The sequence below is a fragment of the Anopheles moucheti genome, chromosome 3 (assembly GCF_943734755.1).
Source record: "Anopheles moucheti chromosome 3, idAnoMoucSN_F20_07, whole genome shotgun sequence".
Taxonomy (NCBI): domain Eukaryota; kingdom Metazoa; phylum Arthropoda; class Insecta; order Diptera; family Culicidae; genus Anopheles; species Anopheles moucheti.
This window is the reverse complement of record NC_069141.1, coordinates 21,943,410-22,057,711: the sequence shown is the minus strand read 5'-3', so window position 1 is coordinate 22,057,711 and position 114,302 is coordinate 21,943,410. Positions and strand designations below refer to the sequence as shown.

The following is a 114,302-nucleotide window of genomic DNA, read 5'->3' as shown; positions in this document are numbered from 1 at the left end:
GCACAAACTACACAAATGCACTCTGAATAGACTAAAAAGTGTGAAAAGCTCAGGCTCCCCGGCAACGTATTGTATTATTTTTTTACAGAACAAACACTGCTTTTATTTCATCTTTTTTACACTTTTCCCAGCTTCCGGTACTGTGATTTTCACGGAAACGGCACCTACAAGCTTTAGATATATTTCTCAATACTTCAACACACGGTTGCACGGTTGTTTGTGCTTGCGCTGAAAATGAATGCAGCATTCAAACCTTTTACCAGCACCGCACACATCTTTAGAACGCAACGAACTTATACGTACACACAAACATTTACAAATGGGATGCTGGTGTGACCAACGACGATGCAGCTAACACGGGGACGGTTGCGTTAATCGTGAAAATCGCCTGCTTTGTTTTTCCCATCCATTCGCTCTCGACGATACATTTAACGCGCTTAGGCTCCCCAACCACTTTTCTCAATGCAAAAGGTTCACTGTTTTTCACGCAAAAAAAAACACACACTTTCTTAAGCTCCACATACACACTCTCTGGCACTCTCTCGCGACAGTTTTGGAGGACACATCTGCTGAGCAGCACTGTACCGCGGGCACTAACTGTTGCGAGACTTTTATCTATTGCGACATGGATTTGGACACTTTTTAATCCAACTGCTGTTCACGGCGGGGATTTTTTGTTTCCTGTTGCGGAAAGCTGCGCGTGTGGCGGAGGTGTACTTCGTGGTCAACCGGAAACTGGCACTCGTCGAAACGAAAGCGCAGCACATTGGTTTTGCATGCAGCAACCAAATTCACAATTTCCCGGTAGGGACATTCTCTCGTTGCTTTTCTATCGCCAGGCAAAAACGATTCTCGTCTCACGCGGTTAAGAGAAGCTTATCCTGAAAATAACAAAATAGAATTGCATTTTAGACAAACTGAACGAAATGGTGAACACTTGAGGAGCTGTGTTAAGATAAAGTTGATGATGCTTTTGGAGATGCTCAGGGAAACTAATCATTATCCCCAATAACCTTTAGAAACTGACATTGCCTAATAATCGCTTATGGTTTTGATATATCAACCAATTTTCCAATGTTTTTCGCCAGGATCGCTCAAACATTTCTACTATTAATGTCCTACAAAGCTAGTTTGTCAATATTACTTTAAAAGAAAATATTCCAAAGATAAACAGTCAACGCACAGCGCAAGAATGCATCTCAAATCACCAAATGAAACCTAATAACTATGACCACATTTAAACATTTTAACACAATTTTTCTATAAACTCCTCCTTTGTCGAAATATTATGACAGAATCGAACAGGAATCCAGCCTTCTGGATATTACCGCGTTAAGAAAACTTTAAGTTCAGGCTACTAAGACCATGCGTCCCCATTATTGAGGTTGGGATCACTCACTATAAACAATGACAGTTTAATAGTGGTAATCTAGCTTTTCTTATCAACTGTCAACTGCAGCAACTAAACTACCACGGCTAACTCAATTCTTGCTTATTTTGGTTGTTTTGCAACGTATCTCCGGTAAGAATTGCTGAGGGGGAAACCTTAAAACTGCAGCAGTGCGCAAACAACATCAACGTAAATATTACATCCGTTGTCATCGCTCCTCCACAACAACGAATCGCACTATTCCAGATCAATCGCAAAAAAAAAAGATGTTGACGTTTGCACTCATGGCCTGCTCTGCTTCTCGTAGGGGGTTGCAATCGAGGGTGAGAAATACTAACAGAACCAACTGCACACAACTGTATTCGCTACCGGATTCTAGCAGCAACGGATAGGGCAGGCAAGACGAAATAATCCAACAACACCGCCGTGTCACACGGTAAATGAAGACGCAGAACACTCCCTTAGACGCTGGCCAAATATCGCGCAAGGGACATGAATGATTTCCCCCCTATTTGGTAAAGGTAGGTAGGTTCGATGATATTTTCGCTCCCTAGCAGACTGGATCGTTGGACTCCTTAGATCGTGTGCGGTTGTAAGGAAAAACATATCACGACGATTGCACAACTCGCGCACAACACGCACCAACACCATGGAAAGGGAAACCGCGAGCTCGATCTCGCGCGCTCTTAAAGACGCACACACACACACACATGGAAGCGCGCGGGCGCGCGCGCGTTCTCCGTTCACATGTACCACGTCGTTCGGGCCTGTGGCAGCAGCTTCGAAACGCAATGGATGTTGTACGTTCCCTGCTGTTGTGCTGTATTTTGTACGTGCGATTTGAAATAACTACTACTCTTTAGCCGTTGAGACGGCCCTGCGTATATCTCGCGCGCACCGTCATTAAAATCTTCGCACACACACGCGTCGCAATAGATGGGGGGTGGAGGTGGTAGTAGTTTGTATGTTGACCTAAGCAAGCAGCTGGTGCTACGTTCGGGTGAATGTGTGAGCGAAAACGCGACTACTGCGCGACTGTGGCGCGCGGCAATCTAGAAAAAAGGAGGCACACCAAAAAAAAAACACTCATACACGATCTAATCCCAATATAATTTTGAAAACCGATTATACTACACTCGTCCGCACGTACCAAGTGCGAAAAGCGCGTCGAGCAGAGAGAGAGAGAGAGAAAGAGTGAGAGCGAATGCATCAAATGAGAAGGAGAGTAGCGTAAACAGGGGATGGGGTGGTTTACGATGAAGAAAAATACACAAACCCCACTGATAGCTGATAACACACAGCCAGCGCTCAGTGTTGTAGGAAATCGAACGAATTATATTATTGCTGCGAAGTAAAAGGCCCGTGCCACGACCGGGGACCAAAAAGCTACACAATTCTTTCCATTCTTTTTCACACACACACACGCACACACACCACCCATTTCGTGTTTCACGCTCACCCTCTACCTCCCCCTTACGCGCACCCCTTTTTCACCCTCTCCTATTCCGTTTCCTCACGAGTTCACCTAGCACGGACGCATTCATACACACACACACACGCGCATGCAGACGCACACACACAGACACTTCTGCGCTCTCGCGATGTGGGAAGTGGGAGGCTATTTTCTACGCGTTTTCCTGTATCGGTATTTTTTTTTTCCTCCCCGTTAACTTTTTCACACCAGCTCCTATTACCACCGTTTTTTCTCTGCAGGAAAAATGATGGCGACAAATGAGCTCCTAGCAGCTTTGTTTTCGTACAAACACACCAGAGGAAATCTGCAGGAAAATTCACTACACCAAACTTACTGTGATCGAATAAGAAAATGTGGCTCTATTGCCAAAAGACAGAAAACTAGAGCAAGCTGTGGAAATGGGTTAGTTAACCAACCCCCATCGCTAGATGGGAAAAGTTACTTTGTGTGTTAATGAAAAGCTCATTTTCAACCTATTCGCGGTTAAATCAAACGGGGGTTTATTTAATGCACCCCGGACAGTAGCGATTATTTTTCCTTCAATCAGATTTTCCTTCTTTGGAACCGTAGGTCACCAAATCACTTTCGTGCGATATGTCTGTGCATTTTTATTCCTTCTTTTCTCACTTGTGCAATCTTACCGAGAAACAACACCATACCGAGAAATACTGGCAAACAGTTTACAAACTCTTCGTGTGGTTAAAGTGAATCGAATTTTCCTCCTAACTGGCCGTGGCCGCTGGCTATTTACGTAGCTGTAAATTTTTACTGTTTAGGAAATAGTTTCGCTGTTTTCTAGAGTCGAAGCGATTCTTTGACAGTGGTGCAAGAGAGCGAGCGAAACTCACACACTACTACAGTGCGAAGGGTGCAAGAGAGCGAGCAAGTTGGGGTGCACCGTTGGCTGACCTAGCTGGTCAAATCAGTTGACTATTAAAAAAATTATCGCACTACAGAACCTGGTATTTGAAAATGAAGGCATCCTATTCCATTCTATCGACAAATGGAGCATATATTGACTGAATAAACTGGAGATAAGAATTAATTTGTATGGCTCACTCATCGCGTATTATGGCGTTCTGTGGCGCCAAAGCGTTCTTTGGCAGAAAATCTTTAGACAATGCTAATTATCGTTGAAATCATACATAAAATTTGAAATAAATGTAGTTTAAACGTCGATTTAATGTCAATCGTATTTATAAAACATCATATTTTTCAGCGTAAAATATTTTGAAACTTTGCGTATTTGGGAAATGCTATTTCCATCATGTACGTTTTTTCACTGGGCCGACAAACCATCAGCTGTGCAGGAGCAAAACAAAGCGACAACAATAAAACACATCCTGTTTTGCGCAAGCAATTCTTTTCTGCGTGTGATGCGTTGTATGGAGAAAATATTCGCGTTTAATCGTAGTGTAATCTTATAAATCATAGCTTTTAAGATTAAAGCACTATAAAATGTCACAGGGCACCCAAATGGGCTGATCGATGTGGAAAGTCTATCGTTGTTGTTGGTTTCGTACATTTTATGTAACTTTACGATAATAATGCATCCACAAACCACATTACGAGCCAGGGAACAGAAAGACTGAACCATAGCTGGATACAATCATTCGATATTAAGTGGCATCGTATCATTATTTTTAAGTTTTGTTATTATATTTTTTACATGTATAACGTACATGATTGAAGATAATGGTAAAATAATTGGATACTTTAAATGATAACGTTGGCTATAGTAATTAAGCATTCATTGAGAATGAAACGACTAGAACCATTCTTCTTTTGAACATTGTTTTGCATGTAAGGGAAGGGTCTTGATGAGTGTTGGTCCTGCATCATTATTTTTTTATATGCTTATACAAACGCCAATCTGCGATCGTTTCAATGTGATGTGGCTCAATGCGCATACTAGTCCACACTCGGTAGTGATTATGAAATCGAAGTCCGTCATATGGTGCCGTAGGGCGGTACTCTTCCGGCAGGCCAAGCGCTTTGGCAATCCGTTCGAAATGGGAGTATACTTTCTGAAACAAAAACCCTAATCGGAAGGCTCGAGATATTAACCGTTTCGGGTACAGTTCTTTCGCTGGATCGAACAACTCCATCGTAACCTGATGTGCAATCAAAAGAAGCAAATCTGCTTCAAACATACGTATTGCTCCGTACTGACGCAGCCTGTACAGTACCAACACAGTTAGCAAAAACGACGAAGGGATAGAATTGAATTCCTCGTGGTCAATTAAATCATCCGAACAAACCCAACGCAGCAGCTGCAGCTTGCGTTGCAGTAGAGAGGTCATCAAATTTGCATCCGTTGATACTAGATCTTTTATCTGAGGCGGCGTTAGGGTACTCGGGAATATGACCGGCACGGTAATGAAGCTGAGCGGTTCGTGATGGTTTCGCTTTACAACCACCGTTATATGTTGGCGATCCTGCTGGAGGTGGTATAGCAGAATGCCCCCAATACGCGCAATGAGCGGTTCGATAATCTCATAGTAATTTCCAAACTCCGTCGAGCGGTAGTCAAAGAAAAAGAGAGTACAATTGAACGGTACTCCAGTTAATACTGTGTGCACAAAATGCTGATCTACTTGCAACAAAAATGAAAATGGATCTTCGCGTACGCGAACTGTGCTCGAAGGTTCCTATAAAAAGAGAAAAGAATTAACATTAGAGAAATATGAACATAAAACTGCAATTGAGCGGTGCTACATACGATTTGATAAAATGCTACACTTTGCTGAAACCATTCGAAAGCCTCCGTTGGTAGACGTCTGTTTCTGTACACCCGTTCCAGAATGGAATGTACCGTGCCCGCATCCAGCTGTTTCGTTATCGGCAACCTGCGCACATACTCCGCCAGTTTCGTAAACTTCTGATGATGTGAACCAAGATCATTCAGGAAAGGTTCCACTTCGTCATATTTGAAGAAATCAGTTCCGGCTAATGTTGCCCATATCGCCATTTGTTGCCATTGCAAACCAAGCGTTTGCAATAGAGCCTGCCTGTTGAACGCTTCTGCGACTAAAGTAGTTGGATTAATTCGATTCGCATGCCATAGTTGCCAGTTTCCCGCGAAAATTAAAAAATCCGTATCATGCGTTATAACCGCTAGTGCGTTATGTTTTGTCGCGTAAATAGCCAGCGCCTGATCACACTCCAGCTCGGTCGAAACGATTACCTTACCGTGCTGCTTAGCAACTCGACGTAACTTAAGGCAAGTGTTGGAAGGCATGTTGCGTTCATACTTTGCCGCTACCTTCTCCAATGGCTCACGTGCATCGATTGCGTCCAGAATTTCGATCATGAGGTCGTACTTGTTATTTTGACGAGTGATCCAAGTATCATACTTGTTCGTTTGCACATTACCATCGTAGAAAAACACCAACTCGGCGCCCGCATCGGTCAAGCGCTCGAAAAACATACCGGCCAAACGCTCCACTAATTTTACCTGGCTACCACACAACAGACCGCGTATGTCGGAGCAAAATAAACCAAACAATGCCATAAGGTCGATCACGACTAAAGGTTTCTCCGTGACATTCTTCGCATTCCTGAAAGTGTTGTGTAGTATTAGATGTGAATCACACTCCATTTTACATCGAAACACCTACCTAATTTCCCGATCCATTCGAACCGTGTACTTGCCGTTCCTTACTTTTCTATCCATAAACGTTTGTAGATGCCGAACTCCCATTTTGGTACCGGGTTTCAATCTGCCTGTGTTTATTCGCTAACTCAGCTAGAATATATTGTTCAACATTAATGTTGTTGTTTTTATGGAGACTTTGAGCTGGGCTTTAACATTAATGCCTTCAAACTTATAACAACGGTTCGCAGTCATCAGTCAGAGTCTTGTCGCAGTTGTGTCACGGTCCTGTTATGTGAGACCGACCATGCTACCAAATACCCCATCCAAATTGTTTTCCAAATCCATCTTCGATGCAGTATTTCAAAATCGTTACTGATAATTGTGCAGTATTTTAATGTTAATTCTGATCGCTTGGTCACTCTTGTTACTTGGGAAAAGGAGATTACTTGGTATTATGGGCGATTTTTCATCGGGCCAAAAAATTTACAAGCTCGCGTCAAAAAGAACGTCACCAATAAAAAACATGCCTGTTTTACCCAAGAAAATCATATCTGCAGGATCGATGTAAATTGTAATTGTGTAAAAGTTCAGTTCTCCATCAGTCGACGATTTACAGAAACTCAATGAACGTTGTAACCACTGAACGTTACGAAATATCGCAAGGCATCGGAATCGGATATACCAAGTATTGATCGATGCGGAACGGAACGGCGACAAATTACACAAGTGTATGCTCGTCGTCGCTGATAGTTTATTAAGCTAAAGTGATTTTATAACTGATTTTTAAGTTATACAATGCACCGAGTATAAGGTACGGTGTGTGATGGCTACCCGTCGACCGCGCGTTAAAGTTGCGGCTAATCTTAGCATTCGCCGACCACCAAAACTAAATACGGTCAATGCTGCTGTAGACTCAATCAAACAGGATGTTCCAGTAACTCTACAAGAGCCGGTTAAGGAACTCGATGTGCCGAATGTCGCACCGCCTCCATTGGCGTCCAAAGATGTGGTGGGGGAAGAGATTGCTCCTAAAGGCACACTTCTGGCCCCTAAAGCGGAAGTACCGCGAGAAGAAACGTTCCAGGATTTTAAGCTACCGAGTATGTTGTTAATTTTATTGCACGATAGTTTGAAGCTTAATTACAAGCATCTTTTCACCGATTTTTTTTTCAATCTCAGAACCCGTAGATGATGCTGCGAAGCAGAGCTGCCCCGAGCCAACCGCTAGCTTGGCCAGCACCTTCCACAATGGCGACGAACCAATGTCACCACGAAAGCAGGATTCCCGTTCCATGTTAACGCTACCGCTGGCACGTAAAAGAAACCGCACCGAGTCACTCACCTCGAACAAATCTCTTCCGGAAGGGGTTACTGTCAACAAGGTAACCAGGAAGTTGGCAACGAAGCAGGAAGAATCCCAACGAACTCAGGAGAACAAGAAAGAGATCCGCAAACGGTTAACCAACATCGAGAATGTAAACAAACAGAACCTAACCATGTTCGACATGATCTACTACAATCCGATCAACAACCCAATGACACCGCCGGCCCTCAGTAAGCGTGGTTCGCTGGAAAATATACCGAAAAGTGTCGATAGTCGTGAGAGGGACGGAGAGCGTAGCCGCAGCGTAAGTAAATCCCGTTCGCCTACACCGGCTCCGTCCGGTTCGATGCCGGCACCGGCCACCCAAAAACCGTTGGCCCCAGTACAGTTAACACCCCAACTGAAGCTGGGTCCAAACGGGGAAATGATACTCGATGAGGCTAGTCTAGTGATTGAGAATGAGCGCGAGAAGGAAATGCGCGAAACACTTGCCAATACGGATATAGTGTACCAGGACGAGTACAGCGGCAGTAAGTGTGGGCTTTTGTTTTCGTTGGAAGGAAGTCGCGTATACTGATAATTTTTGCGTTCCCAGATTCTGGTTACTACAGCCGTATCCGAAGGTCGAAAGATTGGACTGATGAAGAAACGGTTCGCTTCTACCGTTGTCTACACACGATTGGGACAGATTTCTCCATGATGTTACCACTGTTTCCCCAACGATCTCGCCGTGATCTCAAACTTAAGGTAAGATAATATAGGCAGATTGAAAGCCTGCGGGAAGCAAATTGTGGCTAATGATGAGCTTCAACATTTCAGTTCAAAAAGGAAGAGCGTATCAATCTTACGCTGGTAAACAAAGCGTTACTCCATCCGAAGGAGTTTAATGTGGATGAGTTGCGGCAACAGTTTGCGGAGGAAGATGAATTGCTTGAAAAGCAAAGAGAAGAGGAAAAGCAACGCAAAATGGAATCGATCGAACAGCAGCAAAAAGAGCAATTGCGCAAAAAGTATTATTATCAATTGTCCACTAGCAAATTGTTTTTTTTTTTATTATGTAATGCATTTTCTTACTTTGCAGACTCCTGTTGCAGAAGTCCATCAATAGCAACCCTCAAAGACGGATCAGCAAATCGGAGCGTGTGCTGACGGACGTTTCGGAATCATTGGGAGAAGAGATGCAGAAACCGAAACGTAAATCGCCCTCAAAAAAGCGATCTACAACGAAGCCTATTATAATCACGCTTCCATCGATTGCGGAAGGAGAGCAGGGAAAGGAACTGGCTCAACAACAGGAGTTTGGAACCATTTCCCAGGTTAACAACGCTACGCTGACCTTGCTATGTAGCTCACCAGATAGTATAACGATAGATATTGTCCCTAAGGAAAGCTTAAAGCAACGGAAACGTGCCCCAGTGCCAAAGAAAGCAAGTACAGCAAAACCGGATACAAGCACCAACATTGCCGAACTGAATGTTGAGCAGCAGGTTGAATCTGTTAACGATATCGTTGAATGTACCCTTGCTGGTACGGTGATTACAACCGAGAGCATCCCAGATAATGTAGCTTTGTCCAAAAACAACAATCGTGCCCCTGCATCGATGAAACATGATACCGCGAAGCTCGTTTCTATTAAGGTTACATCGAAAATGCTCCCAGAGCAACGACACCAGTCTGAATTCGTTCCAGGGCATGACATTTTGCCTCATTGTACAACTGCTAATGCAAGCAAGGTACCAGTGAATGTCGCATTGGATAATGCGAGCGACGAATGCTCACCAATGTCATTTGCATCGGGGCAACCCGCCGGAAATGCATCACCTGTCCCGGATTCTTCAAATGTTGTTGTAATACCCGAACAGCTACCGGTTGAGACTGTCTCAGAAGAAAACGTTCTGGTAACAATGGACGCACCGAAGAAAAAATCTGCTGAGCAAACTCCAGCGAATAGAGGCGCGAAAAAGCCTTGGAGGCGTATGAAACGTAAATTTAAGCTAAAGAAACAAGCTACTCGTAAATCCATGTCCGAATCGGTCGCTTCAAAGAACACCGAAACCAAAGGGCAAACGGATTGTGTTGTTGTAATTAAAAAGGACATTACGGAAGACGTTCCAATGGACGGTAATATCTCTAACGCTTCTGCCCCAAGCAAACCCAATGAACCGTTTGTTTCGTACGAACCGGCCGCAGCAACCTACGACAATGCCAACTTGGATCTACCGATCGTCAAGTACCAGTATATGGATGATATGGAGATGGATGGTTATCGGATGTCGGATGACATCGTGGATACTGCTGACTATGATGCTGATGGTGCAGGTGATGATGCTGATGTGGTTACTTCTGCTTCTGCCGACACCATCGTTCCGGATCAGGAAGATGATTCTATCACTGTGATAACGCTGCAAAACCTCGACGATCAAACTCACACGACCTGTATCCGCACGGACGTTGAGCAATCAGTGCAGCCTACTATGATCAATGAATTAACGCCGGTGGAGATTAAATACGACGAGTACGATCCAGGTTGCCAGCAGCTGGTGCTGTCTTGTGGAGCAAACACGACAAAGCAAGAGCTGTGCAGTGTTGAGAATCCCAACGAGAATGCAATCATCAAAACAAGTACCAGTCGAATCGGCCCTATTAATGTGCAAATGGTTGATTGGCCCCCGGTGACTGTACCGACGACAGAATCGATCTCGTATATGGTATATGAAAAATCAGAATACGGCTCGTCCAGCGGAACCGTCATCATTCCCGACATTTCGCCTGACAGAGTGACAGCGTTCGCGGGACAGTCGGTGGAATACGCTCCTGCTGCGCAAGGTGCTAGCAATGTGCCAAAGCCGGAGCAGCACAATGCTACAGATGCTGTGGATGACGTGCGGAATAGGATGAGCTGCTTCACAACGGTTACCAACAGCAATCCTAAGCAAGCGACGCATTCAAATGCACCGCGACGCGAAAACCAAGATCTGCAAAAGTACGAACTATTCGATACGGGCATTTCTGCCAAGGAGATTGCAGAAGTACAGGAGGAGGAGGATGAGGAAGAGGACGATGGTGGATTTTCGCTCGAGGATATAGATATCAATTCGTTGGTGCTGGTCGAAAGTCAGGACAACGTTGATCCGACCAAAACGTTCTACGAAATTTACGTATCGAACCCGGACACGGGTCAACTAAGCGAAAAACCGCTCGATGTACCGGCGGACGTGATTGAAAACATTCGGCAAATATTAGAGGCTGGTGGTGCCGAGCGGTAACGATTCGTTGTTTGGGTGCGGAGATGTGCGTAGCAATAGAATGGAATTAATTCTCATTAGTAAGTTATGGAAGTTCATATATTTCAACCCGAATCTATGTTCGGCATTTATTTAACTCTGTTGGTTTACTATAAGGATTTCGAATAAAAAAAAAATCCGCCTTTGTGTCGTTCGAAAAACACGAGATTAATTATCGTTTTAGTCGTTTACATCCAAACAGATCTTCAGAAAGAGAGACGTGTTCATCGCAAAATTATAACCGAAATACGTATGTATTATGTATCATAAATGTTTAACAATTTTATCGTTGGTTCACAGGATGATAAGACACAACGGTATCAATATAAATCTAAGCTTGGATAATATGTATGTATCACGAGATGCTAATGAAACGATTATCAATCGTTTTATGCCAGTTGGTTAAAACGCCAGTTCTCGATTATTTTCATGTGTCGTGGTTCAATGTGCGCACTGGTCCACATGCTGTAATAATTGTGGAACCGTAATCCATCATACGGTGCAGATACAAGATACTCTTCCGGCAGGCAAAGCGTTTTGGCTACTCGTTCGAAATGAGAGTACACTTGCTGAAACAGAAACCCTATACGGAAGGCACGGGAGTCCAACCGTTCGGGGTACGGTTCCTCCGCCGGATCGTACATATCCATCGAAACCTGATGTGCAATCAATAGTAGGAGATTTACCTCGAACATGCTTATGGCTCCATACTGGCGCAGTCGGTACAGGACCAATACCGTTAATAAAAGTGATGAAGGGGTGAAATTTAATTGCTCCTGGTCGATTAAGTCATCCGAACAAACCCAACGCAGCAGCTGCAGCTTGCGCTTCAACAGTGACTTAACTAATTTTGGGTCCTTTGAAATTAAATTCTCTACTTTAGGAGGCCTAAGGGTACTCGGTAGCACGACCGGTACGTCAACGAAAGTGTACGAATCGTAATGATCTCGCTTTACAACTAACGTTACGTGTTGACGTTCCTGGCGATGGTGATACAATAGCACGCCCCCCCAACGTGCAACGATTGGTTCGATAATCGCAAAATAATTTCCTAGCTCGGTCGAACGGTAGTCGAAGAACGCCAGTGCGCTGTGGATTGGCATTCCGGTCAATATCCGGTACGCAAATATTTGTTCTGCCTGGATCAAAAAAGAAAACGGATCTTCAACTGTTAGCTGCGTAGCTGTGCTCGGAGGTTCCTATAAAAAGAGATATAAAGAGAAAAGAATTAACATTAGAGAAATATTAATATGAAACTGCAATTGAGCGGTACTACATACAATTTGATAAAATGCTACACTTTGCTGAAACCATTCGAAAGCCTCCGTTGGTAGACGTCTGTTTCTGTACACCCGTTCCAGAATGGAATGTACCGTGCTCGCATCCAGCTGTTTCGTTATCGGCAACCTGCGCACATACTCCGCCAGTTTCGTAAACTTCTGATGATGTGGACCAAGATCATTCAGGAAAGGTTCCAATTCGTCATATTTGACGAATTTATTTCCAGCTAATGTTGCCCATATCGCCATTTGTTGCCTTTGCAAACCAAGCGTTTGCAATAGAGCCTGCCTGTTGAACGCTTCTGCGACTAAAGTAGTTGGATTAATTCGATTCGCATGCCATAGTTGCCAGTTTCCCGCGAAGATTAAAAAATCCGTATTATGCGTTATAACCGCTAGTGCGTTATGTTTTGTCGCGTAAATAGCCAGCGCCTGATCACACTCCAACTCAGTCGTAAAGATTACCTTACCGTGCTGCTTAGCAACTCGACGTAACTTAAGGCTAGTGTTGGAAGGCATGTTGCGTTCATACTTTGCCGCTACCTTCTCCAATGGCTCACGTGCATCGATTGCGTCCAGAATTTCGATCATGAGGTCGTACTTGTTATTTTGACGAGTGATCCAAGTATCATAATTCCTCACCTTCAGCTGCCCATTCATGAAAAAAACCAACTCGGCGCCCGTATCGGTCAGGCGCTGGAAAAACAAGTCGATTGTACGCTCCGCTCGTCTGATCTGCATACCACACAGGCTGCCACGTGAATCGGAACAAAATAAACCAAACAACGCCATAAGCTCGATCACTATCAAAGGTTTCTCCGTACTCGTCTTCGCATTACTGAAAAGATTGGTTTGGAATTGGTTTCTCATTACATTGTTCGTTACTTCATAAATCGTTCGTTGTAAATGCACGTACTCACCATATTTCCCGTTCCATTTGAACACTGTATGTACCGTTCTGCAAGTTCTTTTCCATAAACGTTTGTAGATGTCGAATTCCCATTTTATTGCCGGTCTCTAATATGTGTTGTGCGTCGTGATTTGGATAGAAACACTATGTCAACCATACATAATTCGCGCTCTGCTTATCTTATCGACACTTCCTGGAAATCACAACAAACTGTGACTTTACGAAATGTCACGAAAGTGCAGAGTAGTGTTGGGCGGATCGGATCGGATTCTGGGATTCGATCCCTCATCGGATCAATTCAATCTTCAATCCAGGATTTTCAGGATTGGAATCCCAACCAACCCAATCAGACAGCGCGATCTTAATTTACCCATCCGAGAAACTTGCTTCTTCAGGCTGTATCATTCGCTCGTGTGTTGCTGTTCCAGAACGCATCGAATAAAACAGTGTTTTACGTTTAAAATGATTTTAAAACTGCACGAAAGGGTAAATTACTGCTAATTTTCCCTTAATTTACCAGGGTACCTGAATACTGGATTCTAGTGCCGTATCGTGCCTCGCCGAAGATGTGTAGAGCATTGGTTTGTTCTTGTCGCGTGTTTTGTTTGTTGCAAAGTCTACTTTGGATTAGAGAACCCTGTACTTTGCTGTGGTGAATTCAAAATTTGACATCTCCTGTCCCGCTGACAGCAATCGCTCGAGCTAAATTTAATTTATAAAATAACAAAACAGTTGGAAAAAATATTTACACGTTCCTGGGTAAAATTGACCGTTTCTCGTAAGTTCCTTTTGTTTAACATAACCACAATTAGTTTATTAGTGTTCTGGTAATGCAATCGATTTTCACACGCAGAACATGCAAAGGAAGAGGGATGGAAGCTCGGCCGATTTGTTGGAACACTTTAAACCATTGCAAGAAGCAGACCTAGCAATTCACGTGAAAAAGATTGGAGAATTGAAGCAATGGCTAACAGAAGCTCAAAAGTCGCATCCCGCGACACAGTTCCTGCTGCTGACGGGTCCATCCGGCAGTGGGAAAAGTGTTTGCATCAAAACACTTGCACAAGCGATGAAATATGACATCAGCGAATGGACAACTCCTGTCGATGTTGAACTTTTCTTCGAAGATAGGTTCGATTTCGAGGACCGGGAAGAAAAGAAAGGGCGACGCTCGCAGAAGGCACTGTTTGATGATTTTCTGTACAAAACATCACGCTACTGTTCGCTATTTAGCACCGCTGCCGAAAGCGGTAAACTGCTGCTCGTGAAGGATTTTCCCAACTCTATGCTTCGTTCACCGGAAGAGTTTCATCAATCACTGGAACGATATCGGGACAGCAGCACGGATCCAATCGTTTTCATCGCTACGGATACGGTTAGCAAATCACTAGACGTAGCGTACAATTTGTTTCCGTCGCATATTGTGGAGAATTTTCAGATACATCAGATTAAATTCAACGCCGTCTCTGCCTCTTTGCTGAAGAAAGCAATAAAACGTATCGGTGGCATTATAAAGGGAGATAAAGAAATATCGAAGCAGTATCAAGCAGCGCCATCGAAGGCGGTGGAAGAGGATATCATAGCTTCGTGTCAAGGGGATTTAAGGAACTGCTGCCTGAACTATTTATTTATGTGCATGAAATCTGAAGCCGGTGCATTGCCCAAACGTTTGCGGCTGGATTGCGACGCTAGATGCAGTGACAAAAAAGCAAAGTCCAACGATTCTAAGGTGAAAAAGTCAACCAAGCAGTTGGGGCTGAACGAAAATTTGACGGTGATGCATGGGCTTGGCCGCATCTTCCACCCCAAGTGTAAGTAAATTAAAGTATAACCATGTACGAAAGCGAATACGTAGGATTTAAAATGACCACTTATATCGTTATAGTCGTTAAACAAGACGAAAGCGTGAGGTTCTTACATTCCCCCGAAAGCATAGCGGATTGTTTTTTGACTCAACCATCGAGCATCGTTTCACTGCTTCATGCGAACTACGTAACCAGATGTGCGGATATCCAAAACGTGTGCCAAGCATCCGATACGCTTACCGTAGTGGATGCCATTATGAACGAGTTCAGAGTATGGGAAACTGTTTTGGTATGAAAATGTTTCGATACTTCATAAAATGTTGCTTCCTTTTGTAGACCGACCAACTGGCAACGTACGGCATACACATAGCAGTCCGCTGCATGATGGTTAACAACGAACAATCCACGCATGGATTTCAGCCAATAAGGAAGAAAATTAAAGTTCAGCTGCACGAAAGGTATGCGTGTTGCCTGAATAACCATTGCAGGATTTAATACCAACTCTTGTATTTTTAGTACCAAATCATACGGAGAACAGCTCAAAAAGATAGGATTAATACTGCGGCCGGTTCCAGCAAGGTTGTTAGCCACGGAGTACAAGGGTTATGTATCAATCATTCGGAAACCAGCATAACATAAAACTCAGAAAGATTCTGTTACTCTTTAAAACATGAATTGGAAAAACCTATACATACTCCAATAAAACGCATTTGGCTTCTTGGATATGGATAAGATGAATTTTTTGACAAATTCACTACATTCAAATTCACTACATGACCCGAGAACTTTGCTGTACGCAATCGCTATACAAATTTTAGTTGGAGGCGACGCATAACGTTTCCATGGTAACATTATTTCCCACATCCTTGGATCATTTTTGATTACACTGCTCTTCTTAAAATCCTTTCTTTCGCTATGCCTTCTATGATCCTCTCGCCAACAATTTATTTTTCCATGTACACTATTTTTTTAGCAAATGGTTTTTACACGAATCGACGTCCACAGACGCGCAATTTGAGAATGTTTTTAATTTTTGTCCTTGGGTATTCGCGCGTTTTCTTGCATTTTCAGTCGGATCCTTTACAAGATTTTCAAAAAGATTTAAATTTTGGTCGGTGATACAGTGTGAACGGTTTCTTAAACGACCTATTCGAGCCGTACCCCCGTACGCAGCACTCACTTCTTCTAAGAGGTCTGAACCTGCCATTTCTGGCTTTCTGTATCTTTATTTTGCCGAAGCTGGATAGTCAGTCCTGAGTACGGGTGATTGATCCGGATGAGATTTTGGTCAGGTCCGATCGTATGAAGACCGGCGTCGCTATCATCAAACCACCGGGCCGCTCCAACGCTTCCAAGTGCCAAGTGAGCGACTCACTATCCTGATTAATACAAATCAAGGAAGACCAGAAATGGTCGTTGAATCCACGGAAATAGCAGCATTGTTTTCTTAAATAATACCATGTAGCTTATAAATATTTTAAAGTTATTTACTGCTTGATTCGCTGCAATTTTTCATGTTTTATTTTTCACTAACGGAAATGCGAGAGTGTTTCAGGAGTAATTGCTGTTGTTATGCTATGTTGTTTACTTCTCAGTTTAAATAGAGAAATTTTTATCAAACCAGGTAACCGAGAAGATTTTTAGAAGGGTCAATATTTTTTTCAAATCCTCTGTATTTCAACAACCCCTGACACAAGCGCAACATCAAGAAATATTGCCCAGCAAATTCGGGGCTTTTTAACTTTATTTACCCGCAACCTGGATAGTTGTTCCTGGGAACAAGGGATTGGTTCGGTTGTAATTTTGTACCGGTCCTGCCTAAAGAAGACTGGCGCCGCTACATCTGATTAAATGGCACCATATGAAATTTAAACATGTATGTGTCTGTTACTGGAAAGACATGACTCAAATATACTGCCTGTGAGGAAAAAGATAGAAAAAAAAAACTTGGGAAATCTGTAGTACCTGAATGTGGATGGCTACTTAACCTGAGATATATCCAATCAGTTGCTTTTATCTAATTGTGAAAGACGTCGACTTTCGACGAAATTATGTGCGATGCCTACGAAAATCATAAATGCATAGCAAGCAACTGGGGATCTGACGCAAAAATATTAAGAAGTGCTTTAGTGTAATTTAGAATACTCATGTTAAAATGATATGTTGCATATGATCCAGATGGGAGCTGCACGCAAACACGACGTGTCGTATATTTTTACGATACATTTCATTCGTGATAAATGACCAAGGTTCGGGACTTATCAACCACAAAGATCAAATATCTAAAATACGACGCAAGATGTACAGATCAGAGGAATGGCTATATCAGACTAAGAGAAGAACAAAGTCATCAAGGTTCAAGGTCTGTTAAAACCTAAAACGACAACAAAAGCGCTATGTGACTTGGAATATGCTTTGCCAAATAGTTTTTTATGAGAGCCAAAGGGGCCCGAGGTGAGAAATTTGATAGTTTATAAAACTAAATAAAGTAAAATTAACAACTTCCTCCAATTGGGAAGAAAACCTCTTTTTAAAACATCTTTGAGTTTGCGTACATAACAAAATTCTGGCCCTGTAACCGGGCCGATTAGCTAGTCAAAACAAAAGGTGAGTAACAATGGGTAAATGATTAAGCTGGGATTCACACATTCTACTTAACCAAGCAAGCGTCGGCCATGTTGGATACGTTTCCGTTACCATGGAAACCTTGTCCACGGAGTGGCAAATTTTCAGATTCAGTTGAAGCCTCAGTAACCGTACCATGCCAGTTTCACGTTGGCGGTAGAATCGTTCAGACGCATAGCTTAGCAGAGTGTAGTTCAGGTTTGGTGTTGCAATGTATTTGAAAGAGGTAAGGAAGTAGTGTTCCAGTATGTAAATGGCAAGTTGTATAAAATTGTTCTCCAATGCAGATAATAATTAGTGGCTTTAAAAGCTACGTGCATGAAACCGTTGTTGAAAAGCTCGACCCAAGACATAACGTCGTGGTGGGAAGAAATGGTTCGGGTAAAAGTAATTTCTTCAGTGGTAAGTCCAAAATTAATTTTCTATTGTATAAATTCGCAACTCGACGATTGGGTTTCACATTAGCACATTTTCTAGTAGAAATAGGAAAAATAGATGTTAAAATGATTCAGTGCTGTTGATACTATTCACCTTTTCAGCAATCGAGTTTGTACTTAGCGATGAGTATAATAACCTGCGAAAGCCGGAACGCAAGGGATTAATCAACGCCCCAAGGTCTAGTGCAAGCATTGCGTTTGTTGAGATTGTGCTCGAAAAGACGCCAATTTCATCGGTAAGTTTTTTTTAACTTAATACAATATCGACGTAGGTATATTCGCATTACAGTAACGTTCTTGGGTGGTTGCTTGGCCGTTTTTTTCGTATTGTAACTAATTAAGTGTATGTTTATCCAATGAACCTAGTAGGTACATAGGAAGAGGACATTTTCATGACCCGCGTCGGTTATGATTGTGTGCGTCATTTAATTTTGCGTGTAAATAGAGTGCATTGACATCAGTGGTTACCATACAACGATTGCACTGTACGTGCGAATACACGATTGATCTGTTCTCAGCGTAAAACAAATAGTAATCTTGCGGATCAGTTAAAAGTGCGATAATCACGTACTACAAATGTCGTATTTTGCAAACCAGAACAAAAAGGGAACGATAGTGTTAGTCTTGCGTACTTAAAAGGGATTATACTTTTGTGTTTCTTTTCTTTCGCGTATGTTATTTGAACATTTGGACGATTAGGTACTTTAACATAACACTATATATATATATATATATATATATATATATATATATATATATATATATATATATATATATATATATATATATATATATATATATATATATATATATATATATATATATATATATGTAATGTTTCACGAACATTACAAAAAATACATTTAGAGCCGGCTTGCTCTTCCGTTACGCGCGCTTGCTGGTCCGCTGACCGTCGCTTGTCAACGGTGAGTTACCGTGATAGATCTACCGATGGAACAGGGGGGCCATATCAATTACCATTCCTTTTTCATAACCGTAGAGCACAAGCAACACAAATAATCGTTAAAGATATCAATAAGTTAATGTTTTTGTTGTTGTAGGAAAACAATCCATCGGAAGTACGAATTCGCCGAACTATTTCGGTTTCTAAAGATCAATATAAACTGAATGGACGCAACGCAACACGCAAAGAGGTAGTGGAAATGCTTGATTCAATCGGTTTGTCCACCTGCAATCCGTACTACATTGTAAAACAGGGCAAAATCAACCAGCTGGCAATGGCACGTCCATCTGAACTGCTGCAAGTGCTTCTCGAGATTGGGGGCATACGGGTGTATGATGAGAAACTCAAGGAAACCATGAAGCTCATGCAAAATACGGACAACTGCCTGAACCAAATACGTATTGAGTGTTCTTCGCTTGCTGAACGACTGAAATTATTGACCAAGGAACGAAAAGAGCAGGAAAAATTTGAACAACTTGAAAAGAAACAACGCATACTTACCTTTATGGTGCTCCAAAAACAGCGTACAGTTTCTTCGATTGCACTCCAAGAACTGCAACAAATGGAAAATGCATGGGAGGAAAAACAGCGTTTATACGTACTACAAAAATCGGAAGCATTGGAGAATATAAATGATTTGAAGAGGAACCGTAAAGAAAATCAGATTGCCCTTACAAACGCCCTATCCCAGCAGGCCTGTTTGAATGAAAAACATTGTTCACTTCAGAAGCAAAAAGCTCAATTGGAACTGCAGATAAAAGATCTGGAACATAAACAGGCTTACGAAAGCTACGACCAGAAAAACATTCAAACACAGTTGGATACGCTGAAAGCAGAAATAGCACAGGTGCAGGCAGACCTGAAACAAGTTTCGGATGAATTGAAATTAACACAAGAACGAAAAGATGAATATAAATTTCAATTGCTGAAGAAGAGCGAAATGCGGAACGAAATAATAGACAAGCAACGGCGTGGCGTACAATTTTCCAACCGTCAAGATCGCGACCATTTTCTTAAACAGGAGATCGATTACATCCTGGGCCAGATCGATAAGAAACATGAAAGTTTGAAGGAAACTAACAAAGAACACGACATCGCCATTGTATCGCTGGAAAGTGAACCAAATAATGGAGCGCAGGAGGAGGCCGAGCTTACATTACGGTTGAAGAAGGAACAAACGTACAGGGAACGCATGATGCAAATAAAAAGCCGTTTGCAAGAAAGTAAGATTCTGTTGGAGGAACTGTTTGCCGATGAAATTAAATTGAAGGAAGACTTACAATATTTTGAAGCGCAACATACAGAACAGAGGCAAAAGATAAGAACCCAAATTGGGGCGAGAGCATATCAAGGATCGGAATCAATTAAAAAAATAATTGATATTATTAAAACGCAAGCCGGAGAGAATCACCCCGTGGTTAGTGGATACTACGGTCAAGTTTGGGAATCTTTTCAGTGTGAAGAGGCCATTTACCAAGCGGTAGAAACAACGGCTGGCAACAAACTGTACTATCATATCGTAGAATCGGATGCGGTCGCAAATGACATCATCGCGTTGTACAATAAGAATAAGCTACCGGGTGAATTTAATTTTTTGCCTTTAAATCGTATGCAAGCGAAACCACTGGCTACAACGCACGATAAAGATAATGCGGTACAGTCTTTAATTCATTTGCTCGAGTTCAATCCTAAGTACGAGCTTGCTTTCCGGTACATTTTTGGAAACACGTTACTGTGCGATGGGTTGGAAGTAGCGGCCCGTGCTAGTAAGCAGTATCGGCTACAATGTGTCACCAGAGAAGGTGATTTCATTTCCAATGGGAGCATTACAGGTGGCTACCGGGCACCTGGGTCATCAAAGATTCGCCAATTGTTGCATATGCGCGAATTGAATGAAAAGATTTCTCTGTTGAAAATCAGATTACAGTCCACATTGAAACACATCAGGGAGATTCAAACATTTATAGATAACGATGAAAGGCAACATACAGCAGAGGAAACGAATCTTCGCAGATTGTCGCAAACTATGGAACAGATTCAAATTCGCGTGAGTACGTTTTCAGAACGATGTCGTACGCTGGAAGAGAAATGTGAAGAGAAGGAACGTAAAATACGTACTCTTAAAACCGAAATTGAAATTCTATCAACAAAAAAGGACAGCCTCAAGCGTGAACTTTCTACCCAGTTTATCAGTGTCTTATCGGAAGAGGATGAACGAATTATTGCACAATTAGACAACGAAATTAGAACCATCCAACAGCAGCAGAACGAAGCATTTAATGCGGAGCTGCATGTGCAAAATCGAAAACACAAGCTGGAGAACAAGTTGAATTCGAAACTGATTCCCACGCGTGATGCGCTGATTGCTTCTCTGAAGTGTTTGGATTACGCCACGCTTGGGCTGCAAATGGAATTGTTTCAGCAGCAGCAAGATAAGTTGACTTCCAAGATCAATTCTCTCGTTCAGGATAGCAACGTTACTGAAAAACAGTAAGACGATGAGCATTAAGATAATCTATGACATGAATTCCTTCAATAAACGCAATGTCTTTTTCTTTGCAGAGTGCATGAATTGATGGACATGGATAAAAGGCTGATCCAAAAATTGGATTACTGGGTTCAACAGCTTAAAAAGGCTGAGGAAGTAATGGCCACCAAGGATCTAAATTTGAAAATGCACGAATCGCGCAAATCGAGTAAAGAACAAGAAATTTCCCAATACGCTGAGCAAATCAACGCACTGGGTGTTTTACCAGCAGTTGAGCCAATTTACATGAATATGTCACTACCAAAGGTGCGTGAATTGCAAATAATTTTACTCTAAATTTTGTTCTTTTAATACCAATGATATTATATTTCTTTTTTTCATATAGCTAATGAAAGAACTAGACCAGACGAACAATCAGATAAGCAAATTTAGCTCAGTGAACAAAACAGCTGTTAATGAGCATATGAGGGTTTCGCAGGCATTCAAAGCGTTGAATCAGAAATTGAAGAAAACAGAAGATTCTCGGGCACTGCACGAAACAACCATTCAGCTAGCGCGAGCGCAGCGTGTTGACTGCATTGAAAATATGTTTACCAGAGTGAATGCAAACTTTAGCGCAATATTCTCTAAGTTCGTTCCCGCCGGCTGCGGAAAGTTGATCCTGCAAACAATGGATATTGTCGAGGAAGAGGACAACGTCCAGAACAGAAATGATGCCGTCCCGGATCGTTACGTGGGGCTTGAACTTAAGGTTTCGTTTATGGCTACCAAGGGAGCTTTAGTCGACATGAACGCTTTATCGGGAGGCCAGAAAACGTTAGTGGCAGTTGCGCTCATATTCGCTCTGCAGCAGTACAATCCCGCCCCATTCTACTTGTTCGATGAGCTTGATCAGGCGTTAGACAGCCAATATCGCAAGGTGATTGCTAACGAAATACAAACGCTAAGCGAAAATTCGCAATTCATTTCGATTACGTTTCGGCGAGAATTGCTGGAGCATGCGGACAAGTTTTTTGGTGTGCGATTCCAAAACAATATTAGCCATATCGGTCCGGTATCGAGAGAGCAAGCGTTCAAATTTGTCGTCGATGATACGATGCAAAAGTAATAATTTAAGCATTTTCGAAAGTAAATAACCTAACGATATGCCATAGATGAGGTAATCATTAGCGATAGTTGCAGTTTGCTTATATAAAATATTGAATACTACTACCGGTAGTACTTACTTATTTCTATATAGAAGTTGTTATTAAATACCAATGTTGTTTCTATTCGTTTAGATTCCAGCATTCATAAGGTAGAATTTCAAGAACTGATTAAAAAATGGTATGCGTAGTATTACTTTTGTTTTCTTGGGTCATTTTCCAACCGGGGTGGAAATTTCTTCGGATAATTGATCGATTGTAATTTTCAGCATACAATTTGAATTTAAATTTTTGTTCCTTGGGCTTTGCTGTTCGTGGCAGTGACAGCGTTGACGTGACAATAAAATCATCCAAAACACGAAAAGAGGAAACATTGATTACACATCGTGATTACTATTGAATCAGCGAAAGTTAGATATACAATCAAATTTTAATGAAACTGCTGTACTAGCATCTGTACACTTGTTACGAGTATCATCTGCAACACAAACATGATAGAGAACCTGTCCAAGAAACGTATGGTGTTTGGAATCAGCTGCCTTATTCTGTAAGTGTTTGCCTAACCGTGCTGCCTATCGATCCTAACATTCGTACGAATTCCATACGCCATATCCAACCTGCCTTACCGCCAGACTAACCATAGTTGTACTGATAATCGAATCCAAATGGATGAAGGCAGGCTCTCGGCGACAGGAGTTTGTGATTGAAAATAATTCCACCTGCTGGCAGCGCGAAACGTACGAGGTGATCAAGGATTGTCATCCGTGCACTGCGTTCGAGATTGCGAGCAAATCCCAGGGTGTTTGTGTGCACACGCACAACAAAGAAGTGCTGAAGTGCATTGGCGGAGAAATCGTTACCAGGAGGTAGGCCTGATGCTATATAATTCAACAAAGTAAGCATTATACATTTATGTATCTCTTTGCAGTTGTGATCGCGTTGCATGGCTGGATGAACGCCATTACTGGTCGTTCCAAGTTTCATTGACTATTATCGGTACGCTATCGGCAGCAATATCGTTTCTACGACAGAAAACCCTCAATCGACGAACAATTTTAAAGATCCAACGGGAACTAGGCGCATAAGAATAGTTGTGCATCTATTCAACTTCCACGATGAAGCTCTACCTCAAATACTATGGAGCAGCGCACGAACCCGCAATTAGTTGTCTTAAGGAACTTAATGATCTACACCTTCTGGATGTCCCCTTCGAAAGTTACGTAGTATTGGCGCTGTATCGCTATCTAGAAATTAATCAATCGATCGTTGAGGTACATTTTGTGCAATGCAAAACAACTTCAAACGTTCTAAGGGTAGCGGTTCCTGGTTCGATCCTGGATCAGTCCGTATTTTTCACTGACGTCAAGTCGTTACCGAATGATCCGGCCCTTTTTTGCCAGTTGCCATCGATCTCCATCGAACGAGCTGGTACGATTGTGTCCGGACTCTGTGGCGTATGTCGTCTTTTGGCAAAGGAACACGTTTCGGCATCGCCGGAATCTAGCGGATTGCTAGGTTTTAAGGGAAATACGTTAGTTGCACCAGCAGATGCCTCTCTTTGGACGAAGTTTTGTGAAATCGATATGATACGGTGCGTGGAAGATTTGCTTACATTCGGAGCAAAAGACGGCTGTACTCTTCCCATTGAGTTGGGACAGTTCGAAAGTCATCTGCAGCAACCGTTAAAATCGCACAACATCTACAAACTGATCAATAAGGTAAACAATGTGCGGATATCCTCGGACGAAGAACACCGGAAGCTGGAAGACGTTGATCAACGGTTTGATTTCCATGCGAACCACAAATTTGCGGAAGGATACGAGAAAACACTGGCAGATCTAATATTGTTCATATGTTTTGACGTGGTTGAGCGTCGCCTGACGAAAGATTTTATGCGATCAAAGATGCCTAGTACTAGCGAGTGGTTGGAGCGCATTTCTCAAGACGACGAAGGGCAACTGACCCGAGTGTGCAGCGAAGTTATGCCTGCTGTGGCTAATGATCCCGCACTATGTGCAATATCGTGTTCAGTTCTGGTGGCGCAGCAGATTATCATTCCTCAGGAATTTAGTCTGTACAAATCGGACACGAAAAAGCTGAACTTGAAGGGAGATCAAATACTCACGACAAACCAAGCCGAGGTGCTAGAAATTCTGCGTAAAGTTAGCCGCATACCTACCGATATTGGTAGCATCGTAAACGATTGGGAGACTAACCTATTCGACTGGGACGCGGTACCGATGGATGCCAGACCGGAAGGAGGAAAGTTACCACCCGCTCGGATACTCAGAAAGCGCCATCAGCTGGAAAGTTTAGTAAATGAAGTAATGAGACTAGCCAACGATGGGACCAAAACCATTGTTGATTTTTGCTCTGGTACCGGACATCTCGGGATACTGCTTGCGTACCTTTTGCCACGCTGCACGGTTTATCTGTTGGAAAACAAAGAAGAATCACAGCAACGCGCGATGGAACGCGTAGAACGGCTTGCTCTTCGTAATATTGTATTTTTCCAGTGCAACTTAGATTATTTTACGGCTCGCTTTGATATCGGCGTATCGTTGCATGCGTGCGGGGTAGCAACTGACATCGTGCTAGAGAAGTGCTTTGCACAGCGAGCACACTTTGTTAGCTGTCCGTGCTGTTACGGGAAGTTGTACAACATCGAGCAAGTAACCTACCCGAGAAGCGGTCTATTTCAGGAGTCCGATTTGCTGTTGAAAGAATATTTCTGCATTGCGCACTGTGCGGACCAAACACATGATCTGGCGAGTGATAGGACGAATGTGGTAAAAGCTCACCAAGGTTTTTACTGCATGGATGTAATCGATCGTGACCGAGCATTGCGGGCCGAAGAGCTTGGATATGGTGTGTTGCGAAAGCGTCTAAAGGATGAAAGTTGTACGCCAAAGAACCGGCTATTGGTGGGCATCTATGGCGGGTGTGCGTGAGCATGTGTGTATGGATCACGCTGGACGATACGGTGTGGCAATAAATGGGTTTTGATAGGTAAATTTTTGCGGTTGATATGCTTAATTACAGTACAATGGTTAGGACACGTGATAATAATGCCAAATTAATGCTCTTGGAGAAAGATGTTCGTTAGCGACCCATTCGGCGAACTGAGCCATAAAGGTTAACTCTTTGGCTGGATCAAGTGGAGCTAAATCGGTAGGAAATTGAAGAGAAACAGCGTTCGGAATAACCTTTTTACCACTTCGATCGAACAATTGTAAAAACTCAACGCTTATGCATACATTTTGGTTGCTATAGCATTTTATTCCCCTACTATTTTGTTCCGATCGAAACGGAAAGGTATCGCTAATAGCTTTCCGATAGTTACAGAATAATCGTTTATGTTAACCGCCTGCATGTATCCATTTATTTTGCTTAGTATTTCCATGATCATATCGCAGTTTCTGGAATCAATTCCTTGTGCGAACTGCGTTTGTAACGCACTGTGAGCACGCGACGCTTTTTACGCTGCGCCTCAGAACGTGTTCTCTTCAGGATGCTGACTTTTCGTACTTTGGGCAAACCCGTTGCTAGCAGATTGTTGAGCGGTTTGATCGTTCGCAAGCTACCTGACAATTGCTCCGGTTCAACAAAATCAATCGGCAACTTAATTTTATCCTGCAATGCCTGCTTCTTTTTTACCCTTTGCTTAGCTTTATAGATAGTTTTGCGCTCTTTCTCTCTTATTTCTTTCTTAATCGCAGCTAAACGATCAATCTCCATAAGTTTGTTTAATTCTACCTGTATGAGCTTTTCTTCCTGATCCTGTAGTTCACGCGCTCGTTTCTTCGCTTTCGTTATGGGCTTCTTGCGCTTTGCTACAACTGCTGCTGGTATCGCATCTTCAGTAGCATGTTCATCTTCTGATTCGCACTTTTCCTTATTGAGCAAGCCTTCCGACATTTCTTTCAATGCAGTTTGCTGCTTGTCTTCTTGAGTCGTCTTTACGAACATCTTCGTTACAACTCGATCAAAGTGTTGTTCCTTCCTGATGATGGCTTGCTCCTGCCGGACTACTTTATTTTTCAGCTGAATGTAATCGTCGATTGCTGGATTGTAACTGATGCCTTCGTTTGGTAGTTTTTTGTCCAACGGTACATGTCGCTGGGGTTTATCCATCCGTGCCGGTACATTCGTTACCAACAGTTTGCCAACGTGCCGAAGTGTATGATTTACCAGATCTTGCGAGATCCATTCGTTTTTCAGCTCCTCAGGCACCACGGTGTCTTTGGCCCAGATATCTTCTGCAGTGGCCGCAGCTATACCACTCGGTCGGCCCCTTCTTTTTATCCGCACCGGTGCCGGTGTTACCGGAATTCTAGGATCTCTGTTTTTCTTAATGTTGCGCTTTACAATCGGATCACCAACATTTGATGTATTCACGAGCGGCAAAAGCGATCGAGGTAGCTCATCAAACTTTTTCTTCCTTATTTCACGCAGCGATATTTTCGGTTTGATCGGTTTGTTTTCCTCGCGGAACAGTTCCACACTGGGCTTCTCCGAGAGTTGGCTACCGACACGTTCATCTTGTCGCTGCTCTTCGAGAAATTGGTCCACATCCGAAATATCTATATGTTTGCGCCACGATGATTTGAGTTTACGCGATACGTGCTTTTTGCTCATTGTTACTAAATAATCAAACGATTTGTTACAAATTCACTTTATTAGTTGCTGAAGCACGTGTATTTTCAACAAGAAATAAACACGTATAAATAAAGCTCGCAGACTTCTGTCAATTATTTTATGTACGTCAAGTCGAGGAATGTCAATTCCTGAGGGACGACTCTACCATCTAGCATGTATATACCTTGCTCCAATGTGGAGGCTGTACGAATCCTTTCGTGAGCCAACCTTGCGTTGTCGACTGTTTGCCCCTCATTCGCAGTTCTCGTTTGTTTTGGAGTGGATGTGTTGTGGGGACCGTCCGTTGTTTTGTTATTTGTTATTTCTTTTTATGCAGTGAAGTCGTTAAAGTTAGATAATCTTCGGAACCATTCGTCAACGACATTAAGTGAGGAGTGATAGATTTACTGTATTTTTAAAAGTAAGTTGACCCACGGCGTATCACGAGCCTTCTTCCTTTGGAGGATACTTAGCATTTTTTTCGCGAAATTGTTATGCTATCTGCATCTTGATGAGCTACCAGAAAGCAGCGATTATAATGACTTGCAAATGTACAACTTTGGGTCGTTGTTTTTCCGTTGCCGGTTATTTAATGTTATCAGTTAAGATAAGTCGACGATTTATTTATTGTTCTTGTTTGCACGAAATTATCAGCGCACCGTAAGCCATCGAGCGACAGTAACACTGAAAGTGAATTAAAATTACATTTCCAAAGTGAAACGTTGACCGGTTTGCAAGCGTTTCTTTTTGTCTCCTTAGCTCACTTGGTTTACTTACTTTTAGCAAAAGTGCTACTTGAATCGTGCTCACCATGGTTGCACCGAAGGAACCTGCACAAAAGCTACGCTACGACGGACGTGTCGTGGTGGTGACCGGAGCAGGCGCTGGATTGGGTCGCGAGTACGCACTGCTATTCGCATCGCGGGGTGCAAAGGTCGTTGTGAATGACCTGGGCGGCAATTTCAATGGGCAGGGCAAATCGAACGCAGCGGACAAGGTGGTGGAAGAGATCCGGGCCGCCGGTGGTGTTGCCGTACCGGACTACAACTCGGTCGTGGAGGGCGATAAGATCGTCCAGACGGCGCTGGAAAACTTTGGACGCATCGATGTGCTGGTGAACAATGCGGGAATACTGCGCGATCGTAGCCTGGCGCGCATTTCCGACGAAGATTGGAATTTGATCCACGATGTGCATTTGAAGGGTAGCTTCCTCACGACCCGTGCGGCCTGGCCGGTGATGAAGAAGCAAAACTATGGACGCATCATAATGACGTCGAGCAATTCGGGTGTTTATGGTAACTTCGGTCAGGCGAACTACAGTGCGGCTAAGCTAGGCTTGGTTGGTTTGGCCAACACTGTTGCTATCGAGGGTGCAAAGAACAATATCCACTGCAACGTGATCGTACCTACGGCGGCCTCTCGCATGACCGAGGGCATTTTACCGGAGATTCTGTTCAATGAGCTTAGTAAGTCTATTTGTCCAGTTGTAACATCTGGCTTATCTGAAATCAATCAGAAATCTGAATTCATTTGTTGTTATCTATTTTAGAACCGAAACTGATTGCTCCGGTGGTGGCGTACCTTTGCCACGAATCGTGCGATGACACGGGAGCCATCATCGAAAGTGCGGCCGGTTGGGCGACAAAGGTACACTTTGTGCGCGGCAGAGGCTGTGTGCTGCGTACCGCCATCGACGAAGATGTTTCACCCGAATACGTGGAAAAGGTGTGGAATCGTGTCACGGACATGTCCGAGGCGCGTCACCTCAATGCAATCGGCGAAGCGAGCCTAAGCCTGGTGGGTGTGTTGGAAAAGTTGCGCGATGGCAAAAACAACGAAAACTCTGTCACCGAAACATTCCGCTACGGGTTTAAAGACGTCATTCTGTACGCACTCGGTGTTGGTGCGACCGTAACCGATCCAACCGACTTAAAGTTCCTGTACGAAAACAATCCGGAGTTTGGCGTGTTGCCAACGTTTTTCGTCCTTCCCGGGCTGCTGGCCGTAATGGGATCTAGCTTGACCGCTTCTGCTATTACACACACCACATTTGACCTAACGAATGTAAGCACATCCTTGAGCGCGAATGCTTTAGCATGGCTTTGATGTGTTTTTTTTTTCTCTCAATTTTAGATTCTCCATGGCGAGCAATATCTGGAGCTGTTCGAAGCTCCCCCAACGGAGGGCGTCCTAACGACCACCTCTACCGTGCTGGACGTGGTGGATAAAAAATCTGGCGCATTAGTTATCACTCAGTCCGACTCGTACGACGAGCAGGGCACTCTAATTGCACGCAATCAAAGCTCCACGTTCGTTGTCGGTGCGGGTAACTTCAACGGCAAAACGAAGGCAGGCCCCGAGGTGAAACCGCTCGTACCAAACCCGAAACGTTCGCCGGATGCTTCCGTAGAAGTGCCGACAAACAAAGACCAGGCAGCCGTGTATAGGTTGTCGGGTGATTTGAACCCTATGCATATCGATCCAAGCTTTTCGGCTATTGCCGGATATAAGGTGCCGATTCTGCACGGACTGTGTACGATGGGTGTCTCGGTGAAGGCAGTGCTGAAGCAGTTCGGCGGTGATGATCCCAGCCTCTTCCGAGCGGCCAAGGTGCGCTTCTCCAAACCGGTGTTGCCGGGTCAAACGCTGCGTGTCGACATGTGGAAGGAACCGAACAATCGGGTTTGCTTCCGTACAGTAGTGGTCGAAACGAATGCGGAGGTGCTATCGGGTAAGTTTAATCTTGCTTTTTTTTAATTTAGGGTCTCTAGCTGAGTTTTGACGTAATGCGCAATGTTTCTGGCGTAGCTGTGCGTAAAGATGGTTGTGCAATGCCACCTTGCGTCGTTTGGTACGACCCGTTTACGATGAGGGTTGTACGCGTATGACTGTGGAGGGGATTAATTGCAGTGGTACTTTGGAAGTAGTGGCGTCCAAAGTCTAATTACGATAGTCACTTCGTTGCACGGTACCACGGAGCACGTTTTAGTTGGTGGGTAAAAATTGTGGACTTTCATCAAGAAAGAAGGTATCTTTATGTTGTTTATTTTAACAAAGAGTACATGTTTGGCCACAATTACAATAACGAATATTTAACTTGTTATAGTATGTAAACTAACATGTTCATGTAACCTTTGAAAGGTAGCCTGACTTTCATAAAATGAGTTCGGTATCCCATTCGTTAAAGTGATATAATGTGGAGGTATATTCATATATTGATATATATTGATAAGCCTGTTTTATCTAATCTCTCGAATGGCCTGTGACCCCATACGCAGCCATGATAATTGCTAATTAGATTAACAGATAATTATCCCCTGAATAGAACAAGCTTGGCAATCATCATTTTTAAAGGAGAAAATGAACAATTTGCTTATCATTTTCTAATAAATCATTTTGAAACTTATCAGCACTAAAATACGTCACTACTTTTTAACACACCCCATTATTCTATGGGCGAAAATGGAGCGAAATAGTTGGGGTTTTTAGATCTGTCAAACGAGCAACCGTCTGTCACAACAAACACGTACGCCGTAAAGCACTGGGAAAAATTGTAGTTTCTGGAAGGTTTCTGCATAATTTATTCCATTTGGAACGTAGTGATCGTTGGGTCAAAGCTCAAAATATCGTTTGTTTCATTTACCCCGGGTGTGTAATAGCGTTTGATGCATGCTACTTGTTGTTTCTTTTAGGCAATGTGTGCGTTTCGAAACATTGCACTACTTTTTTTCGTACGGCTTTTATCATTGTGATAAAGTGTGATGGTTCTGCAAATAAACAGTTGTTGACCTTTATTCCTTGTGGCGGGTTGATAAGGGATGTGAGTTCGATTAAAAGGAATGAAGTGTGTGATGCCCTTCGCCCCATCAATACGAAAACGGGGATGAGATTCGGTTGCAGGTTTCATCTTCATTAAGGGAACCGGCAGTTAGGGGCAGTGTTGTTGTAGAAATCGATAAAGCAGTCAATGGGATTAAACCACGATTACGTTACTCTTTTGTTGAACCGATAAGACAGGACCATATAAAACTCCTCCAGGCAATAACTGCCCAGGAGGTGATGAGGCATTTATTTAAAGTAGTGACTTTTGACTTAACCACCACTAGACCCGGGTAGGGGTTTAATCCGTAAAGAACACACCTATACATAGGTGTCCCCCTACTACACCCGATTATCATGCACGAAAGAGGTTGATAAGCATGGGGGGCCATATCAGTGGGAAGTTGTGCAGTCTCGTGCGATATCAATACATTCAGTTAGGCATACTCAGCTTGCCGTTCGTTGAGCAAGGAGCGTTTTGAACTAACCACTCCGCTGTGCGTGATCCTTTCACCCTCCCCAGGTGCGTACGTGGACTTCAAGCAGATCATCATCAAACCGAACATGACTGCCTCCGTTGACCTACAGAGCGATGCCGTTTTCGCCGGTATCAAGGACCGCGTGGCTGAGAACGAAGCCAAGGCGAAGGCTATCAATGCGGTCTTCTTGTACAAAATCACCAGCGGTGGCAAGGTGGCCAAGGAGTGGGGTAAGTGCACACAGCCGAACCATTCCATGAATCCAGTGCATATTGAAACCCTTTCTTTTTGTGTACCTTTCAGTGCTTGATCTAAAGAACGCGAAAGTATACGAAGGGCCGGTACAGGGCAAAGCCGACACGACCATGACGATAGCCGATGGGGATATGCTCGAGCTGGCACTCGGCAAACTGCAGCCCCAGACTGCATTCATGAAGGGCAAGCTGAAGATCACCGGTAACATTATGCTGGCGCAGAAATTGGCACCGTTGCTGAAGACGGAAGCGAAACTGTAAAGCGGCACCTTCTTAACTCCGCGTTCGAGGGGCTATTGCTTCTGATGAGTGTTGAGAGGAGTACCGGATCGATTACGATCCGGTCGCGTACATACATTTCCAAAGTTAAACATTGTTCTATTTTAAAGTGAATACACCACACAAACATGGGTGCGTACTCTAGCAAAGGAATTATAATTTGGTCTATATCAACAACAGAACAGAATAGTGGAGTGGGTTTCTTACCGCCACGACGAAGATTAGAATGACGTGCGGGGCATGACTGGGCATAATTTTCTACATCGTTTAAACCCTCCTTTCTTTATAAATCAATACTGATAAGCCGGTAAGATTCGTTGGCATGCACAAGCAGGACGGCAACGTACTAAAGTATTTTTCATTTCACATTTTGGGGTTTTAATTGTTTTAAACTGTTTTCGCTAGTTCCGTGATTCTGTGACTGTATGTACTGTACGCTTTATGTAACTCTGTTATTATTACGACTCTACACATCATGATGATGGCATGTTAAATCATAAATTCGCTAAATCCGGGGATATGGGCAATAAAACGGAAGGAAAATAAATATTTTTACAAAACGATACCTTTACGTTGTTGCGTTATTGTAAGATGCAGCGGCGGATCAAACGGTAGGCGGAGTAGGCGGTCGCCAAGGCCCTCGCCGTGTTGGGGGCCCCAAAAAATGTGTGTAGTAGTTGTATACATATGCCCAGTCTCCTATGCTATAGGGGGCACCGAAGGGTACCACAAGAGGCCCCTGGCCCCTTGGCTGGCAACGACGAAACAGTTCGCGTAGTGACACTGCGCACAGCATCCGGTAAACACGTCGTACGCGCAGCAAACTGCTTGGTAATGTTACCCAATCCAAATGTGCTCAGCAATTTGGATAGGAAGATTGGCACTGGCACTGAATAGCATGCAGCAACAAACCATGTTTTCGTTTATTTACTTTCATAGTTGTTAGTAATAACAAGGCAAGACACATACATTCCCATATATACCCATAAATTAAATTTCTTTGGTGGCCGGAATGTGAGAATTAAGGTTTATAAAAGAACATTCCTTTCACATTCCTATCAAACGCATTAAAGTGAAGGGGGAAAAGGCAAAACGGATCCTGCATCTCTTTCGTATTTTGCCCCGTTCCGTCCGTCGAAAATGCTGCGGAAACGATGGAATTTTTGGTTTCTGACACCAAGAGAGCATCCAAACGAAGAGGTAGCACAAATTTCCGTACCACGTGGTAGCATTTCATTTAGCTGTACCCTTCCCTCTAGTGATCATAGCGCTTGATCCGTCAACTGATCTTTCTTCTCTTTCCGTTCGTCCAAACAGCACAGCGCTTACCATAACTATACACAAGTTTATTTATATAGAAATAACAATGTGGAATATTTATGGAATATATTTATATATATTAACTCCCGGACATTCCATGACGACAAGAGATATAAATATTGCGAATTAACCGAACAAGAAACACTAAATAATGTCTTCGGAAATAGTGGCACTCCATGTTTTCCACTCCTAATAATTAAAAAACTTACCTGCTGTACAGCTACGACACGCACTGTAGGAACTGGATGGATAAAATGAGACGGAGGATTCTGGCCACAGTACCTGAGCTATTTACTCTATCGATCACTCTCCCGACAGGGCCCTTGTTTGATAGTATGTGCAACTAATAGCCAATCGTAGAAGATCTCTCATTCTGATCATTGCTCAATACCTTCAAAGCGACTGCTAACGTGAGCAAGCGTTATCAATGTATCATGTACAAACATGGCGGATCCTTGTGCGGATCAGATTGATGTTATCTCCTTTCGTGGATGCTCTCTTGGTGTCAGAAATCACAAAACCGGTCGCTTTTGGCGAGTCCGATCGCATGCATGCGCGGAGACTTCGACGAAAGGAAAAGCGCTTAAAAATAATATGCAACGACGACTGAGATGATCGTGTGCTCCTTTAGCTCTTGTAAGCTGGACACTAAACACTTACGGTGATTAATTCTTTCCATTTGGCTCTCTGTTGTCCCCCGACAAAGATTGTCATCACGAAGAAGAATAACCGTGTGGGAATGTGGGAGGCAAACAGTACCGCGAGTCAATCTGCTGATATATGTGATATGTAATATGTGATATTAACATCTATTGTACTGCTCTTTATCCGTATCGTCGAATGCTGGGCGGTGGATCGACTTGATCTTAAGTTTAATTGGTGTCAAAAGTCACGCAGTACAATATCAAAGTAGAATCACATTTGATAAATTCATACACACAATAAATGTCACATTTTACCATCAAAAGCTTTCAGGCTTTATTTCTTTAACTTCACCGCTCAAACAGACAAACTTTCGGGCTTGTTTGTTTCATTGTGAATGTTAATAAATAATACAAATACATATATTTTCTCTTAATATTGTCTGTAAAATAATATAATAAAATCCCTTTTTCCAGCGTGCTCCCTCTAATCCCAGTATGGTTGTAATGACTACTATCCTCTTGTTTTAACTATCGTAGTAAAAGCTGACTCTAAATATCTATTTGTTTGCATTTAGCATAACGTTACATTATTACATTTGTTTGATAAATTTAGTCCTTCATCTAATTTATCCTATTGCATTTATATTGTCGTTCGACAGATTGACTTTCGGTTTTGGCACATGTTTTTGCTTCAACGGCTGAAGACGATTGTTTAAGGATACTTTAAGCTTTTGCGAGATGTTTTCCCTTTTTTGTGACTATTTCTGTAAAGGTGACTTCTGGGGGGGGGTGAGAGTTTTGGGTGTGTTTGTCTGTTTGTATAAGATTATGACTTATAGAATAATATCACAATACCGTCGCCGCTCGACAGCGCGCGGGAAGAAGTTCGCATGTGCTCTACCTACGACAAGAGAATGTATGTGCTCTCCAGCTCATCCCGCGCTTGGTGGTGGAGTTTGCCATATTATTTCTACTCTCTTCCCATTGCAATGGTGCGTGAAAGTTGGCTAAATTCTGCAGCGAACATAGAACAACATGTTCCCACATCTAACAACGCAACGAATCGTCATACAATACATAGCGCAAAATACTGTTTCTGTGGAATACGGGCAGCGGGAACTGTGGGTTCCGACTGGTTCTTGCCCAAGGCTCTCTTCCAACTGTGCGGTCAGGCATGGATCACGTTATTCAGATTGATCTCCTCCTTGTGCAACGGTGTACCGATGGTGCCTGCATTCCCGCTACCCGTGTTGATCAGTTTGTGATCGTGATCCGTGTACACGGAACTCTTCCGTTTCCGTTTGCTTGTGTCGAAGTTGTGACATCCGAAAAGGCACTGAAAGAAGGCAAAGGACAAGTTTAGTTGACAACGCACAATGATGTATCGCAACGATATAGGGCACACTTACCGTCATAAAGGCAGTAGCACATCCCGCCACCGTACCGGCCAGTACATCCCACCAGTGATGCCGATGGTCGGTGATGCGCGAAAGCGAGCAAAACACTGCCCAGCACATGAAGACCATCTGGAGCAACGGTACGGTGAACAGTGTCCGCAACCGGGGTACTCGCTTCTCCAGATACCAGATGAGAAAGATTGCCTCAAACACGGACATGGCGGAATGACCCGAGGGGAAGGATTTGCTGGCGTCACGCACGAAGTACAAACTTTCCTCACTGTTGGTGCATGTGTACGAGCTGACGTAGCTGTGGGAGGGATGGAACAAATTCAAATAGTTTAGTATGGTCCTGTTATGCATTTGCAGGATTAGAAGTTCTTAATATAAGTAGAGAGATAATCTGAAACGCAGAAATCGTTGAGGTATTACAGTGTTTATTACTGCCTTTAAGGCATTTTCAAGATCGACTAGTAAACGAGACCGTTGGAAAAATGTCTCCTAGCGCTAGAAAGAGCTCTATAAATCATTACTCATTTTCTTATGGTATGACATATGGTGATGATTCAGACATCTTTAGATTATGGCTGCTCAGTAGATTTTTTGTTAAAGGATAAAGGTAGACTCGCAACTCCTCCGGGGTATTTACATCCAACCGGTCTTTTCTTCTCTTAGAAAGAGGCTCTACCAAACAGAGTAACAGCGTAAATCCGATGTTCATAAGAAAATAGCTCATAAAAATTGTTATTCCCTACATATTACTACTTTTAAAATCTAACTCCAGTAATGTACGAGTGATGATCGTACTGATACGGGATCACATCAGATACTTGGACATCTCAAGCTCTGAAGTACATCAATGGTCCTCAAAATACTAGCGCGGCCATGACTCCAGATGGAGTATTTACTACAATCCTTTTTGTTTCCTACAATATCATAAATTTAAAGCAGTCCATAATATATTTCTTCTGTGTATAGAATATTAATATCATACGTCATTATTTCCAAATGGTACGTACGACATTCTATAAAATTTAAATCATAATTTATGATTATCGTTATACCATCCGCAGCTCTGCATCACTCTGGCGAGTCGGCAGAATTGCGATATTGCCCTCAGCATGCCACATATTTGGTGCAAAGCAACCAGATCCAGTAAAGTGCAAGAGTCGGGATAAGGAGCAGATTACAATTAAATTAGGTTGTACACTCCATGGGATCCGAAGGGGAACTGAAATAAACTATTTCCGTGCACTTAACACCCAATGACAATCTAGCCAGCAGCGGGCATCGAATGGTGAGTGCATAAAGCTTTATTAGCCGTGTTGGCGGATAGCTTTATTAAAGCTTGCTTGATACGCGCGTGTGGACTTTACAAGTTTTATTTTTTGTTGTTTCTAGGGGAGAGATACACATGGACAAATATGGTCGTTAGCAGGTCAACGACGATTCAGTGCACGCCGAACTATACTCAAAGATTGTCACACACAGAATATTAAATCGTGATTGACATCCATGGTGAACGTAGTCCAGGTATGTATATTTTTCTTTTCGTATCTCTCTCGTGTTCCAAATTAAAAGAGTTTCAGTTCATCGGATCCCGAACGATCACTACACAAGAGAACGCCATAACTGACTCGGTCAACGATCGTCGCGTTAGTCGTCGGTTAGCGCTGTGGTCTAATAAGGATTAATTTTACGACTGCTCTAAAATTCAGTGAGAACATAAAATTCGTTGCAAATTGCCAACCACACACCGGTGCCGGTCGAGGCTATCCGATCGTCAGATCGCCGATAACATCATCTTCAACATACGATATGGATTTTTTCTTCATCCACCATGTAATACTCATCAAATAATCGGTGAAGAAAGAAGCCTAACCCGATCCGTGTCGGTCCGACCTCTCAACTGCCTGCGTAAAGTCCGTTCATTCCCCTCGCTACGATCATCTTGTTTACGCATTCATCGCACAAGAGGACACACTCGTCGCAGAACAGCACTGAGCCACCGCACAGTTATTACCAACCGGAACTTCCGCGGGGCGGAATATTCAGCCGCGGCGGATCTTTACGGATCCCCACGAATCAAGGCGATCTCCAGAGATCATCGGGCCAGAGGTAAATCGTCGTTCAATTGAAAACCGGTGCCGCTGGTAAGGAATTTCGCAGACACCTCGCTTCGCTAGCGCAAACACAGGGCGATGCGAGCAAATTTTAACAAACAAAGCGACAAAATTGTTTACCGGACGAAGCGGAATACAGAACTGCTATTGACCGTCGGTGTTGATTTTTTGACCGTCAAGATGATGCTAAAACAAAAGGCATCACACAACATTTAGCGAAACAACAATGACACAGGTGGTGGAAGAATAATTATTCAATCGTATCGTTTTCTTAAGCAGAAAAATATTTTCGAAATTAATTTTACAATACATTCGAGTGGGAGTTAGATTTAGTGTGGGCGCTATTAGATTAGATGTTTTTTTTTTATACTTTTACCATGAAATTTCTATGGTACATGTTATTTGTTTGTTATTAATTTAACTCATAACATACGATTGTCTACATCCTTTTCTAATGTATTTTGAGCTACTGATCTACTGAGTTTATTCCTCCATTTACGTTTGTTCCTCCATTTTACGACGAGAGTATGATTGTCGTGCTAAAACTTAATTAGTGTATTTAGCAAATACAAGCGTATGGAAGCACCGTGGACAATCATCTAAACAAATAACTATTTTATCTTGCAAGTTTTACGATACACGCCTGTCTAGTTTGCTTATCCGCAGTACCTTAGTATGGCATGAATACTTACTCGGTGCCCTTGCATTCGACGTCCGGCCGGCAGGTGTTTATGAAGTGGGGTCGTAATTCACCAAGGAAAATCTGGAATAGAGCCATTAGTGGATACATACAATTATTAGTTCGTTTGGATAAATCCACCACGTGTTTTTGTAATAGACCCACCTTTATTGTACCGATGATCACTAGCATGGTAACAAGTCCGCGGACATACTTTTTGGACCAGTACAAAGCTTCCCGCCACGAACCACGGCATCGCGATTCGGTTTCGGTTTTGCTCAGACTGATCGATGGTGTGTAGAAGAGTGCTTCCGTCAACCATATCTGCGGATAGAGAAATAGGGCGTTGAAAGTATGATGAAAAATAAGCTACTGATAATGGACGAGTTGTGGCAGAAACGAAACCCACAAGACCTCAGCGAAAACTAGCGACAGACGGGTGGACCGTATCTGTCACCATAAAACAAAATCACACCTTTCTTCGCGATACGATGCAACACAGTCATAGCGGATTTATAGCTGCACCGGACACGCAGTGCACGGTACTTTCTTGGCCATTTGGATCGAACAAGGTACTTCAAGAATTATTAGTGGCACCAGCCGTCAAAGACCCTTTAAAACGAGGTAAAGGAAATTTGCACTGAAGCTTAGGTTGGGTGTTCCTGCTGTAGTTCTTGTTGAAGGGCACGGCACATCGATCAGTGCTGTTATCAACCGTCTGGTGTCACAATTACGGGCGATTATTCCGGATCTTATCAGATATGAAGTTCGAAGTTCTTGAAAACGGTCGCCATAAGATAAACACACCCCACCAACGTGTATTGAGGTGCCCGGGAGAGGTGTTGCTTAGGTAAACTAGTGTCGGTAGAGGAAGAAGTGTCGCGTCTATTGAAAGCAATCACAATGACTGGTGCAAATGGGTTTGAGTATTAGCCTCTTTAAAATAAAAAACCTATTAATCACGTGGTATTTCTTATCAAAACAATATCCCTCCCTCTTCTTGACTTTACAACGATCTAGATAATGACTGTGATGTAGTAATGCCTTAGTAAACACCAAGTACGTACGATTCTGATCTCGAAGTCAAAGTCTGCAGCCGAAGTTCAACACTTCGAAGGTTGCAACGTGGTGGACCAAGTCTAAATTTTGTCCGAGCTATGATTTACGGTAAATCAAAACCGAAAAGGAATTGGAATTTAAAATTCTCGAACCGCTTTCGGTAACGCTTTTTTACTAAAACATTTCATCATAAAATGCATCTCCCTTCATGCATTATGATAAAGTCATTTAGAGAAACAACCATCCATTAGCTTGACACGATTAGATTTGAATATATTAAAGCTCAACTCAACTCAATTAGCTACACGGAGCCGGAGAGTTATAAATGTGTTGTAATTTAATCTGAAAACTCATCCAATCAATTTCACACCCGCCCCAATCATATGCATGAATCTAACGCTCCGCTGGAGCCAGTAGAAAAACAAAGATCGAAACACCGATCGGCAGCTAATAAATTGTCATCCCCTGCACGTTATCTGGCGAAAGAAGTGAAAGATTTTCATGCGGATATCCAAAACCGCCATCATAAAAACATTAAAGTTGATTTAATTTTACCACCCAACCAGGTAATTGGTTGTGTGTCGTTCCATTCAAATGGGTGGAAAACTAAAGGGAAATGACGAAACAAAAAAAAAACATTACACACGCTCCCTCTTCGTTCACTTGTGAAGCGGCGGGATTGATTGTCGGGGACAAAATTTACGACCGAATCGATTTAATTCGACAAAAGCGATAATAGCGACCGGGTCCAGGTCCGTCAATCGGTCGATCAGCGATCGTGCGTGCCGGCTTTAATTAATTCATCTTCGCAACAGTGTCGCTGGGTCTTAGCACTGAAATGGACGAACACCCCGATAATGCAAGGGCCGGCCACCCCAGAGAAGGGTCCGAATGTTAATGTGCTTCTCTAAACCGACAGCTTACGATCTTAATCTCCACACCTTTTGGGGCGCTGAAAATACCTATCGCTCTGGTGGTGACTGATGGAAGATATTCACTTTATGGCACACGATCGCCCATCTCGGCACGGGTCGGAATTGGAGGGCTAATTCTTCGATGACTGCCCATTTCGTTGATCATCTTCGCCCTCTGCTAGAGATCACCCACCCCTTGGAGAAACGAACCCATTTGCCAAGGGAGGTCAAAATATTTAAATCACACCAGGACGGAGCGAACCGTACACAAATCGCATTTGATTTACACGATCGGCGGTCCAAAACGCTGCCACGTTACGGTCACCGATCGCAGAGAAAGAAACGTGTTTTAATTATGGATTTTCTTCCTTCTATTGATCCACCAAGCGGCCCGCGCCCACACATGCGTGCGAAACGTGTTCCGATAGGTGTGCAGCACAAATGGACCCGCGCTGGACAAGCTAATCTGACCGCGTACGGGATCGGAAGGCACACGCGAATGAAATGCTTACACGAATGCTCAGCCGGATCATGTCCAGCAGCGTCAGTGGGCTGGTTGGTTTGGTAGCCTTTCGATTCTAACCGTAAGTTGGCGGTGACCATCGTTCAAAAAGTTGTTCACATTTGCCTCATCCGAGTAGATCCTCGCGGCGGGTGGTTTCGTTGGAAGGTTCGCTGTAATACATTGTTTGCCGGATCGGGTCCAGGGGGAACCGATGCAAAAGTTGATTTTGATAACAACACGTGGATAAGCGAATCATTTAGTTCCATCCACACCGTCCACACGTTTAGGTATGCGGGTTTTAATTATGCTCGATGTGTTGAACGAAATGTCAGCTCTCAAATTTTTTGCTCTGCAATAAACACGGCGATACTATTAATAATTCATAGCTGACACGATACAGCAATATTAGACTCCATAGCTCTACAAGGCTCGCATCTATCGGGTCTACCGGGCAGGAAAACATGTGTCAATACGATGTTGTTTGTTTGAAATCATAAATTTAATCCTGTGATTTGTGGGTTTTGTTGCAACATCTTAACAAAAAAAAAGCTGAAAATAAATTAATGTGCAGATTGATTAGCACAACAATGCTACTTTGCGGACGTTGCAAAGTATTCGAAGGTTTGAAAAATAATGTTAATTAACTTACAAAAAAAAATAAGTTAATTAAATTCATTTCATTAGCACTTGATTTTCTGCAGCCAAAATATAATACAGAATTTATTCATCAAGCTGTTGGCTTTAATAGATCTTTAACGGTTATTTGACGTATGATCTTTAATCGATCTTTAAAGGGGATTTTTTTAAACAAATTATCTTTTAACAAGTTCTCTTTTAACCAATCAAGTCTTTACTAACTAAAAGAGTCCATGTGTTTGTCCATGTGGACGACCTTAAAGGAGTTTGCGGGCTGGGTCGTCCGGTGTCATTCTCATGACGTGATCAGCCCACCTGGAGCCTGGCGAGTTCAATCCGCTGTACGACAATAAGTTCTCCGTACAGCTCATAGACCGGTTCCTCCACTGTTCTTCCACTTTCGAACGTGGCTAAGAGGTTTTCGTCAGTTTTTTGACAAAGTACATGTCTCAAAGGCGTATATGAGTACTGGAACGTTACCCCTTCGTAAGTTAGGATTTGTTGGCAGTGCCGCTGATGGTGCCGCCATCAACCTCGGTTTTTGCCTTGCTAATCTCCAACCCAAGGTTTTCTGCCACCTGCTGCCGGTCTGCCATGGGGGTTTCAATCTACTCGGTACTTTATTCAACTTCTTCTTTTTTAGTAAACATTTGCGAAAATGCAAGATATTACCGCTTTCGGTAATCGTACACACCTTTATCATGCGGTAGCCCTCAAAAGGGCTTACAATCTTATCGCGACGATTAGCGCATGTGGGGACTTACCAGCACGATGGGTATCAGGCCGCTGAGCAGTATGGTGACGGTTGATATCGTATCGCCCGTGTACTTATGCTGGATCGATTGATCGTTGCAGTAGTAGCCGCGTTTTACCACTTGTGGCAGCAGCCCCAGTTCGGTCAGTATCAGAAAACAGGCGACTAAAATTATGTGGGAAAAGAAAAAGAAACACAAAGAACCAAAGATTATTATTTGGGCTTGTTTGGGTGCCGCTATATCATAAAACCCCTTTTTTTCCGTTACAACATTGGCGTGTTTGTTTGACACGACGATCGTGTCGAGAAGCTGTGGTACTTTGGTAACATAAAAAGCATAAACTACCATGCTCCCTCCTATCACGTTCGCTTCCGATGCCAAGCGGGCAGGTTATTCCAGTGAGCAATAAGTGATTGTTTATTTAACATTATTATTGCGCAAGTGATCCAACTAATGTACGTCCCCCCGGGGCAACACTAACAAGCAACGATCAAGCGCCATGCCGGCTTTACGGCAATAAAAACGTGCACTATACAAATGTTTGCAGCCTTAATGAATCGGGCTTGCTTCCTTAGGAGCGGCACAGTAGGCTACGACTGCCAGCTGAAACTGTGCGTGTGTGTGTGTGTTGTTTTGAAGATGAACGAGCACAATCTTCCGCACCCAGCTTGCTGCTCGGGTGACCCGTTCGAGGGGTCACCAATACGGGGGTTGAGCAATTGGGATCGATTTTTCATTGCATGATTTATTTGTCACACTGCGGTACCATATGGAAGCGGAAAGAAATGGTTACCATGGGTAGCTAAATCTAACATGAATATAGAACAAGCTCAATGAACTACGACTTGGGCGAACATAATTCTTACGGCCTCATGTTGTTAACAACGTTTAGAAGTTTCTACACGAATGGAACGAACAACAACAGCAAAAACAAAAACACAACCCCTGCAGTACGACAATAGGAAGCTTTTTTATTTTAATGGTTTTTAACCCAAACCTCAACATTTCACACACAATCGTTAAAAAATCGATTTGTTATGCACAGTGAGCAAACACGGTTGTAGGCGTTACAAATATGGCGCACCTAATAGGGAACCCGGGAAGGAAATCCCAAAACACACAGAGGAAACATAAAACTGTTTGACGCTTGCCTTGTTAAGGGTATTTTATTCGTATTTTAACTTTCCCGTTCATTTTACGATGTGATTATTGTGCGCTTTCTAGAATGTTTACCAGTTAAGGCAGCAAGACACTGTGCGATAAGGTCAATAAAAGTCTTAAAATCAATTAAACGAACGAGAATAAAGCATGTACTTATACAACGAGCATTTAAGCTTACACTGTAGCTTGTCAGCTAGGGCAAATGACCTCGAAGCCCTCGACTTCTCGTAGGTGCCCCGCATGTGATTGTGCCCTTATCAAAGCACCATTTGACTGCGCGGGACTTTATTATTGATAAAGGACCCCGGAGAACAAAAAAAAAAAACAATGATAAAACAACGCAGCCTAGGTGGAACTGAAGAACTTCGTATGCCAGTAATTGAATTCGATGTCTGTTTGGTATGATCGGACTCATTATGAGGTGCTTGCTTGGGGTATTGACGATAAGGATTGTAAATGATCAACCTTACAGCGAAGTTGATTCTCCGATAAACAGTCAGCATATTTGGCTGAGTTTTAAAAATAAAACCACCATCATCTGCCTTACCCGGCACCCGGTTCTAATATTAAAGCGGCATTAAAAACATCACCAAAGGCGAATAAATCAACCCCAATGGCGCCATTTGCAAACTGTGCAGAGCTACGTGTGGCATTGCCATTCCGTGCGATATGCAAAGGTGTGTAATTGTCCTCATGGTCCACACACCAAGAACCTGACCGGTTTTCTATGGCAGCACACCTGGCACCGTTGGCAGGAAGCGGGAAAAAAGGGTGCAACAAATGCTGGCCCTTAGCGCGTCATCCTACTAGGTCCATCTGCCCATGTGGCGGGGCGAGTGACATTGAAAACGTGTTACGTCGGGAGCATTCGGCATTATCTATTACACACGTTTTCGTAACAGGAGACAAGAAGCCAACGCTCTGCCGAGACCGGTATCGGTACAACGGCCATGATATTCTGATTTGCTGGTGGTTCAGTGTTACGTTGAGCCAGATTTTCGCTCACCGTCGAGGACGAGGAAGTACAGGGTCGCACTGATGTAATGTTATTAAATAACTACTTCCGAGCGCCCATCAGCTCACCCTACTTTGTGTTACAAAAAGAGCTGCAACCTTTTAGACGACACATAATTTTGCCTACATGATCACTTCATTATAGTTCTAAACTTTTAACATCGCTTTGGTACGTTTTGATAATTGGGAATGGGTAATTGGGCGTTGTTTAAAAAAAAAAATCTCCACAAATGGTAAAAAAGCAACAAAAAACTCATAAAAATATCGAGTTCATAATACGCTTGCAACGTTAATTGATACATTCCCGAACACACCTCGCGCACCAATCACCGATCGTTAAATTTTGCACCTCATCATGCGAAGATATAAACGCTGGTTGATCGTAATTAATTAACGTGGCAACCGATTGGCACCACGAAAGGCACACAGCCAGGATGCACAGGGAAGGAAAACCATTTATTCACACCGAAAGATACTGTTTTTTTCTTTTTTGCTGTTTGCTGTTTGTAGCAAAATTACAAATTGACCGACCGATCGGCGGTGGGTTCTTCGATGCGATGGCTTCATTATCGTCACCAGGCCTTTAATGGCTTGTTTGTCACCGGGTATCGGCCGCGGCAGAATTAATGATGCTCGTGCGAAATATATCGTTTCGATCGCGCCAGTACTAATGAAAACTGTAAACGATCCATTCGGTGTTACGATTCTTTTGAGCCGATATGTTGCCGTTGCTTTATGCGGTGGGATCGAGCAGAGGCGGTGAAAAATGATGATCATAATTATTAATATCTTTTTGCGAGAACTGCTTTCCTGGTTATAACTAATAAAGAGCAGCAAGTTTCATGCAGAAGAATCGGAGATGTCTTCCGGCCTAGGAATGTATATTTCGAAACGTTGTTTTATTGCTTAGCATTACCAAACACCACTGCTGACAAGTAAAGTAGACATCATTTTAAACGTCCTACTTACATCGACTGGTTGGTAGTGGATATATACGAGAATATTATATTTACGTACTGCAGTCTGAAACCCAAGCTGTAACCACATGTTCCACCTTAAACATCTTGTAATACTATTTCATGCGGAAGAATTTTTATGTCGACTCGAGGAATGTACAATTCCCTTTCCGAATCGATTAATCCTGGCAGTGACTGATGGATGGTCTGTCGAAGTATCTTCTTTCGCGCTGTCGGATTTCGAAACTTCACCGTATGGCTCACACTTAAATCCTCCTCAACCCATTTGGTGGATTGTCTAAAACCCCCAAAAACAAGGAACGATCGCTTCACGCACCGAGAGAAAAAAAGAAACGCAGATGAAAAAAAAACTCACACACAAATGTCACATAAATCCACCCCAACAAAAAAGTAAAAAAACAACAACCCCCCATTGTTTTGGGCGCGCTTCGATGTTAGAGCAATGGTTCAAAAGCACTTCGTTTCCTTCTTCTAATCCCTGGCACGAAATTTCCCGCAGCAGCACCAGCAGCAGCCGTTTATCACGTCCAAACGGTCTGCTCATCATTTGGTTCGGTCCCGAATGTCGCGAACTGCATACGAATAGTCGAAATTAGAAGCAGATGACGAGATTTTGATGCCGAATGGCTAGCGATTATGGCATTTAATGAAGACTGATTTATGCGCAGTTCCGTCCCCGATAAGGCGGCTCGATCACACGCGCGCTTTTACGATGTTGCCAAACTATTATTGAGGATTTTTTTTGTTGCACAAATGTTTTGATCAGACCGGATTGAATACATTGAAATGTCGCGAAATCTTCCCCTGCTGAATGGCTGTTAAAATTGGGTTTTCGTAGGGGATTTGATGAGATTTTATCAATAAACCTTTGTTATAAATTAGAATGCACTTAGACCAAGGCAGAACTTCGTGGGTTCGTGAGATATTGCTTCAGGTAATGCTTCAAATTTTTCTTCCTTTGCGAGATATTATGTTTGAAAAGGTGTGTGATATATAATAATCATGTACACAATTCACGATCATGTCGATTTTTACATTCTACACAATTGTTTTATCACCATACAAAATCGTTTATTCTCGTATAAAAAATGGTTTTTCAGTTCAAGCTTGCTGGTTTTGCGTGTTTTCCATGTTATTCATTCGAAAACATTCGTTTTCATAACGTGGTTTAGCTTTTCAAAAATGCTACAAATAGTGACAGGAAAACGGCCGCTATGATGTCCACAGATAAGCAGGTTACCATCTGGTGGAAGGAAATCCACGGTGTGGCAAAAACAAAAAAATTGTAGCTGGTGTATTTAATCAATTTCAGCCCTACACTTATAGTTAGCTTTTAAGTAAATCCCTCAAAATAGTCGTATTAGTAGTAGCGATGGGAATTTCGTTCCGAAATATAGTAGTTTCCGTTCCGTTTCTGCTATAGAACGATCAAACATAGGTGCGTAAAAATTCATAACGTAGGCTTCTTGCACCTACATGTTTTGTTCGTCTTGCGAAGATTATAACGTTAACGTTTACTTCTGTAACTCTTGCTCAAAGCTGTAGTGGAATGTAAGCAACACTCATGAAATTAAGAATTGAGAAACATTAACAAAATTCATTTAGAAGACATAACACCGGTCCGGTAATAAAAGTAGTTGCGATCGGTTCGAATATTACATCCTTTAATACAAGACTTCTTTTTTGACATTTTTTATGAAGATCACTCGATCTTGACATGCAGTTCATTTCCTTACTTTTTCATTTTGTTTGTTTAAATTTCTTCCTCTGTTTAATGTTGTTTACAAAGCTCTGATAGCAAATTATTGCCGATGATGGCGAAGAATCCTTTATAACAAGTTTTACGTTCAAAACTTTTTGTAAACCAAAAACTGTAAATGGATTTTAACGAATGATAACGAATATGAAATAAGCATATCATATAAGATTATTTTAATTTTCTCGTCGAAGTAGGTGCAACGAACCTACTAGGTTCGCTCCATTCCGATCCGAAAAAAATGAAACTTTCCCATCACTAATTTAGTAGATCCCATATTGTACCACCCCATAGTGTAAAATCAACAAACTCAGAGTAGTCGACAAACATATTCCAAAGAAATTCATGAACGAAAATGGCCATAAATTCAAATGAATTATTCACTTTAATGCTTCTACTCTCCGCAGTTCTTAGCATCTGTCTCGAAAACACCAGCAAGTTGCCAAACAGTTCGTTAAACTGTCCCAAACCAGCACACAGTTACGCACCCGTTCATTCAAACAGATTTTTTAATTTTCGGTATGGAAATGGAGAATCCGCGTAGAAAACTGGCAAACCAAACCACAGTGGCCGCTGTTTGGACGCTCACTCGTTTGGCAATCCACTACAGACAGACACATTGTTATGGCATTTCGTTTTGCGCTCCATAAATAAGCACGGCGAACAAGCTACCCGTCGGCCAGGATTGATTTATGCGACAATACTGATGTTTTTGTTTTCCTCTCACAATTTCAATAATCGCAGCCTTCCTTAAGCGCATAATGCGCACACGTCCTGGGGTCTGGGTTTGGATGCTTTCGCCGCCTAAATGACACTGTCAACATGGCGCTTTGAACGCACTGATCGAAGGGAGCAAAGAAAAGATCACACACGGCGCGAATTAGCAACTGCTACTGCTTAGCGCAGTGTTTTATCTTTGAATCGCATTTTTACCCCAAAGAATGAGAAGGAAAACAGGCTGCCCAAGCTTCTGGTTTGCGGATTTTACGGAAATAATTTACGATAATCGCTCATCGGTTCATAAACAGTTTTACGCCCCTGGCTTGAGAGTGGGTCAGCAAAAGAATGACGAGCGTAGTATAGCGTTCTGGCCTTCTGATACCAGGACTGGGACCGATGGATCAGGTTTGGCGAGTGTAAAACCCAACGGTTGATTTACCCGAACTGGTTGGCATCTTACGAAGGGACCTCCTGGTGGGAGAAGACATTTTGAAGATACAGCGGAAATTACACCGAACGAGTATTGTCACTGAAGGGATGTCTTTCCTTTGATTCATCAAAAAATACAACCAATGGTAGTCAATTAGCCATGAACGATTCAGCGTGCTTCAGATCATCCACTATGATATGACTCAGCCATAAAGTATGCGTTATGTATAAGAAACGGTAATGAGTCATGTGAGGTTTAAACGCGAGGTTGAAGACGGGCTTTCGTTTGAAATAAAAACGAACACATCTTTTTCGACTTCCATTTACTGCTTCAAACATGCATTGGCTATTCATTTGTCCGGTGGCGAAGATACTCCACAAAACCACCGGAGCACAATAACCTTAAATCAAACACACAATCGCAAAATTGCATACCGCTGTGCAGCTTCGATTAAAGTAAACAAATAACAATTAAACGGCAAACGCATCGGTACGGCTTGCCGTAAATTATTTCATCGTACCCACACCATCAAATAAATCATAATTGTAATGCGCCGGCCGTTACGTGTTTGCATTCTCCGATACTTTACCCAGTTTAATGCTAATGAGTGCGAGCGATCTTTCCTCTTGTTTTTTTTTATTTCGTGCAGATGTGCAAATAATCTTAAAGAGACCATAAAAAATAATGTGCAACGAGTTTTCTTTTGTTGTGTGAGTGTGTGTCTTTGCGTGACTGAGAAGTGAAATTATTTATTGATTTATTATCTCTGTTGGAGCTGCCCCCCCATATGAAGAGAAATACCGCTTTTAATTCATTGAGTCGCTTTTGATTCGAAAAGAAAATAAAGAAATGTGTAACGGAATGGGCCATCCACTAGGTGTGCTGATTAGTGCAGACCATGAGCATATGCCGGTTGATGGGGGGGTTGATGTTGTGTCGAAACATACGGATAATGGCAGCAGCAACCTTGACATTGCCCCGCAGGTGGAGCGGATTTTATTTTTAGGGACCAGCAGAACAAGCACCCTCTTGGAGGCCAACTGTGGGAAACGTCCCCACAGGGTGTCCGCTTCTCAACATGGAACCGGCCCAAGGTGAGTCTTGAATTTGTGGGATAAACTCACGTACTGGAAATGTGTTAGATTTTTGAGTTCAGTATATATTTCACATTATATGATGTTTTTGAGTAAATAAATAACCAAAACAATTGAGTAAATATTTCCGTAGTTTTCAATACGCAAATATTTTGGAGCAGTAATTCTATTGCTTTGAAACAATAATTTCAGCAGTGCTCGCTCATGCACAGTGGTGGCCATTAAAATAAGATCATCTACTAACGCAATGCAATATGCGTAAATAAATTGTTATATTATGTGTACCTTTGAATTAAATTCTTCACAAATGAAGTTTCAATCACCATCAATCTTTAGTCCATTATCATTTGCAAGATCAGCACAACATACTTCTGTAAGTTAAGGTAAATGTTCTTACACTTGATGGTTTTAGTCTTAGTTTTCGTCGAAAAATTTTTAATTAGTCTGTTAGTTTTAGTTTTAGCAGTTTTATTTTAAGGTTATATTTAGCAAACCGGCGGAAACAAATAAATATATGACTTGTTACCCAGTGGTCTTATTACAATGACCTACACTGTATATGGCACATCAATACAATTTAACCAAAAGATATCATTCCTTTTCAGAAGATATATATATATAGCTAAATTGTTCGATAAAAAAAATGTCCCCAAACCACAAAAAAACATTGCAAAAGTCGGGCGACTAAGACCAACATCGGTTGCAGAGCTTAGTAAGAAGCTGAAGCATAAAAGAATATATTTGCAGCGGGCAGAACGTTTGCACACAATTAACTGCATCATATGCAAATTATCATAATTTGCATTAAAAGGACTGTGCAAAAAATATTCCACTAATACACCGCACGGTGGTGTCTCCTCGGCCAGCGCAAAACATCTCTATAAAATGGTTCAGCAACAACTCGTTTAGATGATCTGCATCTTGATTCGATTTGAAACCGTTTTTCGAAATAGCCATAATTTTTCATCAATGGATAATTTATTCATAATTTTGGATTAAGTTTGATTGGATGTTTTGGAATGGTACTACTTTTTTCTCTATTTGAGAGAAAACCGACGACGCGAAACAGCGCGACGATATGGATATTTGCTTGTGGTGCATTTTTTCCGAACTTGTGAGAATATTTAGCATCGGCGCAAAGAAAAAATAATATTGAATCAGAATTATTAATTGGTTTACTGGCCGCCACGGAAGTATAATCTGATGATAAACTGATGAATCCACCAGCGTATGACAAGTTTATGGCAAATTTAATCCTAACCGCCGATTGGGTATGCTTATTTCTACGATTATAACGCACCTATTTGATTCCTTCTTTGCAATATCAATATCCAATGGCATGGTATGCAGATGTCAACGTTTGTTGTAGATTCGAGAGTTTATCTCAGCGATCTTTCCTGCCCACTCCATAATGATCGTGCCTTTTCGAGGAAGCTTAAGGGAAACTCTATCTGCAATGACCGCGGCATCGGTAATCAGTAGTTTGCAATCAACAAAGCTCCAAAGCACCATCGAGCCCATGCTGAGCGCGTTGAATTTATGAGAGCCGTACAAATATGTCATTCATTTGCGAATATTCACACATGTACGCGCCGCCGGCTTAATCGTTTGTGAAAGATGAAAAAATGAACGCTATTTTGCGGCTATTATGTGCGTTTACCCGTCTAGCCTATAATTTTGTGCCCCATACCGGCGCCTTTGTTCGTGACGTGATCCTTGCCGGTTTTCCTGCCGACCCACCGGGGAAGTAATACGCACTTATGTTGTGCCGTCTTGTAGGTCCGTGAGAATTGATTGCATACATGTTTATGATGCCCGCTAACCCTTCGAGGCACAGAGCTGATTATGTGTGCTTTGTTTCAAGCAAAAGAAAAAACAATTTAAAGCTACAGGAAATTGATCTATTGTAAAGCGACCCCGTTGATTGGAGCGATCGGAATGGCTTGCGCATTTATTGACTGCGGAAAAGGTGTAATTTTGGGAGATTAGTGCGTCGCGGTTGTGATTTATAGCGATCGTATCAATATATTTATTTAGTTTAGAAAATATGTTGCCCTTCCTACGTACACCTGGAAGATCATTTCACTCAAAGATCTAACTCCAGAATAAATAATTGTGGAACGTAACAATCACTCAGCAAACAACCAGTTTACCTAACGATGTTGTGTTGATATTCTTTCCTAGCAGGAAACAAAAATTCTACAAATTAAAGTGAAATTTGAACTCACGTTAATTAGCACCAGCAGTTATAGAAAGAAATGATGGTTCTTTTAGCCGAACTATGTTAATTGCATCCCAACACAACTTTAACAAATCTATTCCGTTTGAAGTATTCCGCTAACAAAAAATAAACCGAGCTCGTTGTACCTTCTGTTTGTTGTTTGTTTTAACAAGCTTACGATACATCGGTCATTAAGGAAGAAGGGAATAGATAACATCCCTTAAACAAGAATGGTTTTGATACTTGAAACCGAAGAAAGAGAATAGAAGGGTAGAAAAAAGTCCTTTTCTTAAAGATCCATGATGTTTATTTGGCTTGTTGTTGAAGAAATATATGAGAGTGGAAAGATTTATCAACCCATTACAGTTTCTGAGCAGTGCTTAGGACTTTGTTCGATTGTGATAATTCACACAGCTTACATCACATGCTAATCATATTACTATTAATATGTTGAGAGAAAAAATGTTCTCATCAGAACAATGCTGTACTCATTGCTAATTGTAAATGGAAAAGTACGACGCCATTCTGGAGTTAACCGTCGAGATGTCGGTCGCCATGATGAGGACCATGGTAAGAACCTTTTTCTTCCCATATTTGTTCCGCTAAAGATCGAGTTTCGCCACGGATCTTGTTCGTTTACAACCCCTTTACAATTGAACCCTATTCGTTTGGTAAACCAGTAAAGGAATGAAAAAGCAAATCCTTCTCGAGTCCAATGTTCCAGGTGAGAAGAGGAAGAAATTATTACGCATAAGATATGAACAATTGTTTAACTGTCTCTTCCTCATCATAAATACGCAATTGCTTGACTACGTGCAACACGGTGGTGACAGGGTGACGAATGGATCGTGAATGGGCTCTTCAACAGGACAGCATCCTTATATTACTGGTTCAAACCGGTATGCGACAAGACACCCTTAAAAATAATGAAAAAGTTAAAAATATCGTAAAGAATAGGACATTTAACGATATTGAAATAATCGCAAAAGGGAGCTACAAAAATAAAACTTAAAATTTGATTTCAGTTCCAACACATAACATCTTGAAAATAATTGACAACAATGAAGAAATTTGTTCTCTGTAGAATGGCGTGTGCTCTGGATGCTTTAGATAATACACCGAATTAGTAGCCATAAGTCGTAAAAAGATCGAAATCAAATTTACAGTGTAAGTAATATTTAAAACCTGATTGAAATCTCTAAAGATGTCATGAATGCATCTCCGATAATTGAATAATATTTCATATTTATTTCTCGTTCCTCAGCATATCAATTTCACTATTCAAGGCTGATCGGACCAATTTGTACAAGTGTACTGCTCTACCAACTAGCAACCGGTTCAATCCGAGCTACATGCCGATTGTTGATTTCCACCGAACAAATCGCTGATCTACACACATCGCGCACATCATCGGTGCCGACACGCGTGTCTCAATCTCTATAGGATTGTAATTTTAGCTCCAGAGGCGCACAGCTGCGGTCGGAACGCCGCAAGGAAAGTATCACCAACATGTGATTCATTCGTTAGCGTTGTATCGGGCGCTTATCCACGGGTGAAACACAATCCTCTCGCCCATGCGTAACAGGTAAGATAAGGGGTTGTGGAAGATGGAAGATTAAACGCGAAGGAAGTGGCGTTACGAGGTCAGGAATCATTCCATTACTCATGATCCACTCACGATCGCCCTCGTCACGATACGTACGGATGCTGAAGCATCATGATAAAAGATGGATTCCACAGGACAATCGCTGCATCTGTGAGTGAATCACCATAAAGAATGCATAGGCAATTCCTATTAGCGACATAACCATTACCGATGCCCATTGCATCGCGGCCGGCAGCATGCAGGAGCGTCTTCAACAACGTCGCTGATTCTTCTCTCTCGGCAGTAAAACAGACACGTAGTACGAGGGCAACAAGCAACGAGCAGCTAAACTATTCAAACAGAAGACATGAGCATATGTTCTCATCCCTATAGGATGAGGTGCATAACAACACCCGGTAAAAGAACGGGTTGGGAAGAATACAAAATAAATCAAACATTTCTATTTGTTTGTTCACTCAGAACCCCCAGCCGTACTGCGGTGCTCGGCGGCGGCTATCATTCTCGGTGGTTTCGTGGACCATTTACGCTGGTTCCGTATTCACACACAGGCACACACAGTTTTTTTTTCTTTCCTCTACTGTGGCGATACGAAAAAAAAAGTGAAACGAACTAGTTTCTTCGCACGATCTTCGACAAGATGCAACGGTGCATGTCACCGGGTGCGCTCGTGCGCGCGCGTGTTCCGATGCGGCTACCCATTTCAATGCGCAACGGGACACACATGCCCCTGTTGGGCTTGACACATGCTTTATTTGTCGTGTTCGATGGATAAGCGATGCTCAAACATAAATTGCATTTTAGGGCAGCAGGGTGTTAACCTTTGCCGCGAGCTTAAGTTTATGTCTGGTGTGAGCGAATATTTTCGAACCTATTCGAACTAATAAAATCACAACCAAACAAACGTTTAAGTATAAAATAAAACAAAAAAAAAACAATGGGAAGATTTTTGAATGAGAAACTACCACAATGTTCATATAATTATGTTACGCACTGTACAAAACATTCACATCCCTCACGGAACAATGACATTTGTTACATTTCAACCAATACCTAAACAAGCTAATTAGCAAGAAACCCAGACGCGTTTGCCGTCGCCAACGATCGATTCGGTACGCAGGGCTATGTCCGCGCTCCATAATAGTAAAGGCTCACAAATTCCAAACCCTAGTCCCAGATGGCCGCGACCGCGTGTACCGCCAGTTCCGATGCACTTATGCGGATTGTTGCTTCTGCTGCTCCGGCATGCGACTACACTCACTACTTTGTTCCAGGAATTCCTGGTGCTTGTTGCCGTCGTCGTCATCGTCGTCGGTGTATCTCTCCGGGATCTACCCGGGGATCTGCGCACGTGGAATGCGCTTCACCTCCGGTGCATGGTGCGCACCAATCAGTCGTGGTAATTATGCGGCAATGTGCATTTCCCTGCTTTTCTCACTCTTCTTGCCGCCACACAACACTTAAGTGTACCGAGAGTTTGATTGATGAATTGCTGACACTGTCTGTCATTTGTTTTGGAACCACGGCGGGTCTTTTCTGCAGATCTTTGCCTGGTAAGACCTGGTGAGCTGGAAATAAGTTTGGATGTCTGCAGTCTGAAGATACCCCTTTTTGTTTTACGACCATTACCCAGTTCCTAGCCCCGTCGCGCCATTTGGTGCTGTCTAATGCGTGTGCCATATTGTATCGAGTACAGGACGGAAAATTCCAACACCCAAAAAACCACAAACACGCATTCCCACTGTTCCGGTCGCATCCAGGCTACAACAAGTAGTGTGCATTCCAGTTCCGTCTGGGATGCATCACAGTAGCGTCGAGGGACGTCCCCGGTAAAAGGGCTTTTAGAAAGGGATTTTGTTTAGCCGTACCCGTCTGTCACGGAACACGGAAAACCCATCACTCTAATCACCAGTTAATGTCTGTGGACACTTTTTTCCCTCCATTTTTCAAACGCAATTGATTACCCATTCCCCGTCCCAGCTGATGGATGGATCATCCGGTGGCCTAAAAACGTCCCAAAAGCCTTATCAAGCACGGTGTTCGATAGCAGCAAACCGATTAGAGGGTTGTAAAGGGTTCATGGTTTTATGGTCAACCATTAATGGGCAACGGGCAGGCAAAGTATTTGAAAGTGTCCTCACATATAAGCGTGTGACGTAATGACCACAACACTCTACCATAGTGTACGGGAGATTTTTAAAATGTAATTATTCGGTTATAAAACAAAATTGAAATGAAAGCATTAAATTACAAAATTAGCAACCATTGCTTAATTTTTAGTCAACAAATACCATTACAGTTCTGATGGGATTTTTAATCGATCTTTAATCGAATAATTGTGGATTTTCAGGAGGAAATTTTCATCTGCAATCGATTTTCTTAATTTTGATTCATAACAGCTACACAAATGGAACGGAAGCTTATTTCCCCATTGGTCATAAAATATACCGCAACTAGCTATTTGCTTTCGTGTAAAACAAAAATCAAATATATATTTTCAATTCCCGTTAAACATGCACGAGCACAAAGCAATTAACATAAGTTACTAGGATTAGTCACCACCTCATGCTGACACACACACACACCGATACGGCTACAAAAGTCATCCGCCAAGCTTTCTAGCCACGCCGGGCTACAATGGCTGTACGAACAATGAATGCACCGCAATGCAGCTTGCAGCTGTGGCAAATTGCGGCGCAAAGGGAAATAAACTGCATTGGCTACACCTCTCGCAGTACATGCATGCGGAACAACCGGAACCAATTTTTACGCCCTGCAGTCACTTTCCTAAAATGGAGGAAAAAAAAGGCCCCATATTTCATCTTGTCCCCGGACAATTTTTCTTTCGGAGTATTTACACCAGCAGGGAAAAGGAAGGCCGAAAGAAGTGCCCCCCGTAATGTCGTGTGGTGCGTCGTGACTGTAATGCTACATAAATTAAAGTTTTCGCTAGACAAGCGCATCTATTCTGCTCCCTTCTGGGCTAAAGGGTAGGCCGCCGTATTCTTGCCGTTTTGTTCGCGCAAACCAAACCTCGCCAACAAATCGTGATTGCATTTTTCCACATTGCAGCTAAGCCGGCGCAATATACTCCCCGGGCCTGTACCGTGTTCAGTGAACCGGATTGATAAGCAAAGCACACTTGTATCCTCCTCCCTGGTCGTGCGCCAAAGCAGAGCAATACACGCTCAGCAAATGCAAAGCTGCCTATGACAAACGCAATCGAGGCGCATCATTAGCGTTCTGGGTTAGGACCAGTGGACCGGTCGAGTTTCTTCACCTCGAGTGACGACCGAAACCGAAACGCGAGGCGAAGATGACGACGTCAGTGGGAAAAAAAGATGAAAGGGCGGCCCGGCACAGAACTCGCCGAACTCGGCAAATCTTGTGTGAGCTTCGCTGCCAGTCGCACGGAGGCTGCAGGATTAATGTTGGCTTATTTCCTTGCACTGGTGCTGAGATTCGTCTACCCGAGACGACCGTTTCCCGCCCGGCGATCGGGTTACACGTGCTGGGTTCGCTTCCGACCCAGGGCAGAATGCATATCATGCAACGATCGCACCAAATCCGCGGAACCGCCACTCAGATTACAGAGTTCGCCGTTGCACCAGTTGGGAACGCTTATGCTTGCCTGCTTTCATCGGGTGAAACGCAACCACCGAACCTTGAAAACGCGGGCCTCGCACACTTGTTGACAGCACAGCAAACTCTGTCAACTCGGGTGGTATACCGGTTCGGCTACCGGGTGTGTGATCCACGGCGATTGTTTTGACCGAACAGAAACGTAAACCGTTTTGCGTAAGAACGTCAGGCGTAAACAAAACGGGCAAATTGGTTAACGAACAAGAGAGGCTCGCCCTTTGAGGCCCTATTTTTTGTTTGTTCTATCGCAAAACCCTTCGGGGTACACGTGTGTAGTTTAGGGTAGGGTTGAACATTGCAGGCAGAAATATGCAGATTCATTTGCGAAATTTAAAGAGGGTTGGAGAGAGGGTTGGAAAGATGTTAGGTCATCTAGAGAACTGTATCTGTAAGTGAACTAAGAGCTATTTGCAGAAGAATTCTGTGTTTATGGCATTTAGTTCTTATTTTTCAATTTACTACATTAATTATTTTAAATTCCATCATGATGTACTGAGACTTTGAATTGAAGTTGAAGATAAGGCTGTCAGAACTGCTGTCTGATCCGCACATTTATAATACACAATGTTGAAGATCGGAAGCTTATTTGTTGAATAAATTAGTTTCCACTTAATATACAACATGTCAAAGAATCATTAAAGCTTTGCCTACATTCACGAGAAACACTATATGATTCCAGATGTACCTCAACATATTTTTACTTCAACTTACGATATGTTCCAGATATGCTATCAAATTTCTCATTCCGACTAGTTTTGGACGGATCGGATCGGATCGGATCGGATCCTGGAATTCGATTCTTCATCGGAAAATCCCAAAACAAGTGTCCAGGATTTGGAGGATTTGTCGTGATGGGAATCTGATGAAACCAAAACAAGAATTATCGCATGCAAATCGTTCGGGATTTGTGATTATAAGAACCCGTAAATGGAATCCACAATATTAATTATAATAATGGAATCATTCGCCATAAAATCGAATGTATCAAGATGTTGTTACTTTAATATATATACTGAGTTGGCTTATAGAGGTTTTGTGTTTTGTTTTGTAAATGCATTGTCTACAGTGCATCTAACACATTCGTGATGCTCCAAATCATTCTTTCTGGTATGTGTAGGAATGTATTCTTAATCACGAAGAAGAAGGCACTCCATTTTGTATCGAAGAGGGATTCGGATCGGATTCGGAGGATTGATCACAAGGTGGATTCGGATCGGTCGGATCGAATCCCTTATGGGAGCGATTTTGCTCATCACTAATTTGAACTTGAAACCTCTTTAATACTCCACTGTAATTGTCAAAAGCATTGAGAAGTGCTTCAAATTTTCACACATCAAATTGAAAACACCTTGTAAAGGTACTACATTTTTAGACAAAAAAATAACCAAACCAACTTCATAAAGAATTCACAAATTCACTAAAGGGTTGGCAGTAACCTACACCAATCTCACTTCCTACGCTCATCCCCGCCTGTTTACATACCCAAGCCAAGGTTTTCTTTCCTTTCCTAAGCGGCAAGTTGCAATGTTGGTGGAAAAAACGAACAGAACCATAGATAAACCTTCACGCTTCAGCACAACTTGCGTGGCTGCGTATGCATGATGAATTCATTTCACTGTTCCAGTGGCGTCTAAGGTGCAGACAATTAGGTAAGCCAATTTCGGGTGGCGGCTAATTCCGTGCACGTTGGTAGCAATAGCAACTCAGGTGGGTAGGGAGGCACAAAAACAAGGTGCCAAATGTGGGCGTCCTATAGCCCTTCTTGATAATATCACTTACTTTAGTTTGATGTAAATCCGTAGTTGGCGGTTTTGGGCATTCACCAAATAAAAAAAAACACAAAGATAAATGGATAAGCATTAGTAGGCTGTGCTGCAAAATGTTCTCTAGTGGTGCGCTGCTAAATTCTTTAACACCTTTGTTTGCTTGCTCAAGTCCAACTTTTCTACACCGGTTGGCCGGGAAATGGTGCAAAAACTGTACGCACGTACAACGTCATTTGTTTTGGAGATGGAGCGCGTAATATAAATGACCGATTAAAACCGTCGGTGGGCGTTTCGAGGCCAGTGTTTTGTCTTGGAAAAAGGCGACACAGTGGGATTAGCATAGATAGTGATCGACAAGTGATGCCCCGACGGTGAAGCAACCAAACCATCTTTACCAACATCATCTTGACGATCGTATTTTTTTCTGTTAAATGTTTCTGCTCTTTGGAGCTCTGGAGCTGTTGCAGCGAGTGCAGTAATAGAGGCGGGTTAAGATTGATCTTAACCAAAATGCAGATAGCAGACGGACGAAGACGGTTTAACTGTAGTCAGATGAAATTATGAGGTTTGGTATTCTGGGTTTTGTAAATATGAACCCCGTCCGGGAAGAGATGGCCAGAAATCATTCATTCCCCATCAACGGATTCTCATGAAATACTGGTGTGATAGAGGGAGAGAGAGAAAACAAAATACTTCAACTTCCATCGGATGACTTCCCGTAAGGAAGCTACCGAGGGGAAACGTTATAAAACATGATCCAACGTCGATGGCGAGTTCAGACCACACCGCACTACCGGGACTTTGATTTACACGCCGAACCACAGTGTCGGGGGGTGGGTATCGCGCTCACATATATTTCGAGCTCATAAAGTCATAAAGTTGCAAAACGGAACCCGAACCCAAACCGCGGGATGTTTGAAATAAAATAAAAATAGTCGACCCTACCGATACGCGGGAAAAAAAACGGAAAAACAAGAAAACCAGAGGCAGTTAAAATGTGAGTGTAAAATGGGTACGAAAAAAATATATACAAAAATAATAATACAACACATAATAACACCGAAACCTGCGCAACTCTCCCCGAAAAAGAAAAGCGATCTTCCTACCGCGGAAACGATAGTTTTTTTTTGTGGGCAGTGAAAGAATAATACCCAATCGAATCAAGATAGAATGCGTTCCGACGTACGCGTCCCGTACGGTTATGGTACGTCATGAACAAAAGCACACGTAGAAACACCGTTTGGTGCCATAACACACACACACACAGCAACAACAAAACCAAACCTTCGAAGGGAGAATAACGATGTAACAAAATTCGAACATGACTTCTTCCCAATCGATCGATTTTTGTTGCTGTATTGTGATCTTCGATTATCTTCGGAAGGGTCCAAATCATTTAGCTATATAAACTGAAGAAACAAAAAGAAAATAATCGCATCCCGCTTGCTGAAGGTGCCTATCGGCGATCGTAACAAAAAGAAGTCGACCCAACACAGCCTCCGGGATACAAAACGCTAACAATAGCATCCCCTCGGTTCGCGGATCGAACAGCAGCTACCGAGGATCGCGGGACGCTGTTGAATTAATGCAACGGAATCTCGTTGCCGACGGGCAGGGGATCGACAAAGAATTAGCACTACAGGGGTAAAAACGGAGGACAATAAAATGCCAATACGTCAAACAGTGACACTCAATGTCTTCAGAGTCGGAGTTTTTGTTTTGTTTCGGGCACTCTCTTTGACTTCCGTGCCGAGAATGATGATGATATGGTGGGCCAAAAAAGAGTAAAGCAACTTTGATAAACATTTTGGGGTACAAATTTGATCAAAAGGGGGAAAAACCTAGCACGAAAACCTCCCGTTGATCATATCGTAAAAATTGAACAGATTGACGATACATGTGAGACTTAAGAGACAGTTTTAACGGTGCAAAAAGATCACAGTTTAACGATTGATGTCATAAAAAATTAGCAACAAACATGAATGGAGCTGACATGAGAGGTTAGCTTGCTTTCTGGCCATCTTCTTTGTATACACCCGCGGAAAAGAGGTTCTGTGCTGCACACTGTGGTTAAGTAATAAATTAAAACGAATTCGCGATGCGTACGTTTTGCGCCAAACGAACTGGACAACACCGAACACGAACGTATCATCCTCGAAAACACGACCGTATCATCCATCAAAAAAAAAAAGGAAACAGGCAGTATCAGATAATAGACGCACCCGAATGGGAGGACAAAACGTTACGTTCCAGGCTTGGACGGCCGATGATAAGCGGCCATGGGACAGACAGAAAATATCACGACCACTAACCAACCTTCCAGTCAACACACCACACCACCCCGGGGTACATCAACGTAATAGGTATAAAGGCGCGCGTGTGATAGTCGGTTTGTCTTCTATGCCAAAAAAGACATCCGACTGTTACGAAACACCCCATAGAATACCCCCCGCTGGATATGCTTAGTATAGGGTACTGAATGAAAGCAAACAGCTCTATATAAAGTTCTTACAGTTTGAAATGTTACTTAACGCCTGAAGTTGCTTAAATATCAATCGAAATGGTTTTTCCCTCTCAGTGAAAGAACCAAATTGTACAAAACCCCTTTGGCTGCATTACCTCACATCGAATGAAGCGATCGGTTTACATCGGCATTACAAATGCGTCCGCTGACAGCGAGCTGTCATTGTCACAAATCGACCGTTTGGTTGCTCAATTTATTGATCCCATTACATTCGGTATCAAGTGGTTGAAATAATCAGTCTGAAAGTCCGCAGCGTATGAAGCAGAAGAAACAGACAGATGAAGTCGTCGGTATAATCGCATCATGATCCGGAGCAAGAGCCAGATGTGATTCATACTGTCACAGACGAGTGGCTTTATTTTTGGAAGTACCACAGTGGTAAACAGTAGGAAAAAACGTGCCGTTGATAAGATTTTACTATTCTTTTTCTTTGGTAGAACCATTTTGAATGATCAGAGTTCCTACCAGTAGTGTTGGAAATTAAGTTGGTTTGGTTGGAAGTTTTGTCGCCGGAAGAAATAGTGTTAATATTGGTAGTTTAAGATTTGCAATGTCTGGTACATTAGACCTTGCACATGCACATCAGCCATACGTAGTTCATATTCCGGATGGCTAACGCTGAAACAAAGCACGGAGTTACTCCATTTCAAATAGACATGTCCTCCACATTTGAATCTCAACATAGGACACATCTTTAAGAATTGAACAATGTGATCACTAAGCGGAGCCACCTTATCATTTTGATGTATTTTTTCTGCGGAAGTACTTAATCACAATGAACCAACAATTATTCAAACTGCACTGTTACCAATCCATCCATTCACATACGCGATTAGATCTGAGTGTCCGTGACTATTCGTATCAGCTGATTTTCCCGCGTTTTTTTTGTCACGCTTCTTTTCACATTCCCATGCTACGGCACTGCACAACTCCAAAACCAAAAATCACACCCTTTCGACAGACCAGTGGAAGTTTATTTTGACGGTGAGGTGAGAATGTGCACGTATCTCATCATTCCACTCTGGTAATGCATGTGATCCTTATCAGATCGGAGTAATCGATGACAGCTTGAACTACTTGACTGCGACACGAGACAACCGATCGAGCCGGGCGAAGGAAAGGTAAACACGCAACCGTATCGATAACCCCGTTCGGAAACACCAACGGTAAAGGTAACTAGAACTAGCTGGAGGAACTTGTACAAAGATGAACATTTACCTAGCACCAATATCAACGCGTCGATGGCAACGGGAAACGTGATCTTGGACTTTGCTTTGACGCATATCTTCTGCGACTCGACGTCCGCCATTTTCCGGGATAGCACTTGATGCAGATCAGGGTTTCACTACGATGATGATGGTGTTGTTTGAAGAAATCTTGCTCGGAATTGGAAGTTTTTTTTTGGTTCTATACAACACTCACTATATGTTGGAGTTTTAGTATGAAGCACATTGCGCACTTTTCCAAATTCGTGGTCTAAGCGCTCCCGATTAGACTGAGTAACGCCGTTTGACAGTTTAATTTTCTCTCTCTCTAGCTCACCGGTTCTGCAGCCTACTATGCAGATAACAAAGAAACTGCTGAGCTACTATTTGAATTTTCCGTTATCATGCCACCAAGTGCTTTTCCTTTATTTGAGGTTGTATTGGACATATGACGCACTAGGCACACCTAGCCACTCAATCACTGTTGCAGTGGTAACGATTCTGCACAATCATACACTTCCCTTTTGGCAAACAGTTGTGGACACCTTTCGAACTGCACAGCTCACTACGATGGGGGAAACAACACACGGCTACCTCACTTCACAATTGACAGTTGTCAACGTTCCAACGGGAGGCTGTGAAACGCACAGGGCAACTGTTGTGATTGTGCCAATAAACGTTCATTCCGCGGTTGTGTTTTGATTACCCGCCACGAAAGGGGGAATGATACGGAGCGAACAAAATAATCTCATTCACTTACACTGCACTGGCCACCAGAGTCATCGCGCGTCAGGCGCACCACTAGGCCACTCGTCCACTGTCACAATTGTCAAAAGTGATTCCAGCCGCAATAAACAATTCGCATAACCGGAACAACCAATTGGTGTGGGTATGGTTTGCCAGCGGCTAAGTATATTAGCCGTTGCAACAATTGTAAGATTAACGGAAATTAGGTATTAAATACAATCCGTCCGTTCGATGCTCCACTTGTGTCTGGTGTCTCACTAGCAGCATTCAAATCAATTTAAATCGTTGCAGCATGATTTTGTTGTTGTCGCTGCGTCTTTATGACGGATTTGTCGGCCAGCCAGTTAGTGCCCGGTTTGGGGCATCGTTTTTATTCCGCTTCCACTCGCACTCGTTGTCGTTCCACTGTGCCGCCGTTACCGCCAAATTGTCGACTAGAACAACGCGCTGGACGTTGGTATTAATTAATTAACAAAATGTTTCCCGCGGTTCCAATTTAAGGCGCCGAAATAACTTATCTCCACGCTGCGTTGCCGTTGGCTTGAATGTTGGAGCTTGGTTGTTTTACGAGATCGTACCACTGCGCTCGGGATTAGTTAGGCTTCACTTGGTCAATCTTCCCAACAACGGCTTTAATAGAGGGGGTTTAAATTATCGACGAAATGGACCAAGGGGGGTTTGTGTTTTGCTTTTAGTTTCCCTAATTCCTTTCCGGTTTGGTTCCAAGATTGCGCAGTTTCTACACACTCCTAGACCAGAGCGTCCGTGTATGATGACCATAAAATGAGTTTAAATTACGTTAATCACTGCTCGGTAATCTACAGCTCCCTAGACTTGTTCCAACGATTGCCTCGCCACCCCGGCGGGGTTTACCTCGAATTTTGAGTTTAAATCACACGCACACATCAAACCGGCACTGATAGATTGCGGACGAAAGCAAAATAAAAACACACCACCGTTTACCGTCTCTGATTTCCGCAACAACAACGAACGAAATCGACCGGAGCGCTACAAGCGAATCGATCAGTGTCGATCGATCTATCGATCAAATCAGCAGCTAAGCTTAAGCAGGGAACCGAGTCCGAAAGAAACAAAGTGTGAAAACACTCGAGCCCTCCGGTTGGAAGGATCGCGGTTGGGCGTCTTTCGTAAAATGATTTGAGAGCGCGTGCACACGTGTTTCCCGCTAGACTTCACGCACGAGAATGAACGAGGGAATGAATCGGCGGACCACTCATTTGCTCGTGAGGCATTTCACTGAATATTGTTAATCCAGGGCCGTCAAACCCTTGCGTTTTGTGAACAACGCATGAGGCAAGGCTACGGTATTATTTGTGTCCCTTCGTAGCAAGGACTGACTATCCGGTTAAGTGTTAAATTAAGTCTAGTAAGCTAAAATTAGCGAACGTGGTCTTTACCCCACAAAAAAGAAAAGAATCATTAAAAAAATCTTCAACTATTCTATCTATCTTGTTATTGAATTCTTATTAAAATGTAATGTAGAAGTTAATTGTCTATATTTAACATTATTTAAACTCTAAAAAAGGAATCTCACAATATCATATTGTAGAGAATGATAAAAATACCACTCACCGTACTGGGTTTGACATGCCTGGACGCGATGCTACACATCGATCGTATTTGTTTATCCTTGAGTTCTCGTCACAATACGCGAGTGTCACTCTTCAGCGGGAAAATGTTAGTAAAAGGATGATGTTTTGAGTAGGATTCCGAATGGTATTTACAAACACTTAACAATTCCATTAAAATTTGAACAAACATTTCAAGGATAATTTTCAATCAAGAGTTGTTTTTGAAATTGTTTCACATTCACACAATTGCTACAACGTATACAAAGTAAACGAGTTATTAAACAGTTTGTTATGAATAGCTTTATATCATTTTGGTCACTATAATTCAATAACGGTCTTTACGCTTCATATAACAAAACAGATCTTGTAGCTAAAGCGAATCTTAAGAAGAAACTAGACGAAACACGCAATAACATTATTTTATATCGTTCCATATCATAGGCACACTGACGCTGCAGAGTAACAGTGTCAAGGCACTTGTACCATAAATTAGTTGCCCTAATCTAGGTGCATAGGTGAATGTTTGCGTGGGACAAACATTTTGAGATGACTGCGCGTGATCTTGTCCACAGTACGGTGCCATATCCAGATAAAAGTAATAGTCGAGCACTGTTAGCCACCTCTCTGTAAGAGTATTTTCCTGAAAACGTCTCGTCACCTTATCCCGTTTTGTCCTGCCAAAACAAACCGTTTGATCTTGGCGCTTTTCCCTACCGTAAGGACCCTTGAGCTTCCTTTTTCGGGGTGTTAGCTACCTACCTGAGCCAAACTGGTGACCTGTGATTATCGCTAGCCATGAAGCAGACGGAAAACGGTACGACAAGAAGAGATATAAAAAGAAAACAAATCATCTTTTCAAAAAGAGATCATTTATGCTTGATCCATTATTGCACGTAACGTTTCACTGACTTTCCCATGGAGGGTTTGGCAAGCGATCGTCTGCGAACACCCCTTGGATGATGATGCACTGTTCATTCTTCCTTCCCTTAGGGAAAAAATCCTACAGAATGTCATTACATATTTACTGGGTGTGTTGTAAAGCTGGAAGCTTTTCAATCCCGACCAATATGAACCATAAGAAGGCGTGGATCAAGTTAAGAAAGGCCAAAAATCATCAACTGTTATAAACGTGAACAGAAAACAGATCTAACAGGCTTTGTCGTCCTCGTTGAAGGTTGATTTACGGCACAAAAATCCACCGGGATAATAACAACGTTGAGTTGAATCGAGTAATCTGTTCGGAAATATGATCGAAAGCGATGGATCGAACGGACGGGATTGGGCGCGGGAAAAATGGAAAAGACAGCTTACGATATTTATTGATAAACGAAGAATGGGTTTCATTCCGTTACGCTCGAATGTATTCGGATAATAAGTTCCATTCGTGTAATCATCATCATCGTCCGCTGCATAAACAACACATCACATTTTTCACACATGTATGCATTTAAGTCGGCGAATAGATAGGTTAAAATAAAATTAACAAATGTCGAACGGCAGCACATATCATCACAGTTCGATACGGAACGATCATCATCATAAGCGGGACACGCGGGTATTTTGAATTTTCAGTGTCATCTTCCACACCGGTACACACAAGAGTGTGCCATTTTCACAATCGCTTCCAGCTGTGTGAACAGTGTGATCTCGCTGTGGAGGATAAATGTCCCCATCGATTCACACTCTAAGCTCGAGTGGCCCATTAAGCTGGCACCCGAGTGACCGTTTCCGGATCGATGGTACTGCTGACACTTGAATGCAATTGCAAGCGGACGGACACTTGCGTACACCAACCGGTGCACCAGCCGGTGGAAAATTGTACGACGCTACCGGTTTAATAGCAACTGACATCGGCCATCTATTATTTCGCCCGCAACGCCTTGCATTACCGTTTAAACACAGCACCGGTTACTGCTGATCGTGAATTGACACTCGTTAAATGGGAAGATGTGGGAAAAGACAAACCGATCTGCTGAAAGCTGAAAGGATACAAATTCCATCGTAAAACGGCGCCGTAATTATTCTTGTAAGTAAGGATAAAACCGGTGTTGTAATGTGATACACACCCAGCATGACTTCATTGGAAAATAACGATGGACGATATAAAAAGTGTAACCTACAATCAATGACCAATCGAAGGGTTGTTTTATAGCAAGACATTTATAACTTAATTAAAAGTAACATGATCGATGAATTTAATTATAGAAACACACAACAAGACTTGAAACATCAAATTTAATTATAATAAACATACAAAAACTATAAACTTAAAAGGAAATAGCGAAATCACAATTTAAAAAAACATGAATCACACAAAAAAGAATGAAAGATAAAATTAATTACAAGTATAAAATGCGCAACAAATAACTGATTATGGAGAGAAAAAACAATACATAAAATAATGAAAAATAAATAAAGCAATAAAATTAATTCATTGCATTTATGTGCTTACGTATTTTGTATCAAAGTTGAATTAGAAAACGTGGCTGTTCTTCATGAATAAAAAGAACATAATAACAAACGTTTCTCAAAACACAGATGAATAATAAACAAACTCACCGCGGAATGCATAATGCTACACGAAAAGTATCTTGTGGAGAGATGTAAATGAGTGTTAATAAATGATTATTTATAAAAATATGAATTGTACGAGGCAGGTATCCGTTGTTCAGCAGATTACCGTTTACCCAGCAAGATTCCGCATTAGTAATGCAATTTATTAACACCTGAAGCTTATGGGAGACATTCCTTTGTGGCACAGGTTTTTAAAAATGGAAACGACATACAACGGCTCGCAACAGCAAAACAACCGCCAGAACTCCGAAACAATTGTTTCACATTTTTGTAGCACATTAATCAGTTTATTTTCATGTTTTCCCTCCCCTCCCCTATTATCTTACTCACCAGGTACAACAAACCTACCGACATTATAAACACTTACTCGCATGTTGAGCGAATTTGTCGTGTACTCATCAGCGGGAGCAATAAATTTGAAGCTGACATGAAATAATCAAAATCATTGCTTCGCCAGCGAAGGGAGCGAGACACGAAGGCTAACAAAACCGAAACTAAAAACCCTACAGATTATAGCCAACCGAGCATAAGCATAAGAAATAAAAAAAAAACCGTGTAGTCTTCTTTCAATGGTGATCCGCTTATGACCCACAGTTGGAAGATGCTTATCTGGTCGCGGGTCGAAAGAAATGGTTTACTTTTTTGTAATGTTTTATTCGGCTGCTTCTCGGCGATACGCGCTAAACAAATTGCTACTACATCCCCCCTATCCATCTGAGCGTCCATGCGCCATACACCCTTAACCGGATCGTTCTTTCACTGGAGATTTTCAGAAGATCTCGGCTACGATCACAATCTCCAGCCGAGGAAGTCGACCGTTTTGGGGTGACTGTATGGAGCGACCTGAACCTCGGGATGGTGTTGGCTGCCAACGGTCCAATTAAAAACCCCCAACGCGGTAATGGAATAATAAGGGTCTAGTCGAGTGGCTTGACTTCTAACCTCGGGCTGACATTCCAGCCCGAGTGTGCCTTGCTCGGTTCGGTTCGGAATTGGGTAGGCATCGCGTAAGCTGGTAAACCGACCATGGTGACCATGTCATTTTTCATGTGATTAAAATAAACTCATCCCGAGCATGACCTTCCCTGTAGATGAGTCGCCGTAAGGAAATTAGGAAAGGAAAGAGAAAATAGACGACGATGACTGGCCGCTGACAGCTGGTAGTGTACTTGTAAGCGGAAAACGAGCATGAAGCACGAGCAAGCGTCAAAGATCGTTTTGATCGCTTGTCACACTTTTGTTACAATTCAATCAATTGGAACAGACAGTTGCATGAGGTACATGTACAGTGTAATGTATTTTGATACTTCATACATAAGGAACCACTAAAAGAACACATAAAACATAATATCTTTTAAGAACATTCGTACTTGATCTTTTTTACGTCAATTACTGATCTCCTCTGAGCTCTGATCTGAGCTTTTAATAAGCAAAACTCACTTACTTCAAAGATCCTTAGACATTTGTAATGGGCCATTCTAATCTTTCCACTCGGAAACGATTTCTTAACGCCGTACATCTGTTCTTACTGCGTAAGCTCGTTTCGTAATGCACTCACGCAGACGAGGTTATTGATTACGCGCTAACAAGTAAGCAAAAACAACAACGAAAACCAGAACGAACCTCATATTGTCAATCAATATGGTCGTGGTTTTGCTCTTCTGTGTGAATGAAACTCGAAGCGGATCTCGCAATACGTTGGGGGCTTGCTCCGGTTCGATCTTAACCACAACGGTGACTTCACAAGGACGAGATCGCACCGAGGCGTGAAGCTAGAGTTACAATTTATATGTTGTGTTATTGTTAATTACTTGGAAATGCAGCCTTTTGCAAGTTAATTAAACAACCTGTGGCTTAATAATACGGTCAAAAGTAAATCACAACGTAAATTATATTAACCCCTGTTGTGCCGTTATGGACAAGCACTTAATAACCTTGGATATTGATAGTTTTATGGTATCGTGCAATGGCGTTCGGTCTAATACACCAAAGGTTGTGAGAAGAGAGTCATCCGGAATCACGATCGTGACAAGAATTGAAACATTAGTCAAAAAGAATTCCATTTTGCACCACAAAAGTACAGCTATTAGCTCAAGAAGAAGAATATGTGAATGATCTTGGCGAATAACTTGTAATGACTTCAATGTACAACATGAAACATTTGAATTTAAAGCTCTCACTGCAAACTGCTCTTTAAATATTTATCTTTTTCCATTAAAATTCAAAATATAAGAAACATCAGCTCTTCATATTATAAAGAACTTTCTCATTATTTGTGTGTTTTTCCGCAGCAAAATGTCCATAAATAAGCAACCGTTACATTAAAGACTCAACATAAAACAATTTCATTATCGATTAATCATCGCAAAGCCAACATTTACATCAGAAGCCACCGAGTGAATCGATTATGCGGCGGCTACTCCAACCATCCCGTAGTAGCGTCATCCATCTCTCAACCGGCAGTAAATTTCATGCACTTTATGCACTCAGTCCAGCAGCGATCATGATTGGAGCCGGAATCGATTGCACCGTGTTTCATCTCGAGTGAGCGAAACGGAGCTCGTAAATTATTAAATTAATCAACCGATGCGTTGGTAGAGTGCACGCTTTAATGTGTTCCTGTTTGCAATAGGAAACGCGCCCATTCTAATGGCGCAGAGCGAGAAAATTGAAGAGGGGATTAGAGAGCATAATTGTTGCGCACTCCAAAAACCAACACACTCGAAGAAGGAAATGGATTAGATAATTGAATTGTAGCGGGGTAACTCCGGTCATGCTTGTTAGACTAGACGGTTTATCTTGCTGGATGTGCTTCTGGCTGGTCCAGAAGTCTAGAAGCGATGGGGAATCTCGTCCGCCGTATCTCAAGCGACGACTCGAAAGCCAGACAAAGCCGTACAAATAATCGTTATTGTATCAAAAACCCATTACCGATCAAGTACGATGAATGGCAAACAGGACACTCGAACGGCTCTTGATGCATTGATTGAATGCATTAATGCACTGGCGAGTTCATTGATCGAGTGGATTCAGGTTCGAGATCGAAATCTAGAGCTGTTGCTTCCCGTTTTTCTATCATCCCCAGGCCATTCTGCTGGAAGCGCAGCTCCAAGCTTGTATTTAACACAGAAAAAGAGATACTATTTCCTGTTCCCAGTGTTGCCCTTGTCGGCAGGGGTGCGTTACAAAGTGTGCGTTTAAGGCTTCGTACACGCTGTCCATCTTAGACGTTTAATATTCCCTTCTCGGTGGGCTCCTGCTGGGCTACGCTTGGGGACATCTTTCGACGCGATACACATCTCCAATGTCCATTTATGATGCTAATAGGTGAAGATGACAAACGATAGTTAAACACCCAAAACCAATGAAACCAATCCAAACACACAGGGTCGCCCGCTCGATGTCCGATAAAGTTCATCAATTTATTTCCCTACAAATGACACTAACTTTGAAACGTAAGCTTGCGGACGGCTATAAAATATTGTTTTTTTTTTCGAACGCACTTCGACGGAGACTATCGGGGTTTGATGATGTACGATCGTTATGGGTGTTTGATATAGGCGTAAGATTTGCATAGGAATCTCATAGGAATATCCATTAAAAGTCCATATAAACAATCTGAAAAATGACTAATGTATTGAAGGAAACTAATACGATATTATAAATTAAAGTATTATTTACACGATTGATATATAACGTTATAATACATGTTATAGTATTAGCTGATATAATTCATTAGTGATCGGAGAATCGTTATATTTTCCGCAACCAGCCTGTGTGTAAAAATGAAAGCGGATTGTGAATATTTGTTGGAATGTTCCCATGCTGTCGATCTTGTTTGCGATGAGTTGTTCAGTTAAGACTAACTCTAAAAATGCGAAAAAACAATGCTACATGTTCTGTAAAAATGTACAACATGCAAGGTGACGAATAAACCATCTGCCAGTCTCAATTATTCATTATACACCCGGATCGATGTGTTGATCGAACTGTCGGAAAGTTATCATTCAACCATGCTGCGGTTCATTTGTTTTCCAGTTCAATGCAAACATACAACGGGACATTCGAGGCGTGCGATGTGGATAAAGGCAAAACAGAAACACGTGTATGCTACAGCGCGTACTGAAGGCCACCACAATTGCCTAATAAACGACCACAAGCGCATCCGAACGAAACGATCTTAATGGATTTCTTCTCGCCCATCTCGCCATTAAACGGTGGTAATGATAGTGAACCGATTTCTGTCCACCGGAATTTATTCTTTGCGGCTCGATGATTTCTAATGATCTTTCCTTTTTTTTGCATGACGATCAACCATCAACCCGTCGAACGAGGTTAACAACATTCTCGATTATGCTTTCACCGGTTGGGGGATGATGTTTTGTTTAAAAACCGGTCATTTGTACCGAAAAAGGAGCATTCCCACACTCACACCAAGAAGAGCATTCAATAATACTGTAATGGACACATCATAGATGAGATTTAATTGAAGAAAATGCATGTTCTTGGTTCAATCATTGCGTGGTAGGTAATTTGCGCTTAAAATACGTGCCGGTATGAACACGGGCGATATGAAAATGTCGTCATTTTTCGTCGGTTGTTGATGGTTATCAAGTGGACAGCAACAACACGCGAATCGATATCGCTCGCTTCTCGCAAGTCATGCTACGGTCGACAAGTAAAATGTTTTCGTACACACGTTTGATATGAAAGAAAAGCAAAATACTGATAATATTCTTACCTGCATAGAATGATCGCCTTAATATCTTCACATGTTGCATTTTAAACTGCATTCAAACAAACACGCACCACGTTGACTATTGCACTAAAGCACCGGCTGAAAGGGTATTGCGATCGGGCTTAGAACGCTAGCCCTTCCGACAACTATCGATGCAGAAAGGATTGATTGAACTAATTCCACATCAGGTGAAGGAATGCATACTTATTTCACCATATACTTTGCGTAATCGCGGCACTAAACTCCAAATCGTTTTGATTTGGCTCGCGAATTACGCGAAAATTTCGTTCACCAACACACACGTACCGATCAACTTTGACAGATCAACTTGCAGGGGTGCTCAATGCAATGGAGAATGCAATACGATGGACAATATGCATTTGATTTTATACCTATTTCGCTGCTTTCTTGTATGATACGTGTTATTTTTCATTTCACAGATGTACTATCAGAATTTTAAGCTACTAATTCATAATTTTGTTTGTGCCTGAAGATTAAGGAAATTCTTGTAACAACGAAGTATTAGACCCCAACAACTAGACCAATCGTCTAATGTCACAAAAGTTGAGCGCGATTTGTTTACAACTGATTTGTTTATTGTGGATTTTACGCGGGTTTCAGATTTTTGGTTTATTCGGTGTAATAATGGAAAGTTGGAAAGAAATAAGTGAACATTCGTACCTGTTGAACCATGCCAAAAGTGTGGAAAAGATCTACAGTAGTAATTTTCTGGATGAGAACATAAAACAGGCGTGTTTCAATAAAATGCTCTTCAACATAAACGTCCCGTACGATCGTCGTGAGGAGACGAAGAAAGATGAAAATCAGAGTGCTAAAAAACGAAAACGTATGAAAACGATGGGAGCTTTTGATGAAATAACCAAAAGGGTAAGTTTTTGATGCCGTGAAAGTACTTTTAATGTAGTAGAAATGTGAATATTTTTTCAGGTTTTTGAAGATCATTCTTCTGTTCAACATATACTGAAAAGAAATACGGATGAATCCAACACAAACAACAAGTCAGCTCTGGAATTTGTGGATCAATTCAACAGTTCAACCAATTACGATGTTGAGAAACGATTTCGAGGGCAAAACACAACGGATTGTACCATCGTTACCGAGATGGATGGTGAACAGTTCCTGATACCTCCACGAGTATCGTTCATCAATTCTTCCGTCGACAGATTCACAGAATACATCGAACAGAACGAAACGTTTGATCTAGTCGTTCTCGATCCACCGTGGTGGAACAAATACATTAGACGTGTGAAGGCTGTTAACAGTAAAGCTAGCTACCGAATGCTCACAAATGAGGACATAAAAGCGATCCCCTTGGAAAGGCATCTGCACCAGAACACTTTGGTAGTTGTCTGGTGCACCAATGCACCGTCCCATATTGAGGCGGTGTCGAAAGAATTTTTTCCTAAATGGGGAGTAGAATTAGTAGCTTGCTGGTACTGGATAAAGATTACCACCTCCGGCGAACCGGTATGCAAATTTAATGAACCGCAACAGAAACAACCGTACGAGCGTATCTTTATCGGTTTGCCGGTCGATTCAACCATGGCCAAAACATTTGCTCGCGAACGGTTCCTTTACTCGGTACCATGTGCAATACATTCCCACAAACCACCGCTTTATGGTAAATGATTGAATATATTAATCGTAATAATTTCAACAATCGAACTGTTCACATTATATCGGCCACTCCGGCATTTCATTTCAGATTTATTCACATCGAAATATTTACCGCAACAGGCCACCTGCTTAGAACTATTCGCACGCAGCCTCTATTCGGGCTGCACCTCGTACGGAATGGAAGTGTTAAAATTGCAAAACAAACGCCTGTACGAACTGGCCGTGGAAGACGAAGATGGAAAGACCGACGGTTGCATTGCATTTGAATAAATATATGATAAAACTGTCAACTGGCAGCACCAGCACACACGTCCACACGTTAATGGTGACCATTAGCTTGCTCCGTTTTGTAGCCGTTCGGGTTCATGGTTTGCCATCGCCAAAAATCTTCACCTGAAATGGATGAACGAATGGTCACATGGACTAAGTCGATACCGTTTGGATTTTACTTACACATCTCATCGACGCTGTGCACCGCTTTCCATCCGAGCTCTCGTTCGGCGAGCGTTGCATTAGCGTACATGGACGATATATCGCCAGCTCGCCGTTCCTGAATTACGTACGGGATCTTGACCTTGTTCACCCGTTCGAAGGTATGTATGAGCTCCATAACGGATATTCCTTTTCCGGTACCGAGATTGTACATCTAAAGCAGGAAGAATTAAACTAGTTCAGTTTTACTGTTCTCTTTTCAGCTTCCAAACAACATACCTTTAAGCCAAGGTGTTCTTTGTCCAGTTTATGTAATGCTGCCACATGTCCCGTTGCCAAATCCATGACATGCACGTAGTCTCGCACACCCGTACCGTCCGGTGTGTCATAATCATTCCCGAAGATGGTCAGTACATCCTTCTTTCCGATCGCTACCTGGCTAATATACGGCATTAGGTTGGTAAACTGCTTCGTCGGATCTTCTCCAATGCGACCGGATTTGTGTGCACCAACCGGATTAAAGTAGCGCAGCGCAATAATGTTCCACTTCGATTCGGCCCGTACCGCATCTTTAAGCATTTCCTCGATAAAGTACTTCGTGCGCCCGTAGACGTTCGTCACGTTGCCGGTGGGATTTTCCTCGGTTATCGGTAACCGTTCCGGTTCACCATACACCGTGCAAGAGCTCGAGAAGACCATCTTGTAAATACCGAGGCTGTCCATGACCTCGAGCAAGTTGATCATGCCGATCATATTGTTCTTGTAATAAAGCAACGGATTGGTCATCGATTCACCGACCGCTTTCAACGCGGCAAAGTGAATAACCGAATCGATACGGTGTGCCTTGAAGATGCGCTCGAGCGCATCCTTGTCGAGCAGATCGCAACGGTAGAAGTGCACCTTCTTGGCGGTGATCTCTTCAACGCGCTTTAACGCGACCGATTCATTCTTGGAGGAGTTGACGGAGTTGGTGAAGTTGTCCAGCGCTACCACACCATAGCCAGCCTCGAGCAGTGATACGACCGTGTGGGATCCGATGTATCCGGCACCACCAGTCACCAGGACCGTGCCCTTCTGTTCACCCGTCATGTCGATAACAGTGGAGCTAAAAGATGAACGAGAAAGCAAAAGGTTATATATACATGAGACATAGCACTGTTACTATAAAACACAAGGAATACATCAAAACATTTACATACTTATTCGAAGGAAAAAAAAACAATCCCAGGTGAGTATTCATTTATTAATTTCAATCGTTTTTTTAATATTGTTTGTAGGTCAGAATGGATATATTTCTCAACCTGATTGCATCCCCATTTCATTCAACTCGATAGTTTCTTCTCTTTAGAAGAAATATGCTACGGCTTTTGCTCAATGCCCTTCAAGCAGAAAACACGACTTTGAAACTATATCAATCCACCATTCAACAGGTGGTGGTGGACTCGTCAATAACAAATGAAGCATTATTTGAGGCAACAATGATCATTTACATCAAAGCTCACGGTTACAAATATCCCAATGTTCTAGTGTGTGAATACTTGTTTTCTTGTTGAGATATCTCTTGACCTCTTGATCTAGAACCAACGATGTCTGTACTTACTACCAATTGTAGAGCAATTCGTAAATCCCAGTCGTAATATTTTTTTGAAATCTCTTCGTCTTGGATTGCATCTGACGTAATTCTGCTTTGTACGCAACTCCATTACACGTGTATATAGAATGTTAACCCCCCCCAACAATACGGATGAGTACTAATAATCACCGCAAACATAACGTTTTTGAGGCCCATCAAGCTGGAGAAATGCAAGATGAACAAACAGGTTTCAGAATTGGATACGCGCTTCGTCCAGTGAACCTGGTTGTCAATGAACTTGCTACTGATTTCCTTTTTGTGTGCGTACGCTTTTGTCTGCTCCACCGGACGTGGCTGCCGATTGCGTAAGTGTACTGAACTTCACCTCACGCAAGATGTTGAAGATAGCGTTCTTGGTGATGATGGAAATGATTTTACTACTCTGCCCAGTGGAAATTGTTGCTTCCAACTTCCATACCAATGCCCTTTTTGTGTGCTCAAAGTCAAGGTTGATGTAACGCGCGTGAAATGCATGGACAGCCGACGCACGCGGCGGCTCATTTTCTGACGAGGTGAACTGCAGCGTTAGTTCATTGAAAGACCTTCGTGATGTTGACTCATTAGCTTACCGCACAAAGCAATCGATCATGTGATGTTGCCATCCAATAATCTTCCATTATGTCTGGCAAATCATTTTCGTTCGCTAACGTCGAGTGTTCTTTGTTTATAGTATTGGTACGATGGCGTTAATTAAATGATTTGGCTATCTCAAGCAAACATTCCGATGGAAAGGAATGGATCTTTATGTAAATGTTTCCTAAAGCCATTCCGGTTGAAGGAATTAATTCCTCCGCTACAGAGACACTTGTGCGGTGTGACATTTGAATTTTTAGGTCAAATTATGTCTTGATAGCAGCGTGGACGTGGATGGTTTTTACGTAAGCGTGTTGGCAAGATGTCACCATTTGCTAAAGGTTAGAGAGCTCCCGGTACTTGTACAACGTGTTTCCAGTTTTCTCTTTTCTTAACAACCTTACTTTTTCAAGATGAGCCATAAGCCTCAAATTGTCTCACTCTTCAAGGTCACCCGGCATTCTGAGGAGAACACTGAATGCCACGTTGTCAGGCACGCAGGTCACTCAGCGACCCTTGTCGCGGGCATTGTTGATTCTTTCGATGTCCTGCATGATCGCGTGTGATGAATTCAAAACCCACACCAGCAGGAGACGAACGTGCTCTCGGTCAGAACTGTTTCACGATGAAAGTGGAACCCCTGCCGTTCCAGGAGCGGCTGAGGAAGAAATAAATCGCCAAGAACAGGTTGTTGTTGCGCCGTGAAATCTCGCGGTTGTTGCAAGCTGGCGGTGTGTGTTTTTTTTTCTCTTCTACGCTCCACATCCCAAAGCACCGTTATCGGCCCCCTTTTCACATTATTATTGTTATAAAGATGGTTCTGCATCTATTTACTACAGACGCCTTCCGCAAGATCGAGGAAAAACTTCTTTTATAGGTCGTGAATACGGGACAGATCACCCTAACAACTCCACTTTGGTTTGGTTTTTTTTCTGATACATTCCACTGATGGTTGGACGCGAATGTGAACGTGATTGAAATGCGTTGGAGCATGGGTTGGAGCTTGTTATTTGCTTGTCACTTTTGCTCGATACGATTTTTGTACCGCCGATAAACAAGACACCGACACTGCCCGCTAATGCACTTATCATGGTTTGGAAACACGGTTACAACGTTTGTATCTCCCCCGTTATTTCGTACACAAAACGGCAGAAGAAGCAGCAATATACCTTCTTCCGCTGGAGGCGACACACAGCCACGGCTGAAGGCACAGACCGACACTACTGACGCACAACCGACGTGGCCGTTGGCTGAGCGCTGAATGAAGAAGACCCAACAGGTTTTCACCAAGTACCACCCCAAGTTGTTAGAGAAACCCCCCGGCATCTACGAACTTCCACACTAATACGCACACAGCCATACAACCATCATTTCAACCGGGTTCTCTCCGGCTCCGGCTCATTTCCGGACGACTTTATGCGGATTTCGGTTGTGGGTTGTGGTGGTTATTGGAGCGGGGTGCCCGCTTTCGCTATCGCACAAATCTTCCATTCTTCGAACGCGAATCGAGTATGGTTTGGTACGGACAGCGCTTGCTGTGCATCCGCGAGAACGCGGGTACCGCTATGACTTGAAGTCTTGCTGCTTGAGGATCGTTTGATCGTACGATGGAACGAGCGCGAGCGAGATTGTGAGTCGCGATCGGTACCCACGTGGAGACACAAGACCACGTGGAGGAGAGTAGGGGAAGGGAATTGACTGCGAGTCATACCAAACATTCACACACCGTACGAGGGGTGAATCATGTTATGGAATTAGACACAGAAAAAGGGTAGAAAATTACCTGACCCATTATATCTCGATGACCTTCAGTGATTGCAAACAAATTAAGGATGATTTCGGTTTGTTTAAATGGACACAGTAAATACCATTATTGTAATTATTTTCAAAATAAAAATCAAAAAACATCACGTTCATACTCGTGGAGTATTATTTTGCTAATTCTTCACATATGGACTCAGCAGTCACAAACATTTCGGTTAACCGAAATTTCCCAGTGTTGTTTTAATATCTGCACCCAAGGCATTCAGATAAAATGATACACACATGCTTTTAATATGGTGCCTTCCGTCATCATCTTTTCCCAGTTTTGTTACTGGTGGAATTTGTGTCTGTTGATCGTAATGCGAGAATGCAACTGCGATCTTCCCGTCATCCAAGAATCCCCAGATGAAATTATTTTTATATCCCTAACAATCTACACTGCCTTGTCTCTGGTTAAAATAAAACCGTTTGTGAGTTGTTTAAATGAAGCTAAATGTTGTACTGAACTTCAACACCAAATGCCTAACGGGAATAGCTGAAAAAGAACGCTGATCGACGAGTATTGCCGTTTACAGTTCTGGAATTGTTTTTATGTTTGCGCAAGGAAAATTCAGTTGAAATTGATTGAAAAAATGAAAATAAAAAAGTACTCACTTTGCATCCTCCGAGAGCACCAATTCATCCGGGATGCGGATACAAACATTAGCATCAACGTTGGACGTGTATATCCAACCGTTTTTACCAATTCTTTTGCCACACTCCACACCATTGTCACGCTCGTAATTAACCAAAACACTACTTCCAACCATAGCCACGCGCGTAAGTAAAGTAACGTCCTATCACTACAAGCCACCACAGAAGAATAAACTGGAATGTATGTTGCGTTTCATCTTCATCCGGCCATTCCCTCACCAAAGAGAATGGCTTTCTCCTTTCACTATATATGCACGAACTGAAAATGGTTCTGATCGTATTTCCTTTTTCGATCGCGATCGCAAACTCTGCGTTGAACTGGTTGCGGGTTGTTTGCAAAAAAAAAAAAAAAACGGAAAAACAACCCGACGAAAAACCGTTATGGAATTATAATTAACTAGCAGAATACTTTCGGATCACTCACACACACGCACAGTGGGAGGATGCGACTAGGCCGCTGTTATGATGCTAATTTCGTAGCGGTTCTTCCGTATAAAAATTCACTAGCTTCCTTTATTTTCCATCCACTCCATCCACTGCGGGTAGAAGACGTGTCATCTCGTGGTTGAGAAGAGAATACACACGCGAAACATTATGCCTTTCCGTTCCAATTCGTTGCCATTTTTTTGTTTCGATTCCTGATTGTATACATAATTTGTAGCGCCTATAGTTTTCGCCCACTTTCACCTTAATTGCTACTCGTTGTATAATTATGTATAAAATAGAACATTAATAGTAGCGCGCGCGTGTGTGTATATGTATATATGTATATATATATATTTTAATGACCAGCAGGGACAGCTAAGATAAAACGCAACTGCACTGCTGCTGCCTCTCAGTTCTAACAGTAAGTTCTTCTCGACCTTCTGGCCATATTTCGTTTCCTTCATTTTCTGCTCCTATTGCTCGCTACTTCTCATTGTGGCGTACTTAAATCTTTAAAAGACGTAGACGAATTTTTTTTCTGCATTTTATCGCTTTCTGTTCCATCGCTAGCTTCTTTCATTGCGTGCCTCTTTCTTGTTTCATTCATTACCAATTGTGTAGTCATCACAACATTTTATCGTCTGCATCAACTCACTACAATACGTTTCATGTCTTTTTTCAGTTCTCGTCGGAGGTTTACGTTGCTTTTTTTTATCTTCTTTCGAAATGGAAGCATTTAAACTGATTCTCTCTATCCCTCTGGACACTTCGTTATCAGCACAGTGACTTAGGCTATAGTACAGATTTCTCCTCCACCGAATATCATGTGAGCAAATCGTTTTACGCTTCTACGAAACCTTCTCAACGCGCACATCACACACTGCTGGCACAGGTTCACTGGCAGTTCCTTTAAAACCCCCAGTTCCGTTTGCTGCAAAGGCGGTTGGACGAGTTTGCGAAACTTGTGTTCCTCACACTCTTTATCACAATTTTCTCCACGCTCAGCCTGGATATGCGTGCATTTCTGGCTGGATCAACAAAGCATCTGCTATCTGCAGGATCCTCATCTGTCCTATCAATCGGTAAACAACAATCAACAACAGCCGAACGTAGCGACAGTTCCGAACTGCACCAAACACCGTTCGCACAAATCTCAAATCATTTCCATTGCACCTTCTTGATTCAGTAACATTAAACCACTGCTGATCTGCTGGCTTCTTTGGGATGCCTTCAGTTGGGGATTTCATTTATGTTAATTGTTCAGACTTTCTAGTTTGAATGCGTTGCTTCAAGGTACGTTATGTTGGAACACGGAAAGATGGTCCTAATGTGGCAATCTTCCTAGTAATGACGTGATTGAAAAGGTTTTTATGGAACAGTGTTCATTGTGACCAATTGTCCTTTTACCATATTCTACGGTTCGTTGAAAACATATTGCTACCTTTGTATTAGTACACGGAACGATATGTGGATATAGGGGTTACATTCTTAAATGTTAATGACACTGGTGCGCTGCTGTACTGTGCTTTGCCGGTTGGTGGGACCGGGTGATGTCCGCGTGGAGGTCAGTATAATTGCCGTGTCCATATCGAGTGGGGTTAGCAGGGAGGAAGATCCTCCACCACTTCCGCCACCCATCGTGGGCTGCATCGTGGACGATCCGTCCGCGATCGACGTCGTCTGCAGATATGCGTGATGATGTTGATGATGGTGGAAAGGAGTCGGGTGCGTGTGGTGATAGTGGCGTCCCATTACCGACCGGTTACTGGCAATACCATGTCCACCACCACCACCACTACCGCCACCTCCGTTGGGCGGACTGAAGCTTAAAATTTCTTCATCGCCTGATAAAAGAGTATCAGATTCTGAGTCATTTGGTTTGGTTTTGTGTATCATTTTGTATTTTACCTGCAAAAAGATGATGGGGTTTCATGTCAGAGAGCTCGGTTACTCGGGTTTGGTTTGTTTGGCGAAAGCGGGCAAAATGTTTAAGAGCGGGCGCATTTATTTACTGGATGGATGGCGGGAATGATTCTGGGTGGATTGTGTATTGGATGGGAAGGAGATTCGAATAAAACTAAAACCCCTGCTGTGCACTCTACCAAGGACATGGGCGTAGGGAACGAATGTTTCTAACCTCGTCTAGAAGTCTAGCTCACTTTGGGGGTGAAATACTACAGCCAGCGGTGGAGTCGCTACTATCCATATCAACAACATCAAACACATACTGTGTGATACTTTGCCCAGTGCACTGGTTCTCTCACTATCTTCATTGCTTGGTGGGTGTACTAAATTCGTCAATCGAAACTTGTTTAAATTCGTTCACGAAATCAAATGATTGAGCAATTGATTGGCTTACTAGCTAGCTAAGGCACTAAAATTCCCAACAAATCTAATATCATAACATCGTTAAGTGTGGAATAATGGTCTTTTCTGTGAGCGGTATCTCTAGAATCCCGTACGACAAAAGGTTCGTCATAACAATATATAATACTAAGCACCGGTAAGCTTGAAAGACAAAAGTTGCATCTTATAAAACCTAACTAATCTACTGGCGGGAACTGGCGGGAACCGTACGAAAGGAAAAAAAAATAAACATAAGAAAAACCACACACAACACACAAACAAATCCTAGCTATGCTACTTGTACGTTACACGACACAACGTCAAGAGATGGCGTTTAGAGTTCGTTAGTTTTTTGCTGAAAATGGCCCCTTACTTTTTGCAGCAAACTGTGCTCGCGACCATGAGCGTGATGGGAGCTGCTGGCCGCTGTGTTGCGCTTTTTGCGCGTGTGTCTCATCAGGAAGTTATCTGTTACCCAAAAGATAAGAATCTGTAACGAGAGCAAACATTGTATAAATGAGACTTGATCAAACTGTCCAAACCCAAAACCACTTACATTGACAAAGAACGGTATGACAAGCATCACGACGGCCAGCTCTATCCGTGGATCTTTGAACGGTGATAAAACAAAGTTTTTTACGTTGTCCCAAACGTCGAACTGAATGATTAGGGTCGTTATGAGCTTAACGACCACCATCAGGCACACGTAGATACACGTTTGATAAAACCAAGATTTTGGGGCACCTGAAAGGGGATACAACACATTGTAACGATTAGTAAACTTGATGCTCTGTTGTTTAACGTGCGATGGCGCCTAAATGTATGCAATTTGCATTACATATTCTTGTTTCGTCATATTCGACCCGTTCCCAGCGTGGTTCCATGGTGTAATGGTTAGCACTTTGGACTCTGAATCCAACGATCCGAGTTCAAGTCTCGGTGGAACCTCTGAGTCTGCAGATTGAATGCATATATTTCCATTTCTTTTTTTATGTCCCTTGTTCAGACATGCGTACACTCAACTATGTGCTTTCTTAATGTCATTTTTTTAGTAAATACTTGTGTCACAACTTTTGATGTGTAAAATTTCTAATTGAAATACAACAATAACGCTCTTGCACGTTTTGTGAAAATTTAAATGTCCTTTGAAAGCAATAGTATTCTATTTAAACGATTTTCGGGCAGGATATGCCAACAGATTAGTTTCCTTCCTCGGATTACGAAACGGGAGAAACCCATAAGCTAACTTTGATATACGGCAGACCTATGAACCACTCGCCGATAGCTTGAACCTACCACTCCAATCCTGGTAGCCAGGTAGCCAATGTAAATAGTGTCTGCGTCATCTGCGCCACCACGCGTGATATAAACAATTCGATTGCATGCCCTTATCAACCAGCCGCGTATCAACGTGCCTTTTAAGTGTTACTGTGATGCGGTGGATTCAGATAAGCTGCAACAGCAGGATGAGGAATGCCCAGCGACAACAAGAGTGTTTGAATATCGAAACGATAGATTCGATTAAAAGATGAATTTGTGTTACCCAACGTGAGTACATTAGAGACTTTGTACTACTGCCTGTTGATATCAGCTTTTTGTTCTGTTTGGCTACTGTGGGTTCTTTTTTATCGTTTTAACGCTTCGATATTATGCTGATATGAACTCATTTTATGATTTCTTATGCTCGGCTGCGAACATGAATCGTATATAAGTATTATAAAGCTGTTTGCCAAGCTAACGGTACCCTGCAGCCTATCTTCGAGCCTGTATAGCGTAATCAAATGAGTACGGCGTCAGCGTTGATTCATATGCCGCCTTCAGCACAGTACCGCTTTAGGCCACCAGTGTAACATACATCTTTGTGCCATTACGGAGTTTGTTTTTCCACCGCATCAGTTCCCTCGCAAGCTTTTTCGTGAACTTAACCAACAGAGAGAAGAAAAAAACAGCTGACCACTTTCTATTTCATAATCATACAACCGCCAATAGGCTATGCATCTTTCTCTCACAACTGTTTGCAGCGTTGCAGTTCGATGACGGAAGGCGGGTGGGTTAGGTTTTGCACACACACTTCAACCACAACCACCATCCCAGCCACTGTTTCTGTGCGTAATGAAGAGGGTTTTTTTTACGAACACACCGTATGTCGATCGCTTCACGAACCGATCGATTCCCTTGCAGTGGTGTGCGAGATCGAGACCTATATTGGCGTGTGGCCTGCTTATGGGCATATGCTAGACAACCCGTCTGTGGAAGGCATGGTTACATTACGTTACACCGGCTCTTCAAGCCTTTTGGTCTGCGTCATAAGCCACGTGTTGCCCACCTTCGATGTTCTTGATCGTCATATCTTGTTCCAATATTTTATACAACTCACCATATTCCCCGAAATTGATGGCATCCCATTTCTTTTTCCGCGCCAAATACTGACAGGTTTTAATGCCGATGTAAATAATGAACAACCCGATCGTGGAGTCTAACAGGAAGTTAATAATGTACCTATATGACGGGGGGAACACAGGAAAAGAAAATACAAAACACATTAGTAAACGTAGTTCTTGATTGCTGTGGAAGTTCAGAAACAGGAACACATACCAGGTACAGGGATCTCCTTGAAATAATGGGGCCAAGTAAACGTTGGCCATATGGATCACCAAGGCACCGATACCCTGCTTGGATGTGTCGTACCACCAGGTCTCCCATGAGCGTCGATTGTACTGAGGTTCGCAGAAACGTTTTGCTGTGGAGTAAGGAAAAGATTGGTTAAACCGGCACTAAATTTACAGATTAGTAAACACTAGTGTTGTACTTAATAAACCTTTTGAAAAGAAAGATTTATATGAATCTTCATTGAATAGTAATTTAAATCTTTTGTCGAATCTTAACAGAGTCGTGAATCCTCCTGAGGAGTCCTGATTCTTTGAGGATTCTTGAAGCTACGAAATGTATATTCGGTAATATTACGGTACACTGAATCCTTTCATTTTTTCTACTCGAAATTCCTGTACGTAGTAGTAGTTTAAAGTAAGCAAATGTTTTGTAAAAGCTTAATTGCCCTCATTTATTTATAATCTAACATCCTAGATGTCTGGCCAAAAAGGTACCTAATAAGATTTCTGCGATCTTCTCTCGAACGTTCTGCCTCATTACAACATTAACTAACTAGCACTACGGCAGTGCAACAGATTGCCTAATCGATCGAGAACAGTGCGCTTATCGTACATCTGACTAAGTAAAGTACTGGGTGAGTGGGAATGGATGATGCGCGGTAGGGTGGCTATATTTTTTCTCACGCACTTGAAATAATATATAATGTTTGGTTTGATGATGCATACAAGGGGAGGTGATTCCCTTCGACGTTATCATACCTAATGTACCTATATGAGGTTCTATAATTTTCAGTTTCAATTGCTTTTCGGTAATATCTTCAACAGCCAGCGAAGTTTTCTCGTGTATCGGTTTCGTTTAATTCTAACATCTAAATCATGTTAGTCAATAAATCCTCTTCTTTTGTGGTACTAGAAACTTCGGAGTTCTTAGGCAGCTATTACTGTCCTTGATTTTTATGAACCCGTGCCTGGATGGTAAAAACTTATGTAAATACTAATAAAGAAGTATTCTTGGGGTGGCTGAAAATACGTGTATAGTCTAAAAACGACAAAGAAACAGACAAAGAGTACATCATAATAGATCAGATCCTTTCGAACGTGCGTTGTTGCAAAGCCTACTGTTCCTCCTTCGTGCCAATAGTTTCGCCATTTCACCTGTCATGGTTTTCTTTCCTGGCACCTGTCCTATAGACTGCTCGCATCATACCCCGGGTAAGCTGTACCCAGCGCTGCTGTTCTCTTTCACAAATAATCCAATTAGCGAACGGTAAAGCTTTAATGAGGCGCCGTAACTGCTACTCACCGATAAGGCAGGTAAAGGCGAGAGTGGCCAGTATGCCCTGCAGGAACCAGCCGAACAAATCCGTCAGCGCATCTTTGCTGCAGTGTAACGTCTGCCATTCGGTATTACCCTCCCCGGTCAGGCCCGTTCCTGGGTCAGCCGTTTGCCCCAGGATCACGGCGGAACTATTCATTGAATACCCGGGTATGTGCAGCGCACCTAAGTGAGGGAACACGCGTGTGGAAGAACGCTGTTGTTGCTATGGCTCGTATATTTTAGATCGCAACGCTTCCGCTGTGGCTTAAGTCGGGTGCGACATGCATAAATTTTATCACTGATTTCACTTTCGAGACAAAACACTTGGAGACTTGGGCCCCTAAACAACAGGGCAAGCAAGGCGAGTATGATAACTACATAGGGGTGGTGCACGATTTTCCTATTCACGAAATAGCTTTAACACTTCGGAATAACGGAAGAGAAGATCACAGCAAAGGCACGGTACACTATGTTTTTACGATGAGGCTGGTTGGACGTGCGTCCACCTAATCCCCTATTCTTTCCGCGCTATCCAACCTTCTGCGCGACGCACGACGGCATTCGATGTGTTGTGGGCAGTGGCAGTTTACGTGGTTGGTGCTGCTGCTGCCGTCGAATGCCAACCATTTGGGAAGATGACGACACGCGTTTTTTGGCTGGCAATCCTGGGCACAAACGACAAAAAAGAACGCTAACACAAAAGCTTTAAACTGCGTGGCCTTCGTGCACACAACAAACGCGTTGCGAAACTTCGACGTCAGCACATACGGGACGGGGTTTTGTTCAGCTGAACAAATTTAGCCGTGATACACGAACGCTCGCCACTAGATTATTATCGCCGCACAATGCACATTTTCAATGGGCGCAGATGACGCGGAGTTTTGAGGGCAGAATCGGGCACTACACGTCTTTTGGGATTGGCAATAAGTTGTGGAATTAACAACACAAAATAAATTTCCGAGCCATCCTTTGACAGGTATGACAAATTATTGATCGAGTTTTGACCAAAATCCCATAGTTTGTTTTGGCCAGGCAAGTTTGGTGGTGGTGTAAATTCGAAGATCGAGCGAAAAAGGAGCAGCATCGAAAATTAGGTTCAAAATTTTAAAACGTTAAACTGAAGAATAAAATGCAGAAAAACGAAATTGTACATAAAACGCATTAAAGTCGGATTTTTTCTACAAGGAACTCCAAGCAAACATGTTGCCTAGTGCCCCAAATGAGTCAAATTTGCTAAGCCCAAACCCGAAAACATGGTAAGAGCTCAAAAATGTTATATCCGAGTTCGTTCACTGAGAGAAAAAGTAAATGTAGTAAATGTATGAACTTCAACATTTATTAAAAGCGTGATTTAAAACACAATTTACACGTTACCAAACATTTATCTTCAACTGTGCAATTTTACTCTGGACTGCCGAGTAGTTCGAACGGATTTACTGTTCGTGAGCTTGCCGGTGGAGAAAGCGTGCTATTTGGGTCTTCGTCTTCTTCATTATCGCCGTCATTGCTTACACCGGCCATATCTTCCGTATCCGTGTCCGAAAAGCAATCGTCCTCATCATCGTGGCCATCGTTCTCGACGATTGCTTGAATTTCTTTCACCCTTGCCAGGCCCGGATCTGTGGACAGTTTCTCTTTCTGCTGATGGAAGCCGATAGGTTTAAGGGAAAGCGTGATTTTACCGTCCAGTGCCATCCGGAGAATACTGTTTGCCGCTCGGTACGTGTCGGGTCGGGCCGCTTTCGCCGTCAGGAATCCTCGTTTGATTGCCCACGCATCACAAATATCGATCGGTGACCATTCGTCATTATCGTTTTCCGGATGCTTCAGCGTGAGTAGCTGCACCAAATCGAGCCGTTCGGCAAGAAACCGTATCGAGCCGTACGGTTCGCGCAGTTGAGCGATCGGGTAACTTCCCATTAGGACTTGCAAACGTCGCGGGGTGGAGGAAGGAAACACCAAACCCGGACAATCGCACAGCCGTACGGTGTTGGTTAGAAAAATCGTTTGAAAGTGTTTCGTGTGACCTGGCGTGCGACTTACGCTTACTACCTTCCGACCCATGACAGCATTCAGTAGCGATGATTTACCTACGTTCGGAAAACCGACGCATCCAATCGTAAGCACACCATTTTTAAATTTTACATGCTCTTCAAATGCGAAATCCTTCTCCTTCTCGTGCGTTCGCTCCGATACTAGCTTCTCATCTTCGTCCATGTCCACGTCCATGGGAGCGTTACGTTCCTCAAGAATCTTTTGTTCCCACGAACCCAAATCTACCTCATCTCCAACGTACTTGCGGCAAACGTCGTAGATCTGTTGTGCTCCTTCCGCGGCCATTCGCATACGGCCACGACGGCGACGGATTTTTAACCCATGCTTGCTTTCCTGCTTGCCGCGCAAATTGTACGAAGGATAGGACGTGAACAGCACCACTTTGATGTGAGGATACTTTTGTTCGAAGTATTGCTTCCAAGCTAGCACTGCCTCGGCTTCCACCAGGTCAATCTTGTTCATGACCAACATCATTCCTTTGCCAAGCTCCTCCGTGACGTACTTGTACAGCGACGGAGGAAACATTAGTGTCTGGAATGAAAAAAAGGTTAATTGATTTGTTTCGGTTCGAATAATACTCTAGGACTGCGCCGAAGTACGTACAGGGAAACGAGCATCCACTATGATTAAAACTATGTCCGACAACTCCAGCACGCGCCATAGCTGTCGCCACGTTTCAAGATTCAACTCACAGAAGCTTAAAGATTTCATATCATCGTAATGATCCTTCTCTAGCTTTGTAACGTATTTCTGCAAAGAAATTCCAATTATTTAATAGAGCTACCAAACTCCGTTTGATTTAACTTACAAAGAAGTACCGATTTTCATTGCCATCCAGCTGCTCCTTGGACATCTCGTAGCACCATTTTGGCCTTGTGGGAAAATCATATTGCTGGAAATAGTTATCGCCCAATTCCATTTCCTGCTCGCTGCAGTACACTAGCCCTTTCCGGGCTTCTTCCTTCAGTTCGCGCAACTCCTTGGGAGTTTCCCGATGAAATTGCAGCACATATCGGTTTGTTTTGCTGCGTGGATCCTTCAACGGTTGCATATTGATCTTTTCAATATTCTCACCAAACGTCCTCGGCATATCACTGTCCTCGCTGATATCGCTCGATTCTTCATCCTTAAGATTTCTGATTAAGTTGTGCGAAGTGCTGCCTGGCAAGATGAAACAATAAAACAACCAATCAATCAATGCAACTAGCGCACCACGCATCTAGAACCTTCGTCGTGCGGGTCTTAGCTTACTTTTGGCTTGTTTTTTCGCTAGCAACTGTTGTTTCTTCTGCTTTCCACTAAATGGAACCTTGCGCCTTCCCTGGGGCATGATGAATCTTCGTGCTGGTTGGTAAAATCACTCAGTAACAATTGCGATTCCAAAATAATCGCTCTCCAGGCAGCTCTTCGCGTGTTTACTCTTGGTTGAAAAAAGGAAGCTGTCAGCAGGTTTGTTTACAACTTGTTACACCGCCAGCTGTTACACCACATTGTAAAATAAAAAAAAGACCCACGGAAGCTCAGCCGTAAGGAAATAAAAGTTAATATACTGGAGTTATAAAACATTAGTCAATATCTTTCGTTTTAGCGGTAATTAGCAAATAGAATTATTATTATTTGCCTTAAAATTCAAACCAAACCACTACACCACACTGCGTTGTAGTTCCAACTGTCCAAACAAATGTCATTGCTGTCAGCTAATCATCGATATAAACATAAACAATACCCCAACAAGTAGCGATAATTTTTAGCTTTTTGTGCTTGAAAATGGATAGAGCAAAGGTTGTGTAAATTAAAGAAAATGTCCTCGTTTAACGAATCCAGAGCCGGTGGAAGTTTGACCGGTTTGATCGGCGTTGGTGGGGCGGGAGCCGTCGGAAGTGAACCACTATGTCTGCAGCGCAAAAGTAGCTGGGTACGGGAGTACCGAGATCTGCAAGCAAACGTAATGTCCGTCGATTGGACCGGATCGTGGATTCTGTTGGCCGGTCGGCGTTTGCTCGCCCTGCAGTCGCTGCGTGACTATGAAGCGACGGACGCCAGTAATCCACGGATGGACGATACGATCGATTGCGGTTTGCGAAAGTTTCAGCGCCACTCGAAGTATGAAGTAACGGCGGCCGAATGGGCCATCTGCCAGAACAGTCAGGAGTACTGTGCGATCGCAACCTGCCAGCAGATCGAGGTCGTCACGTGGCGGTCCGGCGAGCCAACCCTGCAGCACTCGCTTCGAGCGCACACCCGAATGATAACGGACATCGATTGGCACTCGAAGGTGCCGCACCTTCTGGCCAGTTGCTCGATCGACACGTTCACGCATCTGTGGGATCTACGGGACCCCCGGAAGCCTGTACTGTCGCTGAGTGCGGTCTGTATGTCCGGTGCCAGTCAGGTGGGTTTTAATCGGGTCTCGGGGAATCTGGTCGCCACGGCCCACGATGGCGACCTGCGCATCTGGGACCAGCGCAAAGGTTCGTGTCCGATACAGTACATCACGGCACACCTGTCGCGTATCCACGGTATCAACTGGAGCCACGATCACGAGACGAGCCTGTCCACCGCTAGCCAGGACGGTACGGTGAAATACTTCGACATAAATAACCCGCGGCGGGCGGAGAAAATCATCACGACGTCCTGTCCAGTGTGGCGGGCCCGGTACACCCCGTTCGCGGACGGTCTGGTTACGACCAGCGTACCGCAGCAGGGACGCGGCGAGAACAGTCTCCTGATGTGGAATAACTCCAAGCAGGACGCACCCATTTGCGCGTTGGTCGGGCATACGGACGTGGTGCTAGACTTTGCCTGGGGCCGGAAGAACATACACGATCCGGAGCTGATAACGTGGTCGCGCGATCAAACCATACGCATATGGCGCATCGACGAGGAGGTTCGGAAGCTGTGCGAACGCTACCCGCCGGACGATGACGATGGATTTATGATCGAGGAGGGCGGCAGCAACGCTGGAAGTGTTGGCCTTCCTCCTGGTGGCAAGTTTGCCATGTCGGGTTGTCCGAAGAGTCCGATGCGCGAAAAGCAACCGTCGGTTTCGTTGCAGCACGAATTTTCACTGCTAAATCCAAACATTCCACACATCGACATTGAGGTGTTGGATCCGATCAAACGTACCGCAACGGTACGAATCTCCGTCAATGGGTACGTGATAATGTTGCAGGTAAACTTCCCTCCACTCTACCCAAACAATGGCACCGTGCCGGAGTTCCACTACTGCCAAGGAACGTCACTCGACGACGCACTTTCGGTGACGCTGATGAAGGTTCTTCGAACCACTGCTAGTCAGCGGGTGAAGAAGGGCCGTACGTGTCTCGAGCAGTGTCTACGTGCGCTGGTGAATCACCTGAAGAAATCGTTCAACAATGGCGATCGTCATCTGCGGTTACAGTCGCCGCGATTGGAAGGTGCGCTCAGCAGTGCACTGCATGATGCTTGTGTGCCATTTCCTAAAACCTCTGGCGTTAGGTTTAGCCAGGTGGGAATTCTCGTGACGTTCTCGCGACCACTAAATACCAAGCGCATTAGCTTGAAACAACAAAATACCACTCCGAGGGCACTTTCCGCATTGAGTGGTGGTTATCTGGGCAATGTTATGGGATCGCAACCGATTCTGTACGCCCATCGGGATCCTAGTACATCTTCGTTCTATCTACCGGATAGGGTAAGCAATTTTTGGACATCTAATTGTGCGTATAAACGCGGGCTTCTTATCGTACTATGTACTGTGGTTTGCCTTTAGAAATCTTCTCGGCATCGAGGATCGTCGGTTAAAATAAACGTATCTCCCGTGCACGTGTACGACGTGTCGAAGATACTGTACGTTAGCCGTGAGCTAGCCGAGAACTACATCATCAGCACGACGAATGTGGCCGAAATGTGTCGCCATAATCGTGCGGCAGCAGAAAAATACGGTCGACCGGATCTGGTACAGTGTTGGTCCCTGGCGGAAATGATCGCTCAACCGAGCACGGAGTTCGAAACCGATGACGACATGCTGTGCTCACAGAACCCATTCGCCAAGAGTCTTCTCGAGTCACTGTAAGCGCTAAGGTAGCTTATAAGGTTTCTTTGGGATCTTACCAATGTTTTGCCGTATATTTTTAGGATCCATCACTTTGCACGCATACACGATGTGCAGACGGCAGCAATGCTTTGCTGCGCGTTTGGTCGGCACTGTCCATCGGCGCTGGAGCTTTCGATGAGTTCCAGCTCGAGCAGCAAATCAATTAACCAAAGTGTAAGTGAATCCATTCCACCAAAGGACATAAGAAAGCCCATTTCTAATCGAACTTCATTCGCTTAGCTCGGTGAAAATGCTACGAAACCAAGCCAAATCCGAGTTAGATGTTAGTGATTATTAGCGTACTTCACTTATACGATTAGCTCTTCGAACCCATAAGTTAAGGCGCATGTTACGGATTCCGCGGGGCTAATTGATAACTCTCATTATAGCATCCTCTAACCGGGTGGTCCGGTGTGGGTTGTTCCCTGCCCAATTTTTCATTATTTGCATTAATTAGTTTCTGTTTGTTTTAAAGAGAAGCAGATGCTCTTTCATCTAACATTTATGATAATTACGTCTCAAAATGAAGGTTTTAAGCAGGAAAAAAGACATACTAACTAATGAATTCATCGAATTGAGCTCTCACCCGCATATTCAACAGTCCAACAGTTTAATCCTTATGAATATCCCCAAACCGTTCCGTTCCTTCCTTTAACCATCCGCTTCTGGTAGTATCCATCTGGTTCTGGATTCCCCGGTGGGTTGATTGGGGGAAAACAGGGAGGGAAGGAAGAACGAGGGAGTATATCAGTCTGAGTAAGCGGTAGACATTCTTCCGTTAGCTTTTTAATTGTTTCTTTCCCCTTCAACTCATTATAGCACTTACTTAGCGGTCATCGAAAAATTAAGGTAAATCCAGGTATAGTTCTACAATTCCGGATGTGATTGTTATCAAAAGCCAAAAAAAAATCCCTCTCCCCAAAATTCCCTTTCGCACCCCCCAAAAACTGGAACAAAATTACCGTTTGCCTTGTGTAAACTAAGTGCTTCCAACTTTGAAGCACACGTGTCCTGTATGTGCCAGCCATTCCAGTCCGAGCGCGCGTTTATGTATGACTGATGTGCGAGTTTGTGTATGTGTGTGTGTGTGTGTGGGACTGGAAAAAGGAAACACGTGATGTCGGATGAATGTGCTTTACTATTTCTGTTTCACGTTCCGCTTTTACTCCTGATTGTTGAAATGAATCGTCGTCCCGTTTTTTGTGCTTTTCTGTTGCTTCTATGTGCTTTATGTTATTCCCCAATTTTATTATGCCCTGTGTATATGGCTTCCTTCTTTTGGGAGGGTCCTTTACTCCTTAATTCCTATTCCTAGCAAAGTATCCTGCAGCTTGCGCTTGCGCTCATCGCGCCACAGTGGTCATCGCTCATATTGGAATGCTCCTAACCACATTGTATGTACATAAATAAACCCGGGCTTCCAGGATCATTCTCGCGATTGAACCAGCCATTTACAACCGGTAAAGATACCAACGGTTCTGGAGGTACCGCCTGTGAAAGCTACATGTGCGTTGTGCGCTTGCCCCCCTTTAGTGTATTCTGTACGTGTGCTGGAAATGCTGTCTGCATTTTCCTTCCTTCTTGTCTGTGAACGGTCATTTCGGCGTTTGTGTTTACCCTGCTTCGAATCGTTTAATAATATCTGTACATTTGTTTTGTTCCCATTCTTTTTGCGTTCCGTGCTTCGGATGGCAGCCTAGCGGATCACCTTACCACACGATCCTGCCGGTGGATCCGTCCTCCAACCAAGGCTGGATATTGGCCCAGCAGTTGAAGCATCTGCGCAGCAACTCGTGGTCCGATTCGCTGGATGATATACGGCTCGGTCCAAGCGCGTCGGTCGGGTTCGTCGGTGACATCAACAAAAGTTTGCTGGGCGATAGCAATCGCTATCTGTACGATAACTTCAAGCGCAGCTACGCGGAAATGTTGTACCGCTGGGGTTTGCTGGTGCAGCGGGCCAAGGTGCTGAAATATCTTTCGAACTACGTCGATACGCCCCGTTGCGTAGAGTTTGTAACGGAATGCCTCAACTGCTGTCGGGTCGGTGCACCTGCCTGTGCGTCCTGTAAGAAACCGGTGCTGTACTGCAGCTTGTGCCGGTTGCCAGTAAGGGGTGCTGCGAACGCTTGTCTGCACTGTGGCCACGGTGGTCACACGGAGCATATGCGTATATGGTTCGAACGGCACGATGTGTGTGCGACCGGATGCGGATGTCCGTGTTTGAGCAAAAGCTCGAAGCTTTGTAATTTGTAGAGTAGTGGAACGTTTGCGTTTTATACAGTTTGTTACAAAGGAAGGGGAAATCGTATGAAATTTGTTAGTAAATGAGACATGTACGTTCGTACGTTTTTGAACGGCTCCTGGTATGATGTTCGGTTCGATATGAAATATAGAAAGAATTGTAGAGTCTGTTTCGGATAATTTTCAGTTTTGGTTCCGTAGAAATGAAAAGAAGGAAATCTCGAAAAACAAAAATTCACTCATTTGGTTCTTATTGCGGTATACGACAAAATGCGTACAAAATGTCTAGCCTTATGTTGTAATTTCATTTTGTATTCTCTTCAAATCTTCGAATATTTTTTCATTTATTACTACTCTTATGCACGTATGTTTCACCTTCTTACACTATATGTAAACCTCCAGCCTTTGATGGATGTAGGAACGGCACAGCGGACACTTGGGATCGTGGTAAATTAATGTACTGGCACATACTTTGCACAGGCAGAGATGTCCACAGGGAATAAAGGCAACGGTGCGTTCATTTTCTTGGCATATGATGCAAATTAAAACCGTCGATGGGTTCGGCGTTCTATCCCGCACTGTTTCTACCCGTCTGGCTCGTCTAGCGAGCAATGCCGCTTCAAGCGCTTCGTACATAAATTTGACTCCAGTGCGAACCCTTTCCTTCATCAAATTGTACATCAGTTTCACCTGTCCGCTGTCGGCATTCTGGTAGATGAGCAATGACAATGTCACTAGTATAACGGCCGATACCACAGGTTTATTGGCAATTAAGTGCATCATCAGGTTCAGTCCATCATCTTGGAAAAACAATTGTATATCGCACAGTAGGCTATAGCATAACAGCAGCAGTTGATACGGTGCGGTGATCAGCAACCATACGGCATCTCCGATCAGTACTGTGCTTTGTTTGGCAGACCAAACGATCAATCTCAGTAGCGACAAAGCTGCGATCATTCCTTCATAAACCGCCGTACCGATGAATTTGACGGCACCGTAAACCTTCCCGATGTTGGCGATGAAGAAGTCGGATGTGCCAACGATGATTGCTTTTGTATCCTGGATGAAATGGTGATTGTCTTCGTAGACGATCCGCGCGAAGATCATTACATTCTGCACGACCCATGCTGCTTTGCAGATGATGTGGTGCACCAAATAGCCGGTGTAGCAAATAAATGTAACGACGCTGTGCAGGAAACAGTAAAACGAGTATATGAAGTCGGCTACTGCGGCTAGGACCATCGTGGATGATTTAGTGAGGTTTCCGATTCGTTGAGATGAAAAGTTGCAACTACTCCACTCCGGTGGGATTATTATTGCTACATTCTATATAAGAATTTCTCCGAAACTGTTGAGGCAATCTTCACAGCAATAGCAAAAGAACCCAAACAAATCTTATCAAACGAAAAACTGCGATGCATTTGTTGTGACTTTTATCGCGCCGGTTCATAGTGAGCGCACGATAGGCCGTTGATAATGACAGCTGTGCAATACAATTGCCCAGCACATGCAAGGATGTGAACAGAAAGCTGAAATTAATATCTAATAACTCCTTTTATTTCCATGGATTCCATTTAATTCGGATTTAGATCGTCTACATGGAGGTGTGATATTTGATTTGCTGACAACGTCGCTTGACCGTGAACGATTGGCCAGACTCCTCCAGCCAAGACCGCGAATTGAGGATATGACGATTTGCTTAAGAGAGTAATAATTCAATCTTTATATCAGAGATGGGAATGAGAAAGAAGAATGAGTAAATGCATAAAAACTAGTGCGCTTTATGCGTCAACGCAAAAGAAATGTTCCGTGTCGACTGTGGTGTATATCATTCCTTCGTTCCCCATGTGGTCAATGATGCTCCTGGAAATAAAAAGGTCGATCGGTTAAAGCCGCATCGAGAGATAGATAGAGTAATCGCAACACTTACTGCATCTCGGAAGGATTGATGTGAGAAAATTTGGCTTGCAACTCCTTGCGACTGATACCGATATCGGAGACGTGACTTTTAATTGCCTTGTAAACCGCCAACTGCTTTCCGTTCAAACCCAACGAGGCACCAACCGAATCCGATTCCATGAACCCACCGTTCGAGGTGGCATTAGCGTTCGTATCGAAACCGGGTTCCGCCTTGCGTTTGCTGTTCTCTTCTCCCTTGTACCGGGAGTGCAATACCTCTAGCAGATGTGTGGTAACTTCGTTCGGGGAGTTGACCTGATCTATCTTGAAGATCATGATCGCCTTCGAACCACCTTGATCGCGGACGGAACCAACTACGCGAACGTACGAATGTTGCGCAATGTTCGGAGTGTTGGTAGCACCATCATCTTCCAACCAGAAGTGTGCATCAATCTGGCCTGTATCGAGAAGAAAGGGCTGAATGTAACAAGGGACCGACATGCTACCCACCCTGAACCCATTTCCTGTTCTTACCTGTGTGATCTTCCAGCTGGTAAGTTACTTTGGTTGATGAATAATCGATGTTTCGTGTGATTGCGACAAGCGTAATCATCGCATATTGGTGTCCGAATAAAGTTATGCCACCGTCTGCCGATTCCAGGACTTGCTGAATGACGAGCGGCAGGACGCCTTCTGCTTTGTTCTCTGATCCGGCACCACCGGATGCGGTCGCGTTAAAACCACCTGCACCAACTGAGAGAAAAACGGTATCGAAGGTAAAAAGCACGGTACGGTGAGCAGATAAATTAGAAAAGCCCAACAAATTCAATACTTACAGCTATCGTTCATTTTCGTAGAGACGTGGAAAACAACACAACACGGATTTTCATGAATTGGCGCTCAAACACAAGTTTGGTAAGGAAACAGGTCGGACCGTGTTTCAGTGTTTTGACAGCGCTGATTTGGTAGACAGTTCGGTATTGACAGTTGGGACTGAAAGGAAATTTTGGGTCAAACAGTGCGCCGAATAGGAAGATTGTTGGATCCATCGAGCGGGTGTGAAGGGAGGAAAGAAGGAGGAGGGGATTTTAACCGTTAACTCTAGTCGGGATGATTTTCCCATTAACTTTTTGTGAAAATGTGGCAACTTCTGATACTCATGTACTTTTATTGTTTGGTAATTGTTTGGTTCTCTTTCAGAAAATACTACAGGATTGTGGTTTAAACAATTATAAATGCGATTTTTCAGGATGTTTTTTTCATACCCGTTTTCTCTACGACCGGCATATCCATACATTTTGCATTAGGAACATAAATCTTTCGTCTTAAAAACTTCGGTTCTATTGGAAATTAAAATTTCGCACTTGGAACTAAACAGCGGGCATTTTTACATTTTTGCGTATAGTTTTGCTTCTTAAAAGTGGTGTTAAACACGCATTTTCTTTGAATTTTCATTTGGTTTGTAGCTCATAACATGGAAATTGTATATTACAATGTTATTTATCATAAATAACAACTGCAGTGTGCGATACACTAAGTTAGTAAAGTGCGTAAAGTTCAACAACGGAATAGTTGCCTCTGTTTCAATGTATTAATCCTGCGGTTTTTGTAGGTCATTATTTCATGGCCCTTCATGGACCTGTTAGGTCATTTTCAAAGTTTTGTTTCCAGAATACCGATTAAATTTTAAATGATAAAAAGGATGTGATGTCGAAAAAAAGATGCAGAAGGAATCAAGCATGAGAGCGAGTCTTGTCAACCTGCAGGCAATTGGGACTGCTGCCGTTCTGTCTGGTAGTGGCGGCTAATCAACCGATGACGCTGGCATGTAATATTGGAAAATTATTTATAACACCTCACAACACAATCCACCAGTAGGAAGCTGCAGGTGTAAAGCCAACGATACGATGTAGTCTGGGTGTCTGATGGTACCGCCAGCGAGCGGGTGGTTGTTTGCGGAAGGATCCCTCCGGTTCGGTTACATTAGAATGTCGCGTCATTAGCGTAATACATTTCGAGTGAGATTAATTTATGGCGATCGGTCTTCATACGAGCAGTAGGAAAATCGAGCAAAAGGAAAAGGAATCACTTCCAAGCCAGACAGAATCGGCACGATACTCTCTCTTGCTGGTGATCGCGAAGTGATCGCGCTTTTCTCGTTCCGTTCCTTGTGGGACGAATGTGAATGTTCGATCGAAACGAGGTGGGAACATACGCATTACATACGTACATATGCGAACGTTTCTCGTGTATCTTCATTCCGCTCCGGCAGGGGCAGGCTGCCCTGAGCAGTCAGCGGGTGATATTTATATGGGAACCAGAAGGAATCTTCCGGGCCCGGCGAGGGAGATCCTACAACCTTTGCTCCACTTTGTTCGATTGCTTTGCCGTTTGTAGATACGGCGGTTTGATCAATTCCTATTCCACGCTTTGCAAGCGTTTAATCACGTTGCTATTAATTTTATCCCGGTGCTCTCTCGCCGGACGAATCATGTCCGAGGAGTCCGCGGAGAAGCAGTAGTGGGGATGCAGATCTGGACGCATAATGATGTATAATAGTGCAATTACGCGGAGATGATAATGATGTTTAAGCTTGTGACACAATATCTTACCATTAGCGGCTTTGGTGCGGGGTTATACAGCGTCGGAAGTAATTCATGTCCGGTGGGAAAACGTCTAATCGTAGGATAATACGATGATTTGGGTACGGAGTTTGAGGACTTTAGACAGAAGATTTACATCATTAACTTCTTTTAGTATTATAAAAGATTCTTATGTTTATAAAAGGAATACTGCATCTATTTGAAACTCCGTTTCAGATGTGAAAGGTAATTTTTCACGAGCATGTTGTGATCATAATGTTGCAACATTTCTTTTCCCTCCTCCCATATTTAACTCGCAACAGTCGCATCAGAAAGGAACGGGCGGGGTACGGTGTAGATGGAACCACCGAGGAGGTAAATTACTCACACGATGACATGATCTGGGTGACACACAACATGAACGGTTCGGTTGATAAATTGTTGGCAGCTTGTTCACCGAGCGCAACTATCGGCAGTCCGTTTGATCCGGGTTTGATTCGCTCGGTTGATGTGTTTCTGTTTCTATTTAGCTTGTTGGTTTTGATGTTACATGCCGTATTTGAGGTTTTTGCCTTGCATGAAATGTGGAAGGGCGGCATAAATAAACTGCCACAATTTCTTAGCATAATTCGGTTATAGTTTATCTTCTTTAAAGTTTGATGTCGAATAATGAACAATATTGAAAGTTTCCCCCATTTGCCAATAGATGGCGCCACTGATGACATGATGTTAAATTCAAACCATGAGCAGGTAGAGTTAGCTGTCGCTGCAGAGATCTGACCGTGCTATACTTTTATTCAGCCCACAGCTAGGAAACGTTTGGCCAGCGCGTCCTACAGGTTCGTTCACATTCTTATCCATAACATTATGCTTCTTTGTCGACACACCATGCGCGTTCCATAGTGCAGCAAAATCGCGATCAAAAGCCGATAATTCAATGCCTTATTGACTTGTTTTTCAGCTCCACCCCATCCCCATTTCAGCGACAATCGCTTCTCCGTACCGCACGGGATGCCGCGCCGGGTTCTGTCCAGCTTTTCCCATTTTGCAGACAACCCGCTGAAGGCACCGCAGGCAAATTAAACGTCATCCGTAAATGGACGTCAGGCGCGGTCGGGCGCGAATTTACCGTCCTGCAGCTGGTGCAGCTTCCCGGCAGCGTTCAAGGTAACACAACACAGCGCACAACACAAAACCTCCCGATGGAGTGGTAATGGAGGTCTTTTTGCAGGCTTTGCTTTGTGTGTGAGCAGCACCAACAGCTGTAACCTGCGGTAAATGGGTTCAATCTGTGAAATTCGTTCCGTACGCTCGTGGAAGAATGAATATTTTGCGTTCGTGCCGCTTCCTTCCAGGCCTGCTTAAAGCCTGTCGGGTGGGATGAAAAATGTGGAATCAATTAGCGTCCCCAGTTGGAGCCTTGAAATTCGGACGTTCTGTGTGTCGTCACTTGGAGGCCTGTTTTTCAACCTCATGTAAGTTGAATTGAAGTCACCGCCTAAAAGGAAAACCGAGAATAGTACTCAACGTGAAGACTATTAGCCTTATTTGGTGTCTTTAATCAAATGAAGGAAGGAACGGGATGAGATACTCCCAACAATGGGAAGAAAACGGGTGACGGAATAATGCTGTTAAAATGTTTAAAAAATTCTGTCACCTCACATTCTGTCACATCGATCGCATTTCGGCAACTCGGAAGTTAGTTTGCTGCGTGTGGACGGTGTGCACAAATCGATTAAAGGAAATGTGGCGGTTATCCAACCAAACCCACTGCACTTCAGAACACGGTAGTAAATAATCAACCAGCCAATTAACAATAACTTATCAGGCGTGTGGGGGGGGGGGGGGGAGTATACGGACTGGTGGTCAAGGTGCGGTTTTTGTAGCACAGAAGGACCATGTGCGTGATGCGGTGATTATTTGCACCGACCACCCTGTGCGAGGCGTCACGCAGGGAAGTTGGGCATCCCGTTTTTGGTGAGGATATTCAATTATGTTGCTGCTTGAGCGGCGAAGGGATGGCATTTTTAAATTGCAACTCCACTGTAATGCCGTTGGAATGGAAACATTAAATCATTAAAACTATAGAGGCCATTCTTAGTCGCTTTTGTTGCGAATGTTGGAATTCAGCTTCCAGCGTCTTTAGTAAGTTATGGAGGAGTATGCAAAAAATGCCATACTAATACTACGTTATAATGTTTACTAACTATAGCTGTATGGCGTTTTCACAGATAGATGGCGCCACTTTAGGGACTTTGCCTTTGTAGAGTTCAATACAATATTTTGTATTCGAAGATACTCAAAAATGTACTATTAATAAGTGTAGGTTAATTAAATATCCTTGAAAGACAAAATACCTTTTATTGATTGACATATCATCCTTTTTCATCGAGAATTTTCTTCAATTCGATGTATTTGCTTAGTTTGCCTGTACGGAGCATTCTTCTAAAGCACCCGACACCATCCTACCCATTATTCGGTTCATCAAGAGCGCCCGAAACAAAACGAGAAACATAATTCCCGCGTCTTTCACGCATTGTAAAATGTCCACCCCGTTCAACGGACGCAGCTTCAGCGTGCGCGCGGGAAGAAAAATCAAGAAAGGTTGTATGCACCATAAATCAGTCTGCAGCAGTCAGGCCGGTGGGTAAGGACAAAAGGGAACGATGGATGGAAAATTTGCAAATCACTAATTGACACAATAAACTTTTCATGATAGCAATAGAGCATGCACCGAGACACTTCGGTCGTTTACTGGTTTTGTTGGGCGTTATGTCGTTCCGTTCCGCAACTCTATTTCATGCAAACATTGACGAGCCGGTTACGGTGCTGTTGGCTGATGGTTACATAGAATTGTGCCAAAACATAATGATTGCACCACCCCAAACCCCAGTGGGGAGGAGGGAGACCCGGGTGTGACATAATCACAACAAATAATCCGGGAAATGTGACGTACGCAGCCGGGGAGTGTTCCTGTGCGGTGCACATGATGTTGATGGTCTATATTTAGAACGGCCGATGCATTCGTAGGGCGTGCGGACCGTTGTAGATGTGCATCGTTGATTTGTCGATTGGTTTGTTAGTTAATAACTAATGCATTTCAACATGTACCACCGTGTAAACCGTGGAGTGTATGGACGATGGGTCTTATTCGTTCCCCCTCAAGCAGGGATCCCGGTCAGGCAGGTGCACATGCAATTGAGGTTGCATTGAAAAAACTCCTTCCTTTTGTGGAAACATTTTCATTTCCCGCCCCGGGAACCTTCCATTACATGGACGGACAGGCAACGATCCCGTTTACCGACTGCGGTGGCCGAACGCGCAAAGATGATCTATCGATGTGGCGATAAGAACCGATCGGTTGGTCTAACTTTTACTCCCTATTTGAGGGAGGGAAGAGGGGGAGGGGAGGAATGGAGGAAGTGGAAAAGATTATCGGATCCGTTTGTGTATCGACCTCGCTACGAATTGGTCCCTTCCCGTGGGCTATGGGTGGATCCCAACCACTCCACCAATGGTTTGCTTGTTCTTCCCTTGTTCTGCCCCGGGGGCGGCAAAGATCCAGCCCGCTTCACCGGACAGGCAACGGACCCATTCAGCATGCTTTCATCGCAAGAAAGGGGGGGGGGGGGGAGGATTAAAGTTGCGCTTTCTTTCCGATCGGTGCTGTACACTATCGGTTGGATTCGATCTTAAGTAAATAAAAGCGCTTATCTTGTACGGGTGCGCCCTTCTTCGCCTTCGTCTTGCGTGCACCGTCCGACTGAAGATCGTTTTGGTGGAGGTAAATTTGTAAATAGAGTTATAAAAATCAATGAACCGGAAAATGGATTGTTGGTTTTGGGTTTGCTTGCAGCAGCATAAAGAAAGGGAAGCAGCGTTCCATGCTGGGGGTGGAAATTGATTTAGAAAGCATTTATTGGCGAAGATTGCTGCAGCAAATGTTGCAAAATGAGCGTACGGGACGCGGGTTGGCGTACGCGATTTATGCAATAAAATTATGGTCTATTTGTTGCTAATATACTGTTATTTTCGTTGCACTTGATTGGCTAGTGCTTCGGGGGGAGGAATTTTCTTAAATAAGGATCTTTCTAAGGCATGCATTGCGTACTTCCAGGTGAATCTCAACACTGTCAATGATATATTGACAGTTGTTTAGCGTAAAAGAATTTTATTGTGTGATTAATTTACCGAAAATATTCCTTTTCCAATTGTAACCGTTGTACTTGTAAAAATTTATGAACTCTAAACTTTTGAATGCTTTATTTGTTAAATGAATTGAAGGATGTAAAAATATCTTATGGTAGAATTTTGCTTTGTTAGTTTATTTTAATACTTTTACTTGTTCAATGAAATGGCAGTCTGTGTCACAAATTTGAAGCAGCCCGGTAGTGTATTGTTAGCGGCGCCAGTCTTCACACGACAGAACCGGTACAAAAACCCATCCGGACCAATCCATCCGTACGCAGCATTGATTATCCAGTTAAGGGTAAATTAAGTCAAAAAAAAGCCAGAAATAGGAGGGATAGACCTCTTGAGGTTTTTGAATTTAGAAACTATTGATAAATAACTTATTTTTCTAGAAAATAAATCCCTCAATATCAAACATTAATTCGTATCAGCAGATATTTGACTTAGGTTCAAATAGGAGCTACTAAAATTTCTCCAAAACCCGTTGAGTTGGAAAAAAGTGCAAACTTATCAGAAAAATAAAAATGAAGAGTAAAATTACCAATTTATGCTTGTAAACCTTAAAAATTACCATAAAAACGCTAAAAAATATAAAATATCCAAATCCAATAAAACCATCCGTCCTACAAGAAAAGAAAGTAAAGCTCCATTCAAAAACAAAGAGAAATATCAAACCTCACAAACGGTCAAAACCGATTCGATTCGTTTCGGTATCATCCTAACCTTTCGCCTACGGACAACTTGGGCTTGGGCTGGGAGGCGAAATTTTGCAAAACGTTTCGATTAACCATTCCGCGGCAACCGCGCGGTCACAGAGTAGCGATGGGCTGTGGAACGAGGGCGCGGAATGGGAAACAACCCTATTTGCTGAGAATGAGGCGTCCTTTTCGGTTTATTTTGCAAGCCACGATAGTGCCGTTGTCGACGCAAAAAGGGGCACGATTTTGTACCATCCACAATGTCGACTGATCGCCGAACGATCGCCTCCACCACCAACTTTAACGCGCCTTTCTCCCGCGTGTTGCTGCGTGTGTGTGTGTGTTGGTGTGTTGGTGTGCGCCAACATAATCCATGCAGACCGACTCCCTGGTGTAGAGATTTGTAAAACGATTTGTTTGTTTTTAGCGTTGTGCTTTTGTGTATGTGTGACTCGAGCCACCCGTCATTAGCCGAGGTGGAAAAGTAACCACGGTAGTCGGATAGTTTACATGCGTTTTGCGTAAACCGACCTGTCCTGGAGACAGGCCGGAGAAGTGTACAGCCGTGGTGGTCCGTTAGATGCTGTACGCATCCTGGACGCGTTCCCATCGACGGTAAAAGATGCGAAAGATCGCATGGTCGGTAGCAAAAATTGGGTGTCTCATCTGCAAGGAGGAGCCTCAGGTAGAAATGGCAATCCCGTGTTCTCGACGACAACGACCAGACAGACGACTGCGAACAAGATGCACATCTGTAGTCCCTTTCTTAAGAAGAGCGAACAGCGAGGAAAAAGGGAAAAGATGGCAATTGCATAAGGAGACGATCGTACCGTTTCCAACCGGTGATATTTCTTCTGGATCGTCTTCCATGCCACGCCAGTGTTGATCGGGTTCGTGGTCACCGCAAATAAATATGGTAAAACGTGTGGCCATAAACACTCGTTTTCATTAATTTTTATTCGGTCTCCGGATTGGAAGATTCTTTCACTCCCCCGATGGGAGTCACCATCGAGCACAACGTCCCAGAACTGAACCGACCAGCTGTGTGAAACACGGTACACCACCAACGGTAATGTGCTTACGGACGGACGAATCTAAGTCCGACTGTCCACCGGACTTTCCTCGGTTGCGGTGATGCAGCGTAAAGAAAGTGCCCACGGTGCCCTTTTTTTCCCACCCAAAGTCCCCAACGGCACTCCAGGTTCCCGGCGGTAGTTATACTTTAATAACAATAAAACTAACGATAATGGTCGCTATAGATGCAAAAGCACACGGTAAGGGTGGGTAAAATTAAGCTAAAATTTTCGTTCGTTTTGCTGCGGGCTCTTTGGTGTGAGGGGAACGGGCGCCTATGTAGGGAAGGAAAGCGTAAAACGTATTTTATTTTCACGCCCAAGCAATACCGAACGCTTCGTATGGGCTAGGCAATAGGGTTGTCAGAGTGTATGGCTAGGAAATGGGGCGAGAATTTCGGGGACGGGGAGACTTTCCATTAAGCTTTGAATATATTTATATTGATCTTTGTTTTTGCATTGGTGCGATGTCGAGTGGTACGGAATGGGACAGTGCGGATGATGATGGCGTTTCGGGCTGCTAATTTGTTCCGCACGGTTCGTCACTTAGGCGCCCGATGAAATCTTTTGAAGGTTTGAAGGTGGTGGTACATTTCTTGAGCGGCGGCACATTTCGTGGGATTTAGTTAGTTTTAGCAATGAAACATTGTTTGAAGGTAGAATGTAATAATAAATAAAATTGTTTGTTACTAATAATTATATTGAAATGCATAAGTGAAATTCGTGCATGTTGCTAAATTCGCTAAATTTCTGACACATCACGATTAATGATATCCATTTATATTATTACACTATACAGACTATATTACACTATATTTACTCTATTTCCCATAGTGTCCAAAATTTTTAGAATGGATACTTAACATCATACAAACCAAACCCCATTATTGGTTATGTTTGTTTAATGTTAAGTATCCATTCTAAACATTTTTAACATGTTTAATTTATCCAATAAATATGGAGCATAGGTCTCAAAATTGAGGAGATATCCTCAAAACGTTGCTTGGGTTTTATGTCGTTTATGGTGCATAGGATGTAAATGGAATCATAACCTAATCAATATGTGCTGACTCCTGATGAGTCCTTTTCTTTTAACCTTTATTAGTATTCAATTCGATGAAATGGTTGTATAAGTTACAGAGATCCGGAGCAAACAAGCGAGACATACCATGAATTCATGCACTTTGGGTCGTTAAAGTCTTTTGTGTCCACTAGTCCATCACAGTCTTTAAGTGTTTGACAGTTGATATTTTAATGTGTATTCATAAGTAATCAAGAAAAAAGAACAAAGTAAAAGGAATATATTTTATTTTTAAATCAAAAAACAGTTCACGAAAACAAAAGCGGAACTCGCGTTTTATTTGGTGGTAAATAGATACATTATTTCTGGATCTGGTTCAATAGCCTTGTGTGATTTAATTTGTGGCTTCCATCAATCAACCAGGCCTGCCGGGTAGCACCCGGTGCATACTCGACGGTTAATCCCTAATTGATGGTGCACAAACCCGTAGCAAACCGAAGGACATCGAAGGATGGAGGTTTTAATTGAGTAGTTAAAAATCATAACCGCCACTGCAGTGCTTCCTTATGAAGATTCCACACACACAAAACGGCACCGCATTGAGATAGGTCGGGCTTTGTGCGTTGTCTCGCAGTCCCTCAGAAAGAACTAATTAAACTGTAAAAGAAACACGAGGAATCCAGTTTCACACGCGTACGCGTTGCCGTTCTGTGTGTACGATCAGTGCGATCGGGTCGTACTTATCCTTCACGGCAGGACAAGGGGGGGGCAAAATTTATGCACAAGATTTGGATACCAGTTTAGCTAGTGCGGCTGGTGGCTGGAAGCGAAAAACGGACGATGACTCGATATCGGTATCCGTTACCGTCGGTCGTGTGTGTGTGTGTGAACAGAAGGGCACACGTGAAAGTCAGCTCCTACGATGAGCCCGACAGGGTTCCAGTGCTACACCGCACGGCCCCAGATAGCCGGAGAGCCGCCGGTTTAACCCATCGCAACCGATAAATCTTAAGGGCATCGGCATTGCGAAGGCTCGTGGAATCAATTACAGGTCTTATGATTGTTTATTTGGAGCAAAATAAATATCATGTCACATAATTCTCGTTGCGTTTTGACAGTTCTAGGACAGGCCGGGCATCTTGAAATCACACCTAGCGTCCCCACACGACCTCCAGTTTTTATTTTCCAGGATCCGTTTTCGATAATGCTCGGTTGTGTCCTCCCCTTCCCTCTCCTTTTCTTATCTTTACACCATCCAGCTCAGTTGCAAAAAGAAAAAAAACTACCAGCAAAATCGGTAAAACAAGATTTACCACCGAAAGTACCAGCGAAGGTTAACGATTGTTTTGCGGTGTTGTGCTCGCCTTATTCAATTTATTTATTTGCCAAAATTACAGTTCGAACACACGGACGCAGCTGGGAAGGATTTATCGGTGTGCTGTATTTAATTGTTTTAATCACACACAACGCATCGCAACGTGCTGTGATGGTGAGCCGGATTGAATCGATCGCACAAACCGGCGCAACAAGCGCACGGAAATTGATTCGTCCAATGCAAACATTTGCTGTGGGGGATGAAAAGAATCGAGACGCAAGACTCTAAAGGATAAGAAATTCACTATCGATGGAAAATGAAATAAAATCTTCCCGCAAGCAAACTGTACCAGCTGAAATGGGGAAGTAAAGGTTTTGGGATGGAAATCACACGCAGCATAATTCAATCGAGCGGGAGATTATGCCAAAAGATGCGTTGGTCACGGAGAAGAAGTACAGCAGAAAAGCTAAATAGGTTCCTACCGTTCCGTGTCGCATTCGGTGGCGGAGAAAAGAAATCTTCCTTTGCAGAAGGCAGAAACTCCGAAACAGAATTGTTATCAATGGACGGAAGAGATGCACCAAAGCGAACTGCAGCACAGCGAAGAGTGCAAGTGAAGTTGCACAAAAATTACACCTCAAAATACATAAATAACCCTTCCGACTTGCATTTTTTTCCTCCACTCGCTTTGCACGCGGTTCGTTCGCATTGGCTCTATACGGAGTTATGGGTTTTGTCCCTCCAGGATCTCTCCGTGTGCTTAACCATACCCTGCAGGCTGACGGCGTGCTGCGGACACTGCGGATGGGGTCAAATTTTACGGCCCTTCAATTTACCTTCCGTTATGGTTCAGTTAGCATAATCGAATTATCGGTACTGTGGAATTAATTTTTAAATGCTGCTGTCGTTGTTACTCGTGTACGGTGCTGCCGTGGGTTGTTTGCCATCCTGCAAGCACAGTTAGATGTATCCTTTTGCTTATCGTTTGTGATGACGTCCTTACGAGTCCACCACCGAAAGGGGATACGAAGGAGATTTCACTTTAGCCGCACGGTATTGTAACAATAACTCGTTTATTCATTTATTTATAACCGTAATTTCAACCGACATGCATTCCATGATATATTGTGTACTGCACCGTTATCGTTTGCGAACAGGAAAAACTCTGCAAACGATGGAAGAGCTGAGAAAGCTTCCTGGTCAACCCCGTTGGGTGAATGTTGGCTTTGACTTGTTCGAAAATTGAAATCGGTAAAATTTACAATTACACCATTCTTTACGTATTGTTGGAATGGTTTAACACACAGTGATGCTGTGATTTTTCTGTATTTATCTCCGGGAAACAGATGAAGATTTTGTTTAATTGACCAGGCAGGGTTAGTTATCCAATTCCCGGTATCTTATTCAATAACGAGAGCTGTAATTTCCAATTTTTAATGTAATGTATTAATACGGAAACAATTGAATTCAATTGATGTTGATGCATCTGTTTGATGGATCTTTGCAGGGGTTTCAGAACTGTCTGAGGTATATACGCCTAAAGGTATGCAAATAATTTTTTAAATCTCATGATATAGACGAAAAATGAAGGTTTGAGAAATATCCAAGTGGTCCGAGACTCATTGTCTGAAAACTGTCCATATATACTGCGTAGGGTAATCAAAAGTGTGTGATTGCATACCATCAGGCGCTATTAAGAATCTCACCTCTCAAACCATAGTGTAGATGGTAGTGTTGATAAATCAACGGTCAATTTCAACTGACAGCTGCCCAAGTCGACCAAACGGAGGATTCGACGACAGATGGCGCTAGGAGAGATCGCGATCGGTATGATAACGAGGATTCCCGATTCCAAGGGGGAATGACCGAGTGGCCTTGATGGAAAGGACTCGACCGGCAACCGGCACTCTACCCAAGGAACCCGAGTTTAAAATAAACTTGAACTGTTAAAATACGCGATTGTCTAACTTAGATATAAATCGGGTGACAAGAGTCGGTTGCCGCCGTGGCAACAGGTAGTAAGGGACACAAAATTGTTTAGTTGATAATAAACTAATTCTGTATCCTTTTGTTGTTTTGTACCACCAGAATAAACTTCATTAGCAATTCAACAATTCGTAACAGGTTACGTTTCCTTAATCCGAATGGTATCGGCAAGATGGGGTCCGATAATATCATGCACTCCAATAATTCAAATTCTCCCATTCCGATTGGAATCCGTTTTACCCGATACACCTTAAGCACATGCGCATTGATCGTTGTTTTTAAAACATTCACGATGAGCTTAACATAACCGAAGAATGCAACATCAATTGCCTGTGTTGTTTCGCGTATGTAGACGATGCCGTTTTGGGCGATTTTCGTAATTTTACGACCGTATTGTATTTCAACAACAAACTTTAAGCTCATCTGCGTGCGTGCAATCCGACGAGATATTACATTTCTGCTTTGCATGAGGTGTAGGAATGTACCGAAATAAAGGTTTTTGTTTTGTTTTGCAGAAGTAGTTTTACTGTAAGTTATTCGATTTTTTTGGTATCATTTGAAATTCAGTATTAAATGGGAGATAATTTCGAAACTAAATGATCTACATAAACAAAAATCGTTTTTGATAGTGTTTAAAACTTCCACGATAAGGATACGTTACTAACGAAACCGGTGGTCCCATCCTTTATCATTAACCTATTTCATAACTTCAGCTTGGAACAGTTTAAACCAGCGCCATTTAAAAAAAAACAAAATCGTCACTTATTGGCCACGCACAGTACACCAAAAAAAAAAGGGGTGCCCTCGTGCTGGAATGTTTCTGTTCTGCTCAAGCCGTATGGTTACACGAAGCTGCTTTTATTTTCTTCAGTTCACCCCATTTTTTATGCTTTGGTAAAAATTCGAACCTCATCGCCTCTGGTGAACCTGGGACGGGGTTCCACTACTCGCAACACGGCATTGTTACAGTACGGGTTGATGTTTTCGTTCGACGGTTTCGGTGTCATAAAATTTAGCATATCAATAACATCAATCAAATGGAATCAATGCAACGCAAAAATGTTGAACTGCGCGCGCGGATGAACTGCACCGGGGCGAGGTTGTTTTTTTTTTATTAAATGTTGTCGCGATGGAAAAGGAAAGAATTCCCTATCACATGCTTCTTGGAGAGCAAAAAAAAAGGGACACAAAAATGGGATCGTCTTGCAGTGAAGGAGTGGAAAAAAGGGCAGTAAAACTTGGCGCAACTTGAGAGTGTGTGTGTTGGAAAATATTTCCCCGGGAGCGATTTGCCGCGACCAGCGATGGCCCATGGTAGAAGATCCCGTTTCTTCGGGAAGCCCCCAACGGCAATACGGTCCCCGACGTCCCTGAATTGGGGTTTCGGACGTACGAGCCAGATCGTACACAGCAGATCGTATTGTTTATGCATAAAAATAAAATTTTAAGACTTTATGCTACAACACCAACGGTAAAGAAATATTTTGACATGATTTAATCAAATTTATTTCCCCTGCACGAATCCACGAGCCGTTGTGTTTTGTGTGCTTTAAGGCACCTTGTGTGGAGTTTCGTTCCCTTCACGGTGGGTTTTTTGTTGTTGGTGCTGCTTCTTATCACAAACAGTACATACAAGGCGATAAAAACGAATAGCACCACGTGACAAGAGTCAAGGAGGACTAGGACTTTTATTTGCCCCTTCGGGGTGTGATAATTAAAATAAGGGATGAAAAAAAAATGGCGTACATTTTCATGTGCACCAGGCGTTTCACGTTCGAACCGCTCGATAAATCCTTCGCATGAAGAAAGTTCCACGCGTGGAAAGAGATTCGTGCGAAATGGAAGCGAGTGAACAAAATCCAACACACACACACACACACACACGAAAAAAACCCCACCATATTCCTGGAAATGGTTTCACGTGACGGGGTGACGATAACGCGAAAGAAGAAAAGGTAAATCGCAATGATCCAACGACGGGCTCACACACTCGCGCGGAGAGTTCGCGTAATGAAAATAATTAACTGCCAAAGATACCGAGCCCGACACCCGATACTCGTGTCCTGAAAAGCTTGAATGTCCTTAGCAGCAGCAGCAACAGCAGCCGAAGAGTAATCGGTTCGATAAACTATCATAAATTTATTGACATATCGTACCGCAAAGGGATGTCTTTTTCGACCCTTGTGAAAAGAAAAAAAAAAGCAACAACAACCCTCCGCTTGCCTGGTGGTCAAACGGTTGAATAATTTGCCCGTTTTTCATTGGGTACAAATTTGCGCACATTTTCACCGAAGCGAAGGAATGTGTTTTGTTGGTGCGCCGCCAACTGCATACCCACCGATCCGATCGGTTCCGCCTGATCGGTGATCGATGAAGTACGCACGATAAGCATGCCAGTGGTGAGGGGGGGGGGGGGGAAGTGGGAGGGGAGGAAGAAAAAATGGAAAGACTTCTGCCGGTTTTTGCTGCGATGGGAATGGGACGAAGCAGCAGGTTGAAGATAAAGCCGTCGTCGTCAGCCGTTGTTGAAGTCGATGAAGATCAATGAAGATAACGCGCCCTGCGTGGTCATGTTGCGTTGGATAATTGATCGATCTTTTATGTTAATACCGCTGGGCTACTGCGTGGGCACCGCTGTGCGATGAGGGATACGAAGGGAGAAGGAGAAGGTGGGAGAAAAACCGATGCGAGGGCGGGAGGATTATGAGATTTCTCATGAACATGGCCACCGGAATGCATCGTTGCACTTCCCCAACGAAATGTCACTAAACTCGTCAAGCGGTAGTTGCGGTGTTTATTAAGCAGGATCGTTCATACTTGAGCGACAAACCGAACTCGTAAAGCAGATTGTGATCTTGCTGTAGGTGAGACAAATTATTTTAAATTTACAAAACCACCTTGAGAGTGTACTTCAACAATACTTCTTAAATAGTTCCGTTTTGAGCCACCCTTCCACGACACAATTGACAGAGGGATGATCTTCAAGCTGCTTGCAATAAGCAATAACTTGACCTTTCGGTCCATACGGTTACCGTTTCGAGTATAAAACAAGCAATTGTTCAATTGGAGATTCTAATTTTCAGCATAAAAGGCACAAACACAGTACTTACAACTCACCTAGCTGCACCGTTTAATTTGAACCCTTAAATGGCAATAATGTGCCCTCGCGAATGTTGCACGTATTTGGAGCATTAAGCAATCGCGATGTCGCGGGAAATCCCGGCACCCCGAAAACCGTATGCAGATGCGAAAGACCCACCGCAACGGTGTCTAGCGACCACACAGGTTTGTGGTTTGTGGACCGAAAATCTAACTCCTCGCTGGGGTTCGGAAAGCTACGCTATTGAGCCTTGTTACATCGGTATAAGGAGAGCCCCATGCAGTGGGCTGTTCGGGTTGGGAAGTAAAAATCAATAATAGCCCTTGTCTCCGGCTATCAGTCTGTGCGGATCTTAATGGGGTATGTAAGCTAGATCGAGGCTAAGGGGAGATCGAGAGAGAGAGAGAGAGAGAGAGAGGCAGATCATTAGGGTAGGGATTCCGTTTTCTCAGGCTTGTTTAGAAATCTGGCAAAAGACACTGATTTGCGTTTGCGGTTAAGGGGAGGTTTATGCGAAAATAGAGCTCCGATCGTACCGACCCGTTTCCCGGTGGTTTGGAAAATAAAACGCACACACAAAGCCCGCTTAGTAAAGGGTGATAAGCGCCGGGTAATTGGAAAGCCATAACGACGCATTGACGACCGCCATTGACGAGAACGGACCGATCACGATCATTACTGACGTTCGATACGATTCGCCTGTTAAGGCCCCATTGGTGATGATAGTGTACGATCATAATAATTTTATTTATTGCTGTATTTTCCCGTGAGTGGAATCGGATCGTAGTGCCTACCGCTTGTTTGTTACGGTTGGGGGTTCCCTCCCCCCCCTTGCTGTCACAATAGGGTACTAAAACACAATGTTTTGTTTGTTGCGATCGTTTCGTCTAAGTTGCTCCAATTTTGGAGAATGTTATGGGCAGCGGAAAAGAAAGGATCATCCAAGCATTCTAAGCAAGACATCGTTCCAAAGTTGATTCCAGTCCAGTAGGTTTCTAAGCAGGTAAATTGCACCAACTGATCATGCTCATTGCGATAGGAAGGAAGACGATCCTGGAAGAGCAAACTTGAGCTTAATTAAGTCACCTCGCCGATGCACATGCGAACAGCTTCACGATGAAAGCGTAGATATTAAAGTGTCACGACCGAAGAAAAAACATTCCATTCGTGGCGGTACTTTGGCGCAGATTTAAACTTCGTTCTATTGGCATTTCCGTTTGTTTCCGTACACTCGCGTATTGAATAAGTAGGTTTTACTTTTCATCCACCAACTTCGTGGGGCTGTGTGCTCTCCCAAGCTTCGCGGAGCCTGTCCGCTGAAAACTCCTTTCTCCATCCACTGTGCGATCTATTGCGGATGGTATTTAAATTTTCATCCCCTCAATCGTTCGATCACAATCAGCGATTTCGGGCATATTGAGCATATTGTTCTCGGCAGCGCAATGTTTGCCGAACAATCACGCGGAACAAATCCCGGTTCCGTACCGTTTTACTACCAACCAAACCTGTTGGCTCTGGCGAGCGCAGCACACCGTTTCGGATTGCGTTCCACCAGACGTGCTGATAAAACAAAAAGATGGTACCGTTCGTCGGGGTACCTACCGCAACTTACGCGAAGGTCTCAAGATTGGTTTCCTTTCGATCGCGGGTGCCCATTCGCGGGTGCTCCATAGAACGTGCGCATAAATCTCTTGGACGGAGCCGGAGTTAACCGGTAGCTCGTACGCGCGCAAAACCCCACCAGCAGGACGCATAAAATGGGCAACTAGACAAGAAAGCGCTGGTGGATAATTTTTTTTCCTCATTCCCGTTGGCGCACGTTTGCTAGAAAGACTTTTCTCCCCGGGTCCTCAGTAGCCGGACCGCTGAACGGCACAAAACTTAATCAATTCGTAATCTTGCCGTAGAGTGCTTTTTTGTTTGTTACTGTTTTGTCTAGTGCTTTCTGGTGCATCTGGGATGGGACGGTGTGTGCGCGCGAGCGCGCGCCCGCACTAACGAAAAGTAACTAACCGGCAGAATCAATTTTTGCGATCCATCCAACCGGTTCGAGCGGTGCAATTCGTCAGTGAAAAGTAGTAAATCTAAATAAATTCAATTACGCTGATGGATTTACGAAATGGGTTTGCTACGTAGAGCGATAGCAAGCGGCATGGGGGAAGAATATTGGGGTGCACTTGCGGACGGTTGTATTAACGTTTCTTTCCGCGTGCCGCAGAATGTTCTTGCGGTTTGTCTGTTGCATGGCAGGCGAAAGCACACGGATCATCATGTCGATCTGTGGGTGATCGTAAGTTATGTACCTTTCTGAAGATGCATCAGAATTAATGTGGGAAGGATGACATCGACGTGAAGATTGATTTTCTTTTCGAACAGTCTAGGTAGGCACTGGAAAATATGTTACAGGAGAGACTCTAGGCCATGCTAGCCTACGAGAAATAAAGTAGTAGAGTAATTTTGCTTAACGCATTGCATAACTTTGGGTGGTCCAAGTTTTAAATCGTTACGAGTCAGTATTTTGGATATCACTGATCACGTATCGCTTCATGTCAGCGTGACAGTGTTCCTAGCAAAGAATAATAGGCCACTTTGAAAGAACAAGTTTTGATCATGACACGCTTTCTTAATCGGCATCCCATAAG

General features: G+C 43.1%; 15 protein-coding genes and 1 non-coding gene across 23 annotated transcripts; 8 read left to right on the top strand and 8 right to left on the bottom strand.

Annotated features, from left to right (window-relative positions):
* Positions 1-4,364: 4,364 nt before the first annotated feature.
* LOC128302360 (uncharacterized) lies at positions 4,365-6,599 on the bottom strand. The gene is made up of 3 exons (XM_053039170.1): positions 6,485-6,599; positions 5,587-6,424; positions 4,365-5,515 (listed from the first exon to the last, which is right to left on the bottom strand). Exons 1-3 carry the CDS (start codon positions 6,565-6,567, stop codon positions 4,706-4,708), a joined length of 1,731 nt encoding a protein of 576 aa, XP_052895130.1. The 5' UTR covers positions 6,568-6,599; the 3' UTR covers positions 4,365-4,705.
* Positions 6,600-7,285: 686 nt separating this feature from the next.
* Positions 7,286-11,236, top strand: LOC128302358 (transcription factor TFIIIB component B'' homolog). The gene is made up of 5 exons (XM_053039167.1): positions 7,286-7,562; positions 7,642-8,316; positions 8,382-8,533; positions 8,606-8,796; positions 8,868-11,236. Exons 1-5 carry the CDS (start codon positions 7,286-7,288, stop codon positions 11,050-11,052), a joined length of 3,480 nt encoding a protein of 1,159 aa, XP_052895127.1. The 3' UTR covers positions 11,053-11,236.
* Positions 11,136-13,446, bottom strand: LOC128302359 (uncharacterized). The gene is made up of 3 exons (XM_053039168.1): positions 13,271-13,446; positions 12,351-13,188; positions 11,136-12,269 (listed from the first exon to the last, which is right to left on the bottom strand). Exons 1-3 carry the CDS (start codon positions 13,351-13,353, stop codon positions 11,460-11,462), a joined length of 1,731 nt encoding a protein of 576 aa, XP_052895128.1. The 5' UTR covers positions 13,354-13,446; the 3' UTR covers positions 11,136-11,459.
* A 502-nt stretch (positions 13,447-13,948) lies between these two features.
* LOC128304079 (cell cycle checkpoint protein RAD17) lies at positions 13,949-15,761 on the top strand. The gene is made up of 5 exons (XM_053041210.1): positions 13,949-14,038; positions 14,114-15,071; positions 15,146-15,336; positions 15,402-15,523; positions 15,582-15,761. Exons 2-5 carry the CDS (start codon positions 14,117-14,119, stop codon positions 15,697-15,699), a joined length of 1,386 nt encoding a protein of 461 aa, XP_052897170.1. The 5' UTR covers positions 13,949-14,038; positions 14,114-14,116; the 3' UTR covers positions 15,700-15,761.
* Positions 15,762-17,844: 2,083 nt separating this feature from the next.
* LOC128301974 (uncharacterized) lies at positions 17,845-23,809 on the top strand. Of its 3 annotated transcripts, XM_053038663.1 has the most exons (6): positions 17,845-17,916; positions 17,978-18,092; positions 18,230-18,363; positions 19,189-21,581; positions 21,654-21,885; positions 21,965-22,903. In XM_053038663.1, the coding sequence occupies exons 1-6, from the start codon at positions 17,902-17,904 to the stop codon at positions 22,685-22,687; spliced, it is 3,612 nt and encodes a 1,203-aa protein (XP_052894623.1). In that variant the 5' UTR covers positions 17,845-17,901; the 3' UTR covers positions 22,688-22,903. The 3 variants fall into 3 exon arrangements, with proteins under 3 accessions (XP_052894623.1, XP_052894625.1, XP_052894624.1); XM_053038665.1 differs by lacking the exons at positions 19,189-21,581; positions 21,654-21,885; positions 21,965-22,903 and adding an exon at positions 22,994-23,131; XM_053038664.1 differs by lacking the exons at positions 17,845-17,916; positions 17,978-18,092; positions 19,189-21,581; positions 21,654-21,885; positions 21,965-22,903 and adding exons at positions 22,994-23,271; positions 23,357-23,590; positions 23,653-23,809 and having other exon boundaries at positions 18,286-18,363.
* Positions 23,702-25,728, top strand: LOC128301975 (glutathione S-transferase C-terminal domain-containing protein homolog). Its single transcript, XM_053038667.1, has one exon. It carries the CDS (start codon positions 23,840-23,842, stop codon positions 25,673-25,675), a length of 1,836 nt encoding a protein of 611 aa, XP_052894627.1. The 5' UTR covers positions 23,702-23,839; the 3' UTR covers positions 25,676-25,728.
* A 264-nt stretch (positions 25,729-25,992) lies between these two features.
* LOC128305712 (ribosome biogenesis protein NOP53) lies at positions 25,993-27,431 on the bottom strand. The gene has a single exon (XM_053043297.1). It carries the CDS (start codon positions 27,360-27,362, stop codon positions 26,130-26,132), a length of 1,233 nt encoding a protein of 410 aa, XP_052899257.1. The 5' UTR covers positions 27,363-27,431; the 3' UTR covers positions 25,993-26,129.
* Positions 27,432-27,647: 216 nt separating this feature from the next.
* Positions 27,648-32,758, top strand: LOC128305711 (peroxisomal multifunctional enzyme type 2-like). Of its 5 annotated transcripts, XM_053043292.1 has the most exons (6): positions 27,648-27,783; positions 28,146-28,828; positions 28,912-29,426; positions 29,496-30,093; positions 31,705-31,890; positions 31,964-32,758. In XM_053043292.1, the coding sequence occupies exons 2-6, from the start codon at positions 28,174-28,176 to the stop codon at positions 32,173-32,175; spliced, it is 2,166 nt and encodes a 721-aa protein (XP_052899252.1). In that variant the 5' UTR covers positions 27,648-27,783; positions 28,146-28,173; the 3' UTR covers positions 32,176-32,758. The 5 variants fall into 5 exon arrangements, with proteins under 5 accessions (XP_052899252.1, XP_052899256.1, XP_052899254.1 ...); XM_053043296.1 differs by lacking the exons at positions 27,648-27,783; positions 28,146-28,828; positions 28,912-29,426; positions 29,496-30,093 and adding an exon at positions 30,370-30,390; XM_053043294.1 differs by lacking the exons at positions 27,648-27,783; positions 28,146-28,828; positions 28,912-29,426; positions 29,496-30,093 and adding an exon at positions 30,868-30,929.
* Positions 32,759-34,472: 1,714 nt separating this feature from the next.
* LOC128305713 (phospholipid phosphatase 1-like) lies at positions 34,473-63,990 on the bottom strand. Its single transcript, XM_053043298.1, has 6 exons — positions 62,352-63,990; positions 42,235-42,389; positions 38,522-38,680; positions 38,370-38,440; positions 35,567-35,864; positions 34,473-35,493 (listed from the first exon to the last, which is right to left on the bottom strand). The coding sequence occupies exons 1-6, from the start codon at positions 62,440-62,442 to the stop codon at positions 35,326-35,328; spliced, it is 942 nt and encodes a 313-aa protein (XP_052899258.1). The 5' UTR covers positions 62,443-63,990; the 3' UTR covers positions 34,473-35,325.
* An 8,644-nt stretch (positions 63,991-72,634) lies between these two features.
* Positions 72,635-73,897, top strand: LOC128302483 (N(6)-adenine-specific methyltransferase METTL4). Its single transcript, XM_053039318.1, has 3 exons — positions 72,635-72,877; positions 72,938-73,631; positions 73,716-73,897. The coding sequence occupies exons 1-3, from the start codon at positions 72,635-72,637 to the stop codon at positions 73,895-73,897; spliced, it is 1,119 nt and encodes a 372-aa protein (XP_052895278.1).
* A 1-nt stretch (position 73,898) lies between these two features.
* On the bottom strand, positions 73,899-77,499 carry LOC128302484 (UDP-glucose 4-epimerase-like). The gene is made up of 4 exons (XM_053039319.1): positions 77,435-77,499; positions 74,339-75,164; positions 74,081-74,273; positions 73,899-74,020 (listed from the first exon to the last, which is right to left on the bottom strand). Exons 2-4 carry the CDS (start codon positions 75,146-75,148, stop codon positions 73,947-73,949), a joined length of 1,077 nt encoding a protein of 358 aa, XP_052895279.1. The 5' UTR covers positions 75,149-75,164; positions 77,435-77,499; the 3' UTR covers positions 73,899-73,946.
* A 1,719-nt stretch (positions 77,500-79,218) lies between these two features.
* LOC128300961 (store-operated calcium entry regulator STIMATE-like) lies at positions 79,219-86,389 on the bottom strand. The gene is made up of 6 exons (XM_053037228.1): positions 85,407-86,389; positions 84,090-84,234; positions 83,872-83,993; positions 82,051-82,238; positions 81,868-81,984; positions 79,219-81,056 (listed from the first exon to the last, which is right to left on the bottom strand). The coding sequence occupies exons 1-6, from the start codon at positions 85,576-85,578 to the stop codon at positions 80,637-80,639; spliced, it is 1,164 nt and encodes a 387-aa protein (XP_052893188.1). The 5' UTR covers positions 85,579-86,389; the 3' UTR covers positions 79,219-80,636.
* Positions 82,371-82,442, top strand: Trnaq-cug (transfer RNA glutamine (anticodon CUG)). Its single transcript has one exon. It is a non-coding gene; the product is annotated as a tRNA-Gln (tRNA).
* A 381-nt stretch (positions 86,390-86,770) lies between the features above and the next one.
* On the bottom strand, positions 86,771-88,886 carry LOC128302454 (guanine nucleotide-binding protein-like 1). Its single transcript, XM_053039280.1, has 4 exons — positions 88,728-88,886; positions 88,285-88,637; positions 88,080-88,226; positions 86,771-88,007 (listed from the first exon to the last, which is right to left on the bottom strand). The coding sequence occupies exons 1-4, from the start codon at positions 88,804-88,806 to the stop codon at positions 86,823-86,825; spliced, it is 1,764 nt and encodes a 587-aa protein (XP_052895240.1). The 5' UTR covers positions 88,807-88,886; the 3' UTR covers positions 86,771-86,822.
* Positions 88,887-89,259: 373 nt separating this feature from the next.
* Positions 89,260-93,898, top strand: LOC128300844 (GATOR complex protein Wdr59). 2 transcript variants are annotated; one of them, XM_053037058.1, is made up of 5 exons: positions 89,260-91,149; positions 91,228-91,526; positions 91,593-91,725; positions 92,371-92,400; positions 93,247-93,898. In XM_053037058.1, exons 1-5 carry the CDS (start codon positions 89,278-89,280, stop codon positions 93,805-93,807), a joined length of 2,895 nt encoding a protein of 964 aa, XP_052893018.1. In that variant the 5' UTR covers positions 89,260-89,277; the 3' UTR covers positions 93,808-93,898. The 2 variants fall into 2 exon arrangements, with proteins under 2 accessions (XP_052893018.1, XP_052893019.1); XM_053037059.1 differs by lacking the exon at positions 92,371-92,400.
* A 1,584-nt stretch (positions 93,899-95,482) lies between these two features.
* LOC128304827 (replication protein A 32 kDa subunit) lies at positions 95,483-96,622 on the bottom strand. Its single transcript, XM_053042065.1, has 4 exons — positions 96,531-96,622; positions 96,229-96,447; positions 95,726-96,152; positions 95,483-95,658 (listed from the first exon to the last, which is right to left on the bottom strand). Exons 1-4 carry the CDS (start codon positions 96,541-96,543, stop codon positions 95,577-95,579), a joined length of 741 nt encoding a protein of 246 aa, XP_052898025.1. The 5' UTR covers positions 96,544-96,622; the 3' UTR covers positions 95,483-95,576.
* Between the last annotated feature and the right edge of the window lie 17,680 nt (positions 96,623-114,302).

What these genes read in the sequence shown, in the direction of transcription:
- LOC128305711 (XM_053043292.1), top strand. Translation starts at nt 28,174, where the DNA reads ATGGTTGCACCGAAGGAACCTGCACAAAAGCTACGCTACGACGGACGT. An exon ending in GATTCTGTTCAATGAGCTTA is followed by an intron (nt 28,829 to 28,911) that starts GTAAGTCTATTT and finishes TATCTATTTTAG; the next exon opens with AACCGAAACTGATTGCTCCG. An exon ending in CAAGGTGGCCAAGGAGTGGG is followed by an intron (nt 31,891 to 31,963) that starts GTAAGTGCACAC and finishes TGTACCTTTCAG; the next exon opens with TGCTTGATCTAAAGAACGCG.
- LOC128304079 (XM_053041210.1), top strand. Translation starts at nt 14,117, where the DNA reads ATGCAAAGGAAGAGGGATGGAAGCTCGGCCGATTTGTTGGAACACTTT. An exon ending in CCATTATGAACGAGTTCAGA is followed by an intron (nt 15,337 to 15,401) that starts GTATGGGAAACT and finishes TTCCTTTTGTAG; the next exon opens with ACCGACCAACTGGCAACGTA. An exon ending in AAAGTTCAGCTGCACGAAAG is followed by an intron (nt 15,524 to 15,581) that starts GTATGCGTGTTG and finishes TTGTATTTTTAG; the next exon opens with TACCAAATCATACGGAGAAC.
- LOC128302360 (XM_053039170.1), bottom strand. Translation starts at nt 6,567, where the DNA reads ATGGGAGTTCGGCATCTACAAACGTTTATGGATAGAAAAGTAAGGAAC. An exon ending in CGAATGGATCGGGAAATTAG is followed by an intron (nt 6,425 to 6,484) that starts GTAGGTGTTTCG and finishes CAACACTTTCAG; the next exon opens with GAATGCGAAGAATGTCACGG. An exon ending in GTGTAGCATTTTATCAAATC is followed by an intron (nt 5,516 to 5,586) that starts GTATGTAGCACC and finishes CTCTTTTTATAG; the next exon opens with GAACCTTCGAGCACAGTTCG.
- LOC128300844 (XM_053037058.1), top strand. Translation starts at nt 89,278, where the DNA reads ATGTCCTCGTTTAACGAATCCAGAGCCGGTGGAAGTTTGACCGGTTTG. An exon ending in GCAAATCAATTAACCAAAGT is followed by an intron (nt 91,726 to 92,370) that starts GTAAGTGAATCC and finishes AACTCATTATAG; the next exon opens with CACTTACTTAGCGGTCATCG. An exon ending in GCGGTCATCGAAAAATTAAG is followed by an intron (nt 92,401 to 93,246) that starts GTAAATCCAGGT and finishes TTCGGATGGCAG; the next exon opens with CCTAGCGGATCACCTTACCA.
- LOC128305713 (XM_053043298.1), bottom strand. Translation starts at nt 62,442, where the DNA reads ATGGCGGACGTCGAGTCGCAGAAGATATGCGTCAAAGCAAAGTCCAAG. An exon ending in TGATCATCGGTACAATAAAG is followed by an intron (nt 38,441 to 38,521) that starts GTGGGTCTATTA and finishes GCTCTATTCCAG; the next exon opens with ATTTTCCTTGGTGAATTACG. An exon ending in GTGCTACTGCCTTTATGACG is followed by an intron (nt 35,494 to 35,566) that starts GTAAGTGTGCCC and finishes GCCTTCTTTCAG; the next exon opens with TGCCTTTTCGGATGTCACAA.
- LOC128302359 (XM_053039168.1), bottom strand. Translation starts at nt 13,353, where the DNA reads ATGGGAATTCGACATCTACAAACGTTTATGGAAAAGAACTTGCAGAAC. An exon ending in CAAATGGAACGGGAAATATG is followed by an intron (nt 13,189 to 13,270) that starts GTGAGTACGTGC and finishes CAATCTTTTCAG; the next exon opens with TAATGCGAAGACGAGTACGG. An exon ending in GTGTAGCATTTTATCAAATT is followed by an intron (nt 12,270 to 12,350) that starts GTATGTAGTACC and finishes CTCTTTTTATAG; the next exon opens with GAACCTCCGAGCACAGCTAC.
- LOC128302358 (XM_053039167.1), top strand. Translation starts at nt 7,286, where the DNA reads ATGGCTACCCGTCGACCGCGCGTTAAAGTTGCGGCTAATCTTAGCATT. An exon ending in CCAGGATTTTAAGCTACCGA is followed by an intron (nt 7,563 to 7,641) that starts GTATGTTGTTAA and finishes TTTCAATCTCAG; the next exon opens with AACCCGTAGATGATGCTGCG. An exon ending in CCAGGACGAGTACAGCGGCA is followed by an intron (nt 8,317 to 8,381) that starts GTAAGTGTGGGC and finishes TTGCGTTCCCAG; the next exon opens with ATTCTGGTTACTACAGCCGT.
- LOC128304827 (XM_053042065.1), bottom strand. An exon ending in CCAGCTGGAAGATCACACAG is followed by an intron (nt 96,153 to 96,228) that starts GTAAGAACAGGA and finishes TTCTCGATACAG; the next exon opens with GCCAGATTGATGCACACTTC. An exon ending in ATCAATCCTTCCGAGATGCA is followed by an intron (nt 95,659 to 95,725) that starts GTAAGTGTTGCG and finishes TTTTATTTCCAG; the next exon opens with GAGCATCATTGACCACATGG.
- LOC128302484 (XM_053039319.1), bottom strand. Translation starts at nt 75,148, where the DNA reads ATGACGGGTGAACAGAAGGGCACGGTCCTGGTGACTGGTGGTGCCGGA. An exon ending in AAGAACACCTTGGCTTAAAG is followed by an intron (nt 74,274 to 74,338) that starts GTATGTTGTTTG and finishes TTCCTGCTTTAG; the next exon opens with ATGTACAATCTCGGTACCGG. An exon ending in GCACAGCGTCGATGAGATGT is followed by an intron (nt 74,021 to 74,080) that starts GTAAGTAAAATC and finishes CATCCATTTCAG; the next exon opens with GTGAAGATTTTTGGCGATGG.
- LOC128302454 (XM_053039280.1), bottom strand. Translation starts at nt 88,806, where the DNA reads ATGCCCCAGGGAAGGCGCAAGGTTCCATTTAGTGGAAAGCAGAAGAAA. An exon ending in ATGAAAATCGGTACTTCTTT is followed by an intron (nt 88,227 to 88,284) that starts GTAAGTTAAATC and finishes ATTTCTTTGCAG; the next exon opens with AAATACGTTACAAAGCTAGA. An exon ending in TAGTGGATGCTCGTTTCCCT is followed by an intron (nt 88,008 to 88,079) that starts GTACGTACTTCG and finishes TTTTCATTCCAG; the next exon opens with ACACTAATGTTTCCTCCGTC.
- LOC128305712 (XM_053043297.1), bottom strand. Translation starts at nt 27,362, where the DNA reads ATGAGCAAAAAGCACGTATCGCGTAAACTCAAATCATCGTGGCGCAAA.
- LOC128300961 (XM_053037228.1), bottom strand. Translation starts at nt 85,578, where the DNA reads ATGAATAGTTCCGCCGTGATCCTGGGGCAAACGGCTGACCCAGGAACG. An exon ending in CATCAATTTCGGGGAATATG is followed by an intron (nt 82,239 to 83,871) that starts GTGAGTTGTATA and finishes ATCCCCTTTCAG; the next exon opens with GTGCCCCAAAATCTTGGTTT. An exon ending in TCATACCGTTCTTTGTCAAT is followed by an intron (nt 81,985 to 82,050) that starts GTAAGTGGTTTT and finishes CTCTCGTTACAG; the next exon opens with ATTCTTATCTTTTGGGTAAC.
- LOC128302483 (XM_053039318.1), top strand. Translation starts at nt 72,635, where the DNA reads ATGGAAAGTTGGAAAGAAATAAGTGAACATTCGTACCTGTTGAACCAT. An exon ending in TTGATGAAATAACCAAAAGG is followed by an intron (nt 72,878 to 72,937) that starts GTAAGTTTTTGA and finishes ATATTTTTTCAG; the next exon opens with GTTTTTGAAGATCATTCTTC. An exon ending in CCACAAACCACCGCTTTATG is followed by an intron (nt 73,632 to 73,715) that starts GTAAATGATTGA and finishes ATTTCATTTCAG; the next exon opens with ATTTATTCACATCGAAATAT.
- LOC128301975 (XM_053038667.1), top strand. Translation starts at nt 23,840, where the DNA reads ATGAAGCTCTACCTCAAATACTATGGAGCAGCGCACGAACCCGCAATT.
- LOC128301974 (XM_053038663.1), top strand. An exon ending in AGCAACGTTACTGAAAAACA is followed by an intron (nt 21,582 to 21,653) that starts GTAAGACGATGA and finishes TTTTCTTTGCAG; the next exon opens with AGTGCATGAATTGATGGACA. An exon ending in TGAATATGTCACTACCAAAG is followed by an intron (nt 21,886 to 21,964) that starts GTGCGTGAATTG and finishes TTTTTCATATAG; the next exon opens with CTAATGAAAGAACTAGACCA.